General features: G+C 36.2%; 4 protein-coding genes, 2 long non-coding RNA genes and 2 pseudogenes across 14 annotated transcripts; 4 read left to right on the forward strand and 4 right to left on the reverse strand.

Annotated features, from left to right (window-relative positions):
* Positions 1-3,669: 3,669 nt before the first annotated feature.
* Positions 3,670-9,798, forward strand: LOC113044624 (uncharacterized). The gene is made up of 2 exons (XR_003275888.1): positions 3,670-3,837; positions 9,044-9,798. It is a non-coding gene; the product is annotated as an uncharacterized LOC113044624 (long non-coding RNA).
* A 3,255-nt stretch (positions 9,799-13,053) lies between these two features.
* LOC113044620 (SLAM family member 7-like) lies at positions 13,054-39,009 on the forward strand. Of its 4 annotated transcripts, none has more exons than XM_026204755.1 (12): positions 13,107-13,289; positions 14,121-14,426; positions 34,760-35,017; positions 36,404-36,439; positions 36,596-36,688; positions 37,073-37,114; positions 37,227-37,256; positions 37,669-37,710; positions 37,840-37,875; positions 38,012-38,047; positions 38,325-38,357; positions 38,527-39,009. In XM_026204755.1, exons 1-12 carry the CDS (start codon positions 13,223-13,225, stop codon positions 38,586-38,588), a joined length of 1,041 nt encoding a protein of 346 aa, XP_026060540.1. In that variant the 5' UTR covers positions 13,107-13,222; the 3' UTR covers positions 38,589-39,009. The 4 variants fall into 4 exon arrangements, 3 of the variants coding, with proteins under 3 accessions (XP_026060543.1, XP_026060540.1, XP_026060542.1); XM_026204757.1 differs by lacking the exons at positions 13,107-13,289; positions 14,121-14,426 and adding exons at positions 32,317-32,523; positions 33,767-34,069; XR_003275887.1 differs by lacking the exons at positions 34,760-35,017; positions 36,404-36,439; positions 36,596-36,688; ... (5 more) ...; positions 38,325-38,357; positions 38,527-39,009 and adding exons at positions 14,543-14,803; positions 21,937-22,029; positions 25,500-25,526; positions 30,192-30,423; positions 30,526-31,672 and having other exon boundaries at positions 13,054-13,289.
* Positions 39,010-51,911: 12,902 nt separating this feature from the next.
* LOC113044622 (CD48 antigen-like) lies at positions 51,912-78,105 on the forward strand. 6 transcript variants are annotated; one of them, XM_026204764.1, is made up of 11 exons: positions 51,912-51,993; positions 70,386-70,685; positions 70,967-71,227; positions 73,052-73,153; positions 73,734-73,772; positions 73,883-73,912; positions 74,348-74,389; positions 74,528-74,554; positions 74,694-74,720; positions 75,332-75,394; positions 75,514-77,200. In XM_026204764.1, the coding sequence occupies exons 1-10, from the start codon at positions 51,927-51,929 to the stop codon at positions 75,382-75,384; spliced, it is 948 nt and encodes a 315-aa protein (XP_026060549.1). In that variant the 5' UTR covers positions 51,912-51,926; the 3' UTR covers positions 75,385-75,394; positions 75,514-77,200. The 6 variants fall into 6 exon arrangements, with proteins under 6 accessions (XP_026060549.1, XP_026060547.1, XP_026060548.1 ...); XM_026204762.1 differs by lacking the exon at positions 51,912-51,993 and adding an exon at positions 69,368-69,879; XM_026204763.1 differs by lacking the exon at positions 51,912-51,993 and adding an exon at positions 69,368-69,879 and having other exon boundaries at positions 75,332-75,398; positions 75,514-77,179.
* A 4,108-nt stretch (positions 78,106-82,213) lies between these two features.
* LOC113044616 (sodium/potassium-transporting ATPase subunit alpha-1) lies at positions 82,214-88,335 on the reverse strand. Its single transcript, XM_026204751.1, has 22 exons — positions 88,233-88,335; positions 88,003-88,116; positions 87,857-87,916; positions 87,465-87,668; positions 87,028-87,141; positions 86,803-86,937; positions 86,616-86,733; positions 86,255-86,523; positions 85,870-86,178; positions 85,616-85,750; positions 85,340-85,532; positions 85,050-85,225; positions 84,736-84,872; positions 84,477-84,627; positions 84,216-84,384; positions 83,978-84,132; positions 83,764-83,887; positions 83,536-83,681; positions 83,319-83,449; positions 82,698-82,799; positions 82,501-82,592; positions 82,214-82,346 (listed from the first exon to the last, which is right to left on the reverse strand). Exons 1-22 carry the CDS (start codon positions 88,242-88,244, stop codon positions 82,318-82,320), a joined length of 3,075 nt encoding a protein of 1,024 aa, XP_026060536.1. The 5' UTR covers positions 88,245-88,335; the 3' UTR covers positions 82,214-82,317.
* A 7,940-nt stretch (positions 88,336-96,275) lies between these two features.
* LOC113044628 (uncharacterized) lies at positions 96,276-100,644 on the forward strand. The gene is made up of 2 exons (XR_003275893.1): positions 96,276-96,594; positions 99,959-100,644. It is a non-coding gene; the product is annotated as an uncharacterized LOC113044628 (long non-coding RNA).
* A 3,347-nt stretch (positions 100,645-103,991) lies between these two features.
* LOC113044617 (sodium/potassium-transporting ATPase subunit alpha-1) lies at positions 103,992-109,659 on the reverse strand. Its single transcript, XM_026204752.1, has 22 exons — positions 109,561-109,659; positions 109,122-109,235; positions 108,877-108,936; positions 108,354-108,557; positions 108,155-108,268; positions 107,942-108,076; positions 107,744-107,861; positions 107,381-107,649; positions 106,959-107,267; positions 106,732-106,866; positions 106,457-106,649; positions 106,198-106,373; positions 105,967-106,103; positions 105,742-105,892; positions 105,499-105,667; positions 105,268-105,422; positions 105,065-105,188; positions 104,833-104,978; positions 104,583-104,713; positions 104,362-104,463; positions 104,184-104,275; positions 103,992-104,101 (listed from the first exon to the last, which is right to left on the reverse strand). The coding sequence occupies exons 1-22, from the start codon at positions 109,570-109,572 to the stop codon at positions 104,073-104,075; spliced, it is 3,075 nt and encodes a 1,024-aa protein (XP_026060537.1). The 5' UTR covers positions 109,573-109,659; the 3' UTR covers positions 103,992-104,072.
* A 21,556-nt stretch (positions 109,660-131,215) lies between these two features.
* Positions 131,216-136,147, reverse strand: LOC113044618 (sodium/potassium-transporting ATPase subunit alpha-1-like; annotated as a pseudogene).
* A 45-nt stretch (positions 136,148-136,192) lies between these two features.
* On the reverse strand, positions 136,193-137,360 carry LOC113044728 (sodium/potassium-transporting ATPase subunit alpha-1-like; annotated as a pseudogene).
* Positions 137,361-140,985: the final 3,625 nt, after the last annotated feature.

A 140,985-nucleotide genomic window follows, 5' to 3' on the forward strand; every position in this document is an offset into this window, starting at 1 on the left:
TGCGCACAAAAACAAAAAAAAACATTCAAACTCTTCCTGATAACTGAACTAAGTTATGTCAATAATGTAAAAAAACAGGGTTTTTTATCTTCTCCAACTGGCTGGAAATGGAGAGTAAATTTTTTGAGTGAAGGGAAGCATCTATTAAAGTTTAATGCTCAGTTACATTTGACATTTGTTAGAGTTTCTGTAACGTTGAAGTTTCCATTGCACTGTGCAATCGTTACCACTGTGCAGGAGAGTAGAGCTTATGGTGAAGGATACTACTCCGCTTTAAGCCTTGATACTAAGCAGTAAATTTGTTAGTGCAGTACTTTCCAGTATTTCTCAAGTAGCCTATTTTTCTATTTGAGCTGATTGGCTGTATACAGTCTTGTAAATGTATAAAATAACAAGATACAAACAGACCTCATTTAAAATCACAGACTTTTGAGAATAAACATAAAATAAATGAGCACATTTCCCTAATTATATTAAATTCATTGTGTCATAGACTAATTAATTTAGGAGATTCCACATGATTTATTCAGGTAGATTCCATAAAAAATCAAGCCTGAAAAACTACTCAAAAATATTATGTGTAATATTGTTACCTTAACTTTATTAAATAAATAGCATAGCTCATTAGATTTTTTTACAGTGTACTCCAGTATAAAGTGTCACATGATCCTTAAGAAATCATTCTAATATGCTGATTTATTATTTGTTATGTCCCAGAATCTAAGGGCAATGTGGAGTAACATGAATGAAGAACTTTACACATTGAAAGCATAGACTTCCATTATAGGAGCAAACAATACATTATTTTTTTCTTTCAAGCCACTATGCCTGCTTCAGAAATGGGCATGAGCCAAAATAACAAACCAAAACTAACTGTTTGTTTAGATGCTATCTTGCTTAACGAAATAAATATAAAACAATACATCCCACTTCCCTGTCTCTGTCTAATTGAAACCAGGAGAAAATACACTTTTTCCAAAAGAAACAGCTGACCCATTTTCTTCAAAAGTAGCGTTACTCTATTTACAGATGACCTTTACTACCGACACAAAGTTAAACATATGAAGAACAACACTCCTAGTTGCGTGTAATGCATACGCCAAATGCTAATTTTGCGTGCATGTGATACGCCAATCCTTCACATTAATTTCGGTGGAGAGCAGATGCGTCCAAATAACACGCATCATCTTCAGCGGCAGTGACGTCACCAGCGAGGCTCGTCCATACGTCCAGTTCACCTGATGATGCGCGTACACATTAAGAATGCAACACCCAGAGAGGAGCCAGATAATTAGCAGCCAGAACCTGGAGTGAGGAGAAAAGATATTTCTATTTTAAATAAATGCTTTTCTTTTTAACTTTTTATTCATCAAAAATCCAGAAAAAAAGTATCAAAGGTTCAAAACCAATATTAAACAGCACAACAGTTTCCAGCACTGATAATAAATCATCATATTAGAATGATTTCTGAAGGATTATGTGACCGTGAAGACTGAGTAAAGGGGCGGTCACAATAAACGTGCGAAATTATCTTGGACGCCGCTGCGAATATGGGCGGGAGCAAGATAATACGGTCTCTCCTCAATTATCACATTGGATTAATATTTTTCCTGTATTTTTGATCAAATATAGATGCAGCCTTGAAGAGCATAAGATACTCCTGTAAAAAACCTGTTCTTGAACCCAAACTTTGACCGGTAGTGTATGTGCTAACATGTAACCAGCCACGCGATGGCAGCAAACCGCTGAATCCAGGAAACCCAACCTACTTTCAGTTTTGTTTCAAACTCTATAGTTTCTGTCCTAGCTTGGCCTCTGAGGCATGTTCCTCGAATTATTTCTAAAAAAAAATCTTAATGCATGAAAGTTTACTTTGTATGAAAAATGTCTCCTCTGAAATACTCCACGACCGTCATCTGCGCTTTGTTCATCACCATCGGAGCTGCTTCTGGTAAAGTTACTCGATATTCCGCTCAACATTTTTCTCGATGGCGAGGCTGCGGTCCGCTATTAGCTAACATTAGTTAGCTGTTTAGTTTTATAATACCTTTATAATAGTGTTTATAATTTACAAATACCAAGTGACTCAGTTCGTGTCCTGGGTCTGTGTACCGATATAAAGTTGGTTTGACGTTTGATATTTTGTCAGAGATTCAGCCTCGGAGAACTTCAATTAATTATTTAACGATTTAGCACAATGACAAGAAACATACTGTGTTGTAATTATTTTCAAATCTAGAAGAGAACACACCTCGTGTAATCTGCCTTAAGGAATTATAACTGATAGACCTTATAAAGTAAAAGTGCAGGAAAGAGACTATCTGCAAAGTGCAAAACGAAGATAAAATTCCCTCTAAATGCTTCACTTGTGAAAAGTAAAAATAATAAATCTCAAATTAAAGGGGTGTGTCTTATTATGTGTTAATAAAAGAACATTTAGCTGTTGGTTCCATTCACATAACTATAGCACAACAAAAGTTATTGAAATGTACAGACTGAGAAAATGCTTACAAAGCATGACACAGATTGTGCAGTTTACCGCCACCTGGAGGAACCTATTGCACTTTTCTCGACCAAGTCTGACATTCAGAAGTTTAAATACATTCATTTATAATGCATTTTGTTTGATATGTAAATTTAAATGGGTGTGTCTTGTTATTTGCTCAAAGAACAATATTTACAGCCATTTTTTACTATCACGTGTAAATCAGGATGCATACTATTGAATTAAATTTGAACCCATTAACACACTCATTTTTATAACATACAGTATTCCATCTCAACTTCAAAGGGTGTGTCTTGTTACTGGCTCCTAAAAGAACATTTTTGATGGAGGTTTTAGCAACCAACACATAATTTAGTTTCAAACAAATAGTCTTCTATCTCAGCTACAAAGGCTGTGTCTTGTTACAGATTTAATAAATTATATTTTGCAGTAGTTTTTCATTTTCAAAAGTGATGTCGAAGTCATACTATTGACTTTCAAAAATCGCTTGCGCAGCCTTCCATGGAGTCTTTCCATTGAGTCATAAGACTTTATGTGTTGCAACAAATTGAGGAGAATTAAAACAATTAAACTGCGATGTGTGTTCAGTTCTACGTTATATTGCTTTTCAGATAAGCCATTTTTCATACAATTACACTCATCCACTAAGAATTTATTGATTTTTTTTCTCGGGTCATTATCTGTCTAACATCCAACGTCAGACGTCGAACCAACTTTATATCTGTGTTTTGTGTAGTTTAAATTTATTAGCAGCAGGCGAACACCTCAACAAAACGGGTGTAACATTAGCTTATAGTTCAGATGTTTATGCCTTGGCTATTTTATTATTACATGATGATGATAATAACAATCATAATTATGTGTTTTGTTTATATTTATACGGAATGTATGTGACATATTGTGTCTGAATATAGTTTTCTTATCTGGTACTTTTTGTTGACCTGCTTTCCGGAAGCTATTAGTAACTATTATAAAGAAATGTGCTAAATGACGACTAACATACTCTTTTATTTGTCAAACTAGGTCAAGAAGAGAAAGTTTATGCTGAAGTTGGTGGTAAAGTGTCTTTTGGTGCGACCAGCTTAAATCAGCAGCAATTAAATGTCAGCAGCATTATATGGAAACAAAGAAATGAACTTGTTATAAAAGCGATTGAATGGATACTGAAGATGGTGTTAACGTCCCAAATCCGAGATTCAAAGACATCACAACTCTTGATAAGGAGACTGGACAAATCACTATAACTAATTTAAAATTCGAACACAGTGGACTTTATACCATCGACATCAACGGTAAAGAACAGGAAAAAATATTCAAATTGGAAGTTTTGCGTAAGTGGATATACTTTAAATGTTTTACACTGATGCATTTATACTGATAAACACAGATAGTGTATGTGCTTTTAATATCACCACACATGGACCTCCAAACAAACAATATAGTATGACATTTGTAAGTGATAGTTTGTGTTAGTATTAGGAATGTAAAATATCAGTTATTTCCGTGATCGATTGTAGTTTAAATTAACGATCAATTAATCGTTAACCATAATGCTGCAAAATGCATCTATTGCAGTCACTGCCATGACAGGATGTGCAAAAGCCACACACACACGCACACACACACAGATGCTTTCTCACTTGAATTAATGGGGTTTTAGTCTGAATAAAATGCTAGTAGCAAAATAAAGAGTGTCGTATGTTTGAGATAATTTTGCTTTGTTGACCGTTTTCGGATATGTCTAAAATGAAAGTAAACAAATGAAAGAGGATGCATGTCTGTATATTAGATGCGCGCAAGTCTTAAAGGGACAGTAGCTGCATGCTGCCGTGTGAATTAAAGGGATAGTTCACCCTAAAAATGTATATTATATTAACTTCTTTCTTGTGCTGAACACAAAATAAGATATTCTGAAGAATCTGTGTGACCAAACAGTTGCTGGTCCACATTGACTTTGATAGAATCAAAACATACTGTAGTCACTGTGAACCAGCAACTGTTTGGTTTTCCACCTTTTTCTAAATAACTTATGTTTAGCAGAGGAACGAAACTATATACAGTGTATATAGTGTTCTATTTTTATATTTGTTCATTACATTTTTTTTAATGCTCCTGCTAAATACACCTCTTGTACCTGAAAATAAAACACTTTATTTGTATAATATCTGTATTTGTAATGTATATCTTTGTTCTCATTTTTTTAATAACAAAGATAAAATAATTGCAAAGATTTTTATCTTCACCCATGCACTTTGGCCTAAATATTCACCATATTTTTCATATTATATTACCTTAAAAAGGCTTTATAATAGGAAAATTAGTTTGGCTGTGATGCTCAAACAGCTTGCAAAAAAGAAAAAAACAACATGACAAATAATCATGATAAATCATGATAAAAAAAAAAAAAAAAAGATTTCTTAGATATTTACCATATCGCCTAGCTCTAGCTGAGGGAGAACAAACCCATACATAATCCAAACGCCCTTAGAATAATAATAATAATTGCCTATGGCAAGCACTACTAATAATAAGTAAAATAAAAAAATTATATATTTTATTTTAAAAGTTATGTTGTCTCTGCTAATGATATCATAAATTCAATTCTTAAAGTTTAAAAAAATAGCTTTTATTTCAACTTTAAGGTCTCCTGTCCCCCTGTAGCCATAATATGTTTCCTTTTATCAAAGCCTACATGTTTTCATTTACATTTGTTAATTTAAGGCAGACACATTTTTTTTCTCCTAAACTTTTATTCTAACCCTCTAATTTCAACAGGTTTATTTTATTATCTTTACTTTTAATCGCATCTCTTAGGCCCAATCCCAATTCTATTTAATAGCCTTCCCTTCCCTTAACCCTCACCTACCCCTTCCCCTTATCCCTTGAAACAGAGTGTCAAGGGGTAGGGGAGAAAATATTCCCTTAAGGATTGGGATACCACTGCCATGACGTCAAACGCCAACATTCGTTGTCTAGCTCTTACATACACAAATATACTGGTGTGCTGGTGTGCATTAAAGCCTTTAATTATCGTTCTGTATTATGCGCTGTTTACTGACACACACACACATATCGGAAATCGCACAGCTCACACATCCAGGAGAAAATAAACTTGTCAACGCTGCCCCACGACTTTTATTAAATACAGTTTAAATATTGAATCACTACATTATATTTTCCAGCGACGAGAGGATACAATCGCTGTTTTAAAGTAAACTCACTCTAAAAAGATAAACGCACAGATGTGAATACACGCAACTTCCATTTCTCTCTCTCTCTCTCTCTCTCTCTCTCAAATAGGCAATATTTGAGAAATGGTTTAGCGATTTCTAATTAATGGGGGGATTAGCCCCCATCAATGTCTACTGCAGTTATCGCCCTGATCAGACATATACTGTGGCACTATCATGCAGTCTGTAATGATATGACGTTAGCAAATTTTAGCGATTTTTTTTGCAAACATTTCTTCAGAGGTGGGCAGAGTACCCAAAAACTGTACTCAAGTAAAAGTAAAAGTACTTCTAGAAATATTTACTCAGTAAAAGTAAAAGTACTAGTCTTGAATAGTTACTTGAGTAAGAGTAAAAGAGTATTGGATAAAAAATCTACTCATGTAGTTAGTTACTAGTTACTTTGGGTCTTATAAACTGAGCCTATTTTTATTTAGATATATAGATAAAATGTATGTAATGTATGTGTGTGTGTATAAATGTATATATTTCAGCCTTTACTCCAATTTATGTAATTTATTATAAAAAACCTGTCTATTTACTTAAGTAACAGATATAGGTGTCATGCCATAACATATTTTTAATATGACTGACTTTATATTAAATGTGAATTTAACATTGAAAGTTAATGTGATATAAATATTGCTACTAATCTTTCATTGTTCAGAAAGAGAGCAAATAACATTTACATTATTAAAGATCATTTTCACTGACAGTCTAGATTTCAATCACTCTCAGAAACTCCCATTAAAATCACTGAAACTGTTTACACTGTAAAATCAATATCTTTATTATAGATTCGTACACACATCTGCACTTTGTTGTTTCTGATGAGAGAATTCGCCAGAAAGAGGTATTCAGTCAGTGAGCGAGTGAAGGAAGCGCCGACATTTCAGCGATGACTCATCTGAACGCCCTTGATTGGCCATTGCATTCAAAAGCTCAACAGAACCGTGTGTGATTGGCGCAGCGGTGTAAAAAATGCGTCTGTCTCTGGCTCAGCGCCAGCAAGCGACCACAAGATCTGAATTTAGCAGCTGATGATATGACTTGCTGAACGTACTCGCACCGGTGTGATTGTATTAAAATTAATAAAATCTTAATCGGCTATTTTTGTCTCTTGGAAGCTGCATTCAACTTGACCCCCCTCTGTTATAAGCCACACACATACAACAAACTAATGTCACAGGTATCGTGTACTGTAATCGAATGTAGCCCAAGTTATTACCTGTTAAACAGTAGACAGCACACGCGTTCATCTAATAAGGATCTCCATCGCAAGCAAATAATAGCCTTTGCAGATTTGCTTTCAATTCAGTGCAGTTCCATAGCCACGTTTTCAACGCTGCTGATGTTAAATGTTACAACTTTGAGTGAACCGCTTCAGACGCTAAGCGCGTGCGGCAGGGAACTGAACGACTCATTCAAACTGATTCATGAACCAATTCACTCGTTTGCCAATTGGTTTGATCAAGCCTTTGAACAGAATTGACTCAAAAGAACGAATCATTCGCGAATGGGCATCGCTCATTGCCCAGAGAAAAGTAGACGGCGTGTTTGGAATAAATTGAAGCATTTATAACATTATTGCATTAAGACAAAGTAACGAGAGGAGCGTCGCCCACAGTAACGAAGTATAAGTACAGATTTTTCCCAAAAAATTGACTCAAGTAAGAGTATAAGTACCCATCTTTAAATATACTCCAAAAAGTATTAGTTACCACGAAAAATTACTCAAGTAAATGTAACGAAGTAAATGTAACTCGTTACTACCCACCTCTGCATTTCTTTGAGTAACATGACAATTAATGAACCCACAATTAAATGTAACAAAAAACAAATGATTACTTTTTGTTAAAATCTTTATTTATGCCAAAAAAACGTACATTTATGTGTCTTTTTGTTCGCTGTAGCAGCCATGTTTCCAAGATAATTCATACCCCTTCGTTTGAAGTGTGGTCCCGAAAAAATCTTTGTTTGAAAGGCTATCTGGCCCTTCCCCTTCCCCTCCAAACAAAAGAATCGAGACCCCACTACCCCTTCACGTGAACGCGCGGAAAAAGGGTCGAATTGGGATTGGGCCTTATACTGTGTGTGGTAAACATGGGAAGGGAAATGAAAGATTTCATGAATTAAGAATTCATACTATTTATTAATTTGTTCCCTTATTTCAGTTGAACCATGGGTTATTTAGGGAACAAAATTATTGGAAAATGGATAATTGCCACAAATTAATAAATCGTAGGAATGAATTAAACAAATTGTAGGAATTAATAATCTATCTGTCCTGTGTCCCGCAGCCCTGCACAGCGCACGATATGAAACAATTATCTGAGGAAATGACTTCGTAGGGAAGTCGTGGCCTAGTTGTTAGAGAGTTTGATTTCTAACCCTAGGGTTGTGGATTTAAATCTTGGGCTGGCAATACCATGACTTAGGTGCTCTTGAGCATGGGCGTTGAACCCCCAACTGCTCCCCGGGTGTGTGTGTGTGTGTGTGTGCACTTTGGATGGGTTAAATGCAGACCATGAATTCTGAGTATGGGTCATCATGTCACTTTTTTTTTCACTTTGTTACTACATTTCTATTGGTTTTCATGTTGAAGAACATTTGTGTTGTGAAAGTGAAAGTCGTGACATACGCCAATTATGGTAACCAATACTCGGAATTGATGCTCTGCATTTAACCCATCCAAGTGCACACACACAGTAGTGAGAACGAAGTGAACACACCATGAACACACACCCGGAGCAATGGGCAGCCTATATATCCAGCCGCCCGGGGGTTCAGTGCCTTGCTCAAGGGCACTTCAGTCATGGGTACTGAGGGTGGAAGAGAGCACTGTTTGTTTCACTCCCCTCCACCTACAACTCCTGCTAGCACAGAGACTCAAACCTGCAACCTTCTGGTAACTAGTCCAGCTCTCTAACCATTATGCCACAACTGCCCCAAGTCTTTGTCAGAAGAAACTTTAAACCACATTAAAAGCTTAATTAGTACATTGTGAATGAATGATAATGCATTTATACAGTCACCATCAATCACAGCTGCTCGCACGTGTTTTGTGCATGAGCCGCACGCAGCCCCAACAATACATCGGTTAACCAACCATGGACAGCCTTAATCGATTGCATCTCTTATCGACAATTAATCGATGACATACCTAATTAGTATTGCCAGCATTATTATCTGGTGCCATCATATTGTACTCTTAACAAGACTTCTTTAAAGTTAGTGTAGTTATTTTACATTTCTTAATTTTTTTCTGTGGACTGGAACTTATGTTTTTTCTTTATTTATTTCACAGCACCGGTCCCCAAACCTGTGATAAAAAAAGAGAAGATTCAAGTTAACCCTGATGCGGTGTATTTAATATGTGAGTACAGTGAAACGATCATCTGGAAGAATTCTACTGGAGAAACACTGCAGGGTTCACCCCACACTCCAAAAGGAGAACTTATCACAGTTGAAAAGCAAGGAAATCCAGATTTCTTCTACACATGCACACTCGAGAATGCCTTGAGAAATAGCACCAGTGATCCGGTCTATGAGAGAGATCTGTTTGAAGACAGCCTTTACTAGCAGTACAACATTATTAATCAGAGAGAACATGTTTAGCAAACTAATAAATCTCTGTTTAACTTTATTATCACCCTTTTCCTTATCATAATTCATTTTCATGACAACACTATTATTGTGTAATCTTTTAAAACATTTGAAATGTGTTTTCTAATATTCTGTGCATTACTTTTTAAAACCGAAAACAAACATTTATGAATAACATGAATGTCCTGAATATATGAATGAATATGAATACATATGCAAAGATTTTTATTTATTTTTTTTGTTCATGGGAAGGACAATATAATAATTTCTTAATGGCACCATAGCTTTGCTTTTGGACTGGGTGAAGAGTAGATGTATTTTTTTTCTGTTAAATTTAGATACCTATGCAATGGGATTGATTTTTTCTTCTTCAGGGAATGCATGAATTAATTACATGGTAAGCCTATATATTGAATGTAAATCATTTTAAATAAAATCCTCTGGAAAAAGTAAAAAGTGTAAAGATTTTTTTAAATTCATAAATTCAAATTCAGGAGATTTAGAGTATCTTCAGAAAGTATTTCAGTTGTCAATTTACATTGATAATGTTTTCCCTGCTTTTCTCAGTTGAAATACAAATTCTCTCTCTCTGGTGCACTTTTTTTTTTTTTAATACTTGCAGCTCCAAATTTTTGTTAAAAACTCATTCCCTGATTGTCAGAATCTTCCTCCAAAGAGCATCGCTTGATCAGATTCTTGAAGTAGCCTTAGATAAAAATGGTGTGTTATCTACGCTATACAGGCTGATTTCCTCCATTTCCACTTCCTCTCTCTCTTTTATTAAACAACAATGGGAGTCGGATCTCTGCCGAGACTTGGAACCAGATCCTGTCCCGTGTTCATACCTCCTCTATTTGTACACATCATAGTCTTATACAATTAAATTTATTTCACCAAATTTAATCTCTGTGATCGTAGCCATCAGACCGCTACAGATTTAATACATATGTTTTTGGCTTTCAATCTTTAATTGTTTTTCTTTAGTGACAGAGAAACAGATCGAACATTGCAGTTTGGTTGCACGTTTTGGACTTTCTTCAAATGTCACTGGTTTATCTGGAAATACTGCAAAGACTTGTGCATTCTTAACATTATAAGCTAGAAAGCACATTCTTCTGCTGTGGATACAGATATATTTTTTCATGATTCTCCTTTATCTGTATCCTGTTATTATTGTACAGGTTCAATAAACAGATTTTTAAAAGAAAGAAAGAAAGAAAGAAAACCCACGTTAAACCAAGGTCCTGACCCTCTGTGGTCACAAATGATCCCATTGCACTTGTGGTAAAGAGTCAAAATGAACTATGTAAACAACAACCAGTGTTTATGTTTTTATTTATTTTTTTATTATTATTATTTTTTTAAATATTTTATTCAAGATTCACATTTAAATGATTGGAACACAAATGATCTATTTTCTCTCATCTCAGAAGATTATGTCTGCTGTGCATCTGCCACGGTACCAAGGCTACTTTTAATGAACAAATAAAACAATTAGTTTTTTACCTCCATCCATTTACATCACCAGGATCCTAATATATCATATTTAAACATCTTAACAAAAATGATCAGAACACATATGATCAGAATTTAAACAAACTGTATTATGTATAGAAATGTATCCGATGTTATGTGTTCCTTCAGCCTTATATTCCCTGAATCTTATGATCCCTCAGCCCTAACTCTGCTAGAAGTGATGACAATAAACCCTCAAATGCAATATATGAGGTATATTAAGTATTTATAAATTGTAAAAAAAAATAAAAAAATAAACGCTATTTTATATTTATTATAGGCCTAATTAAAAATGTTTTGAAAACCACAACAATATGACTTAATGTTGAAAGTCAACTCCATCATTGGGCCATCACCACGGTGGTATAGGCCTATCCAACAATGTGAAAATGGTGAGATTGTCACATGAAGCAACACAGAAAACAGGGAGAGATCCAATAGCAGGTAAGCAGTTTAATATAGGGCAAATCCAGAGGGGTAAACAGTCCAAGCAGGGTCAAAACCAGAATATCCAACACCAAACATTAACAGGACACGAACACAGGGCAAGGCAAAGCAAGACAAGGGCAAGAGTTGACGGACATGTAAAACGCATTGACATTAAACAAGGACTCCGTAACAAGGACAGAAACAACCCAGGTGTTTAAAGACAAGCAAACGATGTAAGTGAAAACAGCTGAAAACAATGAACAGTGACGATAAGGGGGAGTGAGACCGCTAGTGGACACCCAGTGATACACAGTGAACAGACAGGAACATAACAGAACTCAAATACACAAAACAGAAGTCCATAAAGGGCATGTTGAGGCGCCCACCAGGGCGGAGCAGAGGACCACCACAGCCGTGTGGTCAAGGCCAGAGCCCTCCAGGGCGGAGCGGAAGACCACCACGGCCTTGTGGTCAAAGTCAGAGCCCTCCAGGGCGGAGCGGAAGACCACCACGTCCGCGTGGTCACCGCCAGAGTCCCCCAGGGCGGAGCGGACGACCACCACGTCCTCGTGGTCAATGTCAAAGTCCCCCAGGGCGGAGCGGATGACCACCACGTCCTCGTGGTTGAGACAGGAGTCCCCCAGAACGGAGCCGCACACCACCCAGTGACTTGACTTGGCTCTGGAGGGTCATCGGTGACTGGCCCTTGCTCTGGAAGGTCCACTGGCACCCAACTTGACTTCGGAGGGTCCGCCGGAACCCGACTCGACTCCGTAGAGTCCACCGGAACCTGCCCCGACTCCGGAGAGTCCACCGGAACCTGCCCCGACTCCGGAGAGTCCACCGGAACCTGACCCGACTCCGGAGAGTCCACGGGAATCTGACTAGACTCTGGACTGTCTGTGAAGACCCGAGGTGCCTTGGCTTTGGGCACTGTCTCTGGAACGGTCTCGGGCACCGCCTCGGTCAAGGCATCAGGAGCGACCTTGGACACTGCATCGGGAATGGCCTCAGGCACCGCCTCGGTAACAGCCTCGGGAGCAGTCTCGGGCACCGCATCGGGAACAACCTCGGGCACCGCCTCGGCCTCCGGAACCGCCTCGGGCACTGCCTCGGCCTCCGGAACAGCATCGGTCACCGTCTCGGCCTCCGGAACAGCATCGGTCACCGTCTCGGCCTCCAGAACAGCATCGGTCACCGTCTCGGCCTCCAGAACAGCATCGGGCACCGCATCGGGCACCACCTCGAGCTCTGGAACAGCATTGGGTACCGCCTCGGCATCGGGCACCACCTCGGTCTCTGGAACAGCAACGAGCACCACCTCGACCTCTGGAACAGCACTGGGCACCGCCTTATCATCGAGCACCACTTCGGCATTCGGAACAGCATCGGTCACCGTCTCGGCCTCCAGAACAGCATCGGTCACCGTCTCGGCCTCCAGAACAGCATCGGGCACCGCATCGGGCACCACCTCGAGCTCTGGAACAGCATTGGGTACCGCCTCGGCATCGGGCACCACCTCGGTCTCTGGAACAGCAACGAGCACCGCCTCTGCATCGGGCACCACCTCGGCCTCAGGCCTTGAGGAACGGTAGGCGCCCGTCTCCTCGTCCTCCGTCCTCTATGTCGGCGAATCGGTGGCACCTGGACTGGCGACTCAGGCGTTGAGTCAGCCATCTTGTGCTGTGGCACTGGGCTGGCGGCCATCTTGTGCTGTGGCTCTAAGCTAAATATATATATGGTTAAAAATGTCTCAAATTAGCATAAAACGGCTGAGCTTCAGCTAAATCCTGGGAACCACATTCTACTTTCAGTTTTGTTTCAAACTGACTTCCTTTACGGTTTCTGTCTTCGCTTGGCCTCTGAGGCATGTTCCTCAAATACTTTCTGAAAAACAAAATCTAAAAGAAGAACACATGAAAGTTTACTTTGAAAAATGTCTCCTCTGAAATACTGGATGACCGTCATCTGCACTTTGTTCATCGCCATCGGAGCTGCTTCTGGTAAAGTTACTCAATATTTCACTATACATTTTCTCCATGACGAGGTGGTGGCTGCTCTTAGCTAACGTTAGTTCAATGCTGTTTAGTTTTAAAACATATTATAATACTGTGTACAATTTACAAATACCACGGGACTGTGGTGTAAAGATTATATAAAGATATAGAACAGTCTTTGTCGTGGCCTAGTTTTGTGTAGTTTATAGTTTAGATTTTGATGCCTTGGTTATTTTATTATTACATGATAATAACAATCAGAGTAACGGTGTGACCTCTCCATCCTGGCTGAATTCGCCCATTGGCCTCTGACCATCATGGCCTTCTAACAATCCCCATATCTGCTGATTGGCTTCATCCTCTCCAGTAAGCTGGTGTGGGGTGTGCATTCTGGCGCAATATGGCTGCCGTTGCATCATCCAGGTGGATGCTACACACTGGTGGTGGATGAGGAGATAGCCCTCACAATGTAATGTGCTTTGAGTGCCTAGAAAAGCACTATATAAATGTAAGGTATTATAATTATGTGTTCTGTTTATATGTGTGTGGTAGGTATATAACATATTGTGTCTGAATATAGTTCATTATCGGGTACTTTTGTTGCCATGCTTTCCAGAAGCTATTAGTAACTATTATAGAGAATTTTGCTAGGGGTGCACAATAAATATCAGCCGATAATTAATGCACATCTCATGAGTAAAGCTTGTTCTCTAATCAGTAGTAAATTCCATCAGGTGTGTGATTTTGGATGATATTTAACGTGCACCCCTAAAATAAACTTGAATAAAATTAGTTTGTTGTATGTCAACTAATATACTCTTTCAATTGACAAACCAGGTCAAGAAGTGAAAAACGTTTTTGTTGAAGTCGGTGGTAGAGTGTCTTTTCAGCCGACCAGCATAAATCCTTATGTCAGCAGCATTTTATGGAAACAAAGAGACGGTGAATCTGTTGTAAAAGCGATTGAATGGGATGCTGAAGATGGCGTTTTCATCCCGAATAAGAATTTCAATAACATCACAACTCTTAATAAGGAGACTGGACAAATCACTATAACTAATTTAACTGTTGAACGTAGTGGACTTTACACCATCGATATCAACCATAAAGAGGAGGAACAAAGATTCAAATTGGAAGTTTTGCGTAAGTGGATATACTTCACATTGATGCATTTACAGTGATTAACACAGATGGTAATCATATTGTACTCTAACAAGAAAAGTGGAACTTAACATGTTTTTTCTTTGTTTCTTTCACAGCACTGCTCCCCAAACCTGTGATAAAACTAGAGAAGATTAAAGTTAACCCTGATGCGGTGTATTTAATATGCGAGTACAGTGAAACGATCATCTGGAAGAATTCTACTGGAGGCACACTGAAGGGTTCACCCCACAGTCCAAAAGGAGAACTTATCACAGTTGAAAAACAAGGAAATCCAGATGTCTTCTACACATGCACACTCGAGAATGCCTTGAGAAATAGCACCAGTGATCCGGTCTATGAGAGAGATCTGTTTAAAGGTAAGCATCATGTGTCAGATTAGTTTTTATATTGAGGTGGTTCTGAGATCCTCTATCCACCTTATTTTGAAATGCAAAAATAGGTACTGTCACGTCGGTCAGAGAGCGCCAAGGAAAGAACAGGGTTTGGGTCCAAATGCAGGGAAGAATCTTTCATTTTAAAACTAAACAGGCAAAAATAAAAACAGAACCGATAACAAGGACAAGAGCAGAATCAGAAAAGGGCAAAATGCAAACACGATTAACATCTAACAATCAATACAGCCAGACAGAGTAGTGTGTGAGACGAGAATATATAGTCCATGACAATGAACCTAGTGTTAATGTAGTACTACCTATTACTTACTGCGTAGTTACTTGTTAACAACGGACCATTATTTTAAAGTGTTACCCAATGATGAGGTAACAAGATTGGCGGGGTAAGAAAAGAAACAGGACAAAAGCACATGAGACCAAACAAACACAACACTCACAGAAGAAAGTGACAGAAAGACAGAAGACTGTGACAGGTACGATGATATAATTCCTTATCATTTGTTAAACTTCCGTTTTGCTAGCCGTTAGTTAAGGAGCATAGGAGTGATAAAAATATAACTAAAATATATTTTTTATTTTGGATCATTGGAATTTGATGAATTATGTGTATCTTAAAATGGGAAGTGTAGAATTTAACAGTGTACAATAAAGTGCTAGTGTCATTCTTGAAAATGGCAAGGGCAAAGGGATTTTCACTGTGGAACTATATTGCCTTGTGTAACATTATTTTAACCCTTGAGGCATAAGTGTGGTCTGTCAATGCCTGGACTTTAGGCATCACTGTACTGAAGGAGCAGCTGCAATGGTTCAGTTTGTGCGTTCTCATGGCCACCTTGCCAATAATCTGTAAAACAAAACACTGAAGTCAGTCAGATGCTCAGGAGAAACCGATAAATTCCCCAAGCCTTTTAACCAAAAGTAGCAAAAGTATTTTGTTCATGGCACCATGGTGTTCCAGTCCCAGTACAGTTGTACTTTTATTCAATACAATCACAGTACCTGGCTTTAAGTGATAGTTCACCCAATAATTCAGGTTTTCATCGTTTACTTAACATCGACTTGTTCTAAACCTGTATACATTTCTTTGTTCTACTGAACACAAAGGAGGATATTTGGAATACTGTTAATATATAAAAAAAATATTCTTTGATCCTATTCACTTCCATAATATTATTTCTCATTACTATGGAAGTCAAAGGGACCCAAGATTTGCTTGGTAACAAACATTCTTCGAAATATCTTCCTTTGTGTTCAGCAGCAAAAAAGTAATGAACACAGGTTTGCAACAACCTGAGAGTAAGTAAATGACAGAATATTCATTCAAGCTATCCCTCTTTGTGCTTTTATGTTAGGTTTCTACTGTTATCAACAACTTCAGCTTAGCACTAAATATTATTCATGCCCAAATAGGAGTGTCATCGATAAAGAAATTCGAAAATTCCCCGCTTACATTAAAAATAAGGTGGATTGTGTTTGGAAGTTGTATGTACATTCAAGTATTTGGACATTTTACACTTATAATGATCTGAATGTAAATGGAATAGAATAAAACAATATATATCAAAGCAAATTACATTTGTTTGACAATTTAGAAAAAAGTATATATTTATTTTCTATATGAATCTACTTTAAAATTAAATTTATTCCTGTGATTTCAAATATATATTTTAATATCATTACTCGAGTCACATGATCCTTCAGATATCATTCTAATATGCTTATTTGCTACTCAAAAAACATTTATTATTATTATTATTATTAGTAGTAGTAGTAGTAGTAGTAGTATGTTGAAAACAGCTGAGTAGACTTATTTCATGTTTATTTAATTAATAGAAGAATAAAAGTTCAGAAGAATAGCATTTATCTGAAATAGAAATCGTTTGTAACATTATAAATGTCTTTATCATCACTTTTGATCAATTTAAAGCATCCTTGCTAAATAAAAGGATTAATTTCTATACAAAATATTTTTAAATTAAAGTTATTCAGAAAAACATTATACTGACTCCAAGCTTTTGAATGGTATAGCTAGTGTATAATGTTACACAAGTTTTTTAGTTCAGACATTTTGATCTATCTATTCATCAAAGAATCCTGAAAATGTTTTACTCAATAAAAAGTAAATAAAACATTGCAAGCTTGGTGAGCAGAAGAAACTTCTTTTAAAAACATCCAAAATCTTACTGTTCAAAAAAATTGTCTAATGTTACGTATGTAACTCTGGTTCCTCGAAGGAATGAGACGCTGCATCGAGAACGTTTGGGGAACGCGTCCAGCGTGACGTCTCTGAATAACATGTATAATCAGTCCAAAGGAAGGGCGAGACGTAATAGGCGGGTGACGTCAGAGACCAGGAAGCATAAAAGCTTGAGCGGCGAAGCTGGTAATCAGCCTCAAAGGATGAAGCAAGTGCCAGCCAGAGATGCCAGAAGTGTGGCACTGCGACGCAGCGTCTCGTTCCTTCGAGGAACCAGGGTTACATACGTAACCTTAGACGTTCCTCTTCAGGAACTCGAGCTGCGTCGAGAACGTTTGAGGAACGAGAATGCCTACGCCGCCAGACTTTCAAATCTCTGCCTAGTGTGGAAGAGCACAGCTAAAGCAAGAGAAAGAGAAGGAGCCTGACAGAAATCGGGGACAACCCGTCCAATGGCCAAACTTCAGAAGGAGTGAGTCTTGACCCCCAGGAGAGGGGAGATCAGAGGACTTGAGGTTTAGGATAGCATCCTGATCACCGCTTAGCATAAGCTTCTTCTGGCCGGAGGCCTAGCCTCAGCGCACCATGGAGGAAACATGTAACCAGAGGGTTTCTGCTCACTGACTTGCCACCGAGAGGGGCACGGTAGGCCACCATGGCTGCCACGTAGACCTTCAGGGTGGAGTGGGTCAACCCTGCAAAGAGCCTGCAGGAACTCCAGCACTGTACCATCCGGGCAGTTAACTGGGTCGAGCTGGCGGTCTCCGCACCAAGAAGTGAAAAGCTTCCACTTCAAGGCATACAGTTTCCTCATTGAGGGAGCTCTGGATTGGAGAACGGTCTTACAACCTCGGTTGAGAGACCGGAAGCTAAGAGTTGTGCCTCCTCAGAGACATCACCTACAGCCTCTAAGCTCCATGCGGGGGCGCACCCTCCGCCTGCGAGGGGAGATCTCTCCTGACGGGAACCTCCCATGGAGTGCCGTCAAAAAGAGAAATCAGGCCCAGGAACCATTCCCGGCCCGTCCAGAACGGGGCTACTAACAGCAGCCGGACTCCGTCCCGGCACACTCTCTCCAGAACTCCCGAGAGCAGAGCAATCGGGGGAAAAATGTACAGATGAAGCCTCGGCCATGTCTGTACCATGGCGTCCAGCCCCAGTGGAGCTGGATGAGTGAGAGTAAGCCAGAGGGGACAGTGCGATGACTCTCGAGTGGCAAACAGATCCACCCAAGTCTGGCCAACATCTCCAACTCTGCTTCATCACCTCAGTGTGAAGCCGCCATTCCCCGGGCCTCGGCCCCTGCCTCAACAGGATGTCTGCTCCTATATAAAGATGCCCAGGAATGTGAACTGCTCTGAGCGAGTGGAATTCGTCCTGGGCCCACACAAGGATCTGGTACGCTAGTTGTATAAACTGGGATGCTAGGGACGCGTCCGTCACTAGCATCCCACGGCGACAAGGAGCTCCCAGCACTGGGCCCTGAGACAAGAACCAAGGCTTCCTCCACATATCCAAGGCACGTAGGCAGCGCCGCATGACCTTTAGCATGCAAAGTGGGTTTCCCCTCAGGGAGAACCCCTTGGTCTTGAGCCACCACTGTAGGGGTCTCATGTACAGCAGGCCAATAGTATTCATGTTGGACGCAGCTGCCATCAGACCCAGCAATCTCTGTGACTGCTTGACAGTGAGTGAACGGCCTTCTCTCACTCTCGCGACTGCAGTGAGGATCGACTCGATCCGAGCAGGTGACATACGTGCCTGCATCATGGTCGAATCCCACACCATGCCCAGATAAGTGGTTCTCTGAACTGGAGAAAGCACACTTTCCTTGGCATTAAGTCTTAACCCCAGCTCTTTCATGTTAGCGAGAACGATACCTCTGTGCCGAACCGTCATCTGCTCAGATTGAGCTGATATCAACCAATCGTCAATGTGGTTGTGTCGTGAAAGTGTGAGGTGAGAGTGCAAGGCCAGCGGAAGATCCGTATTGGTAGGCTTTTGCCCCCAAAAGCAAACCTCAGGAACTTCCAATGAAGAAGGATGGAGATAAGTGCATCTTTTGATAGATCGTGACACACCAGTCCTCGGCCTGTGCAGGTGTTCAAAAAGCACAGATCTAGAAAAGGACACAAAGCCTCATCCTTCCTCGGAACAGTGAAGTACCGGCTGTAGGATCCGGGCTCTGCAACCCAAGAAAACCACATCGATGGTCTCCGTCCTCAGAGAGAGTCTACTTCTGTTCCATTACCAGAGCCTGCTTGGGGCCCACCAGAACTGGATTCTGTGGCCTCTCACTACAGTGTGCAGGACCCACTGAGACACATTTGGCAGTAGTTTCACACTGCAAAATAGTCTACTAAGGGAATCAGCCTATCAAGACTGATCTCTGGTGGCATCAGAGCAATTAGCTCAGTGCCCTGAAGTGGCGCACCAGCAGGAGACGGCCAAGCTAGGTGCTCTGGAAACCTCCCAGGAGGTCGCGAGCCTCTTAGCACCGCTTTGTTCCCCGGCGGTAACTGAGAGAAGCGCTCGCTGGAGACCGCTGCGCCCTGGAACACCGGCAGGGTTGGCAGATCTCCTGAGGGCACTGAGGAGAGACAGGAACCGTGTAATGTGGTGTACACCGCTCTTCCCCAGAGGGGCCTGCCCTCCGAGGTCCTGAGCCGCAGCATCAGGACTCTCATAGCTGAAGTCTCCTAAAAACGACGTTCCTCAGACCCACATCGTCTGCTAGGAAGACTAGACCAGAGCCTGCTCGGGGCAGGACCCCGTGAAGTACACTTGGCAGGGGCTCCCACACCGCCATGTGACCTCCTAAGGGAACCAGTCTCGCGAGACTGGCCTCTGGTGCGCCTAGACCCACTAGCTCGGTGCCCTGAAGCAGTTGACCGGCAGGGGATGACCGTACTAGCTGCTCTAGAGACCTCCGTAGAGGTAGCGAGCCTCTCAGCACCGCTACGTTTGGGCGGTAACTGAGAGAAGCGCTTTGACTCTAGCGTGTGCTACAGCGAGCTGTCTCAGAGCGCGAAGAAACTGCAGCGCTGGTTTCCAAGCCTCGAGAACGAGCTCTAGATCTAGTGAACACGGGTGGAGATAGGACGAGCCGTCTCCAACCCGTTCGCCAGATCATGTGCGATTCCCGCTATCGCGGTCGCCGCCGTGCCTCATCAACAGCGCGACCGCAACTGCAAGATCACATGCACGGACACACTCCTCGGAGCGCTTGCTGAAGACACAAGGCTGATTACCGGCTTCGCCGCTCAAGCTTTTATGCTTCCTGGTCTCTGACGTCACCCACCTATGACGTCTCGCCCTTCCTTCGGACTGATTATACGTTATTCAGAGACGTCACGCTGGATGCGTTCCCCAAACATTCTCGACACAGCTCGAGTTCCTGAAGAGGAACCTTATTTTGTGCAATGATAAGTACATGGAACATTACATTTTCATCTATCCTCTTTCATTTTATGCAATATATTTGACAGGCATTATTTTTTATTACAGTATGCCTTGCGATACTGTAAACAATGGTCTTACCATGGTAGAGACCGGCAAATTACAGTATGTTATTCTTCATCAGAAAATATCAACTAGTACAGGCATAGGCCCAATCACAATTCTATTTTATACCCCTTCCCCTTATCCCTTGAAAAAGAGTGTCAAGGGGTAGGGAAGAAAATATTCCCCTAAGGATTGGGACACCACTACCATGCCATCACACGTCATCATTCTTCGTCTAGCTCTTATAATGCACACATACTGGTGTGCTGATGTGCATTATAGCCTTTAATTGTCATTCTGTATAAATAATGAGCTGCTTACTGACACACACACATATCGGAAATCGCACAGCTCACAATCCAGGAGAAAATAAACTTGTCAACGCTGCCCCACAACTTTTATTAAATACAGTTTAAATATTGAATCACTACATTATATTTTCCAGCGATGAGAGGATACAATCGCTGTTTTTAAGTAAACTCACTCTAAAAACATAAACGCACAGACGTGAATACACGCAACTTCCATTTCTCTCTCTCTCTCTCTCTCTCTCTCTCTCTCTCTCTCTCTCTCTCTCTCTCTCTCTCGAATAGGCAATATTTGAGAAATTGATTTAGTGATTTCCAATTATTGGGGGATTAGCCCCCATCAATGTCTACGGCAGTTATGGCCCTGATCAGACATATGCTGTGCCACTATCATGCAGTCTGTAATGACGTTAGCAAATATTAGGGATTTTTTTTGCAAACATTTCTTTGAGTAACACGACCATTAATATAAACTCACAATTGAATGCAACATAAAACAAATGTTTTAAAAAAAATTTCATTAAAATCTTTATTTATGCCAAAAAGCTTACATTTATGTGTCTTTTTGTTCGCTGTAGCAGCCATGTTGCTGAGATAATTCATACCTGAAAATTTTCCCCTTACCCCTACCCCTCCAACCAAAAGAATCGAGACACCCCTACCCCTTCAAGTGAACGTGCAAAATGGAGGGGTAGGGGTAAGGGGAAGGGCTAAGGGGTAGAATTGGGATTGGGCCTTATACTGTGTCTAAAAAACCATTACTGCATGTCTGCTGGCTGTTTAGCATAGTAACAGTAGACAGCAAATTGCATTGATGTATATCTTAATGCTAACAAAATACTTTATTGGCAACATACTCTGTTTCTACTTTCAAAATAAGTACAAACATTTAGGGCCATTTGGACTTTGTATCAAGTCACATGGAAAGAGTTAATGTCATACAATTTGGTTTCTGTGATTGCTGATAGTTTTGACCAGGATATTGTTATGCTATCATTTAGAGTGCATTATGAATCAGCTGTGCAAGTATATTATAAGTTATGTATAAATTATTTATTATGTTTATTCCTCGTGTTCTTTTCCTTCAGAGAGTGGACTTTGGTGGACAGCTTTCATCATCATCCCAATCTTGATACTGGTCCTCTTTGTTCTCCTCTATAAGGTCTGGTCAAGGTTTCATAGTAAGTTATCTATTGTATTTTATTTTAAGATACATGTTTTTGCACTTGTGTTTTTTAAGAAGTTTAAAATACTCTCTATAAACTTGTACCCAGTGTAGACAGTAGTAGTGTACAAAAAAAAGTGATGTCCAGCATAGAAAGATTGATCTTCATTCTTTAATCAAACATTAATGTTATTTTCATGTAGATTTTCTAAGTGTATTGTGTAGTTGTACAAGTGTTTAATTTGGATTTTGGAATCTGGACATCACTTTTGGCCGCTAGTGTATTTCTGTATGCTTTATGGTTACTGTGAAAGTGTATTAAAAAAGTGTGTTACACTTACTACTGTAATAGTGACATAAAATGAACAAAGTGAGACATTTCAAACACTGCTTTTCAAAATATTTTTGGCCATTAGATTTTGTAATTAAAGGGGTCATATGCAATTGCTAAAAAGAGCATTAGTTTGTGTATTTGGTGTAATGAAATTAGTTTATACGTTGTAACCCTCTGAGGTCTAGGGGGTTTTGGGGGCCTGGAGAAGTTTTGACATGCCCTGACTTTTGTGCTTTTTTCAGTTGCTTCTAAGCTTATACATGGCTAAAGTCTGAAAACACTGTAATCAGCACACACTTGGCTACAATAATATGTAAATAGCATGTATCTTTTTGAGAAAACAACGTTCATGCGTAATTAGTGAAAACCTAAAATTTTGAAGTCACTGAAATAAGGTCATAAAACACATACAGAATATTTGTTCACAAGACTGTTAAACCAGGATCTTGAAGTGTAGAATTTTTATTTCTAAATGATGTGAAAATCTTCTTGTTTACTCTCAGAAAACAATAAATTGATTACAATTTTCTGAGACACTTTTTGGGCCCTATTTTAACAATATAAAGCAAAGTTCAAAGCTCACAGCGCAGGTGCACTCAGGCCATGTTCAAATCCGCTTTTGCTATTTTAACAACGGAAAAACGGTTGGCGTGCCCGGGCGCATGGTCTAAACGGGTTGTCCCTATTTCCTTAATGAGTAATGGGTGTTTTTTGGGCATAAAGTGCAATAAACCAATCAGAGTCTCATCTTCCATTCCCTTTAAGAGCCAGTTGCGCTCGTGCCATGATGGATTTACTATTTACAAGGCGGAATTTGGCAAGCGCAAAGACAGAACGCGTCTCTGAGATGAAACAGAGCTGCTGGTGTGCGAGCAAATAGATATGGCCTAATTCTGATACATGCAATGACTATATATATATATATATATATATATATATATATATATATATAAAATTTAATTAATTAGCATACAAAAAATTCTTATGCATTGCAATCCTTTAATTTGTAATATGTGGCATGTTTGTGTGCTGCTGTGCATCCCTGTGTTTAAAGGGGGGGTGAAATGCTCGTTTTCACTCAATATCCTGTTAATCTTGAGTACATATAGAGTAGTACTGCATCTTTCATAACTCCAAAAAGTCTTTAGTTTTATTATATTCATAAGAGAAAGATAGTCTGTACCGATTTTTCCCGGAAAAACACGAGCGCCTAGAGGCGTGACGTGTGGGCGGAGCTAAAGAATCACGAGCGCGAGTAGGATTTTGTGTTGAGCGAGTCTGGAAGCTGTGACACAGATCCAGAGGCTGAAATTGAACAAGAGCAGCATCAGCAAAGGCTTCTCTATGTGGTATGTACTGAAACTATATATTTGCTTAGCGGTTTTGGAAAATGACTAAGTTCCACTTTTTTTTTTTTTTTAAGCTGTACATGTGGAAAGTGCAGTTTGATAACAACATCGCATTTTGTTTACTTGATGTGCTTACGCGCCGATAGCTAAGTTAACAACACAGAGATATTTGAAGCAGTTTTACTCACCGCCTGCGGTTCCAACACACGATCGTGACCCTTTTTCGTTGGGATTGCATTATCCTTAAGAAATAAACGATGTGCAAATCCGGCGTCAACCTGGGCCTTGTTTGTAAAACAAGCGTCTTCGAAATGCAGGGAACAAACAGAAACACTTGCACAACTCCGTTGATGCTCTGTAAAAATAAACTCCATCCACTGGTCCATTAATGCTGTTTCTCTTTTGGTAATCTGTGCAGGGTTGTCTTGCCCTGGCAACCAAAAACACACTTCTTTTGTGACATTTCGCGACGCTCTCGCTCTGATCATTGATTGTCTGTGCACAGCCTCTCTCTGCTCTGCTATACGGAGCGCGCGCTCTTCCGGCAGAAGTGCCTCAGGACACATATAAGGAAATTCCGCTCCATCTAACGTTACACAGAGCCATACTCTGAAAAAACTTTCCGAAACTTGTGACAAACCGGAAGGAGTATTTTTGGAACAGAAATACTCCTTCAAACGTACAACTTAATTTTTGAAACTTTGTCCATGTTTAGCATGGGAATCCAACTCTTTAACAGTGTAAAAAACTCAGTATGCATGAAATAGCATTTCACCCCCCCCCTTTAATAAGCAGCGTGTATGCTCTTTAAATAGCAAAGAAAAAACATTGTGCCAGACTATAGACCAGGTTTGAGTTGGTCTATGGCGCAGTCTATTTTCAGCTCCTTAAAATAGCATTGTGCCAGCAATGTGCCTGAACACACCTCTTTTTTTAGACCAGCACGACTACGGCCGCATAAATGAGCGCAAATGCATTTGATAATTAAACGACATGGTGCTGGACGCGAAAATGCGATCGGCGCCGGACTTAAACTGGCAAACACACTTGTGCTGTGCCTTGTGTCACATTGTGCCAGGTGTATTATAGGGCCCTTTGTTTGTAAAACTCATATGCAAGTAGGCATCAGCTATCATGAATATTTTTGTGATTTACACCTGAGAAGACAAAGACCTGCATAATGAGCTGCATATAATGAGCCTTTCAGTCAAGTGTGCGACTGAGAGGGAAGAGTTACAAGAAAGAATGTGAGGACAAAATAAATATTTTTATGTTTGTAGTTTATTTAGAATACATTTAATTATCCCACAAAATTATTTGAGATTCACTTGCAAGTGCAGTTAATTAGTGATTATAATGAATTATACTGTGTTGTTATGCATTGCATATCACGCTGTATAAACACAAAACCATATCTGCATGTGATCAGAGAAACAACAAACAACAAGCACTACTCTACACTTCTCAAAACTCAATATAAAAGTTATGCATTCTTTCTTTGTGTGAACATTTGGGCGGTGTTATGCAAATCTTCCCACATAATGACGTAGAGATGTTAGAACGAGGAATTTTAGGGGGGTGTGGACAAGTCTTTTATAAAGAATATCACCTTTGATTTGAGACTTTAGCCTTTGCAACTTCACAGATCTTCCTTATGCACCAAGAGCTTGTCACACTCCAAAGAGAAAGGAAAATTGAAATAGCATCATATGACCCCTTTAAGGAATTCAGCAGTAGCTTACTCTGCTCTGTATGTCTGTGTAACTCCTGGATCTTCTTTCTTTTTCACAAATGACACTCAAGGAAAGAAGTATAATGTAACGTCCAAAGGTAAGCATGTAATAATCCTAAACATAAGATGTAATAATTTGTCATCTATTTGTCAAATATTTAAAATATCTATGGTATGTTCTCAGTAAAGCTAATGTGATTACGTTTTCTCCTCAAGCTACTTTGAAAAACATTATTCTCCCATAAATCATCACTAAATAAACAGTATCTGCTACACCGATATCCAGGTGGTTTAAATTACAGAATTGTGGATAGTTAAGCAACACACTTCAATTCTAACTTTTTATGACTGTCAGTATAATATAAAAAGTTGCATTTCATTATTTTCATAATTCTGCTGCATGCTCTATTAAAGTGAATGATTTTATCACATTATGATGATGATATGTTGACAAATGACTGTCAACATAATATATAAAAGTTTAAATTCATTGTATGGGTAATTGTTTATTATTTAGTTTATTATAAAGGTGATAAGAAAAAAGAAGGTGCAGTCATCCCCGGTAGGAAAATAAAAAACTAAATAATTACATTAATAGTCCTTTACAAAGATGAAGACTTACCATTTTAACTTAAAGGGGGGGGGGGGGGTGAAATGCTCATTTTCACTCAATATCCTGTTAATCTTGAGTACCTATAGAGTAGTACTGCATCCTTCGTAACTCCAAAAAGTATTTAGTTTTATTATATTCATAAGAGAAAGATAGTCTGTACCGATTTTTCCCGGAAAAACATGAGCGCCTGGAGGTGTGACGTGTGGGCGGAGCTAAAGAATCACAAGCGCGAGTAAGCTTTTGCGTTGAGAGCGTTTGGAAGCTGTGACAGCTGTGAAGGCTGAAACTTAACGTGAGCAGCAGAAGCAACGACTCGCTCCGAGCGGGGCTCGAACCCAGGTCTCCGATGGTAGGCGGACGCACTAACAAGGAGGCAGAGATATTTGAAGCAGTTTTACTCACCGCCTGCGGTTCCAACACACAATCGTGACCCTTTTTCGTTGGGATTGCATCATCCTTAAGAAATAAACGATACGCAAATCCGTCGTCAAACTGGGCTTTGTTTGTAAAACAAGCATTTTAGAAATGCAGGGAACAAACAAAAACACTTGCACAACTCCGTTGATGCTGTTTTTTCTTTGGTAATCTGTGCAGGGTTGTCTTGCCCTGGCAACCAAAAACACACTTCTTTTGTGACATTTGGCGACGCTCTCGCTCTGATCTGTGAAGTCTGTTGTGCTCTCAGTGCTCTGCTATATGGGAGCGCGCGCTCTTCCGGCAGAAGTGCCTCAGGACCCATGTAAGGAAATTCCGCTCCATCTAACGTCACACAGAGCCATACTCGAAAAAAACTTTCCGAAACTTGTGACAAACCGGAAGGAGTATTTTGGGAACAAAAATACTCCTTCAAACGTACAACTTAATTTTTGAAACTTTGTCCATGTTTAGCATGGGAATCCAACTCTTTAACAGTGTAAAAAACTCAGTATGCATGAAATAGCATTTCACCCCCACTTTAAGTTATATTTATAGTGGACTGTCAATTTCAGTCCTGCTGCATTCTCTTTAAAGTTAATAATTTTTCACATTTATTATAATGAAAAAGAAAATGGGAATAAAAAGACTTAATAATACTTTGTCAAAAACAACAACAAAATGTTCAGAAAATGCAGAGCATTCTAATTGAATACCAGTCCTTGACTCTTGTTTGTTCATATTTGTGCTTTTTATAGTCAGTACGGTTCTGATTACAGACAAGGAAAATGTCTAAAAGAACAATATTTCAGATGCGACACAGTCAAAATCGGTGATAATAATTGCACATTGCACATTCAATTACATTCAATTCAAGTTTATTTGTGTAGCGCTTTTTACGATACAAATCATTGCAAAGCAACTTTAAATTAAGTTTCTACAATATTTAGTAGTAGCTTATCAGTGGTGACTGTCAGTTTATGTGCATATGACAGCAATTTTCAGAAAAATTAATACAAGACGTAGTCAGCCAGACGATGAACACTATTAACGTAATTAAAGTAATCACACTTGTAGCAATATTTGTTAGTTCTGTATGTTGTTTCAGGGTTAGCTTCATCTGGGGTCCTCTGAGGGGTCAGCATCATCTCTTCTCAGGTGTTCTGGATCCAGACTGGAGCTTGTGTATGTCCTAGTTACCACAGGATGTAAAGTCCATGGCAAAACATAGAAACCAACAAAGACATAATTGGCGTAGTTGCAGTTCCATAAAATGAATTAGTTTAACCTAAGCTAAAGAATAATAATGCGGATTTGATCAGATACAACTTCAGTCACAAATTATGAGATTCATTACTTGAATGCTTGGCAAAAGAGATGTTTTAAACAGAGAGAGTGTGTCTGAACCATGAACATTATCAGGAAGTCTATTCCAGAGTTTGGGAGCATAAGGTGAAAAATCTCTACCTCCTTTAGTGGACTTTGCTAACCTAGGAACTACCAATTATTAAATTGCTTAAATATCAGTCCCTCCAGAAAAACGTGATTATGCGATCGCCTGATTTAATGCATAACCAGCCAAAGGCCGCATATTTATGCGGGGTCCCATTTTTTTCAAATACACCGCTCTTTTTCCGCATAAATTGTCGATTTAAGAAAACAAAATATATGGGGCTAGCATGATTTCATAATCCCTGTATTTTCGTTGAAAAAACTCACATATATATTAGCAGAAAGTTGAAAAATGTTGCGTTTACTTCACACAAGTAAAGCGCAATTTTCCCCCTATTGCCATGGGAACCTTATGAAGTGACGTAATTACGTGACGTGAACATCATCTGAAAACTCTGCGGTGAAACCAGGCTGAAACTTGAAGCGCGCAAATCATTCTTATTTGCCAACAAAAATAAGCGCAAAATAACGCGCAAAGCAGTTTCCCGATTTTGAACTTGCGAAAACTGCGGTTTGATGAAATTGAGAAAAAAAAAGGTGATTCCCCCAACACCCCCTTCTCACTAGGCTACTAACACTGTTGTAGTTTCATTCAGAAGTTGATGCAACTTTACAGTTGTAAGATTGCACTTTTTTGTTACAGAACAGTACCAAAAACTTACAGTTGTAATTATATTAGTAGTATGTAAAATAATTTACGGTAAGAGATTGCAACTTAAATATTCTGTGTAGTAATTAGAAATTACTCTTTACATTAAGGTAGTAGCCTAGTGAGAAAAAGGTGTTTGGGAGAATCATCTTTTTTTCTCTTTTTATCAAACCGCAGTTTTTGCAAGTTCACGCAATTTCACGCATAAAATTGCAAAAATATCCAGCATATTCCATCGCATTTTTTAAGAAAACGTGCCACAAAATCAAGGATTTTTGCCCGCAACAATGACAAAAAAAATCTGTGTTTTTCTGGAGGGACTGAAATATGGCTAGTTTTAAAGATTTTAAAATTGTTTGTATATTTTCATGAATTAGCCTTCCGTTTATTTGCTACGGTGTTCACACTTCGGGGGATTGTTCCCCCACCCAAATCTAACTGACCACATTGTCATGTGCAAATCACTTGGACTTTGTATCAATTGTATCAATCAATTGTATTTTTTCCAAGATGTTGCCATTATATAGAATGCACCAGCTATTTACACTTGCACTTTGTCTTAATTGGTAATGTCCATTGTCGCATATCATTTGTTCTGCTGTTAGAAATGGCACAAATTGATGTAAAATGGGGCATCCAAATAAGTGGATTACTGTTTGTACCAAGTAAAAATAGAAACAAGTAGCAATTAGTGCAGACAGTAGTGTTGTCAAAAGTACAGACTGCGACACCATTCGGTACTGAAATTTTAAAAACGTCCATTTCTCACGAAGATTTAAGCGATGTATATCTTTTGAGAGTGTGAACACAATGACCAATCAGCGTGGTTTAAGAATCTGCTTAAGAGATTTTTTTTTAAGTACCAAATGGTTTTACAGTCAGTACTTTTGGTGGAGTTGGTAAAAATAGTTTATCCTTTTGTACTGGAGGAGGAACCTGTCCTTAACTACAGAGAAATAAAAGAGTATTTTATTATTATTAATATTATTATTATTATTATTATTTAATGTGAAATCTGAAAAAATAATGGCATCCTGTCCTAATCCTTGATCATGGCTCATGTTTTGAAAGTCTTAATTGTGCTTCGAGACTATAAGTTTTTGCTACGTTGAAAAAACGTCATTCATTTGTTTTCTTATGAATCATAATACTGTCACTGTGTAAAACTGCAAAATATCATTTCAGGTCATTTGTAGTAGTTTGTACAAATGTCATCTGTGTTGATTCAGAAATATTCAGGTTTTTATCATCTTATTCTGGTGTTTTAAGCACATTCACAGCCATATCACTGGATTGATAACCAATTACCCCACATTTTCAAGGCCTCAACTTTTAAGAGCCAAATGAGAAACTCGCACAATGCTTGGTCTTTTGCCTTATTAAGTGTGCGGTTTGATTCACTCATAGCTCATTGATGTTGTCATAGTTTTATTTTTTATGTAATGTGTTGTTATATTGTATATTATCACTGTTTTGTGCAAACCTTTTCTATCACTATTTTATATTTATTATTTTATTTACAGTGTAAAATATTTTTTTCTTCTTTTTTTGGTAACACTTTAGAATAGGGAACACTTATTCTCTATTAACTAGGACTTTTTCCTTAAGTCCTAATTTGCTGATTATTAATTGCAGAGGGGTTTCTCCTGAAGTTCACCATCATCTCCAATGTGTTAAGCGTGCTGAGCTCCAGATTGTTGAGACTGCACCAGACAGCCAGCTCTTTAACCTGAAGAGGCAAACTGGGCAAACTGAAGAGGATCCAGTAAGAGTCCAGTAATGTCCTTCAGGTGGGCCAGCTACCTTCATCCACCAGCAATGTGGAGAATCAACAACTGGCAGACAATCTGAAAGAGTTTTACTGCAGGTTTGAAAAAAACACTCAACACGCCCTGAACACCTCTCCTCACCACCACTCACACCATTCACACCTCCTGCAACCCTCCTCTCCCCCACATCTGACATTCAGGTGACATTAAGGTGAGGTGTGCCAGGTCTTCCAGAAGCAGAAAGGCTTGATCAGGCTTGATCTCAGATGTGGCACGTCACTGCACACTACGAAGCCGCAAGGCAGGACATTGACCTGGTTGACCTCAGCATAACGCTGAAGAATAAGTGTTTCCTTCCACCAGTTATTTTCATACTTGATTTATGTTGCCAAATCATATGTGAGTTCTACAGAATCAAGGTGAAGTTTTTGACGAAGGCTTGGAACACAGGAGGTTGTTTTCCAAACGAGGAAAGAGGCAAGTCTGGAAAAGTGCAGGTGCATGAGGGTGTTTTGTAATTTCTAAAGATGTGGCAGGAGGACATTGATAGGACAGCAAACACCCACGTGGTCCTAGTCCAAAACTGGATTCACTGAGAGACATGCTTGTAATTCTGGTAAGAATTAATGGCTTGGGTGTAATCAGAAGTCACAGAGGGATCTGGCAGTGGCCCTACAAAATAAGACTGAATGCAAACACTGAATTAGAAACAAATGCAATAATAATGATACATTCAGTGCAGCTACTGAGAATATATTTAATACATATAAGGATATCTTTTGGATTACACCAAAATAAACTTTCCTTCCAGTCTGCATCATACCTGCGTGAGCTCTGTAAAGGCTGGATGAAATGCCATCTCTTTGTGTTGACAGATAACTTTGGTGCAATAACAATGAGTTGTAATGTTTACTAAAGAAGTCACTTTTGCTCATCAAGGCTGCATTTATTTGATCATCTTGCAAAATGTTATTAGAAGATAAAATAATGGTTTCTTTTTTAATATCCTTAAAAATATAATTTATTTCTGTGATGCAAAGCAGAATTTACATCCTCTATTACAAAACTCCTACAGGATAGTGACGTTTCCCTGTTTACATTAAGAATGCAACACCCAGAGAGGAACCAATCTGCCTTCCCAGGTAATTAGCAGCCAGAACCTGGAGTGAGGAGAAGAGAGACTCACAGCGGGAAAGAAAAAACAAAACAAAACACATAGGCACATATCACAGCGTGAAATAATAAGTCCATGGGACATAACATATTAGAATGATCAATGTTAGCAACAGTTGTTCTGCCATATTTTATTTTTATTTTTATTTTTAATGAAAATTGCAATACTTTTTTTTCTTTGATTAATAAAAAGTTAATTTATTTACTGAATTTATTCAAAATAAAAATATTTTCTAACATTATAAATATTTGCTATCACTTCTTAACAATTTAACATATCCTTGCTGAATAAAAGTTGTAATTCCTTTCAAAAAAAAAAAAAAAAAAAGAATAAACATTTACTTACCCCAAACTTTTTAACTGTATATTGCTCTTCTTTTTATTCATGAAAAAAATCCAAGTTCAAAACAAGTATTAAGCAGCACAACAGAATCCAGCACTGATAATAAATCATCTTATTACAATGGTTTCTGAAGGGTCATGTGAAACAGAAGACTGAGTAATGATGCTGAAAAGTCAGCTTTGCTTCACAGGAATACATTATATTTTAATGTATATTAAAAAAGAAAAACGTTATTTTACATCATAATAAAATTTCACAATATAACATTTTCCCTGTATTTTTGATCAAATACAGGCAGCCTCGAAGACCATAAGAAACTCCTGTAAATAAATAAATAAATAATAATAATAATAAAATAAAATAATAAAACCTTAAAATCGTTCTTGATCCCCAACTTTTGACCGGTAGTGTATGTGCTGACATCGACCAGGCACGAGATGGCAGCAAACCCCTGAGCTTCAGCTGAAGCTGTTCCCAGGGGACCCCTCAGTTACTTTCGGTTTTGTCTCAAATCATACATCCTCTATGTATTATCTGTGCCTCTGATGCGTGTTCCTCGAATATTTAATATAAATTCTAGAAGAAAAACGCATGAAAGTGTAGTTTGTATGAATAATGTATCCTCTGAAATACTCCACGACCGTCATCTACGCTTTGTTTATCACCATCGGAGCTGCTTCTGGTAAAGTTACTCGATATCTCGGTATAACTGTTTCTCCATGATAGGGCGGTGGCCGCTATTAGCTAAAGTTAGTTCAAAGCCGTTTAGTTTTAAAATATATTATAATAGTGTGTATAATTTACAACTGCAAAATGACTGCGGTTGAATATAATTATATCTACGCAATCCTCTACAATTATTATTATTTTTTTTTTTTTTTGCGAGTAAATCACTCGCATATGCGACTAAATGATGTCTAATATTAGCCAATGGCTAATAAATTCTCATAATCATGTTATATTATGAAATATAATAAATGGAGGCTAAGTATAAGTTTAGCACAGCTATATTTTCACTAGCAAACACTCTCTGACAGAGCGCTTCAGAGATCTCAACTCTCTGTAAGAAGATCTGGGATATTTCTCAGTTCATCTCAATGAATGCGTAAATGGACCTGTATTTAATGGACTGTAAACTCTAGTGTGTAGCAAACAAATCCCCGTAGCTTTCTCTCAGAGACAGAGAGAGAATCAAAATAATGGAAAAATAACGGTGATCCTACGGAAGTCTTCAGCTTTTAAGAGCAGCCGCGTTTTCCGGTAGTGGGTGGGCTTCATTTGCAAACGGCAATCTCATTGACACAGTTTAATTATGAGTTCTTGTCATATTTTATTACCATATTCTAAACTATAGAGAATAAACTGTGATAATGTGAAATCTTGAATGTGTCTGAAAATAAATTTTTTGACCATCTATTTAATAAATGAAGTTAATCAGCTAACAGTAAAAATATTATTTTGGTTTCTGTACCCAGTATTAAAAAAAAAAATAGAAGTGCAATAAAAATATTGGTATTGGTACTCTGTATCGGCAAGTATCAAAAATAACAGTATCAGATGAGTACTGCAAAAAGTGCTATCGGTGCATCCCTAATATATATATATATATATCAGTCTGACGAGTAAACTAAAATATTTATTAGCTAATAGCTATTACAAGATTATTATAACAGTCTTTGTCGTGCAACAAACAGGGTGTAACATTAGCTTATAGTTCAGATGTTTATGCCTTGGTTATTTTATTATTAGATGATGATAACACTCATAATTATGTGTTTTTTTTATTATTTGTACGGTATGTATATGACATATAAAAGTCCCTTTCTGTAATCTTTGGACATATTGTGTCTGAAAATAGTACATTATCAGGTACTTTTGGTTGACGTGCTTTGTCGACTAACATACTCTTTCATTTGTCAAACTAGGTCAAGAAGAGAAAGTTTATGGTGAAGTTGGTGATAAAGTGTCTTTTGGTGCGACCAGCTTAGCTCCTTCCCTCAGCAGCATTATTTGGAAACAAAGAAACGGTGGATCTGTTGTAAAAGTGATTGAATGGGATGAAGCTGATGGTGTTTCCGCCCCGAATCCGAGATTCAAAGACATCACAACTCTTAATGAAACGACTGGAGAAATCACTATAACTAATATAAAATCCGAGCATAGTGGAATGTATACCATCGACATCAACAGTAAAGAACAGGAAAAAAAATTCAATTTGAAAGTTTTGGGTGAGTGGATATACTTTAAAAGCTTTAAAATTATGCATTTATATGGAAAACACAGATAGTTTGTGTGATTTTTTATATCACCATAGATGGTAAACCTCCAAATAAACAATATAGTATGAGATTTGTAAGTGATAGTTTGTGTTAATATTACATAATTATTGTAACGAATGCAGAACAGAAACGAGAGATCCAAATGCATTGTTTTAATGGGTAATCCAAAAATCAACATCTAAAACAGGCAAGAGGTCATAACCATAAATCAGTCCAAAACAAGAACCAAGAAAAACACAGGGAACACGAGAAAGCCAGGTGACGGAAAACAAGGACTCCGTAAAAACAGACTGAGACAGGCTGGTATATATGGACAGGTGATAACGAATAAAGTTGAGACAGCTGAGTGCAATAACAGGTCTGCAACTAACAGTGATGAAGGACAAGGCTTTGTGGGAAATGTTGTGCCTGCAGTGGGGTGACTATGGGAAAGTGAGACCACTAGTGGACACCCAGGGAAACACAGACCAGACACTGTGACAATTATGATCTGGTGCCATCATATTGTACTCTATAAAGACTTTTTTTTAAAGTTAGTGTAGTTGTTTTTCTTGTAGTTGTATATTTTTTGTTTGTATATTTCTTTTTTTTTCCTGTGGACTAGAACTTAATATGTTTTTTTCTTTGTTTCTTTCACAGCACCGGTCCCCAAACCTGTGATAAAAATAGAGATTAAAGTTAACCCTGATGCGGTGTATTTAATATGTGAGTTCAGTGAAACGATCATCTGGAAGAATTCTACTGGAGGCACACTGCAGGGTTCACCCCAGAGTCCAAAAGGAGAATTTATCAAAGTTGAAAAACAAGGAAATCCAGATTTCTTCTACACATGCACACTCGAGAATGCCTTGAGAAATAGCACCAGTGATCCTGTCTATGAGAGAGATCTGTTTAAAGGTAAGCATCATTTATTAATATCAGATAAGTTTTTATGTTGAGGTGGTCCGGAGATGCTGTATTGTGTTTGGAAGTTTTGTGTACATTCAAGTATTTTGACATCTCACACTTAAAATGATCTGAATGTAAATGGAATAGAATTAAACAATATATATCAAAGCAAATTACTTTTGTTTTTCAATTTAGTAAATATTACAACTATTTTCTATTTGAATATATTTTAAAATGCAAAATTTATTCCTGTGATTTCAATTTCAAATGATAATTCAGAAATCATTCTAATATTCTGATTTGCTGCTCAAAAAAATGTATTATTATTATTATTATTAGTAGTAGTAGTAGTAGTAGTAGTAGTAGTATGTTGAAAACAGCTGAGTAGAATTTTTCAGGTTTCTTTAATAGGAAGTTCAGAAGAACAGTATTGATCTGAAATAGAAATCTTTTGTAACATTATTACAAAAATATATATATTTATCATCTCTTTTGATCAATTTAAAGCATCCTTGCTAAATAAAATGATTAATTTATGTAAAATTATAAAAAAAAAAATTAAAGTTATTAAACAAAAATCATACTTACTCCAAGCTTTTGAATGGTATAGCTAGTGTAGGATGTTACACAAGATTTTAGTTCAGATAAATGCTGATATCTGGATCTATATATTCATCAAAGTATCCTGAAAAATGTACTCAACTGTTTTAAATATTGATAATAATAAAAATAAAAATAAAAATGTTTCTTGAGCAGTAAATCATCATATTTTCATGATTTCTGAAGATCATGTGACACTGAAAACTGGAGGAATGATGCTGAAAATACTTTTTTTCACTTTTTATAGGCCATTACATTTTGTAATTTGTATTAGTTATTTATTCTGTAGCAGTGTACATTTCATCTGGCGTGAATGCACCATTAAGAGTGCATTATGAATCAGTTGTTATATTTTCTTTTTCTTCAGACAGTGTACCTTGGTGGATAGCTCTCATCGTGCTCATCCTAATCTTGATAGTCATTGCCATTTGTTTTGTTACTCTGTATTTATTTAAAACATGAGTTTCACAATCTGAGTTGAATGACTGAGATAAATGAACTTTTCCATGACATTCTAATTTATTGAGAAGCACCTGTAACTCCAGAGTTAACACTGCTGTGAATGAATTCATGTGGCGTTGCGTTGTACAGTATATGACAGAGGCTCCAGAACTGCAGCTGATAGATCCATGATCATAAATTGTCATATCGCACATACCAAATTTCAAACATTTATTGCTTTTCACTTTTTTTTTGGCCATTACATTTTGTAATTTTATTAGTAGTATTTTATTCTGTAGCGGTGTACATTAAATTGATGAACTCTATCTTCTTCTTTCCTCATAATAAATGAAGATACACAGCTTGAGAAGGGAGCAGCAAAAAGAAACGGTAAGAAAAAAGGTCTGAAAATTTATGAATCCTGGTTTGAATTAGAGAATGGCTAGTTGAGCATCAAGGCATTAAGAGTGTAGCATGAATCCGTTGTGCAAGCTGTAAATTATAAGATATATATTATTTTTTATACCTTATGTTCTTTTCTTTCAGACGGTGGATCTCCGTGGATAGTTCCCACCGTCATCATCCTAATCTTGATACTGGCCCCCATTATCCTGTATAAGGTCTGGGAAAAGTTTCATAGTAAGTTTCCTATTGTGTTATCTTCTTTAAGATATGTGTTTCTTGCTCTTATCGTGTTGTTTAAGAAGTAAGTTTAATACGGCCTATAAACTTGTACCCAGTGTAGACAGTAGTAGTGTACAGCAGTGGCCAGAAGTGATGTCCAGCATAGGAAAAATTATATCGTTACCCTTTAATCAAACATATTAATGTTATGTTGATGTAGATTTTCTAAGCGTATTACGTAGTTGAGCGCAGAGTGTTGAATGTTTATTTTACATTTTAGGAAACTAATTTCATTCTTCTTGTGGAATCTTATTAGTTCTTGGTGTTGGATACTCAAATATATGTTTTGCATTTTTAGTTGATTTGTAATTTGTTTTTAATTTTTTTACTCTACAATAGAAATTGTTCACGACAATTTTAAAGACACACCATGTATAGGAGGTACGTTTATGTTTGTTTTGGAGTGATTGTCTTCAGTCAATTTTATGTGAAATACTTGATAAAACTAATACAGTTAACATTCAATTACTTATAACATTGTTTCTCCCTTCAGCGATTCTGAAACGGCTGGATGGAAAGAATAGTATGTCATTTTTTCGTTCATGTTTTTATCTATTTCCCTCAAAGCATTTTATAATATTATATTTCAAGCATGCTTTTAAATTAGATGCTAAATGTTAATTTTGTCTAACTAGACCTAGTTATCTTGAACATTTGTTCATCATTTCTTCTGAAAGATTGTTTGTTATTTTCTGTTCTGCACTGTGCAAGATTTCTTTACAAAACTTAAAGTAAATCATACATACTATGCTGAAATTCAGTGTATTAAAAGTTGTTACACTTCCTACTGTAATATTTACATAAAATGAACAAAGTGATTAAATCCTTCTCACATTTTTTAGGCCATTACATTCTGTAATTTTATTAGTAGTAATTTATTTGGTACCAGTGTACATGAAATTGATTAACTCTATCTTCTTCCTTTCTCATAATAGGTGAAGATATACAGTCTGTTGAGGAATCAACAAAAATGACTAGTAAGAAAAATAAATCTGTCACAAGAAATCTAGAAATAAATGAGACATATTCTCAGTGATGCGAACACTAATTTATTCTGTAGCAGTGTACATGAAATTGATCAATGCTCTCTTCTTCCTTTCTCACAGTAAACGTAGATGCACAGCCTGGTGGGGAATCAACCGGTAATTATCTTAAAAAAAAAAAAAAAAAAAAAAAAAAAAGAAATATCTGAAACATATTCTCAGTGAAGCTAACACTAATTTATTCTGTAGCAGTGTACGTGAAATTGAATAATGCTTTCTTCTTCCATTTTCACAGTGAATGGAGATCCACAGCCTGGTGGGGAACCAAACGGTAAGAATAATCTTAAAGATGATCAAAAAATATATATATTTGAAACATATTCTCAGTGACTCTTAACACTAACTGTACGTTGAAGTCATCTTTCTATCATATATTTGATCAATCATTAGCAACACTGGTACACCAATGAATGAATCCAGGTTTAAATTAGAGAATGATTGGTTGAGCATCAAGGCACCAGATAGTTCCCAACTTTTTGTAACCGTTAATACAAAAAGAGTTGCATTTCATTGTAAGTCTAATTCTTTGTTATTTGTTAATTATGAAGGTGAGGAGGAGAAACAAGAAGATGACAAACAAAGTAAGATGATTATAAATAGTTGGTTTCTCATAAACATGTCCTTAACAAAGATAAAGACTTTAAGTTTATCTTATCTTTAACTTTTACTCTAGTTATTTTTAAAAGTGTTTTTTAAACCACTTTAGTTGCAATGTGTCCTTAATTCTTGTTTATTATTATGATATCATAGATGAAATTCTTCTGGATGGAGGCGAGAGTGAAACTCCGAATTCACAAGATGTAAAAATGTAGCTGCACTGTGTTCACACTGCTGGAATTCTCTTTTTTTTATCCAATTATCCACACTGTTTGCGTATAATCAGTTGAATCTGTGTCTTTTTTGCAATGTTTTTGGCAATCTGTATTATCTGCATTGGTTGTGTTAGTGACATCTTGCCTTGGTGTGGCATCTTGACTTAGACATGTCATTCAGAAGCTTACTGATACGTACCAGTTTTACTTTTTGGTCCTGTGATTACATTGGTATCCACCACAAAAGAGAAACGAACAAAATATGTGCATTGACAGCAGTCACTTCCGTAACAAATGTTGATATAAGACACAGCAATGACTTGCATGTGTTTCAGAAACTGAGTGTGTATGATGTATTTTTTTTTTTTTTTTGCTTTTAATGTGAAATGTGCCCAGTGTAGGTGATGTATCTGCATAAAAAAGTTGGATGTAAATAGGTTTATATACTGTTTGTACCAAGAGAAAATAGCAACAGATTGCACTTAGCTATTTTACTGTGAAATAAAACCATCCAAAAAAAAAATTGAATGCTATTTAGATGTGTTCTGAATATATAAAATTTGTTGCAAGAATTTGAGAGAATTTTTAAGCTTTTATGAGTATGAATTACAAAATTACAATTTAAAGAAAAACATCAAAAATGTCATTTGAGGTCAGTTGTTGTAGTTTGTGCAAATGTGCAATTACTGTGTTAATTCAGAAATATTCAGGTTTATGTTTTTAATCCAAATGTAAAACCAATTATTTTTTCTTTTTTCATATCTATACTAATTTGTGTGTATATAAATTTAAATTTAAAACTCATTCAAAGCAATGTCTCTGGAACATTAATACATTTCCCCATTTTAAGAAAAAAGTAAACGCTTTTGCCATTATTTAAAAAATGTGTTTGTGCTAATGTAAATTACTAATCAGACGGGTGCATTTCCTTAGTTAGACAACTATGATCAAAGCCCTCCGTTTTGTCACACTTATCAACTCCCTCCACTTATACCCGTCTTCTTCTTGGCTTTGTTCATATCCATAGCCAGCATAATTTATTTTTTGAGTGATTTCTGCCTAGATTTTATTTTTGTCAGTATTTGCAATGCAGTACTTTTTCAGCTTTGAAAATAGCTGGACTTTATTATTTTCGACTTCATCCAAGAGAACTGCAATTTCATGCTTTGAAAATTTTGGTTTCCTTGTCATTTTCATTAACACATGGCTAAATGGCAAGGAGACTTAAATAGGAAAAAATTTGCAAAGTAAGCTTTTAAAATTATAATTTTTTAAAAAAACCCATATATATGTATATATATATATATATATATATATACACCAAAATACAGAGGGCATGTTACATGTCCCACCAGAGACAGTGATATATCGGATCACTGTTACACCACAATAAAGGATGCGTATCAATCTGTTTCACAGGCAGATTTGGGGCTCTTTGATCACTGCCTGTTTCATTGTATACTGACCTACAAACAGAAACTTAAAATCTGCTGAACCTGTAGTAAAGACTGTGAAGAGATGGACCAGCGAAACAGAGCAGGATTTACAAGCTTGTTTTGATGTCACTGATTGGAGTGTTTTTGAAGCTGCTATCGCCGATCTGTACAAACTCACAGAGACTGTGACATCCTATATTATATTTTGTGAGGATATATGCATTCCTACTAGGACTTATTTAACATTCAACAATGATAAGCCACGGTTTACAGCAAAACTCAGACATCTTCATCTAAACAAAGAGGATGCCTACAGAAATGGGGACAGTGTCTTGTACAATCAGGCCAGCAACACACTGAACAAAGAGATTAGAGCGGCTAAGAAGACCTACGCTAAAAAGTTGAAAGACCAGTTTACTTCCATGACTCAACTTCAGTGTGGAAAGGGCTGAGAGCCAGGACTTATGAGAGGATCCTGTTTGTGGACTTTAGTTCGGCTTTCAACACCATCATCCCAGCACTCCTCCAGACCAAACTGACCCAGCTCTCTGTTCCTAGCTCTATCTATCAGTGGATCACCAGCTTTCGGACAGATAGGCAACAGCTAGTGAGACTGGGGAATTCATGTCCAACAGCTGCTCCACTAACACTGATGCCCCTCAGGGACGTGTTCTCTCCCCTCTGCTTTTCTCCCTGTACACCAATGACTGCTTCTCTAAAGACTAAAAATTATTGGTGCTCCCCTGCCCACCCTTCAAGAACTCTATACATCCAGAGTGAGGAAAAGGGCTCAGAAAATCACTCTGGATCCCTCACATCCAAGTTACCCCATCCTTGAACTTTTGCCATCTGGCCGGCGCCTCAGAGCCACAAAAACCAGGACAGCAAGGCACAAGAACAGTTTATTCCCCCAGGCAATCTACCTCATGAACAGTTAAATGTTCCCCACTTATGCAATAAAAATGTGCAATATCCTTACAGAATTGTGGCTAGTTAAGCAACATACTTCAATTCTAACTTATGACTGTCAATATAATATACAAAGTTTAATTTCATTGTTATTTTCGTAGTTCTGCTGCATGTTCTTTTAAAGTGAATAATTGTTATAACATTATGATGATGATATGTTGACAAATGACTGTCAACATAATGCATAAAGTTGATTTTCATTGGCTAATTGTTTATCATTTGGATTATTATTAAGGTGAGAATAATAAAGAAGGTACAGACATCCCTGGTAAGATGATAATAATAATAATAAAAACTTGTTTATTATAGACAAATAATTACATTAATAGTCCCTTTCAAAGATGAAGACTTACCAATTTTACTTATGGTATATTTACAGTGGACTGTACAGTCCTACTGCATGCTCTTTTAAAGTGGATATTTTTTCACATTATGATGATTATAAAGAAAATGGGAATTAAACGATTTTATAATAGTTTGCTCTGCATTTTCTGAATATGTTGTTGTTGTTTTTGACATTCTTAGTGAATACCAGTCCTTGCCTCTTGTTTGTTCATATTTGTGATTTTTATAGTCAGTACGTCTCTGATTACAGCCAAGGAAAATGTCTACATTAATGATATTTTAGATGCGAGACAAAGTCAAAATCTGTGATGGTAAGATAATTGCACATCCAATTCAGTTTAAGTTTATTTAAGTATAGTGCTTTTTACAATCGTATCATTGCAAAGCAACTTTAAAATTAAGTTTCTACAATATTTAGTAGTAGTTTATCAGTGGTGACTGTCAGTTTATGTGCATATGACAGAAATTTTCAGAAAAATTAATACAAGACATAGTCAACCAGACGATGAACACTATTAACAGCAATTATTATATGATGCAGTCACACTTGTAGCAATATTTGTTAGTTCTGTATGTCTGTATCCTCTGATTGGTTTGCATCATCTCTTCTCAGGTGTTCTGGGTAAATCCTAGATCCCACAGGATGTAAAACAGAGGTCACACCAGTGCGACCAGCCGTTCGATGGGAAAAAAAAGTCAGACACTAGAGCCCTGCATTTCAGCCCGAGTCCGATGGTCCACAATCTTTTTTACACCCCTCGAGCCGGACTTCGGGCCAGTTTTTTACATCATTGTTCAGACATGGGTAGAACCTCCTGCCTGTGTTAGACTTCTCCTTACTTTTATATTTTATACATCCATTAATGAAACAACATTGCCGTGCTGGTGGAAATAACACGAGACCATGCTAGCTGTGACTGTCAAGAGCGACTGAACGGTGTTCAGTGTCCCACAGCAGCAGCGCAGCTGAACAGTTCTTCGTTCAAGTTCACGCAATAGGCTTAAGCTTGCATTATCGCCGGCAAAAGTAATTATCATAAATGTGAAAAGGGGAAATAGTAAGGAGATATTTTAATTATTTACTAATAAGCTAGTGTTTTCTGAGTCTGTGTCGCAAGGATGAAGTCTCGCCATCTCCTCATTAAATGTGCCTTTAGAGAGAAGAGAATCAACACAGATAATAAAAGAGATTTGCTTTCGATTTGTTTTTATTTCATAAAGTAGTCATTTAAAGCTTTCTATAGATATATTTATCATATCTGTGAGGCAGTGTCGGTTCATTTTTGTACTCCTTTTAAAGACGACATGGCAGAAAGCACAAAGTTTTGTTGAGTGCACACAACAATGATTTATTACTCTTACCTGTATGAGCAAAAATGATGGTGTATCTACTGAAAAATGGAAGTGATCACACTGGCGTCTCCATGTCTTGAAGCGTCTCCACACAAACTATTGGATATAGTGCACATTTATCTGGGTCTAACGTTAAAACATTTCTTTATGCTTCAACTATTTTATATCTATACAAATGTTTTAGGCAAGTCTTGATTTGAGAAGGCTAAATTGTTAAAAAGTAGGCTCACTGTCTGCCGCTGGCTGCTTTGTCATTAGCCTAAACCTAACCTAAAACTTAAAATACTCCAAATGTTCTAAACATTAAAACCTAAAAAAAAAAAAAAAAAAAAAAAAAAAACTTAATCACTTTGCTATAACATATAAAACTGAACTATTTTAATAGTTGCTAGAAAGAGTGAGGCCAGCTGGTTAGAAAGGCCAAAGATCAAGAAGGCCAAACTACAGGAGCTGGCCATCAGAGGGGCATGTGACTGCAATCGAGGATACTCCATAAGATATTGAGCTATGAGATGTTGATTTTGAAGCCCTTAAAATACTTAATTTAGATTATCTTTTTATTTAAATTATCTTGAGATGTTTTAAGTTAAATTTTCAGCTCAGTGAAAATTTGATAAAAATGTTCAACTTGTAAAAATGGAGTGTTAAATGTGATAAGTTAGAAAATTTGGGTGCAACTAACTTTTGTGCTGTAACCTAAGAAAAAAAGTTAGGCGCACCAGTGCAATCAGTGCTGAAAGTTAGTTTAGAGCCCTGCAAAACAGAAACAAATAGACATAATTGGCGTAGTTGTTGTTCTGACCAAGTAAAACGTATTAGTTTAACCCAAGCTAAAGAATAAAAATGCGCATTTGATCAGATACAGCTTCAGTCAAAATTATGAGATGCATTTTTTGAATGGTTTGCAAAAGAGATGTGTTTTTAATCTAGATTTAAACAGAGAGAGTGTATCTTAACCACAAACATTATCAAGAAGAGTTTGGGAGCCAAATGTGAAAAAGCTCTACCTCTTTTAGAGGACTTTGCTATCCTAAGAACTACCAAAAGTCCAGCGTTTTGTGGCCGTTTTGTAGCATGGTACGCAGCAGTGAAGCGCGGGTTGATCCAAAATGAGCAGGTGCCTGCGGTCACCCGTGGTTAGGAGTCTAAAAAAAATATTTTTTATGATATTCAGGTCTGTCAGGTCGTTTGAAAAAAGATGCCAATTAAACCCCTGTAATTTATATAGTATTGAACACAATCTTTAAATACATAGGCCTACATTTTATTGGCTGAATAACTGGCGCGAAGAGTACGCACAAGCTCAGTCTGCAGGTAGAGATGGAGGCAGCAAGAGAAACGTGAAGACTGGGGAGCAACGGTGCTGTTTTTGGTAAAACATTATTTTGACGACTTCATTAAGTTTTGTTTTATAGAAAACTCCTTTTAAAAGATTTTCATTTTGCATAAATTGTATCTTAATTTTGATCAGTGTTTATCAATCAATTGCCCATATTTAATAAGAAGCAAATATATAGCAGACAATGTAATAAGGCGCTGGCACATTCACTTGCATTGCGTGTGAACTGGAGGGCGCCGAAACTCAGCTTGTGCCTCACAGAATTGAGAAATATAGGTTATATATTACAGAAAGCAGAAATTACTGAATTATTACAGAAATTACTACTTTTAAATGAAAATATTCAAACCAAAATAAATGGGCTACTTTAAATGGGCATAATACACTTTCCGTATTATGTTGTTCGTGAAAAACAGTATGTGAGCCACTGAATTCATTGTATCCACAAAACAGTAGGCAAGAAGTATGTGGATGACTTACAGTTTGCAGCAAGATCTAAAATCTGCATCAGATAAATACTTTACTATCCCATGAGGGATACTAACTACGTAGGTCACACGACACATCACACCATACTACTAACTGAATGTGTTAAAAGACAATTGTATGCAATCTGCCAGTGTGAACATAGTCAAAGATCAGCAAAGCTGACATGATTATAAGTTGTATGCTTTATCACAACCTTTTTTCAAGATGTTGCCATTATATAGAATGCACCAGCTATTTACACTTACACCTTGTCTTAACTGGTAGTGTCCATTGTCGCATATAATTTGTTCTGGTATCAGAAATGGCACAAATGAATGTAAAATGGGCCATCCATATAAGTGTATTACTGTTTGTACCAAGTAGAACTGTACAGCAGTCTTTATAAATCAGCGCAGCGCAGCACAAGTCAAACTATGGTATGTTGACAATGTTGTGGCTCAACAATTATTTTATGTTATAGACATTTTAAAACTCATAATAAAATATGTTCGCAATGAATACAGGCCTATTTATGAAGTTGACTTTATGTGGTATCAGAACTAATATGGTGGTAATTAGCCTAGGCTATTTCGTAATGTAATTAAAGTGAATTGGCAATCACTTTTGATAATTAAAATCTGGCAAACAATTTGGCTCTACATGGGTAAGATCTATAAATGACGGAGCCGAGTGCATCTTTGGAACACAGGTTTTTTTTTTCTCCATTCTGTCACCGATGGAGTTTCGGTTCCTTGCCGCTGTCAAGGTCGTAAACCACCAACATTTTTCGGGACAAAAAAAAAGCTGGCGGCAGATGGTGAAGTAGAAGATCTGATGTATCCTTGTTTTAAGGTCTCTTCGACATATGCATGGCATATTGTTCGGGGATGGACAAGGAGTAAATTCTGCCCTTAGGAATGGGCTCTCCAGGAATTAGGTCTATGGCGCAATCCCAAGGTCGATGTGGGGGAAGCTTGGAAGCTGCAATTGGATTGAATACATATGCAAAGGAGGCAAAGCATGAGGGGACACTGGTAGAAAGATTTTCCTTGGGGCTCTCGATAGACATAGAGTTCACTAACATGGAGTCGGGTTTTGCCACTAGGGGAATGTAAATGGTTAGGTTTTGAACAATCGCAGCCCCTGCTCTGAATTTTCCATGTAGCCCAATCCATCGAGGGTTGATGTTGAATTAACCAAGGGCGACCTAGGATTATCTCAGCTTGGCTGTTAGTGAGAACAAATGGAGTGAATGGCTCATGATGGGTATTCTCTACACAAAGAGTGACGGGTGCAATATGTGATTTCACATACCCCTGGTTGATCATCTCGCCCATCACTTCGTAGATTGAATACAGTTTCGAGGTTCGGGTTCTTGGAGGTTGTGTGTCTTTTAGTTTCTACCTGCATCCGTTCGGGCTGCAACTCAGGAATTTTTTCAGGTAGGGGCTGATGAGAAACAGGAGCTGGGGCATGAGTTTCACAGTAAAATGACTGGGATCTCAGATGAACTCGGTGGGCTTGCTGCATTAATTTTTCTAACCCCAGATTATCGTCATAGATGGTGAGCTTTAACCGCAGTGCGGGATTTAACCCTGTCAGCAATTCCTTCTCATTCCATCTACTCGCTGCGGCCAGAGTTGGGAATTCTAGAGAATATTCAGACACAGATTTCTTCCCTTGATGTAGATTCAACAACTGCTCGCTGACTGAAGAGTCTCCCACCGGGCACCCAAACACTTCTTTGAAGTGGCTGATGAAACTCTGGAACGATGAGGTGAACGCCGTCTCCTGAAACCACAGTGCTTCCGCCCATCTCAGCGCAGCCCCGGATAACTGCTGGATAATGAATGATATCTTTGACCTTTCAGTGGGGTACTGATGTGACTAGTCCTGACTCTGGAAGATCATCGGTGACTATCCCTGACTCTGGAAGATCAGCGGTGACTAGCCCTGACTCTGGGAGGTCATCGGTGACTAGCCCTGACTCTGGAATGTCATCGGTGACTAGCCCTGACTCTGGAATGTCATCGGTGACTAGCCCTGACTCTGGAATGTCATCGGTGACTAGCCCTGACTCTGGAATGTCATCGGTGACTAGCCCTGACTCTGGAATGTCATCGGTGACTAGCCCTGATGCTGGAGGGTCAATGGTGACTAACCCTGACTCTGGAATGTCATCGGTGACTAGCCCTGACTCTGGAATGTCATCGGTGACTAGCCCTGACTCTGGAATGTCATCGGTGACTAGCCCTGACTCTGGAATGTCATCGGTGACTAGCCCTGACTCTGGAATGTCATCGGTGACTAGCCCTGACTCTGGAATGTCATCGGTGACCTGCCCTGACGCTGGAGGGTCAATGGTGACTAGCCCTGACTCTGGGAGGTCATCGGTGACTAGCCCTGACTCTGGAATGTCATCGGTGACTAGCCCTGACTCTGGAATGTCATCGGTGACTAGCCCTGACGCTGGAGGGTCAATGGTGACTAGCCCTGACTCTGGAATGTCATCGGTGACTAGCCCTGACTCTGGAATGTCATCGGTGACTAGCCCTGACTCTGGAATGTCATCGGTGACTAGCCCTGACTCTGGAATGTCATCGGTGACTAGCCCTGACGCTGGAGGGTCAATGGTGACTAACCCTGACTCTGGAGGGTCCATGAGCCCCTGACTCGACTCTGGAGGGTCCACGAGCACCTGACTCGACTCTGGAGGGTCCATGAGCCCCTGACTAGACTCTGGAGGGTCCATGAGCCCCTGACTCGACTCTGGAGGGTCCACGAGCACCTGACTCGACTCTGGAGGGTCCATGAGCCCCTGACTAGACTCTGGAGGGTCCACGAGCACCTGACTCGACTCTGGAGAGTCCACGAGCACCTGACTCAATTCCGGAGGATCAACTGGAACCTGACTCGACTCTGGAAGGTCAACAGGAATCTGACTCAACTATGGAGGTTCAACTGTGGCTGTCATCCTGTGCAGCGGCGCTGGGAAAGCAGCCAAATGCGAGTACGTCTTTATTTAAGGGGCAATCCAAAGAGAATAAACAGTCCAGGCAGGGGTCGATACCAAACAAAACCAAACCAAACATAAACAAACAAGGACACAAGGCAAGAGCACGACAAGATGACAGACATAAATGAACAAGGACTCCGTGACACATACTAAGACAGACCGGGTTAAATACACAGGGAGAGACAAACGCTAATGGGAAATAGACAGAGTGTAATGATCGATAACCAGTAACAGCTGGGTGCAATGATTAGGCAGGGATGTGAGGAATGTGGTTAATGAAGTGACAGACACCGTGGGAAAGGAGGACATCTAGTGGATACCCAGGGAACACAACCCAGACACTGTGACAATACCCCCCCCCCCCTACAAATTATTTAAAGTGAATAGTGAAAGTGATATTAAAAACTTGTATTGTTAAGAAATATTTCTATTTTAAATAAATGCTGTTATTTTGTAACTTTTTCACTACTTAAAGCTTGGTGTGTGTGCACTTGGATGGGTGAAATGCAGAGCACAAATTCCAAGTAAGGGACACCATACTTGGCCATACGTAACATCACTATCACTTTTTATACACCAAAGGATCCTAGAAAAAGATATCACAGGTTCCCAATAGTAAAAAATAATAATAGTAACCAGCACAACTTTTTTCAACATTGATAACAAATGACTATATTAGAAGGAATTCTGAAAGATCATGTGACACTGAAGAATGGAGTAATGATGCTTTAAATTCAGCTTTTAAATTTGGTTTTAACAACCATTATTTCAAGTTAAAAACATATATAAAATGCTATTCATTCATAAAAGTGAAAATTCATTCAGTTAAAGTGTCACATAAATAAAATATGATCATTTTTACATTACCATTTTAAATTAGTTGGCATGTAGAATAAAGTAGGTGGGATGGTGATAGTGAAAGGAGTGTTCACAGTAGAGATGGGAGTGTTGACTAGAGGACAAATAATACAGGTAGACATGCTAAGGTCTGAGATCACATGTTCCACACAAGAGAGAGCGATGTGGATGCTTTTGAAAGGGCTGCTATTGTGGAGAGCTGATGAAGAAGGACTAAGTAATCTGTGAGAAATCCTGCAAGAAAGGAAAAAATAGAATTTATCATATGATGAACAATTAAAACATTGACACCAAATGAAAATGACATACAGCCAAGTATGGTTACCCATACTCAGAATTCGTGCTCTGCATTTAACCCATCCAAAGTGCACACACACACACACCAGTAAACACACACCCGGAGCAGTGGGCATCATTTATGCTACGGTGCCTGGGGAGCAGTTCAATTCAATTCAATCAGTTCTGGGTTCTGTGCCCTGCTCAAGGGAACCTCAGTCGTGGTATTGCCGGCCCGAGACTCAAACCCACAACCCTACGGTTCGGAGTCAAACTCTTTAACCAGTAGGACACGACTTTCCCCTGGCAGTGGCCTAGTGTTTAGAGACAACATAACTGCAGCGTGTATAACAATAAACAGAACTTTATCATTTGTTGGTACCGATGCTAAAATAGTCATTATAGTCATTGTTCTTGTTGTAAACACCTTTAAGTGATCTAATTTGGTCAAATTAATTAAAAGACCTGGGACCAGTTGCATAAACTACTTAGACTAGTCTTAAAAAAGTTAGCCATCTAAGCCATCTGTTTTCCTCTTGACTGGTCATAACTGTTTAAAGTCAGTTACGAAAACATATATTGGCCCAATTTTAATTAGAAATATGAGACTGATTATAACTGCTAGTTGGTCAACTAGATCTTAAGAAACAGTCTTAACATATTGATTATGTTTACGCAACCGGCCCCTGATGTGTCACATGACAAGTTTAACAACATTTCCAGACTTGCTTTTAGACAGATGTGTGCACTTGAAATCAACATGGAAATAAAGGCACACTGTGAGGTGTGGACAGATATCATGTACTGTTAGAACGGGTTAAGATGGCGCTAATAATGAATACAGTGAACTCAATATAAACTTTAGGATATAAACACTTTGACTACTTACAATGGGCAGACATACCACTGGAAATGTTTGCCTTTGCAGCTTTTGGTCTTCTCCGTAAACACACAAGATGGTCAAATTCATCCCTCTCCACAAACAATACGGGTTTGACCTGCCCATGGTCTTCCTTTTCAACTGAAATAAAGAAGATATGTTGAGTGTTAGAAATGATCTGAATATTTGTAAAGATAACGTCAATTAAAAAAAAAAAAAAAACCATAAGCTTCTCTGATATATTTCTCTGAATAAATTCAGATTTCAGCACTTGATGAGCACTCTGTTGTTTGTTATATATATGTTGAAGTCATGTGCGTCTGATGTTTATAGTGTTCATTATGTTAGCTAAGGTAATGAACATAGCTTTTTAATAAGTAGAGGAAATTCCTGACATTTTAAAAAAATAACCCTTTACATGCCTAGGGTGTTCTCATTGTAATAATGTAAATAAATACTTCAGATATATAAACGGTGCCTTGTTAGGTAATGTTTTCTCATTAAAATCATACAGTTTCCTATTAATTCAATAGAACATTTAGGCACGCTAGGCATTACCAATGTGGTGGTGAGAGGGCTTCACTTTAGTCGTTTTTTGGAGGTGGACCGTCTTACTTTTTCTGTTATTTTACAGTGTAGCCTTTGGAAGAGGTGTTAGTGAGGCCAGCAGGGGGTGCTCACCCTGTGATCTGCGTGGATCCCAGAACCCAAGTAAAGTGATGGGGTCACTATACTGTGCAGAAGCACTGTCTTTTGGATGAAATGTTAAACAGAGGCCCTGACCCTGCAGGAATTTGCATCATCTATTACTCCAGTATAAAGTGTCACATGATCCTTAAGAAATCTTTCTTATATGCTGATTTATTATTTGTTATGTCCCAGAATCTAGGGGCAATGTGGAGTAACATGAATGAAGAACTTTACAAACTGAAAGAATAGACTTCATATAAATATAAAACAAAATACATCCCACTTCCCTGTCTCCCTGTCATGCGCGTAATTTGCAGGGGGGTTACGGGGGTCATGACCCCCCCAAAAATCAGATCCAACTAATATAACCCCCTTAATATCATAACATCATTCAGATTAAAATAATATGAAATATTCAGAATTAATACTTTTGTTCGTTTTCTTTATTAATTTCATTTGCCAGCAAGAAAGATAGTATCATATTTTAAATAATCTGTAGTGTAAATTAGCATGTTACCTTTTACACAAGAAAATTATTCATATGCCGCGAGTTTAACCCCCCCAATGGTAGACCCAAAGTTACGCCCTTGCTCCCTGTCCAATAAAAAACTAGGAGAAAATACACTTTTCCAAAAAGAAACGGTCACTCACATTCTATGATTCCTTGCTGAATAAAAGTTTTAATTCCTTTCGAAAAAAGAAAGAGAAAAAATGTAAATTTAAAGCTGCGGTAGGGAACTTTTGACGCTCTAGCGGTTAATAAACAGAACTGCTTGCGTCTTGCGGAAGAACATCGTAGCCGGAACTACTTCTCTCTGTTTATGTCTATGAAGAATCACAAAGGTACTGGGTTACTCCGCCGCGGTACCCCCGAAGCAATCTAAAATAGTCTGAATATAAACACTTATTATAGGTGCACCCTAGGGATTCAGGACAAGCTAAAAACACGGTTTGGAAAATGTACTCGCTTATTATATACATTTTTCTAAATTTTGAACACAAACTAAGTTACGGACCGCAGCTCTGATTGATTGGTTTCTTAACTGGAGCGGTGTATTTCTGCAAATTGCAATAGGACACTGGGAGGAGCCAGAGGAGCTTGATTTTTTCACAGATTATCTGTCTCATATTCTACTGTCAGGACATAATGACAGTTTTAACAAATATGTAAAAAATATATTTTTACAAAAGTTAACTACTGCAGCTTTAAAATGTAAACCTTTGAACTGTATATTGTTTGAAAATATTTATATTTTAAATAAATGCTCTTCTTTTTAACTTTTTAATTTATCCAAAAAATCCTGAAAAAAAAACTATCAGACTCAAAACAAATATTAAGCAGCACAACAGTTTCCAGCACTGATAATAAATCATCATATTATTATAGGATTTCTGAAGGATCATGTGACACTGAAGACTGGATTAATTATGCATATATTTTATATAATTATAACATTTCACAATATCACCCTTTTTTTCTTGTATTTTTGCTCAAATAAATGCAAATACATGAGATGGCAGCAAACCGCTGAGCATCAGATAGCCTAAATCCTCGCAAACGCCACCTACTTTCAGTTTCTTATTCTGACCGACTTCCTCCACCGTTTTTGTTGTAGATGTCTTTTTGAGGTATGTTCCTAGAATACTTTCTTTTTTTTAAAAAATCTAAAAAAAAAAATAACGCATGAAAGTGTAGTTTGTATGAAAAATGTCTCATCTGAAATACTGGATGTCCGTCTCCTGCGCTTTGTTCATCACCATCGGAGCTGCTTCTGGTAAAGTTACTCGATATTTCGCTCAACATTTTAGATAGATAATTTTATCTACTACAGTTTGTCTACACCGCAACAAAACGGATGTAACATTAGTTTATAGTTCATGTTTATGCCTTGATTTTTTATTATTAAATAATAATAACAATCATAATTATGAGTTTCGTTTAGATGTGTACGGTATGTATATGACATATTGTGTCTGAATAGTTTCTTATCGGGTACTTTTTGTTGCTGTGCTTTCCGGAAGCTATTAGTAACTATTATACAGAAATGTGCTTGTTGAATGACGTCTGACATACTCTTTTATTTTTCAAACTAGGTCAAGAAGAGAAAGTTTATGGTGAAGTTGGTGATAAAGTGTCTTTTGGTGCGACCAGCTTCACTTCTTCCCTCAGCAGCATTATATGGAAACAAAAAAGTGAACCTGTTATAAAAGCGATTGAATGGGATGAAGCTGATGGTGTTAACGCCCCGAATCCGAGATTCAAAGACATCACAACTCTTAATAAAACAACTGGAGAAATCACTATAACTAATTTAAAATTCGAGCATAGTGGAATTTATACCATCGACATCAACAGTAAAGAACAGGAAAAAAAATTCAAATTGGAAGTTGTGCGTAAGTGGATATACTTTAAAAGCTTTTCACTGATGCACTTACAGTGATTAACACAGATAGTGTGTGTGATTGTAATATCATCCCATGCATGATGCACCTCCAAATAAACAATATGGGTTTTATTATTAAGTGATAGTTTATGTTAGTACAGCAGCATTATTCTCTGGTAGCATCATGTTGTACTTTTAACAAGACTTTTTTTAAAGGTAGTATAGTTGTATTACATTTCATGTTTTTGCTGTGGACTGCAACTCAATGTTTTTAATTGTTTCATTCACAGCACCGCTCCCCAAACCTGTGATAAAAATAGATAGGCCCGATGAAAACTCTGTTTTTGTGTATTTAATCTGCGAGTACAGTGAAACGATCATCTGGAATAATTCTGCTGGAGAAAAACTGTATGTAAAAGATCACCTTCCGAAAGGAAAGTTCATCACAGTTCTTAAAAATGGACATCCAGACGACTACTACACATGCACACTCAAGAATGAAGTGAGTGAGAAAACCAGTGACAAGGTCTTTAGGAGAGATCTGTTTGAAGGTAAGACCGTGATTTACTTAAACACTACTGTAGTTACTAACCATACACTATACTACCTACATCACGCTTAAACGTATCTGTATGTAATTGCATTGGAATAAAAAAAAATTATAAATGAAATATCAAAGCAAATGTCATCTTTGACAATTTTGCAAATATTACACAAACATTTAGCAAAAGGACGTTATGGTACTAGAGCCCCGACCGATATGGATTTTAGGGGGCCGATGCCGATATTAACTCGAAAAGAGCCGATTTATAAGCCGATATTTTGAAAATAAACTGGATATTAGAACCATTTCCTATATACTGCACTTACACAACATTCAATAGAAAAATATCTGCCTGTTCTATGTATGTGGGCTGTATAAACCATTTTCCAGAAGAGATTATGTAAAACAAAGCCTTAGATTATAGTCTCAATGACTAAACAATTGCACATCAAAAGTATATATTTTTTTAATGATCAAAAAACTGTCTGATTTTAAACATTTAACACTTTTACTTTCTTCCAGTTGAAGCTGGTTTTAACAGTCTGTGTGTACTGTAAATAAATTATAATACTAAAGTTAAAGTATTTGCAGAAGTAGTCCCTCACTTTGCTGCTACAGATTTCACCTTTTTCAGCCATCTGTAGGGCAGAAAGAGAGACAGAGAAAGAATAAGCATGTGTATTAATAATATCACCATGTATCATTACTCATGTCATCATTAGAATTATAATAATAATAATAAACAGGGATCTCCTACATAGGCAAAAATGAGAAATATATATATATATATATATATATATATATTTATTTATTTATTTATTTGTCAAGCAATAGGTATTACCTATTACCTACTTCTATTTAACAATATTACAACATTTTCCTGTTATGTCTTTAAAGCTGCTTTGAAACAATCCGTAAAAAATAAAAAATAAATAAATAAATAAAAAAGCGCTTGTTCAGCTCACATTTATTTACATGTCCCCTCTGGTTAATCATTTCTGACGCACCTACTCGAAGTTGAATGGTTAACGTTAGTTTCATGAACACACCGCTGTCAATTTGGAGAAGAACCACCTTCAAACAAGTTAATAGCAAGCATTTAAGGGGCCTGCTAAAAAGGAAGCTATATTAGCGTTAGAATAACATAGGGCTGTAGCTATCGAATATTTTAGTAATCAAGTATTCTACCAAAAATTCCATCGATTAATCGAGTAATCTGATAAAATGTGTTTTTGCTTAATTAAAGTGCAATATTAATTATGCAAGAGAAAATAAGACTCCTGGGCCTCTTAAAATGAACAACTAAGTTTCCTTTTTTAGAATTTTTATTTTTTAAATGCATAGAATTAAATGCATACATGAAAAATAAACATTTAATTATTACCCATTGTTTCTGTCTGTACTTGTACTGTGAACAATGACAATAAAGTTGACAGATGAATTAAGTGCATTTAAGTGCCATTCAGTTGGGGTTTTAAATAAAGCTTTTTCTGAGATTCACATTAAACACATAAAACATTAATTTAATTTATCTTTTAATTATTGAAAATGTACTTAACTTTTTGGTAAACAAAGGGGATTTACTATAAAAAATAAATAAAACATGGAAGAAATGTTGTGTAATTAAAACTTAAAAAAAAGTTTTTAGTGATAGGATATGTACATTCTGCTGAACAACAGTTTTAACTGGACTTTTATTTTGACGGGTTGGCGTACATTTACAGTTCTGTGTATGTGATGTGACGCTGCTTTTACTTAAATCAAACGATCAAATACTCATGAAGTGACTGTCAGAGCAGTTCTGGAGATGTTGTTCATGTGTTCACGTGCTTATATAGTGAGACAGCAGACGCTGAATTCACCGCGAGCTTAATGCGCGCTTACGTGTCTTTAATGAATGAAGAGGTGCTTCTGCGCCATTCATTAACAGAGAGGCACGCTGTACATAACTTCTAGTCATTGACTACATGCGCCCCCCTGCCAAAGTTATGCAGTCATTATGTGGGAAACACTGCAGATATATTTAGAATAAGTTAAACGCTAACGTTATAGTTTGACCTCTTATTAACGTTCGCACTCTTCCACTGATAAACATGGTATTAGCTCTGTGGCTAATCTAATATATCAATGCATTAGCGGCTGTAAGTGATGTTACAGAATATTTATAAGTGATAATGATAGGACCGTTAGCTAGAACTACCACATCATTGTATATACAGTGTATGAACTAAATCATTTCACATGACGAACGACAGACTCACCGTCAAAACAGAAAAAAAATCTCCGTGCCTGGCTTGGATGATCACGTTCTTCGCTAGTGGATTTCTGGCGCTGTTGTCAACTCTGGAGCTGCAGAGCTCCCTCTGGTGGGCAAACTATGCAACACTCATAACATGAGTGAAGCATGTGACTCTCTTTCTCATGTTTTATCGGCCGTTATAAATGCCGATGCCGATTTAAATGCAATAAGCTAATATCGGCCGATAATATCGGCCGGCCGATATATCGGTCGGGCTCTATATGGTACACATTCTTGTGATTCATTTTGATTTTTAAATCTCTCAGTTGCTGTCATACAACCAATGATGATATCAGTGGGAAATATTACTTACTGGTTTTCTTGCTAGTATGTTTTTAGCAGACAGCTAGAAAGCTGTTATAAAGGCTTTTATTTGTATTTAAGTACTTTTTAAGATTAACTTAAATGTCTAAAATGTTTCACTACTGTACAGACATGGAAATGGACACTTATGTCATATATATATATATATATATATATATATATATATATATATATATATATATATATATATATATATATATATATATATATATATATATACAGTACAGACCAAAAGTTTGGAAACATTACTATTTTTAATGTTTTTGAAAGAAGTTTCTTCTGCTCATCAAGCCTGCATTTATTTGATGAAAAATACAGAAAAAAACAGTAATATTGTGAAATATTATTACAACTTAAAATAATAGTTTTCTATTTGAATATACTTAAAAAATAATTTATTCCTGTGATGCAAAGCTGAATTTTCAGCATCATTCCTCCAGCCTTCAGTGTCACTTGTAACATCAGTCGATCACATGATCATTTAGAAATCATTCTAATATTCTGATTTAGTATGAGTGTTGGAAACAGTTCTGCTGTCTAATATATTTGATCAATAAAAGGTTAAAAAGAACTGCATTTATTCCAAAAAAAAGAACTGCATTTATTCCAAAAAAAAAATTCTAATAATATATATTTTAATAAAATATTTTCTTTACTATCACGTTTTATCAATTTAACACATCAATGCTGAATAAAAGTATTGATTTTATTTAAAAAAAAAAGAAAAACAATTACTGACCCCAAATTACTGACCAGTAGTGTATATTGTTATTACAAAATATTTATATTTTAAAAACATAGCTTCTTTTTTTTTTTTTTTTTTACTTTTTATTCATCAAAGTATCCTAAAAAAGTATTACATGTTCTGAAGAAATATTACGCAGCAGAACTGTTTCCAACTTTGATAATGAATCATCATATTATAATGATTTCTAAAGGATCATGTGATAATAATCCTAAAAATTCAGCTTTGCATCACAGAAATAAATGATAATTTAAAGTATAATACATTTAAAAACAATTATTTTCAATTGTAATAATATATCACAATATCTAAAAAAAAAAAATTCTGTATTTTTGATCAAATAAATGCAGGCTTGATGAGCAGAAGAAACTTCTTTCAAAAACATTAAAAATAGTAATGTTTCCAAACTTTTGGTCTGTATATATATATGCTATGTATTTATTTGCATAGAGGACCTTTATAGATAAATGTGTGTCTGATCACACCATGTTTTGGTAGAGTAATACTTTTTTGATAATTATGAAATGGGAATTCACAACCATTTTACTTCCATAACATTATGTATTTCTAAGTGAAACAGAATATTAGATGAGAAAAATGTAGGGTGTGACTTGATTTTATCCACCGGGAGTTGATTAGATTGTAAAAAGTGGGCATTACACACAAGAATGGAGTTAAGTTGACGATAATCAACTTGGAAAGATGATCAAAACTGCCCTTTTAATAAACGTTTGAGTTCATTTTAATGCATTTGAGTTAGTGCTAGACACAAAACAACAGTTTATTTTGTTTCACTATCGCTAGTAGTGTTTAGTATATACACTCCCAGTCAAAAGTTTTTGAACAGTAAGGTTTTTTTTTTTTATATTTAACTATCTCCTTCTTACCAAGCCGACATTCATTTGATCCAAAGTACAGAAAAAACAATACAACTTTGATATATTTTTACTATTTACAAGAACAGTTTTCTATTTAAATATATTTCAAAATTAATTATTCCTCTGATTTCAATTTTACATTTTTAGTGTCATTTCACTTCAGTCACATGGTCCTTGAGAAATCATTTTAATATTCTGATTTGCTGCTCAAAAAAATATTTATTATTTTTATTATGATATTAAAAACAGCTGAGTAGAATTTTTCAGGTTTCTTTAATTAATAGAAAGTTCATAATAACAGCATTTATCTGTAATAGAAATCTTTTGTAACATTATAAATGTCTTTATCATCATCCATTTAAAGTATCCTTTCTGAATAATTTTTTTTAATTTCTATAAAATTATTTTAAAATTATTACAATTATTCGTAAAACATTAAACTGACTCCAAGCTTTTGAATGGTGTAGTTAGTGTATAATGTTACAAAAGCTTTTAGTTCAGATAAATGCTGATATTTGGATCTATATTTCATCAAAGAATCCTGAAAAAAAAAACACTTTTAAATACTGATAATAATAAAAATGAAAAAAAAAACATGTTTCTTGAGCAGCAAATCTTCATATTATTCTGATTTCTGAAAATCATGTGACACTGAAGACTGAAGGGATGATGCTGAAAATACAGCTGCACATCACAGAAATAAATTACATTTTAAAATAAATATTGTAATAGAAAAGAGTTCAAAAGTACAAATATTTCAAAATGTTACTGTTTTTGTTGTACTTTAGATCAAATAAATGCAAGCTTGGTGAGAGGACGATACTTCTTTAAAAACATAAAAAATCTTACTTTTTGAAAAATTTGACTGGTAGTGTATACCTTATGTTTCAGTTTGAATTTGAAGTATTGAAACTAACCCGCTTGTTGCTCCAAACCCGTGAGACCTCCGTTTATCTTTGGAACACAGTTTAAGATATTAAACAAAGCAGTTTGTGATATCCGGTTTTTGAAATAACCCTTTAGGTACATGGAACATAACATTTTCATCTATCCTCTTTCAATTTATACAATATATTTTACAGTAAATTAATCCAATTTATGTTAATGAGTAATCTGTGAATCAGTTACAGATTTTCAGCTATTAAGTATTTCCAAACCAGATGACCAAATATAATCAGTTCTTGTTTCAGTAGTATCAATTTATATCATGTAATATATCCACAGTTTTTAAAGTGTGTGTCAGAGTGATAGCAGGCATTTGTCAGGGATTTGTTATTACATTATGCCATGTGATACTGTAAACAATGGCCTTACCATGGTAGAGACCAGCAAATTACATTATGTTACCCTTCATCAGAAAATACCAACTAGTCCAGTCATACAGTGTCAAGAAAACCATTACTGCACGTCTGCTGGCTGTTTAGCAGAGTAACATAGACAGCAAATGGCATTAATGTATATCTTATTAATGCTAACAAAATACTGTATTGGCAACATACTCTGTTCTAGTGGCAAAATAATCACTTTGGACTTTGTATCAAGTCAAATGGAAAGAGTTAAATGTTTCATTTTCATTTTATAATTTGATAGTTTTGACCAGTATATTGTTATTCTATCATTTAGAGTGCATTATGAATTAGTTGTTCATGTATATTATAAGTTATGTATAAGTTATTTATTATGTTTATTCCTCGTGTTCTTTTCTTTCAGAGAGTGGACTTTGGTGGATAGCTCCCATCGTGCTCATCCCAATCTTGATACTGGCTCTCTTTGTTCTCCTTTACAAGGTCTGGTCAAGGTATCATAGTAAGTTTCCTATTGTGTTATTTTCTTTTAAGATATGTGTTTTTTAAGGAGTTTAAAATACTGTATATAAACTTGTACCCTGTCTAGACAGTAGGGGTGGCACGGTTCGGTACACACTGGGACCGCGATTCAACTTAAATCTGACAAAGCACCTGTAATATGGTTTGCTATAAATAGCACATAAAACAAACTGGGTTCAACTAATATATGTTTCTTGTTGATGGATGTGCATTCTAGATTCCCAAACATTACAACAATAACGATGAGAGAGAAAAAAAAAACTGGACAAACCATTCACTCTTCTTCAATGTGAATGCAGCATGCTGGAATATGAGCAGTCATTTATTCCGTCATCACCCGGGTGCTGATAGCGCGCGCTCACAGATGAGACCTGAAGAGAACACAATAATATGTATTTAAACTAAACTCACTTAAGCTTTGTCACATTTAAGAGCCAAAGGACGCGAGAATTGTGCATGCGCTCAACCAAAGTGCAAACCCACTCCTCAGAACGGGCGCAAATATTAAGCTCTCTCTGAAGTATTGTGTTTAAATTGACAAATACACACAAAAATTATGTCAAAATGCTTGTTTTGGTAAGTATCCTACAGCAGACATAGCCGGCTGAACGTAGACCTACTGGATCAATGCATTCTCTTAAAGTGAAAGTCTTTAAATTAATCGAACAGAAACAACAAATAAATCACTTACTGCTCTTGATTAAAAAGCTTTTATAAATTTAATAAAGAATTATCTTTAATTTGTACAGTCCAATATGCAATGCTGTTTTACATTTGATTACTTTATTCAATTCCTGAACCTAAAAACTTATGCTAGACCTGCCTAAAAAAAAAAAAAAAAGAAAACCACTGTTTATTGTTTGTATATTTACTCTATTTTATTTATTTGTGCTGTTGCTTGTAGTTGGATAAAATATTCTTCTCATTTTTTTTTAATTAGAATGTATAGTTTTTCCATAAACATAGCACATGTACCACTGCACCAAAAACCGTGACTCTAAAACAGTGAAAAAGTTGAACCATGCCATCCCTAGTAGACAGTGTACAGCAGTGGCCAAAAGTGATGTCCAGCATATGAAGAATGATATATTCACCCTTTAATCAAACGTTAATGTTATGTTGATGTAGATTTTCTAAGTGTATTGTGTAGTTGTACAAGTGTTTATTTAAACTTGTAGGGTCATTAAAAGCAAATAGTGTCAATGTTCCTCTGGACATCACTTTTGGGGATTAAATTAATATATATACTTCTAGTGGTGTTAATGCCGGAAAATGTAGATGAGCACAGAGTGTTATTCTACACTAGAATATTAGAGTTTGATAATTTGCCCCAAAGCATTTTATAATATTATATTTCAAGCATGCTCTTAAATTAGTTAAATTAGCTAAATGTTAATTTTGTGTATAACTAGAACTAGTTATCTTGAATGTATGTTAATCATTTCTTCTGATAGATGCATACGATGCTTAAGTTCAGTATATAGTTACATAAAATGAACAAAGTAAGAGATTTCAAAGATTAACTGCTTTTCATATATTTTTTAGGCCATTATATTTAGTAATTAAAGGGGTCATATGACATGCTCTTTCCACATGATGACGTAGACATGTGTGGATGTGTTAGAAAGAGCCGTTTCAGAGTAGAGTTGTAACGGTATGAGATTTTCACGGTATGATAATCGCCTCAGAAAATACCATGGTTTCACGGTATACGGTATTAAAAGGTTTTTTTTTTTTTTGGGGGGGGGGGGGGGGGGTTGGGGGGGGTTGGTTGAACAAATGTGTTTATTCAAATTTCATTAATCAAAAACAAGAACATTTTACTATTGATCATTTATACAAGTTTAATAACTTATATTTATCATTAATAATTCATAGAAATTATGGTTTGAGTTATTTTTTCTGGATTCAATACAAATATACTATCAAAAAATGTGGTAATGAAAATGCATACAAATGTAACAAATTTAATTGATGTTTTAAAACCTTTATTATTTTATATTTTTGCAAAGGGCTGCACAACAGAGATTTACTTAATTAAAATGAGGGAAAAAAAATATTCCCTAATGTTTATGTAAATTATTATTATTATATAATTATTATTATTACATTATAGTACAATCGTTATTTCTGTCAATTTATTCGAGTTTAAAAGCATACTTTTATTTGGACGGGTTGTATTGAAGAGCTTTGAGTGTCAATGTATTTGTTTTTGACTGGTTTTCTCAAATAAAATGATGAAATGATTATTAATTGTTATCTTAGTGTTTGTGTTCATGTCCTCAGATAGTGAGACAGCTGGCACTGTTAAGCCTGGCACTTTAAGCAACACCGTCGCATACTTGTGTATGTAGTATATGACAACGCCGCTCTTTCACAGAGAGACATGCCAAAACAAACAGATTAGCCTATATATTCTTAAAGCAGTGCTTTTGTCATTAATTTACAGCTTTGTTTTTTATTTATTCATCAATCCATCAAATCGCACATTTTATGTGACATGTGCAGAGTAGCTACTGTAAATTCATTGTCATGACTGGATTCTGTGCTTCACTCCGCTTCACAAATATCATAATGCATTAACCTTAAATTATAAATGGGACATAGCTGTATCTGCACGGGATGATGATGTTCTGAATAGGTTTGACGCGTTTCCTCTTTTGCAGCCACTTTCAGTTATTTCAAATGTAGGCGCGCGGTATGCGCGGTACCGCGTCGGGTTAAAAACATCTCAACTTTTCAGAATGCCACAAGTGCACCGCAGGTCATGTTCCTTCCTCACCCGTAACAACGTTGACAGCTCAGCCAAGATATAGGAACAGCTGATCATATCTCGTACATGTTTATATCACGGTATATCGTCATATCGGTATATTGTTACAACCCTGTTTCAGAGGGGCATGGACAAGTCTTAACTTTTATAAAGAATATCTCTTTGGATTTGAGACTTTAGTCTTTGCAACTTCACAGATCTTCTCTATGCACCAAGAGCTTATAACACTCCAAAGAGAAAGGAAGAATTGAAATTGCATCATATGACCCCTTTAAGGATTGAAGCAGTAGCTTAAACTGCTCTATATGTCTGTGTAACTCCTGGACTTTTTTCTTTTTCACAAAAGACACTGAAGGAGAGCGGTTTAATCCACCATCAACAGGTACGCATCTAATAACCCTAAACTTAAGATGTAATAAATTGTCATCTCTTTATACAAATATTTAAAATATATATGGTATGTTCCCAGTAAAGATAATGTGATTGATTGTTTTCTCCTCAAGTCACTTTGAAAAACATTATTGCTCCATAAATCATTACTAAGCAAACAGTATCTGCTACACCGATATCCAGTAGGTTTAAATTCCCGAATTGTGGATAGTTAAGCAACACATTTCACTTCTAACATTTTATGACTGTCAATATAATATAAAAAAGTTTTATTGTATGGCTAATTGTTTATTATTTGGTTAATTATCAAGGTGATGATATGGAAGATTATGCAGTCAGCCCAGGTAAGATGATTTCTTTTAAAAAAAAAAAGGGTTGGTTTATCATAGACAAATAATTACATCAATAGTTCTTTATAAAGATTAAGTTATATTTACAGTGGACTGTCAATTATAGTTTTGCTGCATCTTTTAATTTGAATAATTTCTTCACATTATGATGATGATGAGAAACTTGGAAAAAAAACTTTTTAATACTATTTATAATAAGTATATATAATACTTATAATAATTTTCTGAATATGATGTTGATGTTGTTTTTGACACTCTTAGTGGTTAGCAGTCCTTGACTCTTGTTTGTTCATATTTGTGATTTTAATAGTCAGTTATGTCTCTGATTACAGACCATGAAAATGTCTACGAGAATATTTAAGATGTGACACAAAGTCAAAATCAGTGATGGTAAGATAATTGCACATAAATGAGTTTCTGGATTTCTCTTGTTCATAATCAAAGTTGAGTATAAGTAATTTGATTAAGATCAAAATCTAGCTCTTATTAGGTCAGCATGTTATTCGGTACATTGTTCCTGTTTTTGCCTGTTTTTTAAACGCAAAATTGTATTATTATATAATTTAAGACTTATTAGTTTTGGGGTAATAATGACATACAATGCTAAACTTTGCTGATGGCTTCATTGTTTTGACATTCTTACGTGTGCTTTCAGACTGTAACAGTTACGTTTTTGCTACTTTGACAAAACTAAATGTTTATTTATTTATTTATTTTTTACATATGAATATTTTGACATTCAAAGAAAAACTGGAAAATATAATTTTAGGTCATTTGTTGTAGATTGTGCAAATGTCATGTCTATTGATTCAGAAATATATTTAGGTTTTTATAATACAAATGTAAAACCAATTATATTTTTTTCTCTTTATATTCCTGTGTTTTAATGTCAAATGTATTTTGTGTGTATTTCATTCTGGGCTTTTAAGCACATTCACAGCCATGTCTCTGGCATGATATTGCATTCCCCATTTCAAGATCTCAGCTTTTTAGAGTCAACTGAGAAACTCCTGCATTGCTTGTCAAGGGTGCAGTTTGAGTCACTCATAGCTCACTGATGTTGTGATAGTTTTATTTTTATTTACCATAATGTGTTCTTATGTTGTATATTATCACTGCTTTATGCAAACTTTTTAGTTGACTATTTTATATCTATTATTTTATTTACAATGTAAAGTGCAAAGTAAAAAAAAATGCTTAGGGAATAGGGAACACTTATTCTCTATTAACTAGAACTTTTTCCTCAATAAATTCCTAATTAGCTGCTTATTAATAGTTATTAAAGTAGTTGTTAAGTTTAGGTATTGGGTAAGATTGGGCAATTAATGACAAGGGCATTTATATGTACTTTATTAGTACTACTTAATGGCTTTAATTTAAGTAATATGCATGCTAATAAGCAACTAAGAATCTCTTTAAAAAATAGTGTTAACTTTTTTTTTCTTTTCTTTTTTTCTTTTTCATAATACAAGCACCATCAATGCAATGTCTTTTTAATGTTGGTTGTTTTTGAAACCTACAGTAGGGCACTTTCTCTGGGGTGACATTACTTACTTTTATTTACCAGACAGAATCTGAAAGTGCCTCAATAACTGATCACATTGAACATAAGGATCTCAGTCTGAAGGCTTGAAATGTATCTTTGACTATAGGAGAGAGTGGAGACTTCCTCTTTGTGGTTTTTGTAAGATGCATACATTTATTTTTGTATTTTGAGACTTGTATTTGAATGTATGAAATTGCATTAGCTTTGTCCCTAAATGGTGTTAAACCTTATTGCTGTTTTTTTCTTTTTCAAAAAAGGAACTGCATAGAAACACAACCCAGCAACCATTTCTTAAAAAGGGGTTTAAAATAGAATTAAGGAAGCTCTCGGTTCACCATTGTGCTCTATTGTGGCAATGCACATAAACCATTTACATGAACACTTGAAAACTGTCTCTACTCTTGTGTCATTTGGATCCTGAACATGGGTTGTACTATTGTATTCTGCAATGACTATTTAAATTTAGTTCAGTTATTTATTTTATAGTATCCTTTTAATGTATTATGAAGGAAGTAAATGTGTTTGCCATTATTTTAAAATGTGTTTTTGCAAATGTAATGCATATTACTATTCAGCCATAACTAATAAAGAATTATTGAAGAAGTAGCAGGTGATTATTCATTAACACTCACTACTGTTACCTACTAAGGAAGATGTGTTAACTAATCAGTATGTAATATAATTTTATGATTTTGTTATGTAACATTTAGCTAATCAATAAGGTTTTTTTTTTTTTTTCATACCTCCTGAAGAACCAGTAATTATCTACTACTACTGGGGGCGCTGCACGAAAGTCTTTTTTTTTTTCTTTTTTTTTTTCGAAAGTCTTGTCATGTCATGACGTAAATATAATACATCACTCTAACGCATTCATTATGCATGGCGCACGCAGTTAAAATAGTTTTGCCATTTATGTGCTCTTAAAATGTAAGGCCTTTTTATTTTTATGACATTCAAATAATTTTTTTAATAGCTGTACATAAATAGGTTATTATATAGTAAAGGTTATTAGTAATTAAGTAATTAGTATTTAAGTATCTATTTGGAATCTGCCAAATTGAGAAATAATAAATGTATTGATCTATTAGAAGAAGTGGATGAAAAGCAATATTTCCCCACCATTGTAACAGTAGGGTCTAAAGAAGGTAAAACAGAGGGGTAGGGGATGTGTTGAAATAATCGAATAACTCCAGATGGTATGGCTTCGAATACAATAGCAAAATTATTTGGGGGTAATGGGAATGTTAAAACGATTAAGAAATTCCTCATAGTTTAATAAAAGGCCATTTGCATTAAATAATTGACTTACAAGCAAAATATCTGCCTCAAACCAGCCCTGGAAGAAAAGTGATCTGTTTTTATATAGAATATCTCTGTTATTTCATATAAAGTATTTATGAGGAGAAAAGTTATGTTTGTTCAGAAGAGACCAGGCGAGAAGGACCTGCTTATGGAATTTAGATAATTTAGCTGGTATTTTTTCAACATTATAATTGCAAAGTAATAAAAAATTAAATCCACCAAATTTGGAGAAAATATAATGTGGAATAAAGTTCCAGAATGAGGTTGGATTTTTGAGAAAGCGTATAGCCCAATTAATTTTAAGAGTGTTATTAAATGTGCAAAAATCTAACATATTGAGACCACCATTTTCATAAGTATTTAAAACAACAGATTGCTTGATATAATGTATGCCATTTTTCTATATGAAATTAAATAACATTTTGTCAATAATACTTTTGAGAACGTTGTTATCAACGTGGAGATACTGAGCAGCATATGATAATCTGGAGATTCCCTCCCCTTTGTAATATTCTTCCCCTCAGAGATAAGTCTCTCTGCACCCATAGATTACATTTTATTTGTGTTTTCTCAATAATTGAAGAAAAATTAAATACACATCTATCATTTTGATTTTTACATATAGAGATAAGATATCTTTTCTTAAATTGGAATATTATTAATTGTAGAAAGGTTACACTCTTTAATTGAAAGTAGTTCACATTTAGACAAAAAAAAAAAAAAAGACCAGAAGCTCTAGAAAAACTTTCAACTGTGCTGATGGCAATAGGTACCCAAGAGGCATCTCTTAAAAAAGAGCAGTGTCATCTGCTAATTGGCTGATCTTTTCTTCTCTTTCTGCAATGAGAATCCCTTTCTTAATATAGTGGGAGAAAATCTGGGTTGCAAGGAGGAAAAGATAGGGTGAGATAGGGTATCCTTGCACAATGCCCCTCTGAAGATTAAATCTTGGTGACATACCAAAGCTAAATTTCAATTTATGAGCAATTACTATTAGCATAAAGTGTCCTGATGGCATTATTAAAAAAAAAATCACCAAAACCAAATTTTTGAAGGCACCGGAAAATAAAAGCATGCTCCACGGTGTCAAATGCCTTGTAGAAGTCAAAGAATATATATATAAAACTTAATCTGATGTTATTAAAAATGTGCCTATTTTTTTTTATAAAACCAGATTGTGATTCATCAATTAGATAGCTCATCACTTTCTGTAATATTTGGGCAAAGATTTGAGCTAGAATCTTGTAATCAGGGTTAAGTAAACAAATTGGACGCCTACTTTCAATAAGAAGTGGATCTTTTTGGGGTTTTGGAATCAGAGTAATCAAACCCTATGTCAAGCTAGGGGGAAAAGAAGTTCTCAGAATGCTCTCTGCATAAACTTCTGCAAGAAAAGGAGCTAAGGGTTCAGAGAAGGCCTTACAAAATTCTGCAGTAATACTGTCATTCCTTGGAGATTTGTTGATTTTCAGATGGTCAATATAGAATCAATTATTTATTTAAGGAAAACAGGTTCATCACACCGATTTTTGTTATCTACCTCTATGGTATTCAGGCCACCTATTGAGTCTAAAAATGAGGATGTGTCATCCTCATCAAACCTAGAGGTATATAAAATCTTATATCAATAATTAGAAATTGTCTTGGGGTTATCTGTTATGATACCATCAACATTGAGTTTAGTCATGCTATTTTTATTTATCTCTAATCTGAAGAAGTATGCAGAATTTTGTTCACCTTGCTCCATCCATCTCCTCCTAGATCGCACAAAAGCACCTTCAGCTTTACATTTGTAAATATCATCAAGTTGGTTTTGTAATTTGGAAAGCAAAGCAGTTTCTACATTTGAAAGATATTCAGGGAGCCTCTGAGTAATTACAGCACTTTCACTAATTACTGCCTCTTCCCCAGCTTTCGGCTTGGCTAGCCTACTCCCATAGCTTCTCATAAATTTACCAACATCAAATTTTAGTAACTCCCAATTATTACTAAAAGAGCATTCCTTTACTGCTTTTTTTCCAATAATTGTTAATTAAATAATTAATTCTAAGCTTAACAATATTATGAGATAATAAAGAGCTTTTTTAACTTCCAATATGATGGTTTGATAGAGTTTGAAGTGTTTACCGAAATCTTAATTTTTATATAGATAGCCTTATGATCAGTTAGGGGAGTTGGGAGAATATCAACTAAAGTATTGGAAATGTCAATAGATTTAGAGATCAACCAAAAGTCTATACAAGATAAATGAGAAGCAGCCTTGTTGCTCCAGATAATTGCTTTCATATTAGGGAATTTGGACCTCCAGACATCAATCACATCAAGTCTCTCCATGAATTGTTTAAATTTTAAATTAAGAGGTGAGGGCCGGCCGAGAGGCTGTTTATCAAGAACACTGTCAATTGCAATATTGAAATCCCCACCTTTAACTAGCAAAGAGTTTGGGAATTTGTTCAGACAGTATAGCAGTCTGCTTTCTATAAACTCAAGAAAAAAAGCATTCTCTGACTTTGAATTAAATCCATAAATATTGGCCAGAATAATAAAAGTTGAATTAAGATCAATGACATGAGACAACAAAATGTCCATATGAATCACAGTCCGGGTATAATATATTCCCTTTACTCTGCATTTAGAACAAGAGTCAGTGTTAAGTGAACCAACTTATCATATAACAGCTTGACAAGTTCCAGACAAAAATATTTGAACTATACTTAAAATGATATCAAGGCAAAAAAAACAACAACAAAGAACATGGTCTGCAACAAAAGATCCTGGACTAGCCAGGAACACAAACTTCAAGGTGGCAGAATGATTTCTTTGCCTTCAACAAATGCTCGGGCTCTGACATAATATGTATTTTTTCCTGCATCCTTCGCACTTTTAACTGCAGGGCACAGCTTTTTTCTCCTTTCTCTGTCTTCCTCACAAAAGTCTTCAGCAAAACGTAGTTTCTTTTCACGCAGGTACGAGTTGTTTCTAGCAGCCTTCCAAACTGCGTCACGGTGCACTCTGCTGGTGAACGAAGAACTACATTTAGAATTACATTAGAATTGTCAGAGTGCATTTTTGAACCTAAGCGTTTAACAGTATCGACAGGGCCATAGCTGGGGTTTGCGGGCCCCGGTGAAGTTCAATTTGTATGTTCGTTCATTTTTATTTATTTGTGCTAATTGCACAATGTTTAATTGACTGAGTTAAACTTTCAGAAAAAAAAAATCATCTTGATAATGTCAGATAACTTATGAAGAAAGATATGTAATGGATTACAATCAAACATACAATCAAACATAACTTAACAAACATAACATAACTATTTATATAACTATCAATACTTTGTTGAACAATTACCAAGCAATGCTTAATTTTCTTCAGTCTGTGGTGTGAAAAGGTTGCATTAGCAATTAAAAACACGTGAGTAAAACATGGTGAAGTCAAAGTGTCTGAATCACACTAGTAGTCCACTGTATGAAGTTTTTTGGGGGGTTATAATATGTCACAGTTCGTTTTATTTTGCTATACTCACTTACCTAAATTAATTATAGTGTCCTGCACCTATTAGGCTTTTTTATAATAATAATAAATGGTGTCTGAAAATTTTTTGGTTTGATTCTGCACTCATTCTTGTTAAAACTACAAAGTAATTCAGTCAAGAGCATTGAGTAATTTTCTTTCTTTAATTTTCTTTGAATCATTACAGCAGCTATCAGCTAAATTAGGCGCGGTCACTTTAAGAGGTAGCAGCTCCTGGCAAATACGAATAACTTCCGCTCGTATGTTCTGATCTGCTTTCTCAGGGACTCCATACAACTCCAAGCGCCACTCCATCGGATGCTGCCAAATTTCGAACAGCTTAATCTAGCAAGTCTTTCCTCTTCTTTTGGGACTTTGACATTTTCCGGAGTTGACACTATATAAGAACTTAGCAAAGGACACTGCACAAGAACTTAGCAAATAAAGAGAGCTTGGTGGCGTAAGTGTTCTGCGTTTGTCTCCCTCCAGAGGACACAGCCTCCGAAATACAAGTGCATGTACTAACATCGACCAGCCACGAGATGGCAGCATAAGACCGCTTGACCTTCAGCTAAATCCGGGGACCCCACCTACTTTCGGTTTTGTTTCAAGCTTGTGGCTTCCTCTACAGATTCTGTGCGCTCTTGGCCTCTGAGGCGTTTCCTCAATTACTTTATAAAAATTCTAGAATAACACGTGAAAGTGTTGTTTGAATGAAAAATGTCGCTTCCGAAATACTTGACGACCGTCTTCTGTGCTTTGTTCATCACCATCGGAGCTGCTTCAGGTAAAGTTACTCGATATTTCTTTCGCTCAACACTTTCCCATGACGGGCGGCGTCCTGCTATTAGCTAACATTAGTTCATATCTTAGCTAACATTACTTCAGAGCCTTTTAGTTTTAAAGAATATTATAATATGTGTATGTGTATAATTTACAAATACCAAGTGACTGCGTTGTATTGAAGGTAATTATCTTTGCCTTGGCCTTGTTTTGTGTAGCTTCAAGTTATTAGCAGCAGGCTGAGGCCTACACCGCAAGAAAATGGGTGTAACATTAGCTTATAGTTCAGATGTTTATGCCTTGGTTATTTTATTATAACATGATGATGATGATGATAATAACAATCATAATTATGAGTTTTGTTTATATTTGTACAGTAGGTATGTGACACTGTGTCTGAATATAATACATTATCATGATTGCTATGCTTTCCGGAAGCTATTAGTAACTATTATACAGAAATGTGCTTGTTGAATGTCGACTGACATACTCTTTTATTTTTCAAACTAGGTCAAGAAGAGAAAGTTTATGGTGAAGTCGGTCGTTCAGTGTCTTTTGGTGCGACCAGCTTAAATCCTCCTGTCAGCAGCATTATATGGAAACAAAAAAGTGAACTTGTTATAAAAGCGATTGAATGGGATGAAGCTGATGGTGTTAACGCCCCGAATCCGAGATTCAAAGACATCACAACTCTTGATAACACGACTGGACAAATCACTATAACTACATTAAAATCCGAGCATAGTGGAATTTATACCATCGACATCAACAGTAAAGAACAGGGAAAAAGATTCATGTTGGAAGTTTTGCGTAAGTGGATAAACTTTAAAAGCTTTTCACTGATGCACTTACAGTGATTTACACAGATAGTGTGTGTTATTGTAATATCATACCATGCATGATGCACCTCCAAATAAACAATATGGGTTTTATTAGTAAGTGATAGTTTGTGTAAGTACAGCAGCATTATTCTCTGGTACCATCATGTTGTACTTTTAACAAGATTTTTTTTTAAAGGTAGTATAGTTGTATTACATTTCATGTTTTTGCTGTGGACTGCAACTCAATGTTTTTAATTGTTTCTTTCACAGCACCGCTCCCCAAACCTGTGATAAAAATAGATAGGCCCGATGAAAACTCTGTTTTTGTGTATTTAATCTGCGAGTACAGTGAAACAATCATCTGGTATAATTCTGCTGGAGAAAAACTGGATGTAAAAGATCACATTCCGAAAGGAAAGTTCATCACGGTTCACAAAAATGGACATCCAGACGACTACTACACATGCACAATCAAGAATGAAGTGAGTGAGAAAACCAGTGACAAGGTCTTTAGGAGAGATCTGTTTGAAGGTAAGACCGTGATTTACTTAAACACTACTGTAGTTACTAACCATACACTATACTACCTACATCACGCTTAAACGTATCTGTATGTAATTGCATTGGAATAAAAGAAAAAGAAAAGAAGATATTAAAGCAATTAATAATTTAGCAAATATTACACAAACATTTAGCACAAGGAAGTTGTGGTAGACATTCTAGTGATGAATTTTGATTTTTAAATCTCTCAGCTTCTGTCATACAATCAAGTATGATATCAGTGGGAAATATTATATATAAATGTGTGTCTGATCACACTGTTTTGGTAGATAAATACTGTTTTGATAATTATGAAATGGGAAAACACACATTTGTTACTGAGTCGCAACCCTTTTACTTCCATAAAATGATGTATTTCTAAGTGAAACAGAATATTAGATGAGGAAAATGTAGGGTGTGACTTGATTTTATCCACCGGGAGTTGATTAGATTGTAAAAAGTGGGCATTACACACCAGAATGTAGTCAAGTTGAGGATAATCAACTTGGAAAGATGATCAAAACTGCTCTTTTAATAAACGTTTGAGTTCATTTTAATTCATTTGATATTTTTTTCAAGTTTGTTTAATGAATAGAAAGTTCATAAGAACATCATTTATCTGAAATATAAATATTTTGTAAAATTACAAAGGTCTTTATCGTCATTAAAGTATCCTTTTTCTGAATAAAAAAAGTATTAATTTCTGTTAAATTATTTTGAAATTATTAGTTTTTCCTAAGAAAAAAAAAAGTATACTTCCTCCAAGCATTTGAATGGTGTAGTTAGTGTATAATGTTACAAAAGCTTTTAGTTCAGATAAATGCTGATATTTGGATCTATCTATTCATCAAAGAATCCTGATTTTTTTTTTATTGTAACTGTTTTAAATATTGATAGTAAACAGAAATGTTTTTTTGAGCAATAAATCATCATATTTTCATGGTTTCTGAAGATCGTGTGACACTGAAGACTGGAGGAATGATGCTGAAAATACAGCTGTGCATCAGAAATCAATTACATTTTAACATGTATATTATAATAGAACACAGTTATTTTAAATAGTAAAAATATTTCAAAATGTTACTGTTTTTGCTGTACTTCGGATCAAACAAATCCAAGCTTGGTGAACAGAAACTTCTTTAAAAACATTATAATGCTTACTGTTAAAAAATGTGACTGGTAGTGTATACCTTGTAAGTACATGGAACATAACATTTTCATCTATTAGTATTTCCAAACCAGATGACCAAATACAATCAGTTCTTGTTGCACTAGGAGCAATTTATATCATGTAATGTAACCACAATTTTCAAAGTGTGAGTCAGAGAGAGACCATTTGCAATTTGTCAGGCGTTATTTTTTTTAATACAGTATGCCATGTGATACTGTTAACAATGGCCATACCATGGTAGAGACCGGCAAATTACAGTATGTTACCCTTCATCAGAAAATATCAACTAGTACAGTCATACAGTGTCAAGAAAACCATTACTGCACGTCTGATTGCTGTTTAGCAGAGTAACATAGACAGCAAATGGCATTAATGTATATATCATACTGTATTGACAACATACTTTGTTTCTACTTTCAAAATAAGCAAAAAAAAAAAACATTTTGGGCCATTTGGACTTTGTATCAAGTCAAATGGAAAGAGTTTATCTCACACAATTTGGTTTCTGTGATTGCTGATAGTTTTGAACAGGATATTGTTATCCAGTCATTTAGAGTGCATTTATGAATCAGCTGTGCAAGTATATATTATAAGTTATGTTTAAGTTATATATTATGTTTATACGCCATGTTCTTTTCTTTCAGAGGGTGGATCTCCGTGGATAGTTCCCGTCGTCATCCTAATCTTGATACTGGTCCTCATTATTGTTTTTGTTATCCTGTATAAGGTCTGGGAAACGTTTCATAGTAAGTTTCCTATATTGTGTTATTTTCTTTTAAGATGTTTTTTGCACTTGTGTTTTTTAAGGAGTTTAAAATACTGTCTATAAACTTGTACCCAGTGTAGACAGTAGTAATGTACAGCAGTGGCCAAAAGTGATGTCCAGCATAGGAAGAATGATATCTTCATATTTAATCAAACATATTAATGTTATTTTGATGGAGATTTTCTAAGCGTATTGCGTAGTCGTGCTTGGAAAGTGTAAAAGTATTTTCTTCAAGTGCTTAATTAAACTTGTAGGGTCATTTAAATCAAATAGTGTGAATGTTCCCTCTGGACATCACTTTTGGCCGCTACTGTATTTCTGTATGATTAATGATTACTGTGAAAGTGTATTTTGAAGGCATATACAGATTAATATATATATACTTCTAGTGGTTTTGTAGATGTAAGGTAGATGAGCACAGAGTGTTAAATGTTTGTTAAATTTTAGGAAACTAATTTCATTCTTCTTGTGGAATCTTATTAGTTCTTGGTGTTGGATACTCAAATGTATGTTTTGTATTTTTAGTTGATTTGTAATTTTTTTATTTTTTTCTACAACAGAAATTGTTCACAACAATTTGAAAGACACACCATGCATAGGTACGTTTATTTTTGTTTTGGAGTGATTATCTTCAGTCACCTTTATGTGAAATACTTGATAAGGTTGATACAGTTAACATTCAATTACTTATAACTGTTTCTCTCTTCAGTGATTCTGAACCTGCTGGATGGAAAGAATAGTATGTCGTTTTTCATTCATGTTTTTCTTTTTCCCTCAAAGCATTTTAAAATATTATTCAAGCATGCTCTTAAATTAGATGCTAAATGTTAATTTTGTCTAACTAGACCTAGTTATCTTGAACATGTTCATAATTTCTTCTGAAAGATTGTTTGTTATTTTCTGTTCTGTGCTGTGCAAGATTTCTTTATAAAACTTAAAGTACCATAAACTATTCTGAAATTCAATGTATTAAAAAGTGTTACACTTTCTACTGTAATAGTGACATAAAATGAGCAAAGTGAGAGATTTCAAACATTACATGCTTTTCATGTGTTTTTTTTTTTTTTTTTTTTTTTTTTAGGCCATTACATTTTGTAATTTTATTAGTAGTTATTTATTTGATACCACTGTACAGCAAATTGATTAACTCTATCTTCTTCCTTTCTCATAATAGGTGAAGATATACAGTCTGGTGAGGAATCAACAAAAATGACCAGTAAGAAAAATAAATCTGTCACAAGAAATCTAGAAATATCTGAAACATATTCTCAGTGATGCTAACACTAATTTATTCTGTAGCAGTGTACATAAAATTGATAAACACTCTCTTCTTCCTTTCTCACTGTAAACGTAGATGCACAGCCTGATGGGGAACCAACCGGTAAGAATAATCTTAAAAAAAAAAAAAAAAAAAGAAATATCTGAACCATATTCTCAGTGATGCTAACACTAATTTATTCTGTAGCAGTGTACATAAAATTGATAAACACTCTCTTCTTCCTTTCTCACTGTAAACGTAGATGCACAGCCTGATGGGGAACCAACCGGTAAGAATAATCTTAAAAATAAACAAAAAAACTAAAAAAAATAGAAATATCTGAAACATATTCTCCGTGTCTCTAACACTAACTGTACGTTGAAGTCATCTTTCTATCATATATTTGATCTATCATTAGTAACACTGTTACACCAATGAATGAATCCAGGTTTAAATTAGAGAATGATTGGTTGAGCACAAGGCACAAGTTAGTTCCCAACTTTTGTAACATTTAATTAAAAAAAGTTGCATTTCATTCTAAGTCTATTTGTTTATTATTTAATTATGAAGGTAATGAGGAAAAAGCACAATGATAAAAAAATTGTTGGTTTCTCGTAAAAAGTCCTTCAAAAAGAAAAAGACATTTAGTTTATCTTATCTTTAACTTTTTCTCTAGTTTTTTTTAAAAGTGGTTTGATCTCTTTGTTATTACAGTTCTACTGTAAGTTGTGTTAAAGTGTATAATATCAATACATAATGATGAAAAAGACACTGGAGAACTGGCTTCATTTTAACATAAGTACTGAGATGTTTATAATGCTTTACTCTGCATTCTCTGAAGATGTGTTCATTGACACTTTTGTTATAATCTCTCTTTAATTTATTATTGTGATTTCATAGATCCAAAACCCCTGGAAAGTGGAGAACAGAATGAGAATTCACCTAAAAAATAAAAATCTAGTGGTAGGTAAGTTCATACTGTCTCATGTTTAGTTTCAGTACCAGTAATTTGACCAGGTCAGCTTGTTTAGTAGATAGTTCCTGTTTTGATACAAATTCTTATGACTTATTTTACTTTCTAGAAAAAAAACAGCTCTGCTTCTGTGAAATGTCTGCAAGTAACAAACTTCAGAACGAGGACTTTTCATTGGATCACCTTTTGAAGACCAGTCTTTTTTTTTCTCAGACATGAGCAGTAAATTTTGTATGAATGTGGAATTATTATTTTTTTTTAAGGCCTATTTGTGAACTGCTCAATATTATTCCCCTGCGTTCACAAATCTTCCCTCAGTTAAATTGCTGCACTGTTCACACTGTGGGAATTCTCTTTTTATCTAGTTATCCACACTGTTCGCGTATAATCAGTTGAATCTGTGTCCTGTTTGCAATGTTTTTGACTATCTGTATTATCTGCATTGGTTGCGTTAGTGATGATATAGACTTGGTGTGGCATCTTGAAATGTCATTCAGAAGCATGATGGTGGTATAACGAAAGCTTATTGATGCGTACCAGCTTCCTTTTTGGCCCTGTAAGGACATTAGTGTCCACAAGAAAGAGAAATGAACAAAATGTGTATTGAAAGCGGTCACTTCAGGTGTGTTCAGCTCAATCACAGCCCTAATACTAATCAAATGTCTGAACACAGCCAAAGATCAGTATGGGTAACATGAGATATGGTTTTAAATTATATTGAGTCTCATAACTGTTTGTTAACACAGCTGTTAACTCCATCTAACATATGTTCATACAAGACACAGAAATTACTTCAGGCTGTCAATACAGATTTGGATTCAAATCCATTTTTGTCAGAAGTAGTGCAAGCATGCGTTTCAGAAACTGTTTCTGATGACGACACGAAGCATCCAGTGCGGACAGTATCATGAATTATAAAGATTATAAAGTTTTTTTTTTGTTTTTGCTTTTAATGTGACATGTGCCCAGTGTAGGTGGTTTATCTGTATAATAAAGGGTAGATTTTATTTACACTGGGTGTAAATAGGTGTATATACTGTTTGTTCCAAGTAGAAATAGCAACAGACTGCACTTAGTGCATACAATAATGGTGATCACACGAACTGTGATTAGTATTTATTTGCTGTTTGTTGAAAAGGTGAATTAGGCTTTGTTTGGTTGAATTGGTAAAAATAGTTTAGTGTTTGCACCCAGTGTAAATAGACCGGGCCGTAATGAATATTAGATGGCATAAATTGGTTAAGGGAAAGCTGTTTTACTGAGAAATAAAGCCATCAAATAAAAAATTGTGAGAAATCTATACTGCTAACTACTGAATGATGAGCAGCGATGTGAAATCTGAAAACTAACGGCATACAATGCAAGATTTTGCTGATTGCTTTATAGTTTTGAACACATTCTTGCACCACCAGACCATAACAACTCATGTTTGTGCTATTTTGATGTTGCCTGTGTTGGCCTAGAATGCTATTCAGATGTGTTTTGCATACATTAAGTTTGTTGCAAAAGATTTGAGAGCATGTTTATTCTTGTATGCTTATGAATTACAAAATTGCAATTCATCGAAAAATGTCATTTTAGGTCAATTGTAATAGTTTGTGCAAGTGTGCAATTACTGTGTTCAGAAAAAATCAGGTTTTTAATCCAAATGTAAAACCAATTCTTTTTTTTTTCGCATCTATAGTATTTTGTGTGTATATCATTCTAGAATTCAAAACTCATTTAAAGCAATGTCTCTGGACTTTGGTACATTAATAAATTTCCCCATTTCAAGGCCTCAGCTTTGAGACAAATGAGAAACTCCCAAATTCCTTGGACTTTCGTCTTCATGTTAAGGGTGGGGTTTTGATTCACTCATAGTTGAGTAATGTTGACATAGTTTCATTTGAGTTCACTTAGTATATCCTTGTAATATATTATCACTGCTTTTTTCTATCACTAATGTTATTTACAATTACATTTTTCATTTTCATAATACAAGCACCATCTATGCATGTCTTTTAAATGCTGTTTAGTTTTGAGACCTAGAATATATCTCTTTCTCTGGGGTCAACCTTTTATTAGCAGAATCTAAATGTGCCCCAAATAACTGAGCACATTGACCCTGAGGAGCTCCGTTTGAAGGATGGAAATTCATCTTTTACCATAAGAGAGGGTTTAGACTTCCTGTTTGTGGTTCGCAAGATGGATACATGTATTTTGTATTTTAAGACATGTATTTGAATGTATAAAAATTGCATGAGCTTTGTCCCTAAAGGATGTTTAACCTTGTTGCTATGGGTTTCTTTTTTAACAAAAGGAACTGCAGAGAAACACTAACCTAGCAACTGTTGCTTTAATTTGGGACTAAAATAGAATTAAGGAAGCGCTCGGGTCAACATTGTGCTCTGTTGTGGCAATGAATATGAAAACTGCCTCTGCTCTGAGTGTCCTCTTAATCATAAAGATGGCTTGTAACAAATATTGTATTCTGCAATGACTGTAGTTAAATTTAGTTAAATTTATTTTATTCTTTAAGCGTATTTATAAAAAAAAAAAAAAGTTTTTGCCATTATTTTAAAATGTGTTTGTGCTAATGTAAATTACTAATCAGTCATGTCATCTCACATATGATGTAATAGTCAAGTCTGACAGCTATTAAATACCAAAATGTGTATTAAGTTTGAATAAATTTGCCATTTAAAAATGTTGGCAAAAGCAATTAATTGTTGCATGTTTTTAATTGTGCCTGCAAATAACATTTTATTTTTGTATTACAATTTATCAAAAAATGCAAATTCTTTTATTTACTCACCTTTGTGTGTTTCTGATTCCATGAAATGCAAAAGCATATCGCGGAAAGTTATGTGGTCCATTGTAATTTGGACACTATCATTCATACAAGTTTAAAACAAAGGTTTAAAAAACAAAAAGTTGCTTTTATGTGAAGCTTCACAAAAAAAATTCAGTCACACTTTATTTTAGAGTCCAATTCTCACTATTAACTATTAATTTTGCCTCAATTAACTCCTTGTTTGCTGCTTATTAATAGTTTATAAGGTAGTTGTTACGTTTAGGGTATTGGGTAGGATTATGGATGTCATGCATTATATGTACTTTATAAGAACTAAAAAGCTAATATGTTAATAATAGACATGCTAATAAGCAACTAGTTATTATTGTGAATTGGACCCTATACTAAAGTGTTACCACAAATCCTAATGATGTTTTTGTTTTTATTATGATTTATCTTGATGAAATGTATCATTGTATTACTTGATGAAATATTGCTGAGGCTTTTACTGTAGCCATAAACAAAATGTTGATTAAAGCAGCAGTTTATGACAAAATATTTTATTCATGCTAGGCGTGTTTACATTCAAACTAATTCTAACCTTCCTGTAAAGCTACATGAAAAGCTATGCACAAGTGCACCTAAGACTGAAGCTGAAGTTTTAATTGCAAAGTGGGGTCACACCAAATGTTGATTTTATTTTGTTAATTGATCAAATCTATTTATGACATTATTTTTGAAAGGACCCTCCCTTTACAGAATTTTTCCACAAGTGCCTTAAACTTTTCACATTACTGTGGCTTTGCTGATGGGTTTCTTGTAGCATCTTTGAGATGTTGCCACAGTTCCTCTGGATTTAGTCCATCTCAATTTGCTCTGTTTCTTAATGTAACCAACCGCCTGAACGAGGTGGTCTCGGCTTGATTGAAAACAAACTCTGGATCGATTCGGTTGTAGTGAGAAAGCAATCCGATCCAGCGGACCATCAAACCAGGTTATATCCAATGTATGAAGGGTAATTACACAAGTTCTGTGAAAAACAGTAGACAGTCCTGGCTTCACAGTTTATTTTAAGGTCTCCTTGTTACAGTGTAATTTCACATTTAAGGACTGAATTATAGGCCCTATTAATTAACTACATGTTCCTACTATATGGTTAGGATTATGGTTTGATTTAGGGTTACTTGCATGTAATTACGCATAATTTATTGTTAAAAAAAATCATGATTTTTTTCAGAGTAGGAAGGAACACGATCTCTCCTGAGTGGGAAAACTATTGTGTAAACAATTATATAATACATTTTAATGGCATTCAATATACAGTCCTGACCAAAAATATCTGCCCCATTGGTAAATATGATCAAAGATGCTATGAAAATTCATCTGCATTGTTAATCCTTTTGATCTTTTATTTTTAAAAATTCACAAAAATGTATCCTTTCATTGGATAATAAGAATTTAAAATGGGGGGAAATATCATTATGAAATAAATGTTTTTCTCTAATACACATTGGCCAGAATTAATGGCCCCCTTTTATTCAATACTTTTTGAAACCTCCATTTGCCAGTTTAACAGGTCTAAATGTTCTCCTATAATGCCAGATGAGGTAAGAGAGCACCTGACGAGATCAGAGACCATTCCTTCATCCACAATCACTCCAGACCCTTTAGATTCCCAACTCCATGTTGGTGCTTTTCTTCAGTTCACTCCTCTCATTTTCTGTAGGGTTCAGGTCAGAGGACTGGAGTGACTATAGCAGAAGCTTGGTTTTATGCTCAGTGGCCCATTTCTGTGTTGTTTTTGAGGTTTGCGTTTGGATTATTGTACGGTTGGAAGATCCAAACATGGCCCATTAAAAGATTTCTAACTGAGTCAGTCACTTACTGATTTTTTGTTATCTGTTGGTATTTGATCCATGATGATGAATCTATGATGCCATGTGTCTAAACAAGATCTCCAGGACCCCCAGCAGATAAATATAGGCCCACAACATCAAAAAGATATACATGCAGCAGTGTATTTCATTGTACACATGGGGTACTTTTTATTTCTGTGTTCACCAAACCCATCTTGAGTGCTTGCAGCTAAAATGTTCATTTTATAGTAGTTTCTGTCTGACAATTTTTTAAAAGGTTTTCTGATCCTGAGACTCAACTATTTTATGCAATTCTCCAGCTGTGAATCTTGGAGAGTAGGCTGTTTCATAATTTTTTTTTGTGTTGATTGGAAATTCTTAATTATTGCCCTGATGGTGAAAATGGGAATTTTCACTGCTCTAGCTCTTTTCTTAAAGCCACTTCACCAATTTGTGAAGCTCAATTTTCTTTTGCTGCACATAAGAAATATATAGTTATATAGAAAAACTATATATATTAATGGGAATATACTTAAAAGAGATATTTTACTCATAAGGATTTCCAGGGGTGCCAATATTTGTGTCCAATGAGTATTTGAGAAATAATATTCATTTCATAATGATATTTCCCTTCCATTTTAAATTCTTATTATCCAGTGAAAGGATATGTTTTTATGAATTTTTTAAATAAAAGATCAAAAGGATTAACAATGCAGATGAATTTTCACAGCTGCCTTTTATCATATTTACAAATGGGTCCGATATTTTTTGGCCACGACTGTATATAACATACAAAAGTCTAGCCAAAGAGAATTTATTTAAAGAGAAACTGAAACGTACCTCTACATCTCGGCACGGATACAAATGTTCCCACAAGAGGCTCCCGCACAATCACTTGGATTTTTTTCCTGATAAAAGTGGAAATTACTTAAAATATAGATATAAATAAAACATTATTCAAAACTATAAAGTGTTCACTTTTATTTGTGTATACTCACAATAAAAACATTGTGCTTTTATAAAATAAAGAAATTCTGAGTGCTTTCAGCCTTCTCAGTTTTCTTTAACTTCTCACAGTTTTTTTTTTTTTTTTTTTTTGGGGGGGGGGGGGGGGGGTTATTAATATGTTCATTATTTAAGAGAAATATATTTTGTTTAGGACTTTATTTTATTCATTTTATATAAAGTATGTTCTTTTATTCAGATTTATTCATATTCTGATGTTTGTGCTGCTGTTTGCACATGCACTAAATTGGGTGTCCGTCAGGAAAATGTACTTATATTTTTATGTTTTTAGATTTACTGTTTCTATTTTTTTTCAGCCGTGAATATACAATTAATTCAATTATATTTTGTTCTGTGTAGTTCTTCTCCTCTGAGCATGCTCTTGATAGATGTATTTGACCATATTGTAGAGTACAAAATGTGTGACACCTTTGTTCTGCTCAGCTTGGCTCCCACTGATCATTTAGTCTTCCAAAAAACGAAACCAGTAGCTTTTTAAACCTAACTTTACCCCATGTAGTTACCTTGCATTACCAGAACTTTCTTAGATATATACACTGTAAGTACACTGTATGCACACTATGAGTACATGTAAGTAAAAATACTGTAAAATAAAGTGCAACCAAAAAAGCCGTCTGTGCGTACCCTTGGAAAAAATCCAGCAGGTGCCCCTGTCCGAGGGAAAGTGATGCCTCGAAATGTGTTCTCCAGTTTTACATGTTTTAAGTGACATAGTAAGTAAATGATGACAGAATTTATTTAATCGTATCCTACTGCTCATTTGTCTTTAACACCCACAAAAATTAAAAGAGTATTATTAGTATTATTTCAGAGAATGTAAAGCATTGGCCTACATGATAAAAAAGTGGTTTTGATGGATGGACAGATGTTGACCAAAAGTTTAAAAACTTTGGCCATTATAAATAAATTTGTAATTGTGGTCACCACTACTAATTGTCTGTCATTAAAAGAATGGAAAATGGATATGTTAAATATTACTGTCATCTGTGTTTGAGATTTTACTCAATAGTTTATTGAAACCTATATTTGTAGGATGACTTGTGGTATTTTGCAAATGCAGTTATGTCACATATACTTTTGCGCATTGACGTGCCACTTGGATTCTTGTTTTAATCTTAATACTTTCATTAAAATGACACAAAAACAAATTCAGCTCATTTAATCTGACACATTTATTGACTTAAATAGACTTTTTATCACTTTGAAAACATCAAAATGAATGTCTCCTTGCACATGTTCCCAATGGAAGTGTGTTGTTTTAGTAGTATGTTTCTAGTTCCACCCAGCCTGAAACAAAGCAACACAAATATTAGCTCAGTATTGATCTCTAAAAGGAATTAAAAAAATACATCAAACTAATGTGAATGCAAGTCATCTCAGTAATTAAAATTCTACTTTCTGCTTAGGAAACTTGTAGATGTACTACTAAAGTGAATGTTACCTCCTGGGTTCTGCCTAAGAATGTATTTTCTAACTTCATCATAGATGAAAATGAGCAGTGAATATGGCATAGCACAGAACCACCACAATGGTCTAAATGAAAAAGGAAAACAGGATTAATTGGTTAAAAAATATATATTAAGCTGGAAATGTAATGCCTTTAAGCAAGTATCATTAAAAGTTTCTGATTTCACTTACTTCATTGGATACATCCGGACAGCAACATCCATGCCTGGGCAGTAGGATAAGAATGCTGCCAGAGCCGTTTCCACACACAGACCAAAGGTGAGGACTCTATTCCTGTGAAAGAAAAAAAAAAAGATTAATAGTCAATAGGCACTGGGTGCTCTAGAGAAGGAACAAAATGTTCTACTGCAAAGAATGCTCTCTCATACCGTGGTCTTAATGGAGATAGTGATTTTTCTATATTTTTGCAATAGTTAGATATGTTTGTAAGTGCTTTTTATTGGTATTTGTTCAATTTGCAGTTTTTTTCACTTTCATGTCCCTTGAGATTTTGAGATATGTGACCCTTGAGCACAAAACCCGAGTACATTTCTGAGGTACAATTTTATTTTAGTATTTATTTTTTATTTTATTTTTTGTAGTTCTGTCTTACAATAAAGGCTTTTTATGTTTTGCATAGACATGTTTTTTTCTTGCAATGCTTTCCACTTTTTGTTTTTGAAATTAAGATTGATTTTAACTGGCCAAACTGTGCTTATAGACGTACAATGAGCAACAGTTGGTGGAACTGAACAAACACTTCAGTTTGATAGATATCACCAATATTTTATGGCTTGTTTGATGTGTACATACTTCATTCCCTGTTGAAAGATGGAAAGCCTCCTGGTTTTGCAGATGAGCAGGTCAGTCCACTGCACAATCACAATACTGGTAAAGAAGGCTGTGTGGCATGTATACTCCACAATCTTCCTGCGCTCATAGGTCTGCATCAGACAAGAAGCAATATTTAAAAGAAAGGTAGAAATGTTGGTTTGGTATCTCTCTGGTTTGGTGAAGCTGTGACACCTACCCATTGCTGGCCATAGCTGTCTTCCAAGTCACTGACAAATCTGTCTTCCCACCCAATTCGAATTCCCACCAGATCCTTGGGCAAGAATCCATTCTCAGCAAGAATTACAAAGTAAGTAAAGAACCCACCAACTGCTTGCATCATCCCTAAAATTTAAGTATAAAGACACGTAAGAAACGAACAGAAATGCACACCTAGAGTGCTTTGTACAGAATAGTATGCACTTACCAATTTGACCATAGCTCATACTGATGAGCCTCTCATTCACCAGCCGATCTTTTTCAGCATTTCTGGGTTGTCTCTTCATGATGTCACTTTCAGCAGTTTCATAGGCCAGTGAGATCGCAGGAACCTGTGGCAAGAAGTAGATCAAAATGAATGCATGCACATTAAACAGCATTCTATCTACATTTAAATGTCTAAACTGAGTTCCTCTCCATACCATGTCAGTGCCCAGGTCAATGCAGAGAATGGTGATGGTGCCCAAAGGTAGAGGAATACCCACAAGGACAAAAAAGAGGAAGGGTGACATCTCAGGAATCTTACTAGTCAGCGTGTAGGCGATAGACTTCTTCAAGTTGTCAAAGATCAGACGTCCTGAAGTTGAAGATAATTTAGAGAAATAAGTGTCTAAGTAACCTTTATCATTCTTTATTGAAATTAAGTTTTCAATATCATGCCTTCTTCTACTCCAGTGACAATTGAGGCAAAGTTGTCGTCCAAGAGGATCATGTCAGCAGCCTGTTTAGATACATCAGATCCAGCGATACCCATAGCCACACCAATATCAGCCTTCTTCAGAGCGGGAGAATCATTGACACCATCACCGGTTACAGCTACAATCGCACCCTGATAAGAGAGATAAAATGCATTAAAATGGAACTTCCTATGTAAAATCCTCTAGTTTAAGTAGGATCAGATAGATAACAGTCTGAGGTTACCTGTCGCTGACAGCCTTCCACGATGATCAGCTTTTGTTGTGGAGAAGTTCTGGCAAACACAATTTCTGTATGGTGATGGAGGACCTCATCCAGCTGTTCTGGGGTCATGTTCTTCAGTTCACCACCATGGATCACAATGGCCTTGGCATCTCTGGAGATACACTTTGTATTAACAGAAATCTAGAGCAACATTTTTGTTTGCTGAGTATTGAAATAGAAGGGTAAAATATGTTGCAAGTGGCAAAGGTAACATGTATACCTTGGATTGACCTCTTCAACTGGGATTTTCAGCCGGGCTGCAATATCATCCACAGTCTCGTTGCCTTCAGAGATGATGCCTACACCTTTTGCAATAGCTTTAGCTGTGATTGGATGGTCACCAGTAACCATGATAACCTGTAATAGATTATTCAGATTGATCGTTTCACATATTTCAGTTGAAAAAAAGGTGCCTCCATGGCCTTCATCAGTAATTTCAACCTCCTTCTCAGATGGTTTGACCATCTATCTTTAACCATTTTTTTATTGTATTTACAGTTTATTCGAGCAGTGTAACTTGAATGAGTATAACACCTTGATTCCAGCACTCCGGCATTTGGAAACAGCATCTGGTACAGCTGCACGAGGAGGATCGATCATAGACATGAGGCCAACAAAACACAGGTTCTCAGTGGGGAAGTTCACTTCTTCAGTATCAAATGCAAAACCCTCAGGGAACTGGTCATCAGGAAGGCTAAAGTGGCAGAAGCCTATGAGGGAAAACATTGAGTTGTTCATAATTATGTGATCTACTATGCTCTGTGTTACTAATCTGTAATCATAACAAGTGTTTTCACAAGGTGTACTTCATAAGGTGGCTTTACCCAGCACTCTTTCTCCAAGACCTCCGAGTTCTTCATAAGCATTTTGGAAAGCATCTTTCATTTCATCGTCCAAAGCCTGCTCTTTCCCTTGAATCAAAATAGTAGAGCATCGATCCAAGATTCTCTCAGGGGCTCCCTTCATCAACAGCAGGTGCTTAGACTCCGAAGAATTGGGATTCTTGTGGATTGAGAGCTAGGAAAGGCGTATTGAAAGCCTATTAGAATGACCAGTTAATGTAAAAACCAATCTCTAAAGAACACCTCAACAAAAAATACCTGATACTTGTTGGTGGAGTTGAAAGGGATCTCAGCAACTTTTGGATACTTTTCTCTCATTTCAGTGACTGAACCGCAGCACAGCTCGATACACTTCAACAGAGCGGACTCTGAAGCATCACCAGCTGTTTCTCGCTGCAAAACAGATGTGATGTGAAAAAGCTGCCACTCTCAATGATACGAACTCTAAAACTTGCATGGTTTTAAATGCATTTTTAATGTATTTCTAAAATCTACATATTAAGATAGCACACCGTAAGAACTGGAAGATGGTCCTGACTTGATAGGAAGACGGCACGATTGCAAAGGCCAGCAACACGTGAGAGGACGGCCCAAGTAGCAGAGCTCTTCTCAAATGAGGTTCCAGTTTGGTTCTCTGTGGTGTCTGCTATATGAATATGGTTGTCAAACCACATGTGAGCGACAGTCATTCGGTTCTGGGTCAAAGTACCAGTCTTGTCCGAGCAGATGGTTGTCGTTGAGCCAAGAGTTTCCACGGCTTCGAGATTCTTCACCAGGCAGTTCTTCTTTGCCATACGTTTGGCAGTCAGAGTTAGACACACCTGTGTGAGGAAATGCACATTAAGCAATCACTGGAATTTGGAAATATGTATATAACATAATATTACGCTGACTTACGGTTACAGTGGCAGGGAGACCTTCAGGTACATTAGCGACAATGATACCAATAAGGAAGATGACCCCTTCCAACCAGGTGTAGCCAAGAATCAGGGACAGGATTAAGAAGGTCAAACCCAGGAAGACAGCTACACCAGTGATGATGTGGATGAAGTGCTCGATCTCTCTAGAAATTGGTGTCTGTCCACCTTCCAGACTGGAGGCAAGTGATGCAATACGACCCATGACAGTACGGTCACCGGTGTTGATGACAATCCCTCTGGCGGTACCTATATGGAATATTGTCATGTTAATGCATCATTGAAGACATTTAGTCATACATTTTGACCACATCTGTTTTAAAGATACTTTAATGTTGTACCATCAACGCAGTTGGTAGAAAAAAATGCAATGTTTCTTGTCTCCAAGGGGTTTTCACTAGAGAAGTCAGGAGTACGAGACTGGGGCTCAGATTCTCCAGTGAGGGAAGAGTTGTCCACCTGGAAAGGAAAGCAAGGAGAGATGTTTCATGACAATTTTTTTCTTCCATTAAATTCTTTAGCTTTTACCTTGCATCCTTGTGCAGAGATGACACGAATATCAGCTGGGATTCTGTCTCCACTTTTGACCTCCACAAGATCACCTACAACTACTTCCTCAGCGTCAATGATCTTTTTCTCTCCATCACGCACAACCAGGGCTTTCTACATGACAACAAATGTACATGAACATGAAAATCCTTTGTACATTGTCAAAGCTTTTTTTTGGCATAAAGAGAAATTACATTTTTATACCTGAGGAACAAGGTTCTTAAAAGATTCCATGATCCTGGAGCTCTTGGCCTCTTGATAGTATGAGAAACATCCATTGACTGTGACAACGAAAGCAAGCACAAGTCCCAGATACAGCTGCAAGGAAATTAATAATTAGTCATTAATTAGATTATTTTATAGAAATTTCACAGTTACAGACAATTACACAATTGGGAGAGCATTGCACTATCACGCGCAAGGTTGTGGGTTCGATTCCCCGGGAACACATGATAGGTAAAAAAATGTATAGCCTGAATGCACTGTGTCTGCTAAATGCATAAATTTAATTTTTAATTAAATTTATCAGTTCAAATATTTATTAAACAAAACATTCTACTACATTCATTTTACTAGGTTAATTGACATATTAACTATGTTATGTCATTGCAGTAAGGAAGACAAAACATTATCTGTCATACATTGTCATTTGCTGGTTCTTCCGACGAGGCAGCCTGGATCGTATATGCAAAGAAGCAAAGAAATGCACCAATCCACAGCAGTGTCTGAAATCCCCCAAACAGCTGTCTGCAGAATTTGACCCATTCTGGAGTCGTAACAGGTGGAGTCAAGGCATTCGGTCCATCACGATCTAAGATTTCCTTTGCTCGAAAATTGGTCAAACCCTGCCACAAGATTAAAGGCATGCAGGAAACAGATGCTCATAAATAATAATTTCAGATACATATGGGCTAAAGATTCATTATTTCATTACACTTTGTAACTAAACGTAAGGTTTAATTCACACAAATGATTCAAAACAGAAATAATGCATCATTATTTTCCCCCAAAAGTGTCACTAAAACTTAGTTACCTTGGTTAGGTCAGTGCCGTATTTTCGGTTAAGTTCTTCAAAGGTCAACTTGTGATCTTCCTGCGGAAGAGAAAATAAGTTTGAAATCCTGAAAATTCCGAAAGCAGGAAAAGCATGAATTAATGAATATGCTAATAATTTCTTACCAGTTCCACTTCTTTCTTCAGTTCATCCATGTCCTTTTTGCTCTTTTTCCCTTTTTTGGGCTTTTTGACTCCATCTTCTGATGTTGCTGCCAATTTGTACTTATCATTCCCTGTCTGTAAGATGTAAAACAAATAAATGTATAAATCGCCCATTTTTTTTTTAAATGAAATGCATGCATAATGAAAGAAATTAAACAATGAATCCAGCAGTATAGCTTTGGTTGACTTACCCCGAGCCCCATTTTCCTTGGTGTCCACTCAAAAATCCAGTGATTTCTTGTGTCTGGTCTTGGAGACAGAAGTCCCTGTGTGTCCAAACCAGGTTCCCTGATTTATACCCTTCCATCTCACCTGTGTAATGGGGAGGTGTTCTGGGAAAATAGGGAGGGGTTTGTCAGGTGTCATTTAGTTTTAACATTTATTTAACCTTCGTTTATACAGGTAGGTCATGTCTGTGACACCCAGGTGAAGGACTGGTCTATTAACTATTGTCTTATCAACAGATCTACGGCTTGTTAATAATAACTCAGGACAAATAACTTCCTTTAAATGTTCATTCAGATCCTTATTTGTTTAGTTCTTGGTATTTATTTGGTCTTTTATGAAGTATTGCTATGGAAATTGCACCCTGGTTTACTTTTATTACTTTTACCTCTTTGTTTTTTTTTATTTACATTTGAAGACATTTACATCTGAACGAAATGCAAATCATTTTGTGATGAAATCCCAAATCAAAAGGGCATTTATATTGGAAAACAAGACTTCCCTCTGAATTATTTGTTAATCTCTGCAATGCATTTGAAATATTAATATAATCTATTCTGTTATTTATTCAAGGATTTGTTGAATTAAATGTTAAAATGGTATGCACAATGTTTCATATTAAGCTTTTTTTCACTTATTGGTAGTAACACTGTAAAACAATGATTTTTGAAGATTATCGGAGTATGTTTTACAAAAAAAATTAAATTATATTATTTCAGTCTTTCAACTTGCGAGATTTATTTCTGATTATAATATGAATATGAATGTAACTTTAATTTTATATATTTTTTACCTATTAATCACATTGCTAAAACCCAACATGTAATAGAAATATTAGACAGTAATTATGGATTATATGCATATTTAAAATATTACTAAACTACTTCATCTAACTATCTATACTCTCGTTCATGGCTAAAATGTCTTGGGTCACTATTTCCCCTTACCTTTATTTAGTGTTCGAATGAATTTCGAGCAAATAAAGCTACATTCAATTCGTCGTATTGCTGAAAATGACCAAAACCTGTAACATTTTAAAAAAGAAATATACATTATATTTAGTAAATATAAAATGTTTGTCATTTACAATGCAACTTTGTTGAGGCTATAAACACAGTCCGTTCACACCCATAAGCTGGTATTACATCCTGAGTGCTTTCTTTCTTTCTTTCCTTTTTTTTCTTTTTTTTTTTCTCGTGGGTTTGTTTAGGTTGGGTTGAGGCTATAAAATATAATTATATAAATACAGGTTTAAAAAAAGGACATTTAAAAAGTACATGTTCTTTAACTCATGCAACAGAGAGAGTCTCACGGCCCTCATGTCCTTCAACCCGTCTTAAACATCCGCACATATTGTGCCATCATTAAACAGCGTACAGGAACCATCAGTTTCTATTTATTGCAACCTGGATCTAAGGACAGGGTGTAACATAAATAAACCTTTCCAAGAGGTGTTCTCAAGGGTAAAGGGATAGTTATCCGAAAAGGAAAAGTCTGTCATTTACTCAACCTCTAGTTGTTCTGAAACTTTATGAGTTTCTTACTTCTGTTGAACATAAAAGAAGATGAAGAATACCTAACAGTTTATGGTCCTAATAATATTATTCTTTTGGAACACATTTGCACTGTTGATCACAATTATTATAACATAAAGGACAAGCAACAATGACAATCACAACAAGGTAGGAAATATTATTATTATTATTATTAAAAAAAAAAAATATCACAGTTAAAGCATTGCTATAGATTTTCAGGGAAGCAGTATATTTAACGTTTGCTTAAAAAAATGTGAATGAGGCTTTGAGGGACTGAAGTACATTGATGGTTTGCACTGGCATCTAACAACATACTGATTGTTCAGCTGATGAAACGTCTTTCTGAAAAGCAGACAACAACTCCATTATACTGTTGGAAGATTAAAAATGTGAGCTATCACCTTAATACAGTGTGTGCCATTGTAAAGATTATCTATGGTTAAATGCATGATTCATTAAATCCCTGTTAAACTCTGCAATGCATTTTAAATATGAATATAATCTGTTGTATTATTCTAAGATTTGTTGAACTAAATGTTACTAAATGTTGAACTAAATAATTTTTTCTTTTTATTTTGAAGATTACTGGAGTATGTCTTAAAATTTTAACTTTAGTGAAAATTGTTTCAAAGTAAATCCATCACCATTTTCTTGTTCAGTGTATTGATCGTTAGTCACATTTCTGAAAGCCAATTCTTTTAGAAAATAAATATTAGACAGTAATTATGGATTATGCATTTTTACAATATTACTAAATTACTTCATCTAACTATCTATACTCCTGTTCATGGCTAAAATGTTTTATTTACCTAATTTCTAAACGAACTATACTCCTGTTCATGGTTAAAATGTCTTGGTTATTATTTCCACCAACCTCATGTTTCATGTTTGAATTAATTTCTAGTAAACTGAGCTCCATTTAATTGCTCGTATTGCTGAAAATGAGTCTATTCTGTAACAGTAAATATTAAATGTTTTAAAATTCATTTACAATGCAACTTTGTTGAGGCTATAAACACACTCTGTTCACACCGTCAGCTAGTTTTACATCCTGGCTACTTTATTTCATTGTTTTTCATGGGTTTGTTTAGTTAGGGTGGGAGATATAACGTTTTAACATAGATACACATATAAAAAAGGTCAAAGACACTTCAAAAGGATGAGCTGTTAACTTATGCAACAGAGTTAAGAGAGTTGTTACTCAGGTTACTATTTCCACCAACATCTATTTATTGTTCAAATGAATATCTCGTAAATTGAGCTGCATTCCCTATAGTGAAAAATAAATATACTCAAATATTTTTGAAATGCATTATTTAATGCTGAATATACTACAAATACATTTATATGTTTATGTATTTAATAAAATACCCTTCAATTGTACTTTTAGTATTCTAACAGAGCTTACAAATTGCTAATTTTGACCTAACTTGTATATCACATTGATTTAAATAGGATAATCTTGCAACATTTTGATATAAAGTTACAAATAGTAAGAAAATATGTTCCATTTTTATTTTTTTTAACACCATGAAATGCATTAAACATTACATTACAAACTTTGTAAAGCAACTGCAGGGGGTTGTGTTAATAAATAGCTAATAATTAATTAAATCCTAAAAAGTACAATTTGTCATTTTGTCATTTTAAAATAACATACATCAAAATAAAACGCTTACATATTTGATTTGTTTACCTGCATGTCATCTGACCATTAACAGTGAACATGCAAATTATTAAGATATTTATTAAAAAGAAAAAAAAAAACTTCAAATAAATATACTGGGTGAAAGATGTTCATATAACAAAAATAAATAAATACATTTTGGGAATGCCTGCATTATACGAAAATAAAGCAATAAATAATGTGACTTTGTGCATTTAAGTATGTTTGAAAGACAAAAGCCTTCGAAAGCTATAGTAATACACGTTTAAATAACCTACTGAGTGATAATTCAAATAGAAATTGATGTATTTATCAGTTGTTGATGCAATTTTAAAACACTTCTTAAACCTGAAATATATATATATATATATATATATTTTTTTTTTAAATCCCATAACTATCATGTCCGATCTCTCTCTGAATCTCCACAAAACTGGAAGACTTTCTGAATATAAATAAAGCGCTATAGGCTATTTTAGAAGATGAAAAAGACGAATTATTGGAAAATCCGATAATTCTGAATTATTAGTTGCTATTGTGTGAATAATATGTAATTTTGTCATCAACAAGATCTTGCTGCATCACAATTCACATTCTATCCGTCCTAAATAGTATTAGAAAATAGAATTAGTATGTCTCAAATCGTAGTATGTTGAAAAGACTATGTCAATAATACCCACAACACATTGCATAGTGGACGAAGATTTAATTAGAACTACTAACATGCATAAAAAGTATTTAAAAACTTTGCTTGCCTTCTATTCTGATATATACTCAAAAGTATGTACTTCTTCTTCACAATAAGAGCACAGCTTTAAATTCTCAAGTTTGTGACAGCAGGTTTTATTCTGATTGGGTGTCAATGATTTTAATGTTCATCAGCTGGAAAAAAAAAATTGATTTCAGCGATATCGTTTCTTTGTGCCTTTATCATTATAGCTGTGGTGTGGACTCTTATGTTCTTTTATATTAAAGGGGTCATATGATGGGATTAACATTTTTACTTAATCTTTGGAGTGTTACAAGCTCTTGGTGCATAAAGAAGATCTGTAAAGTTGCAAAGATTAAAGTCTCAAATCCAAAGGGATATTCTTTATCAAAGTTAATACTCTGTCATGCCCTTCTAAAACGCCTTGTTTAAACCCTCCCCCTGATGTCTACGTCACTATGTGGAAATATTTGTGTAATGCCGCCCAAATGATCACTAAAGAAGGAAGGCATGGTTCCAGTAACACAGTTAGTGTTGAAGCAGTCATGTCAGGGAGATGCTGTGTGTATCTAGGAGAAAGCAAAAGCACTTAATTTGGCCTTCTGAAGGTAGATGCATTTAGGAATCTTTAAGGTTACTTACAACAGAACAGCAATGCATTTTATGGACAACCGTTTCGTGAACCAATGAGAGGAGGTCATTCTGACTTTGCTACGAAAATCTGGAGCTTCTGAATCAGCTACAGTAAGTATGTTTTGTTAATAGTTTAAGGATTTGCTGTTGAATGTTCAAATGCTGAGTTTTGCATGTCGCGCACTTGTGTGTGTGTGTGTGTGTGTGAGAGAGAGAGAGAGAGTGTTGGTCACACAGTGGAGTCAGCTCTCTTAACTGTCAGTGTCTTGTTACTGTAAACACATACGAGCTTCATCCATGTCTGTCACACCTCCCTGTTCATCTTTCAGGCTTGAACTGATGGTAAAACTAAGGACATTATTAACTGCCTTTACATTTATTTGGAAAGAAGAAGCTCACGATTATGGAAAGTTTCCAACGAGTGCTTGCAGTGTTTGGCCAATCACAATGCACTGTTTCAGCTGGCCAATCAGAGCAGACTGCGCTGGAAGGAGGGACTTTGTAGAAAATGATGCATTTGAGAGAGACGGGGATTAGAGGAGCTACATTAATGTACAGTTCTTGAAAAAATAATGTGTTTCAATATATTCTATTACACCAAATACACAAAATAATGATTTAAAAAAGCTTAATATGACCGCTTTAAGAATGAGTTATGAACTATATGTTTATCGTTATCTTTATGGTTATCGTGCTTGGTGTGAACGGCGATCTTAGTACATTGAAATCTAAGTAGCCTTACAAATCAGAGAACACGGGCGGAAATATTGTCGTTAATGCGTTTAGGGGGCGTGGCTTTGGACGCTGATTCCAGGGAAGGTGGGAGCATTTTCCGAGATCTCCTACTGCACCTTTAATTTATAACTATCATTTACAATGCAACTTTGTTGAGTCTATAAACACACTTTCTTTTTATTTTTTATTTTTTTCTCCTGGGTTTATTGAGGTAGGTTTATTGGAGATATAAAATGTAATTGTATGGATATATGTACTATATAAAAAAGACCTTTAAATATAAGACAGAACAGAGTTGAGAGAGTCTCACGGCCCCCATGTCCTTCAAACTGTCCGCACATATTGTGCCATCATTAAACAGTGTACGGGAACCATCAGTGTGCATTTTAATACAGTTTGAACATTTCTATTTATTGCAACCTGGATCTAAGGACAGGGTGTAACATAAATAAACCTTTCCGAGAGGTGTTCTCAAGGGTAAAGGGATGGTTTATCCGAAAAGAAAAAGTTTGTCATTTACTCAACCTCTAGTTGTTCTAAAACTTTATGAGTTTCATGAAGAATATCAGTAACCAAACAGTTTATGGACACCCCTTTTTTTCTGTTGATAATACAAAGGACAAGTAACAATGACAAAAGCAACAACATGGCTTGCTATCTAACGATATACTGATTGTTCGATGATTAAACATCTTTCTGAAAAGAAAAAAAAAACTTATAGTGGACAAAAAACTCCATAATCCTAATTTTTAAAGTTTTTAAAACATGATCTACCACCTTTAATAAGTGTGTGCCATTGTTAAGATTGTCTGTGGTTTAATTCATTATATCATGAGCATAGTAATGTTATCTTTCTCTTATAGGCCCCTTTAATTTCACTAAATATCCATCACAGATGGTATACAGTTATTTGTGTTTTTTGTGCCAAATAATCTACAGTTTTACTTATAAATCTAAATCTATATTATGTTTTTACATGGATTAAGACACACTGCCTGTAGTCTCTCAAGATCGATGAATGATCCATCTGTTGGAACAATGCACTTGTCTTTTATTGGGAATGACAAACAGTCTTTATTAAAACTGGTTATTCAACTCTTTAATTTCTCTTTTGGTCCCGAAGGAACCAACGAACTGTTCTTGTCTTAACCTGCATGACACCAAAAAGCCAGTCAAAGCATGTTTTAATGTACACAATCACTATCATGTAACCTTTAACTTTGCGAGGAAAGCTTGAAATGTGCTTTTAAAACCATTCCTCAAGGCAAAGTCTATTTTTAGGAAGGTGTGGATTTGGAGAGATTTAGTTTTTTTTTTCAAATGCTTGGAGTGAATAAATGAAAGAAGTCTTAGCAAGGTTGAAAGCCTTTTGTTACAAGCATTGAGAACATCACCTGTAGCCTCCGTCTTCATGATAGACGCCTTTAATCTGCAGAAAACACACAGAAATAGACCTTTGTCTTCCTTCACAAACTGACAGCGTGTCTATCTGTATATCAGGTTCCTGGGAAAATCATTCTTACATGTCGGACACAGAAAATAATATCAAACTTGCTGTGAATGGGTGAGGCAGGTGCTTCGTGACCAGAGGATTTTTCTATAAAATGTTCCCTTATCTCAAACAAGCCATTAAATATCTATTTTTAATATGTTAAACAACTATTTAGATAGAGCTGATTACTATAGATAGACTAAAGAGAGGTGAATATACAAACAAAGCTATTTATAGTCATGCAAAAACAGATTTTTAATACAAGAATAAAACAGATTTATAATTTTTACTAAATTGCAAAAGGTTGCTTCATACTGAATAACAATAACTTACAGAGAGAAATACGTGATCACAGTTTTCTTAGGGAAAGGTTATTTGAGATACCATCTCAAATATATTACCAAAAATTGCTTTTTAGTTTTACTATTTACTAAATAATTTCTAACTGCATCTGATAAGAAGAGAGACTCAGTGAAGCATTAAGAGAAACATACGCTGAAAGGACCTTGAACATGAAACATTTGCTGCATCATTGAAAGGCTGATATGAATTAGGATCCTGTACTGTATAAAAGATACATATAGGAGTCTCTGCTCTGATGCACAATATAAACTTGTGCATAGATCAGCACCATAATTCAAAGAAGAAAAAGGAGAAGTTCTTGTGGTAAGTCTTATTGAGAAAACCCACGGAAATCACCACATCAAAATAGAGAAGAAAAAAGGACAAGGCAGAAGCATTGCAGAGGCGAAGATTTGATTCAAAAAATCGTGATCAAACAAGTTGTACTACACACCTTTCCTTAATTAAATGTTTCAACATAAGCAAAAGAGATGTCATTGAGAAACCCCCATTCTTTCCAAGTCACCTTTATTTGATGTATTCGTTTGTTACCAAATAAACTAATTTGCTAAAGTTCCAATAGCAACACGTCATTTAGGATTTTTTTTTTTTATGCAAATGATCAGCGTCATGATGATTTTATGAGTGACACAAGAAAAACATAACTGAAACTAAATTTGTGATTTGCAAAGCACACATTTAGATTTTTTCAAAGTAATTACAAGAGCACATGAGTCATTGTATATTCAAATTATTATATTAAAATTAGAGAAACTTGAAAATAGAGAGGAAGAAAATTACATACATTTCAATGCTTTCAACGCATTATGTTTTCAGCACTTTTTTGGTTTTAGTTTGTGCCAGGAGATTTACATGTAATTTCAAGTCATTTATAAAGTGTGATGTCAATAATATCAACGTCTGAATAACTGAAGTGACGTCAGAACCCCGCGGGGGCGCAGCTCCTTCTCTCTCTCTCTCTCTCTCTCTCTCTCTCACACACACACACACACACACACACACACAGCGCACTCACTCGAGGGACATATACTGGGTTTAGCGTTTTCTTCAATGAACGCACTGCACATTTATGCCATGTTAAATTATACATGGCATAATGTGTTTTAAAGAGTTCGATACACCTGGAGGTTTGTGGAATGGCTTTGGGAAGTTTCTGATTGGCCACTAAAAAGAGCAAAATGCACTCAGTTCAGAGGTAAGAAATTAACTGGATGGCTTGCGAATTATATGAACAGCTTGTTGTCGAACAAAATATTAATTCATTAATGCTATATAGACCTAATATCTCGTATAAGTGCACATTTGTACAGCACGATCATTTTCTTTAGGGGTATTTTTTTAAATGGGGAAAATATTGAGTTTATTTGACTTATATGTTTCAAAGAATGCACATTGTAAAAAAAAAAAAACATGTAAAGCTTACACAAGTCGCAAAAAAAGCGAATTTCTTTGCATCTCATTTGACCTGATAATCACAAATAACATCAATATGTTTTATAACTTCCATTCATTCAACATCTCTGCAAAAACAAACACACAAACAAAAAAAACATTAACAATTTAGACTTTTTAATTAGAGGGGAAAAAAACTCTTTACTTTAGTCTGGGGTGCAAATGACACATTTCCCAAACAGGAACCAGCTGAATGTGTTCAGTAGTGATGTAACTTATGAACCCGAGGCATCGAGAATAAAGGGGCGTGTCTGATGAAGCCTCGATTTGAAGCTTGTATAAGGTGCGTTCGACTTTACGCAGCATTGCGCAAACCGATCGCAGTCTGACCATAGACAGTAATTACCACATGACAACGATCACTTGTGTTTCGGGGGTTTATTCATCATTTTCAGTTCCAATAATTGCAATAAAGCTGTGTTTTTTGACCGGTAAAAGCTTTTTTACTGTAGTCGCACTGATGTATTGAGTCACGTTTATCATACAACACAGATAAAAGCATATATGCCCCACTGTATTAGTATTTAAATAGTAGGCCTATATGATTATGTTGAACTTTATTCTTGAAAATATACCGCTGTATTAAGCAGTATGTAAAAACTGTTTCTGTTGCGCATGAAAACTTTTCTAAAACGTCGGTGTATTTTACAAATATTACATTTAATTCACTTCCTCAGGGGTTGAAAAATCTGAACTTTGTCGAAATTTGAGCTGATCATCTCCGAAATCGCCAAAATGCATTTTTAAATAGGCGCTGTCTTTATAAATATATTCTTGCCTGAAATACTTTTAAAACTACATTTGAAACCATAACATAAATATTTTGAAAATTATCAGAATAAATGGCATAAATTATCCACCAGATGGCACTGTTTTCGAGACCAGTCACTAGCGTTCAACAGCCAGGACCGGCCCGTGAAATAGGAGACACAGGCAGTTGACTAGGGTGCAAAACGAAAGCTTTAGTCACTATACTTATTCTTCATTGAATAGGCTAAACTGAGCACTGCACATTTCAAAATTAAAATGCAGCGCAGGTGTTTTTATACGAATGTAGTATCTTTGAAAAGAACTGACCATCTTCAAAAAAGCTTCCAATATCATTTTGATTTCGTCTTTCCTGTAATGCCTGATAAAGCAGTGTTTGTGAGCGCAGTGCTTCTATACTTCTCCTGCTCCAACAGTGCCTCCTGCTGGCAGAGAATGAATTTGCATTTGCAAGTCTGTGGGAAACACTGGCATCTGTCAGCAAACAAACAAAAAGTATGCTTCAGGACTCTTTTGAGAAGGTGCTTATGTTTTGAGCTACTACTACTACTGCTATTACCATCTTGTACCCTGCAATAAGCATTTACTCAAACTCTCTTTCATGAGATCAATGGGGGAGAAGGTTTTGATTTTAATCTGATACATTTATAAACTTAAATTGACTCATTTTAAAAATATGCAAAGACTGTCTTCTTGCACCTGTTCCCAAAAGAAGGTCTTTTTGTTTCTTTTTCCACCCAGCCTGAAACAAAACAACACAACCGTCAGGTCATTCTTAATCTCTAAAAAGAAGGAAACAGAACAAACTACTGTGTTTGTAAACGGATGTTCCCCTTCAAGGGAACTCACACTGTGTCCTCTAGTGGATACTAAGGGGAATGCCATCAGCATGACTCATGTGTGAAAACACTCCAAATCCACTGGATCAGCCTGTGATGTCATTAGCAGAGTTTCTGGACATATAACTGGGCACTTGTAATACTTGTCATAAAATGTATTTGTCTTCAGGAGATGTTTATTGATTCAGTGTGTGTGGAAAAACACTATAGAAAAAGTCAGACAATCACTTTAAGAAGCTTTCTGACACCTAGTCACACATGACTTTTGTGTTATGTGTCATGTGCAATGCTCGATGGTACTGAATGCACTCATTTGTGATAAGTATTCTCGAGTAATGTGGGACAGGCTTCTTCATCTTGCAGCTAGACTGCCGAGGAATGGCAGAAACTCAGGTCGTGGGCTTCACAAGTTGTGGATAAGTTTGAGAAGAGTTTTGATCTTTCTGATGTGGGTGCTGAGTCATCTCAACCGGCCAGTCCCACGTGCGAGGAACTGCTGGAATCTAAAACGTCATCAGGCCTCATGCCTTAGCATCTCTTAAGATACACTCTGTATTAACAGAAATCTAGAGCAACATTTTTGTTTGCTGGATTTTGGAACGGACGGAGTGTTGTTTTTGCAATAGCTTTAGCTGTGATTGGATGGTCACCAATAACCACGATAACCTGTAAAAGAAGATCCATATTTATTGTTTATCACTAAATGCGATAGATATTCAAGCAATGGATTTCAAATGATGATAAGACCTTGATTCCAGCACTCTGGCATTTGGAAACAGCATCTGGTACAGCTGCACGAGGAGGATCGATCATAGACATGAGACCAACAAAACACAGATTCTCAGTGGGGAAGTTCACTTCTCGACCAAAGGCTAAAGTTTTCTATGACAGAAAACACCGAATTATTCATCTCTGTTATACAGATGTCATCATTTAAGAGATTTAGTCATACATTTTTTCCACATCTGTTTTAAAGATATTTTAATGTTGTATCGTCAACACAGTTGGTAGAGTTTTTTTTTTTACTTTTTTGTGTTAACTGAAAGACATCAGTACACAGAATTTTTCAAATGTGTTCTATCCTGTCTGATTTGTTTTGTCGAACAAAACGGTGGAATTTGTCATTATGTTTGGTCAGATCGCCTTCAATCAAGCCCTTTGCGAAGAGTGAATTGAATGCACAAATGCAGCGGTGTGCGCTGTAGCCTATATAATTTCTCATTAAAGCACAAATGAAACTGTTGCATGCATGCAAACTTATGAAGTCACCAAAAAGGCAATTAAAGCTACCTAAAAATGTGTATGTATATAAGTATTTGTTATATATATGAGTCACATTAGACATTAGACACAGTCACATGAGACACAACATGTGACTCAAATGCAGTGGTTTTCAAAAATGTTGCAATGGAAATCAATGAAGGAAATCAATGACTATTATATAAATACAATATTTTTGCCATAAAATGCATTTTTTTTTAACCTTGCATCCTTGTGCAGAGATGACGTAAATATCAGCTGGGATTCTGTCTCCACTTTTGACCTCCACAAGATCACCTACAACTACTTCCTCAGCATCAATGATCTTTTTCTCTGCATCACGCACAACCAGGGCTTTCTACATGACAATAACTGTACATAAACATCAGTATCCTTTGTAAAAGCTGTTAAATTTTTTGACCTGAGGAACACCTTAAAAGTATCCATGATCCTGGAGCATTTGGCCTCTTGATAGTATGAGAAACATCCATTGACTGTGACAACGAAAGCAAGCCTCCATCAGTGTCACACAGATCAGTCTGTAATCGAATACAGGTGGAACGATTTCTGTCTTGAGTTTGCATTGATTTCTAAAGCCCCTGTCGTGTGTTTATATGTAGACCTAAATCCCACGCCTAAATAATCAATGAAAAATGTACTTTGCATTTCTTTGTGCAATTTTTCAAACATTTCTAATAAGTTTTGAAAAGTATCAAATAGGCCCACTACACCATATTTCTTTTCAGTGTATAAACCTATTCACATTGCTGAAAGCCAATATGCTTTTAGAATATATAATAGGTAAAAATTGATATCCTGAATGCACTGTAAGTCACTTTGGATAAAAGCGTCTGCTAAATGCATAAATTTAATAACAGTGGTGTGTATGTTGTTTTGAGCTTATAAATAAACAAACCATTTACATGCATGACTAAAATGGCTTGGGACATACACACAGTACACTACTAACTATATACAAGATGTGTGTAAATGCCAACCCGAACAGAGATCACATCGGTGACAACACTAAAGGACAATAGAAACATTGACCAGAGCAACAGCATGAGGCAGAAAGTGCAGGGCAATGAAGGACTGAAGATTGTACTGATGGTGAACAACAAACTGATTGTCTTTTAGTAGGCAACGGCTCATTAAAGCAGTTTTGAAAGCTGGGAAAATGTGATCTAGCACCTTTATACAGAGTGTGTGTGTCATTGTAAAGACTTTAAATCTTCTAACCTGACTGAGGTCAGTAATAATGCTCCCTTTAATGCAGTTCTCCATTGCAATTGGTATGTATTGCCTTGTGTATCTAATGTAAAATATAGTTGAATTATTTATTAATATAATTAGTTAACTTAAGACACACTGCCTGTAGTCTCTCAAGATCTATGGACGATTTGAACAATGCACTTGTCTTTTATTGGGGATGGCAAATGGTCTTTATTAAAACTGGTAAACCAACAAACTGTTCTTGTCATTTAACCTGCATGACACCAAAAAGCCAAAGGGAGGTTTTTTTTTATTTTATTTTATTTTCAGACTAATGTATTTAATCACTGTAATATGGCCATTTATTTATTTATTTATTACTGTAGGCCTAATTAACAGATTCCGGGCAAAAAAAAAAAAACTCTGGGAGTGGGAGGAAATGGTAGTCATTCTTCCGGGATTCCCCCGTTTTTTTTTTTTTTTTTTTTTTTTTTTTTTAGGGATTGTGACGGGATGGATTTTTTTTTATGGGAGTGGAAAGGGAAAGGTTTGAAAATCCACTCCCGTGTCACCCTCTAGTTTACATGACCACGTGCATTCTCGGCTTAATGAACATAATCATCTTAGGAGAGTTCCTGTAAATCCACTCTGTTGTGACAAGCATTGTTAAAGAACATCAACATAAACTCCATCTTCGTGACACTTACCTTAAGTCTGCTGAAGACACAGTCTTTTAGTCAGAAATAGAATTACTTTCCTCCACATTTTAACAGCTTGATCATATCAGGTTACTGGAAAAATCATCATATGTCACACACAGGAAATGATCTCAGACAAACGGCTCCTCCCACAAGCTGCGGTTGGGAAATTTCCTTTCTAAGGTCACCACCTTTTGATGAAAGGCTTATGCTCATATAGTCACCATTCTATAGCTTTCTGCTGTGTATATACTTCATTTGCTCATTAGAAAAATAATCTGGTTTGCTCAAAGAATAAAAGGTCCATTTTAACACATTTTATGCAAGTGATGAATTTATAGAACACACTAGAAACTAAACGGAAACTGATGTGTGATATGCAAAACAGTTATATTGCCATTTTTAAAATTGTATAATAATTACAGCAAATATTTTATACAGGAGTGTAATTTATCTGACAGCATTGTGAATGAGTGACGGTGGCAAGTAATTGTGGCAAATTTTGCAAGAAAATGGAAGAAGCATGAGATGGCACTTGGTAGATTTTTTTATTTTTTTTATTTCTCAAACAGCAATTTTCAAAAAAAAAAAAAAAGATTTTAAACACTTGTAACCTAAAAATATCTGGGTTAAGTATGAAACCATCATTCCCTGAAGGAGGGAACAGAGACATTATGTCGACAAACTGATGTGTGTTCTCCTAAATGTCAGTATGTCGACTTATCATCAAACGTGACTGACTGAATGGAACAATTGTTTTTAGATTGTGCTTTATTAAGACTGCAGTTCTCAGTACTGCAGTTATTTTTAAGCATTAGTAGAGTCACCAAGTACCCCTTTATTGTGTGTGTGTGTGTGTGTGTGTGTGTGTGTGTGTGTGTGTGTGTGTGTGCAAAAAAAAGAGGAAATTATTAACATTCAGTACTTTCCATGTGCATCAGATGTGCCAGGTCTCAGGAGCTGTGCATGTTGACTTATTTTTATACATGCATGTGCTCAACAACAAGGTGCAAAGTAGCCTTATTAAACCATAAATAACAATAATTAATTAGGGAAGCACCGAAACTTTGATGAGAATGATTCTGATTTTATTACATTCAGTGTAAATGGTGACTGATACTGGATAATGTTGGATAACGTGATCATTTGTTTTGCTTTCTCCATGAGTCGCTCACACACAAATATGAACAAAATCTTAATGTTGAGTTTTATGTTTATAACAAATGATAACCAATTTGGTCAATTTAAATGGGCAATATCATAAACATGCTTATATAAGCTGAAAGAAAACTGATGAGAATTACTTCAGAATAAATTATATTAAAAAACATAATTTTTTCTTGGACAAGTAACTTTTAAATTTTTTACTTTTTTTTTTTTAGATGCATTTTAGTAAAATGCAATTCTGTATGTTTATATTATGACTATATCATCTGCTTTGCACAACATTTTGATTCCTATGCAAGCAAACATGTACCTATATGCTATCATCCACCCTTTTTTTAACCCCCAAAGAAGGTAAGAAAAAAAAGAATTTTTTCAAAGGAAATTTTAGAATGATTAAATTGTCATGAAAATAAAAATAACAAATATTAAGCACTAATTTAGTATGGACTTGTTTTGTAAACGATTTTCTGTTTCGTCAGTCAACAGAGCCTCACAGCCCCCGTGTTAGCCTGACTTCTTAAAAAAGTTTAGTAATATAACACAGCTGAGAATGACGTCATGCCACACTTCATAATGTTTTTTACTGGGATGTTTGACTGACGTTCAGCGTGTTCTGCGGGTTTCACTGATATGTATAAACATCCCACACAGCATACATGCCACATGGCCCTTGAGATACCAGGAAGTTGACTAACTCTCAGTATTATAAGTCATGGGTTCAATTCGCAGAGAATGCTGATAAATATAGACTGATATATATAAACTGTAAGCAGTGCAAGTGAATTTGTATAAATTCACTTGCACTGCTTTCAGTGTAAATTGTATACATGTGTGCTGAATGCAGCAGCAGTGCATTTATAGTCACATTAAACTTTACTCTTCTTGTCCTGTTTTCTGTCAGCTATGAAAATCAGCTTTTAGCATGTGACCTATGCTGCACTGAAAAGACACTATTTTGCATCATGCTAATTTAAATGCTAGCTCCTGGTTAGGCTAAGGATTGGTAGATTTTCTTTGTCTAACAGTAGACCTCTGCTGGTAGATGATGTAACTACACCATGACTTTATGCTATTATTTATTTCACCTTTTATGATTCACTAAAACCCTGTTTATACTATTTCCTGCTGACTTTTATATGTTCTTTGTAAGATTAATAAGAAACACACAAAAATTCAGCTCAATAAAATTTGACATTTATTTGCTGAAAAACACAGAGTTGAATCATTTTGAGAAAAATGTCTCAGAGAATAAGTTTGCAATAGAATGTCGTCTTGATTTAATAGTATGTTTCTCTCTCCACCCAGCCTGAAAACAAAATAGCACTGATATTAGAGTTTATTCCTAATTTCTAAAAGCAATGAAATACTGAAGGAAAATGTGTGATTACCTCCTGGATTCTGCCGTAGGAGGTATTTTCTAACTTCATCATAGACGAAGATGAGAAGTGAGTATGGGAAGGCAGTGAACCACCACAATGGTCTGCATGAAAAAAACACAAGGATTGTTTTTTCCATTGTTTCAATTCCTTATGCCATTAAAAGTCTACATTCAGTACATCCACTTACCTTAGAGGATACATTCTGACAGCAACGTCCATCCCTGGGCAGTAGGACAAGAAAGCTGCAAGAGCAGCTTCCTCAAAAAAGGCAAAGATCAGGACTTTGTTTCTAGGAAAAAGAAAAGAAAAAGGCTTTAAGGTGAGCAGCCTCGAGCAGCAACTGAACAAACAGTCCACCAAAACTTAATGGCTTCTTTGAAGCTCATGTGCATCCCTTTGTTTACATACTTCATTCCCTGCTGTATGATGGAATTTCTTCTGGTCTTTACAATGATCAAGTCTCCCCACTGCACAACCACAATACTGATGAAAAATGCTGTGTGGCAAGTGGACTCTATAATCTTTCTGGCCTCGAAGGTCTGCATCAGACAATTAAAACACAAGAACAAAGCAGTGTTTATAACTGTTTTTTACATTTGTTCTATAATATAGAAGCTTTTTTGTTTCACATTTGGCTTGCCGAAGCTTTGACACTCACCCATTGTTGACCATAGCTATCTTCCAGGTCACTGATAGATCTGTCTTCCCAACCAACTCGAAGTCCTGGAAGATAACTGGGCCAGAAACCATTCTCACTCATAACCACGATGTAAGTAAAAAACCCTGCAACTGCTTGGATCATACCTAAAAATAAAAATCATGACAGTAAATTTAATTACTTGCCCATATTCATATATAAAGCTCTCTTTATAGAGTAAGAAAGTGCTTACCGATTTGACCATAGGCCATACTGATTAGCCTCGCGTTCACCAGCCTGTCTGTCTGAGCATTTCTGGGTTGTCTCTTCATGATGTCATTTTCTGCATTTTCATAAGCCAAAGAGATAGCGGGAATCTGTGGCAACAATTAAAACAAGTTAAAAACATTGATCATTCAACGGTAATATCGCTACGGTAATAACCGTTTTTCTTACCAGATCAGTGCCCAGGTCAATGCAGAGAATGGTGACGGTTCCCAAAGGTAGAGGAATACCAACGAGGACAAACATGAGGAAGGGGGACATCTCAGGGATCTTACTAGTCAGCGTGTAGGCGATCGATTTCTTCAAGTTGTCAAAGATCAGACGTCCTGACACGGAAGATACATTCAAATGTAAGTGTCAAAGTGACTTTGATAGATCTAAGTTCTCAAAACCATGACATACCTTCTTCTACACCAGTGACAATTGAGGCAAAGTTGTCGTCCAGGAGGATCATGTCAGCAGCCTGTTTAGATACATCAGATCCAGCGATACCCATAGCCACACCAATATCAGCCTTCTTCAGAGCGGGAGAATCATTGACACCATCACCGGTTACAGCTACAATGGCACCCTGATAAGAGAGATGAAATGCATTAAAATGGTACTTGATAGAATCCGATAGATAACAGTCTGAGAGTACAGTACCTGTCGCTGACAGCCTTCCACGATAATCAGCTTTTGTTGTGGAGAAGTTCTGGCGAACACAATTTCTGTATGGTATTTGAGGATCTCATCCAAGTCGCTTTCATTCATGTTCTTCAGTTCTCCACCATGGACCACACAGGCCTTGGCATCTCTAGAGATATACTTTGCATTAGCAGACATCTAGAGCAATGCCACATCTGCAACTGGTTGAGATGATTGGTTTACCTTGGATTGACCTCTGAAACAGGGATGTTTAAACGAGCAGCAATGTCTTCCACAGTCTCGTTGCCTTCAGAGATGATGCCTACACCCATTGCAATAGCCTTAGCTGTAATTGGATGGTCTCCAGTAACCATGATAACCTGTATGGGAAGAGTCGTTAATTTTAGCTGTCATAGGAATAGTTTAATATGGGCGCAATATATTCATGCACTAGATCTTAGATGATGACAACACCTTGATTCCTGCACTCCTGCACTTGCCCACAGCATCTGGTACAGCTGCACGAGGAGGATCGATCATAGACATGAGGCCAACAAAACACAGGTTCTCAGTGGGGAAGTTCACATTTTCAGTATCAAATGCAAAACCTTCAGGAAACTGGTCATCTGGGAGGCTAAAGTGGCAGAAACCTATGAGAGAGGACACAGAATTATTCCTCTGTAGTCATAACTTCAATGCTTATCCCAAAGTGTACTTCATAGGGTGGCTTTACCAAGCACTCTTTCTCCAAGACCTCCGAGTTCTACATAAGCATTTTGGAATGAATCTTTCATTTCATCGTCCAAAGCCTGCTCTTTTCCTTGAATCAAAATAGTAGAGCATCGATCCAAGATTCTCTCAGGGGCTCCCTTCATCACCAGCAGGTGCTTAGACTCCGAAGAATTGGGATTCTTGTGGACTGAGAGCTAGAAAAGGCGTATTGAAAGCCTATTAGGATGACCAGTTAATCTAAAAACCAATCTCTAAAGAACACCTCAACAAAAATACCTGATACTTGTTGGTGGAGTTGAAAGGGATCTCACAAATCTTGTGGTACCTCTCTCTCATTTCAGTGACTGAACCGCAGCACAGCTCGATACACTTCAACAGAGCGGACTCTGAGGCATCACCAGCTGTTTCTCGCTGCAAAACAAAGTTTTCACTCATTATATCATTGCTAAATTAGCTACTGGAAGTTGCAAGTCCTAACGTAGCTTGTATAGATATTAACTCACGCTAAGGATTGGGAGATGGCTTTGTTCAGCACGAAAAACAGCACGGTTGCAAAGGCCAGCAACACGTGAGAGAGCAGACCAAGTTGGAGAGCTCTTGTCAAAGGAGGCTCCACTCTGGTTCTCTGTGGTGTCTGCTTCGTGAATGCGATTGTCAAACCACATGTGAGCCACGGTCATTCGGTTCTGGGTCAAAGTACCAGTCTTGTCAGAGCAGATGGTGGAGGTCGAGCCAAGAGTTTCCACCGCTTCGAGATTCTTCACCAGGCAGTTCTTCTTCGCCATACGTTTGGCAGTCAGAGTTAGACACACCTACATAAGTAGATACAAGCTAAGTAATCACTTTTACTGAAATATGACCATTGATTTAAAAAAAATATTGAAACAAAACAACCAAAGTATAACTAAACATCACTCTGACTTACAGTTACAGTGGCAGGGAGACCTTCAGGTACATTAGCAACAATGATACCAATGAGGAAAACAACAGCTTCCAACCACCCATATCCGAGAATCAGGGACAGGATTAGGAAGGCCACACCGAGGAAGACAGCTACACCAGAGATGATGTGTATGAAGTGCTCGATCTCTCTAGCGATTGGTGTTTTTCCACCATCCAGACTTGAGGCAAGTGATGCAATACGACCCATGACAGTACGGTCACCGGTGTTGATGACAACCCCTCTGGCGGTACCTGGGTTTTATTATATTCAAGAAATTTAGTTGCATGCAATTTTAAATGCATGCAATGTAGCCAACATAATACAGACACTTTTCTAGTACTGTACCTTCAACACAGTTGGTAGAGAAAAATGCAATGTTTCTCGTCTCCAATGGGTTTTCATGGGAGAAGTCCGGGGTTCGAGTCTGGGGCTCAGATTCTCCAGTGAGGGAGGAGTTGTCCACCTGGAAAGGTAAAATGTAAGTTTATAGAAATGCATTGATGGGAAATATAACACTTACATCAGAGACGCTTTAGGTCTTACCTTGCATCCGTGTGCAGCAATGATACGAAGATCAGCTGGGATTTTGTCTCCACCTTTGACCTCCACAAGATCTCCGGCGACTACCTCATTCGCAGTGATGACCTTTTTCTCTCCATCACGCACGACTAATGCTTGCTACACAACAACGAGTACATTCACGCCATGGGAAAGCTACAACTGAAACATAAATGATTTCAGAAGCCGTTACTGTACCTGAGGCACAAGGTTCCTGAAAGATTCCATGATCTTAGAGCTCTTGGATTCTTGATAGTATGAGAACCATCCGTTGACTATGACAACAAAAGCTAGCACGAGTCCCAGGTACAGCTGCAAAACCACAATCAGGTTTTTAGAGATTGTATGACAGTACAGAGTACATAAAAATGAAGACTATACATCTTCTCTCTCATACATTGTCATTCGCTGGTTCTTCGTTGGAGGCAGCCTGAATCCCATACGCCGTGAAACAAAGAAATGCACCAAACCACAGCAGTGTCTGGAATCCACCGAAGAGTTGTGTGCAGAACTTGACCCATTCTGGAGTTGTTGGAGGTGGGGTCAGGGCGTTCGGTCCATCACGCTCAAAGATCTCGTTTGCACGGGAAGAAGACAAGCCCTGCCGTACCAAATGAACACTGAGTAATGTTGAGACAAGAATTTTAAAACTACAGACTACTTAACCAAAATTTGTAAACGCCTATACAAATTATTATGCAATTTCAAGATTGCAAAACAGCACAGGTATCCTATAAGTTTTATCGAAACCAAATTATGCTTTTTTTTTTCAAACCAAACGAATGTGATCATTAACTACTGTAGTTTTGTCTCCTCGTATTTTACGTAAAAGGATGCAAAACACATAATTTAATTACCTCGAGTAACACATGTACTAAAAAACACAAAATTTCCAAAACTGTCAGTAAACCTCTGCTCACCCTGTTCAAGTCAGTGCCGTATTTCCGAGAAAGTTCATCCAATGTCAGCTTGTGGTCGTCCTACAAAAGAGCAAAACACCTTCAATCTCAGTTCAGCAGAGAAAATCTCGAAATTACATTTTTGAATTCACATAATCAGAAAATAATGAAGTAATGTAGTATTAAACTTTTCTTGGTAGTGCTCATAGCTTCAGATCATACCAGATATGTTAAGGTGATGGGTAATGCATATATTAATTTCTCACCAGCTCCACTTCTTTCTTCAGTTCGTTCACATCCTTCCTCTTTTTTTTACCCTTTTTGGGCTTTTTGGTTTCATTCTCAGAAGTTGCCGTCAATGTGTACTCATCATTCCCCGTCTATGAAACATAATACGTATATGATTTAATAGTTAACTCCATACCTGATTGGAACAGAGCAGAACATCAGCAGAATAAAACGATGCAGTAAAGAGACCAGGATCGCTGCGGAGAGGACCGGCATGAGTTTCCATGTTGGTTTACTGTATGCTGGTTTGGTGCTGATCAACCAGCATAGACTGGTAAAGCTGGTTGACTAAATAATCTTAGCTAGTTAAACTAATTAAGTATCCAGTTTGGGCCCAACCAGCTCACTCGTCATCCAAAACACAACACATGCCGGTTGTTTTACAAGATATGTTAAACATAATAATAGTCCACTCACACCAAGCCCCATGGTCCCAGTTTATTTCAACCCAAAATCTGTCGTTTTGGATTTCAGATGTCCAGCCGGCCTCTCTGGAGACACAAGTGCAAGTGTGATCAATCCAAGTTCACTAAATTTATATTATGCCAACTCACCTGTGTTTTGGGGAGGAGATCTGAGAAATTTTGGGAGGGGTTTAGCAACTGTCATCCTTGACCTTTTATTTTAACCTTTCATTTATTTAACCTTCAGCCACACAGGTAGAAGATTTTGGTGACAGCGATGAGAAGATCTCGTTTTGATGTTGCCAACAGCAATTAATCAACTATTATATTTATATCCACTACTAATATTTTTACTATTACTTTTATGTATGCATAAATATGTAATTTATATTTATGTAATTTCCATATTTAAGATTTTATATATATATATATATATATATATATATATATATATATATATATATATATATATATATATATCTATATATATCTATATATATATATATAGATATATATATATATATATATATATATATATATATATATATATATATATATTATAGAACGAGAATCTATATACGTATGTGCATGTGTGTGTGTGTGTGTGTGTGTGTGTGTTTGAATTATTTATTAAACTAAAGAAGTAATTTTTACACTTTAAAATTCAGATTTAAACTGAACTCCACATTGCTTTTGTGCAAACAGTCTAGGCATGTGCTCTGAATTCATAGTAAACAATCTGAAAGCAGCGTGTTCACGCCTGAACAGAAGGACAGGAAAGTTGCCAAAGCAGTTCAACAAACAGATCAAAAAGTACAGCTTGTTTTCTAAGAAATACAGAGGATAAAATAATGATAACTTTCATTTTGGCCATGGTGTCCTGTGGGGCGGCTGGAGGAGGAATGAGCAGTCATGGGCTGGAACTGAACAAACAGCTCCCTCTGATAAATATCAGTCGATTGTTTTATGACTGCTTTGAAGCTGAAACTTTAGTTTACATACTTCACTCCTAGCTGTAGGATAAGATTGCAAGCCTTAGATGATCAAGTCAGCACTTACAGAGCACACAAGAGCAACAGATCAAATGTCTGAATTGGTGTCTTTTATTCATTCATTTTATCTGTTGTCTAATTTTATGAAATGCTTTTATGTTCCCTGTTAAACCAGCATGGCTGAGCACCAGTATATTCTGAATGCTAGTGTGCTGGTGCTTTTCACAGAAAAATCATTCTGTGACCAGCATTACCAGTATGTCTGTTCTGGTCTAAAGCAAGTCCAGGACTAAACCACTATAAACCAGCTTGGACCCGCACAGAACTTGATGCTGGTATTGACTGGTGTCCACTTGTTTATTTCATGACTGTGTCAGCTGTGCTTTTTGGCATCTGTAAAGAATCTGTAGATTCAAATGGATTGTATATGTGGGTAAAATCAAGGGCTATAAATTGTAAATTTGTGCTTTGGAATTTGGACTTTTGCCTGTGTTTTGTAAACCATTTTTTGTGTCTGTTATCAGTCAACAGAGCTCTCAGGCCTCATGTCCTTCACAGTTTAGTCCACACTCAGGCCTACAGACTTAAGAAGTGTAGGTGGAACAGTGTTTTATGTTACTGATGCAAAATTATTTTGGGTGAATTATGTGATTGCATTTAACGAGAATATATATTTTTATTTTATTTATTTTTTTGCTAGTTGAAAAAGCATAATGAGCAGTCAAAAAAATTACAATGAATCATAATTTTTTTTTTTTCGGTTACAAAGTATAGTTTTATCTTCATATGCATATTTTAAAAAAAACGTAATAGCATCATAATGTAAGTATAAAGAAATAAAATAGTATAAAAAATTGCATAAACATAAAGTATTTCATTTACACACCTGATTCAGAAAATTTCACATCTGGTCAGTTTATGGCTGTTGAAAAGTTATTATAAACATTACAGTGCAATGCAACAGCTGAAAGCTGCTCATATTAATAATGTTTTTAATATTTCATCTGTTAGGCAGCCGTCCACTCCTGTTTTGCAGCTCAATAAATGCTCCTTTTGGACTGAACAGCATGTTCTGAAAGTTACAGTATGTTTGCACAATATAGGAAAAAAAAATCATCATAATAAGACACCTTTCAATCTGCTCTTAACCTTTGACCTGCTCTGTCCAGTGGGTCACATTTCAAAGCGTGTTCTGCTTTTTAATGCTTGGACCCCATTAATGCAGCCATATTTATTTGTGTGTGTGTGTGTGTGTGTGTGTGTGTGTCTAATAAAAGTCACTTATTAACTTCATATCATGAAATCGAGGTTTAGAGTAGCAGCACAACCTGTTTCAAGAATCAGTCCAACATTACAGTGAAGTAGGCGTCTGGTGATTTAACAGAACAAGCACTCTTGTAATACTCAGAATTTTACTGAAAAATAAAGTTTTTTTCTTGAAGTTGTGAAGAACATGTACTAGGCCTCTCCTATTCCTCTCAATACAGTGAACACATGATATGATGAACAAATAGCTAACAACAGAGTAGGAATACTGAGAGAGACACAGAGGAAATTTCAATGATTATATTTGGATTTCTCAAAAGCAAGTTTATAGTGGGTTCGACGTTTAGGTTTATTTAAATATAACATCCTTATCTGTTCAGATTATATTTTTATATAAGTGGTGCATAAATAGCTTATTTATTGGCATCTATGATTCCATCAATAACTTTTAAGATTCATGGAACCATCTCAATGCACAAAAGATTCTTCACTCTTAGTAAACAGTTGTCTGAAAGGGTCTTAAAAGTTTCTCCAACGCATGCAAAAAACTTGATTTTGGAGCCTTTATTTTTAAAGAATGTAGTGCAGATTATAACTGATTGTGAGGCAGTGGACGACTCGAATCTGACGAAGACAGCTGCACACACTTTAATAAAGCAAGACATCTGAGAATCCCTCTACTGTAGTAAATATCCTACAGAATCCTAAGTAATAGTATTTCTTGAGAAGAACACAGACTGTATGACATCATCACATCAACATTCTGAAAAATAAAAAGGTGTTGTCACTGTTGTTATGACAACATGAAACCTTAAAACAACCTGTTTGGAAAACATTTATGAAATCGAATAGGTATAAAGAGCCTAGTGACCTTTTTTTTTACTACAACTATTTTTGTATATTAAAAAAAAAAAAAAAAAAAAAAAAAAATATATATATATATATATATATATATATATATATATATATATATATATATATATATATATATATATATATATATATATTATTATTATTATTTTTTTTTTATTTTTTTTTTTGAACAAACTCTGGTTAGTCGTATATATATTGAAGAAGATATAAATATATATTTTATATTTATTCTGAAAATATTTCAAAAATGGAAATAAAGATAGAAACATAGAAAAATTCATGGCAAGGCAACATGGATATCCATATTTTTTCATTAGTTGTTTTAATTCTATTTGTTTATTTACCAAGATATAGCACACAAACTAAAAGATTACTTATTTATTTGACATCATTATGTTTTCATCCTAAACTTGGTTTTAATCCTGCTTGAGTTCAGGGTGACCGGTGTGGAGGTCAAAGCAGATTTTGGATGACTAGTTTGATTGACAGGTGCAAGGACAAAACAACCAGATGATCCACGTCTGACTGTTTTCTGTTCTGGATACAGAACAAGGTCAAAGATCAGAGATTTCCGCTTAATAAGACTTAAAAGCTACACCCACGGCAGACAGAAGACTTTTACACAGAAAACACTTTATGAAGATTGCCAGCTAAAATCATCGTCGATTCACAAACAATGAAATGTTGTGGCACTGATACGCAAAATGTCAAATTAGCTGTTGATGCAACAGAAAAAAACTAAACATCTTCTGAAAGAAAATATTGAAAGGAATTGAAGATTATACTGAGAATTTCTTTCCAGACCAGACTGACTGTTTATAGTTTCAAAATATTGAAACCATTTCTCGATGCTCAGAGAGGATACTAGTTATTAGAAGTATGGTTTCAATAAATAGTAGAGAACAAACACTGAGTCACTAACTCGAGTCACATTACAGCTGCAGACTTCCACAGCTCACTCTGGTGCAATGCTTTCTCTCTCCACTGGGTGGCGCGTTGGTACGGAAGCCTGGGAGGCCATTCATTCGTTTTTCTAAATTTTCTTGCGAGCTCAGCATAAAACTTTATTCTCAAATTTCTCATTTTGGCATAAAAAAAGTACATGCATAATGTATATATATAATATTACATTCTCTATTATCAACAAATACTCATGCAGGCAATGAGACAGCAGAAAATGATCAAAGGGCTCAGTGAAATGCATTCATGTACAGAGAGCTCATTATTCACCTGATCTGGAGCCAAACGCTCTTATTCAATTAGGTCTCAGTTGAAACCTGGCACAATCTCTGGGATGAGGATGTGAAGAGGAGGCACTTGAGTTTGCCAAATGCTATAAAACTCACTAAAGTGAAGAAGCCAATAACCCAATGGCTCAGCTCAGCCTGGAGGAAAACCAACGGAAAGAAAGGTCACATTACCAAAAAATACTCAACGTGTGATGGTGGTGTTTGATCATGAATGTCTTTAACAACAAAAACAAAAAATCCTTACAGATAAACCTTAAAGGTTAGTAATTAATTCTTCATCGAAGCGACAGATGGCGCTGTTTCCTTGCGGTTAAATAAAGTGCGTTTCCATTTCTCGCCACTAGATGTCGCTGAAACGCTGTGTACTCAGACTGCGATCTCGAGGACAAAATGATGCTGCTCCTTCCACTGAAATCCACCATTCATCAGTTTACTGAAGAATAACTGCATTGTGTTTCTTCAGTCCATGACTGGCTCTGAATTAAAGGCTTATGTAACCAACAAATAGCTTTTGGTTTTACTTCAGAAATGTACTTCTTATAGTCTGGGCAGGGCACCTGGATAAACAAGCACTGAAATGACAGTAAATCTCAGAGCCAGGATTACAACTCTGTGTTTTTAGTTATTATTGGAGATGGAACACTTGTCTGTTTGTGTGTCAGCATGTTCAGCCATCTGCTGTTTTATTATTTCTGTTGTACAGGGCTCTATCTGTTCGGCTCAAATGAGCTAAATAATCAGAGCAGTATTTCCAGCGTGTGTCAGGTGACTGTAGATTAGCTCAATCACTGCTAGAATGTCAGATTACACACTTTGTTCTTCTGACCGCTGATTTTAATAGCCAGACAATCGGCTCCTTGTGCTGTTGATAAAGAGTATTCATGTGCGTAAATGAATGTTCGAATTATGGACTACATTCAGAGCATAATATTTAAAAAAGAAGAAGAAATAAACATGAATAATAACATCTTTTGTAACAAAATGACTGTATAGAGGAGATTGCAGTTGATGCCTAAAAGCAGAAAAAAAAATTTCCATGACCTTTTAACACTTTGAAATTATACATGAAATAATAATAATGATATATTCTAAAGTTTTTGTGTGTGTGTGTGTTTAGTAAATTTTTTATATATTATTACAATTTTAATTAGCTGTTTTCTATGTGAATATCTATTAAACTGTAATTTATTTTTGTGATCCACAGCTGTATTTTCAGCATCATTCCTCCAGTCTTCAGTGTCACATGATCTTCAGAAATCATTATAATATCATGATACGTTTTTGTTTTTTAGGATTCTTTAATGAATAGAAAGTTCAAATACAGATGAAACAATTTGTATAGTGTTATAAATGTCTTTACTGTCACTTTTAATCAATATAATGCTGCTGAATGGAAGTATTAATTAAACAGCAGAGCATCGATATATCTTATTTTCATTTATATAGAGTTTGTCAAGAAAAATCTTGAATAACTGAATGGAAAATGTAATAAACTATTGCTGGTGGAAAAAGCTGTGACAGTTCTTCCATATTTTTCTTGCTCCATGGAAAGAAACAGCAGCATACGGGTTTGAAACAACATGAGGGTGAGTAAATGAATGACAGAATCGTCATTTTTTTAAGTGTTAAAAAAGAAAAGGAGACCGTCTGTAATGTAATCACGTCTCCTGACTCATGTTCCCGTCAGATAGATGTACATCACAGCTTCTCCTGCTGCTCACGTGGGAACCGGAGTTTGCACCGGCTCAGAGCTGCTGGATTGTGTAACACTCGGAATGTTTCGGAATCTCTAAGAATGATTCCATTGTTCACAGCCGTGTGAGACGGAGTCAGAGGTCAGAGGTCAACCACAGTGGCACGTGCACACAGAGAGAGAAGTGAGGACGAGTGCTACGGACACAAGGGCAAAGAGATAAAGCTAAAGCCAATGTCAACAGCTATTAAACTAGTGATGTATCGCTCATTTTAAGGAACAATGATTCTACTTTAAGTGATGTGTTATAATCATGTGCTGATGATTTAACAGTAAAGTAATTGTTTCCAAGGTTATAGAGCTGTGTTTATTTGCGATTCCTCTTCAGCTAGACCGAGTTTTCAGGACGGTGTGAATTATGACACATTTCACACTCCATCCTGAAGATCCACGAACCCTCAGCTGTTACACAACTACTAAAAATGAACTCAAAACGAAGATGAAAAGCATTCATTCTCACAGGAGAAAATTACTAGTGAGACTGCTTTAAAGGAATAGTTGAGCATTTGAGCATTGCATCAGTGTCTCATCAATGGATGCTCTGCAGTGAATGGGTGCCGTCAGAATGAGAGTCCAGACAGCTGATAAAAACATCACAATAATCCACAGCACTCCAGTCCATCAGTTCATGTCTTATGAAATGCTGTGTTTATCAGCTGTTTGGACTCTCATTCTGACGGCACCCATTCACTGCAGAGCATCTATTGCTGTGCAAGTGATACAATGGTACATCTAAAGAAAAAACTAAATATTTTAGGTGATCTATTGCTTTAAAATCGCAATTGTTTCTTCTAGACAACAGAATAAAGAGAATGACGTAAGCATAATAAAGTAAACATAAATAAAGAGTCTTTCCCACAAGGAATTTTAAGAGAAACATCTCAGACACTGTTGATACTTCACTGGGACATATGAGCTATAAAAAATGCAATAACATTTTCCATGACTTGAATTAACTTTTTCCATGTACTGTACACTTGTGATGTAACTGCTTTAAAATGCTGACAGAGTCGTTCACAATCAGTCCATAACATCATTCACATCAGCTAAAGAGACGCTTATGCTGTTTGTTAATAAAGTGTGCAAGATAAAAATGGAGTCAGGATTTTCGATGGTTTCCATGAATCAGGGCCAGTGTGATTTACATTAGATGACGACGGCCTGAAAGCCAGACCTTGGCATGTCAGGCCTTATTCTAAGCTTTTAATCTTCTGAGCTGAGCTTTACTGTTTCAGAACCAAATAAAACTATCATAAAAGTTCATTCAGAAGTTAGTGGAATAGAAAGCTGCAATGCCTGTATTTCCTAGAAAGTGATTGTGCTTTTGTACCTCAGACCACTGCATGTGTAGGAAGCCATACTTTATATTTAAGACTGCTTAATGCTGTCTTATAATGTCTTATAAGCCAAATCTGAAGTGAAGTAAGTAGGTCTTTAAACACGTGTTCACAAGTAAACACAACACGGATATGTGCCTGATTCCCCATGTTATTTAAATATTATTAATATACTATTATAGTATTTATTTGTATATTCTAGTCTAATGAGTAAGTTTTGTTTTGTAATTTTCTTTTAGTTCTTGTTTTCTTGTTTCTATTTACAATGGATACATTTTTATCATAGTTGTCATTTAATTTAAACTTCAACTTGTTCATAAAAACATGCCAGAAGAACACGTCTTATTGGGGCGACTGTGGCTCTGTTAGCTCCTGACTGATGATCCAATGGGACTGTTTCTGCTTTTATTGGCTCGTACATCACAGCTAGCGTGCACTACACTTCTGCCTGAAACGGCCCCCCGTGGAGGGCAGATCTCGCTGCACCGGTCCATCCACGAAACACTAACGCCGTGAGGAGGGGGCTGTCAGATATATGACTTAATCTGCGATCAGCAGGACTTCTGTGCACTGCTAGATTGACTCTTTCTGGACACTTGAAAGCTTTTAGTAAAATATGTGGGATGATGCATTACGATGCAGTGTAGTATGTTTATTGACTTAATAAACAGAAGGGAAATATCTTTTTAAGTAGTTTTTTACGTGCATTTGGATGCATGTGCAAAATTTCATTATCCGTATGCTAGGTGGTTTATTCCTGTCTTCTGGTGAAATGTGCACCTGTGGGATTTTTGGTGTTTGGTGATCGCAGCATCAACAGCACTAGTGATGATTGATTAAATGCCGTGAAATAATAGACAATTAAATTTGGTAGTTTTGATGCAGCACACAGAGACACACCTTTCTAAAGCTCATCAAGTTAAAAGAAGACTACTGAGACTTTTGTTTGTTCAGCTTATGCTCATCTGGTGGTTTTCTAGCAGGTTTTAACTAGTAAAGTGAGTCGGTCAGCATGATTTTTGTGAAGCTGGTTGACCAAAGTAGATTTGCTGTTTAAGCTAATTAAGCAGCCTAAAGGGAGCAAACCAGGAGAGCAACATCTACAACAAACACGGGTCGCTTTACAGGACTGTTCGGCTCTTTCACTAAATTATTTAAGAAACTTTTAATTTCATAAACGTGGCTTATGAAATCTGAAAAAACTAAAAAAAAACTAAAAAACAGAAGAAACAGCTGGAAAAATAAACTCTGAAGGAGTGGGTGTTGTGAGAACCCGAGCAGAGGCCCAAACTAATAAAGAAACACAAACCGAAAAACCCACAGAGGATATGGGAGATCAAAAGTGGAAAATTTATATTACCACTCCACAGGGAGGAAATACAGACACTGAAAAGACAGAAGAGAAACGAATCTACTGATCTACAGCAAGAGATTTCAAAGCTCCTCTACAGAAGCACAGCTGTGATCACTGAATACTCATGTGTTTTGTAAAATGAATTAAAAACAAGTCATCTCTAAAATTTAGAAGAAAAAAATAAGTTGTGGAAAAACCTACAAAAAAAAAAAAAACATTACAAAAAGTAATATGAGTGTAATTAAAGCAATACAAAAACATTTATATTCAACGTGCTTTACATTGGCATATTAAAAGAAAAGAGGGGAACAATCTAAAAGTCAACTTGAAAATTATTTTATTTTATTTCTTTAGTGTTTAATGAGTATTTTAAAGAGTGTTAAAAAATGAGTCAGCTAAATGTTATGTAAAGTAAATGTAAAAATAGATATAAAAACTTCCTGCAGCTAGCCTGAGCTTTTCATTAACACCATGTTTCATTAAATGATTATTCAAAGCAGCTCTTCACATGCATTCTCTAAATTAGTAAATTCTTCATTAAACAACTGCGAAAATAATGCTTGTTTTCAAACAGGTTTCTCCAACACTTTAGGTAGCCATTGACTGCCATCATATTTAGAAAGTCAATGGCTGCCGTCAACTGTTTGGTTACCTTCATTCTTTAAAGTAACTTCTCTTGTGTTCAGCAGAAGACAGAAACATACAGGTTTGTAATGACATGAGGATGAGTATACAATGAGTAAATTTTCATCTTCGGGTGAACGATTCTTTTAAGAAGGCTTTTCTTTAATCTGATTGGACCATAAATCTTAAAACATTGCAATGTTCTATTATTGTATGTTTCTCTCATTCTCACACAGACCTGTTTGCTGATACGTCCGCTGTCCTCTTATAATTCATGGCCTGCTGTTTCTGTGGCCGTGCTGGATGGGAACATCGATTGCATTGACCACACAATCACCTTTCATTTCCGAGGGACTGAGTGATTGAAGGTGGTGTTGCGGTATAAACAAGTGAGCTCATCTCCTGGCAAACAGAATCATGTGATAATATTTCCATTAATTTATGAAGGATATTTCTGAACGTCCAGTTTTTTTTATATTTTGTAAAATTTTTCATATTAACGGAACATTCTAACATTCCATTTAACAAACATTATGGAAATGTTACTTTTGATCTGAAAATGATGTAACAATTAGCAACATTCAAAAAATGTTTTTGTCAATAAAACGTTACATTAGCAACACTGTAAAAAATGACAGTGAATTTAACGGTAAAAGACTGTAAAAATGCTACAGTAAAAACCTGTTAAATGGTTAACGGTAAAGTCCTCTATTATATACGTTTAAAAACTGTATTTGACATTACATTTTATAGTAAACATAGTACATAGTAGTATACCATTTTCAGAAGTAAAAAGGCTGTATAATTTACAGTGAATAACTGTAAATTGACATTCCCAGAATTCCCAGAATTCCCTGTGGTACATTTTTTAAAGTAACTATGTTTCTTATTAGTTTTGAATATTAGGGTTGTGTGTTACACCTAATGTTGTTAAATGAATGTTTATTGCATATTTCAGTTTATTGTGTCACCATGATGGTGATTAGTGTTTGTGTGAATGACACTGCACACTTTCTATATATGTTATTATTTAGAAACTGTTTGAGATGGGCTTTGCTTCATCATGTGACTTTCTCATCACATTTGGTGGTTATCAGTGTATTCAAAGGTACAAAACAGATTTCAATACTTCAATAAGTTGGTATATTAACATTATATCAGTTAATTAAATTATGGTATATATACTGTAAATTTAAGTTAAAATCATAAAACTTTAAACGTTGCTACCATATTTTTACAGTAAAATTCGGGCAATATATATCGATATATCGTTTTTTTTTTACCATAATTAAATTTTTTTTTACAGTGAATGTTAAAATTATTAAAGACCAGATAACTTTGAACAGAAGTTCTATTAACATTATTGGAAGACAATACTGAGAACATTTCCTGTTCCTGTTAGATAGACTGTTGATCCAGATGAGTAAAAAAAACATATTTTATTATAGAAAAATCAATGACACTTCTTAAAAATCTCATCTGTTCCTCCTAATCCCCCTTGAGATCAAATGGAGCATAAATTGAGAATATAGCGAGCTTTCTCCTGCTTCAATCTGATCTCAAACATTTCTCACCCAAAGACCAAAAGGGCTTAGGAGGAACAACTCAGACACAGTTGATACTTAAATAAACCCTAAATGAGAACTCCGGAGTCATGAAAGAACAACCTGAGCGAGAAACTCCTCCTCGGGGAGCATCTTGCAGTCATTAATCCACTCCACACTATTGTACCTGGCAGTGTGGCAGGTTTCCGGCTTGTCTCTCTGGGATCCGTCTGTTTTCTGCCTCCAGGCAGAGATGAAAGAGACATTCGACTGCATAAGGAAAGATGTTTATTTGTTTAGTTGCACATATGATGTACTATTATATGCGGTTGAGGGATATGCTCCATGTATTTCACTGAAAAACTGATTACGGTGGTACTGCAGCAGCTGCTCTTGCACATGGATTGCATCATGATCATTTCAAACGTCTCATTTTTATATTTCCAAAATGACTGGTGATTTTCCAGGATGCACATTATAGGATCTGAAAGATGCTTTAGTCAAGACGGAAACACATTTGTGCGTAATATAGCAATGTGTAAGAGAGGTGGTGCCTTACAATGCCAGCATCTATTTTATAAATATAAACATATTAACACATGCTTACCCTGGCAGTCATTTCTATAAATGTCATGTGGGATTGTGGGAGGAGAAACGAGCTTGTGGATGGAGACCAGCTGCTGTGCGGCATTGTATCATGAGAAACTGTAAACCACATGTTATTGTTAATGACGTCCATCAAGGATAATAATAATATGAACAGGAAAAGAACCGCTTCCCAGCAACAAATGTGATTAAACTGAATTCAAGGGAGTGTGACATCAGCTCCACCACAAAAATGAGGAGTTTCAGGCTAGCTCAGCAAATAGCTCTAGTGCAATATTCACATTGTCTGTATGCATGCATATCTCAAAATGCAATAAATAACCAACCTTTAATGGGGTTTTCTTGTTCTTCTTCTTGGTGGAAAAACACAACACCACCAAAACATTGACTTCACCTTTAAGGGATGAATTTTCTTGAGCGTTCACTATTATAAAGAATTTCAGACCAAGGCGTTGTTGTACTAAAAATCACAAGATACACAGTTTTTCATGGCGTGATTTTATTTTTATTATTTTTTATTTTTTTCAAGAATGATTATTTGGCATCACTGTTTCTCTTTAGTATGGAAGCCCATTTCTGCCACTGAATAAAACTTTTTAAAAAGTTTATTGCAAAATGTCAAAAAAACTAACAAACAAAAAACAATAAGCAATAATAATAATATTAGAGGAATAAAAAAGAAAAAAACGGTAAAAAGGTAATTGCAACTTTTTTCATGGAATTATGAGTTTATATCACAGAATTTGCACTTTACATTTTAATTTTTTATTCTGTTCTTAAAAAAAAAAGAAGTATGAGATACAAACTCAGAACTTTCTTCCACAGGATTCTAAAAAATAAAAAAAGTCAATTGTGGCTTTAATACCAATTTATCCTTTTTTCTCACAACGTATTAAAATCTCACAATTCCAACTTTTATTCTCAGTAAGTAATTGTGCACTTATATAATTAAGTATCATGAGTTTATATCTTGCATTTTGTATCTTATATTTTCTCTGAATAGCCAAAATGATATTATATAACTTTAAACTGCTTACATGCAATAATTGTTATCCTGCAGAAACAGGCTTTCAAAGTTTTAGTACCAGAGATTTTATCTTTTGGAAAACCCTTTTTAAATTGCTAGACGTGCTACAAACATGTCTTTATTACCCAGTAGCTGGTGGGCTTTTATTTGCATATCTGCAAGAGTCATCTGTCGTACAAAAGCAGAACAACAGGCCGATATGTATAATATATGGGTTAATATAATGACAGTGCTGACTACAGATCACAACACTGTCATAATGTTGACACAACATTTTCATGCCAGCAGCAGCATTTCAGTAGTGCAGGGATATAGTGTTTATGGAGGAAGGGACGTTCACGAAACTAAAGAGTATTATCCTAGATTGTTCCATTTCCAGCTGGAACACGTGACGCCTCGCAGCACATGCACAACAGGCGGCCAACACGAATCACGATAGTATGAGTAACGATCCAACTTAATAAACCAACTGATGATAAACAACAATATTTATAGAAAAGCATTTAAATTCACAGCTGGTGAATTACAAAATGATGTCCGTCTAATCACACACAACAAACAGGATTTAATAGAACTCAACAAAATCCCAAATGCTAGATGATCAAATTAACCGGTGCTATTCATTCACGCTTCTTTGTCCGTCTATTCTATTCCCAAGGCAATAATCACATAATGCTGAGAAATAACTCAGCATAGCTTTTCGGATTTTATAGTATGCAAATTATTTCTATTCTTCTGCACACTGCTGTATTAGGGATCGAGTAATATCCCTGTTAATTCAAGGATTTTATTAAACATCACTGCACATCCATTTCTCAAAGGCATTGACACACGTTGCAAGCACCTCAGTCCAGTATCTACAAGCCGTTGTTGTGGCATGATGGATTTGTGGGCGGGTGTTGACAGGAATGGTCCGGTGCACGCTGGTACCCTCCGTCCAGCTCCTGCCGGGATGCCAGGCTTAATGCCAGTGACTCACACACAGCCACAGGGCAGGAAACACAAAATCAGAGCGCATATGCTCTGCTCTGGCAAATCTGGGGTTTAGAGGACTATTAGGATGCAATAAAGCTGTGGCTTTTGGTGCCGATGTACTTTTTCGTCTGGTTAGCTTGAATGGAATTGTGATGCATTGAAATAAACATAATCAGTGGTGCTTATTTTACTTAAAATGTTAAATTAATACTTTTACTGATTTTTTTTATGAAAGAGTTCTTAAAAACAAAATTGACCAGCTTCCGCAAAAAAACACAAAGCAGGAGTTTTCAACAACAAATATGTCTTGGGCAGCAAATCAGTATATTAGAATGATTTTTGAAGTATCAGTGAAGACTGGGGTAATGATGCTGAAAATCCGCTTTGATTACAGAAATAAATGACATTTTAAAATACATTCACATGTTGTTTTAAATAATTATAATATTTCACAATTTTACTGTATTTTTGATTTGACTGTTTTTACTGTATATTTATTCTGCAAATAAATGCAGCATTGGTCAGCAGAAGAGACTTATTTTAAAACGCTTAAATGCATTCTTTGTTCCAAACCTTTATGTGTTTCTTTGAGCTGTTGAGCACATGAGAAGATATTATGAAGGATGACGGTAAACAGTAGCCATTAACTTCCATCAAGTCAATGGTCATCAGCTGTTGTTTGGCGACCAACATTACATTTTATTTTGTGCTCAACAGAACAAACTCATACAGGTTTGGAACAAGTGGACAGTGAGTAAATGTTGACTGAATTTTTATTTTTGGGTGAACTATTTATTTAACAGCCCCATACTTTAAAATGGCTTAATGAAGAAACACACAGAAGCACATGTGTACGTGTGTGTGTTTGTATTTGTGTGTGGTCTCATGTGGGCTGCTCATTCAATTCTAATCATACCCGACCTACAGAGCAGAAGCCCTACAAGCTTCCCCGGGGGGGATGATCGGTCTAAAAATAGCCGCTCTCAGGAATGTGAAAATGTTTCTCCACTCTAGACTCCTGGTTTGGCCAAGATATTCCCAACACCTTGTCATATGTTCGGCTGCAGATGGTGTGAGGGATAATTACTGAATACAAACTGAAGGGGTGACTCTCAAAGACACGATCAAAGGCGACGGACGTGAGCTAAGAAAAAAAGCAAGCAGAACAGTAAATCTTCAAAACTGGAATATATCAGAGAATGCATTAAAATTTTTATTACATATATATACTTACAAGTAGATAACGATGTGTTTGCTGCTTGCTAATGCATCACATTTGTATTTGAATATCTTGGGTTATTAACATTATGTATCAAACTCATAACTCACATGATATTGTTTGTTCTACAAACATGACTGATTCCTAGCCTAGCAATCACCCAGCAATGCTCAACTGCCTAGCAACATCCTGTCAATCACTCAAAACATAACAATATCACCATATCACCGTATCACCATAATAGCAACACCCTTGCAACCAGCCAAAAAAAATAAAAATAAAATAAAAATGCCCAACAACCTAAATCATCCAAAGCAGCATAACAACCACCTAGAAAACACCCTAGAAACCACCAAGTATTGCCCAACTACCTAGAAACATCCAAAACATCATAACAACCAGTTAGAAATGGCATACGATCATTTAGAACATCCCATCTTTCTCCTGTTGTCTTCTCACAGATCCCCCAGTGCAATCATACACTACATAAAGGCTTGATGTGACTGTATTGCCCTCTATTCTAACCTAATGTTGCTGAAGCTCCACACAAGTAACCCAGTTTGTCAGAGCTGAAATGTGGCATCTGGTGGGTATCTCGAGCTCTTAGCATCCGCCTTCTGTTTGTCTGTGAGAAATGAAGAAATAAAAAATCACAGAGTATAGCCGCAGGGGACACGTATACCTGACTGCTGCATCGCTCGTCTGCCATTATCAGCCAATATTCACATGCAGCCATCCTTCACTGTCTCCCTTTAATTGTGTGCGTGCGTTTCAAGTGTTTGTGTGCGGTGTGTTGGGAAGAGCTCTGGTTGTTGTCTCATCACATGCATGCGGCTCATGGATCAGGAAGGCTGGGGGTATTTTAATAAAATATCAGTGCCACACATTGCCTTATGTATTATTCATGTGCACTGATACTCTGCACTGCAGAATTGTCCCTTAAGCTTTGACAACGACAGAAACAGAGAAGAAAATGAATTGCTCCTGTATTCAAATAGTGTGCATTTGCATGGTAAATCATTCTCATGTCAACTCTTGATCAATTAACAGAGCCCACATGTCATTTCACATTGATTTGCTTTAGATTTATGAATCCGGGGACTGTGTGAAAACCAGTCACCAGGTGTTTCAGAATGAAGCAATAATTAAAAAGACAGACAATCATCACAGAGCTTGTGATTTACATTTTGCTCTTGAGACACAACTTACTGGGAAGATCTGTTGAGTTTACATTTTTTTAGTGGTGTTTTCACACTAAAAGCAGTCAGAGGAAAAAGTTATAGCTGTGAGGTTGATCTTTCATAAGGCTTAATTTATTTATATTCATTTATAAATTATGCCTCGGATGGTTCTCCTAAAATAGGTTCTCTGTGAAAACACACAAATCAGATGTTTTTCAACTTCAACCTTTTCATAGCTCACCAAATATTGCAGAGAAAGTGCAATGCTGCAATGATTTGTTTTCTGGTTCTCTGGGTTTATTGCTCACCGGCTCACATACTCACCTTTATTTCAAAGGGTCATGAGTTTAAAACTAGCCTGAAGCAAAGAGTGAAGACTGTCAGACCAAGAAGAGCAATCCTGGCTTAAATAACATCCTGAGCAGCCAACTGTTATCACTGAAGAAAAATAGTTTTTGGTGATGAACATGTTTAAGCCTTGCAAAATCCTAGTGAGTTTGTAATCTCAGTATAGGCTTGAACAGTTAGAAAGCAGATCATACCTACAAACTCCAGAGCAATTATTTTTTAAAATTGTGTCCTGGAATAAAATATTTTGGGATCAGTATTTTTAATGGTTTGGAAAATTAGTGATGTTTTATCACAGAAGTGAACAATTTTATTTGAATGTGTGAGACTTTTGATTCATTACCAGCTATAGTTAAGAAAAAGTTAGAAGAATAACAAAGTGCAGGTGCAGCAGAACTATTTTCACTACAATCAGCGTGTTATGATAATGAGTTAAAATAACATGAACACTTACCAGTTTGCAATATCGAGCAGCATAATGGACTGTTTCTGAACAGGTAAAATATTCTAAGACAAATTACCGGAAGTTACAAACTGCAGAAAAAACACCAGTGTTCATGGTAACACACTACACTGTAAATGACCATAAAAACTCAAATAATGCAGGCTTTTGACAAACCGAAATGTTTTATAAGATTATGAATCTCACATTTCAGCCTAATAAATGATTGTGTAGGTTACATACAGCTTGACGGAAGACGGGCTGAATGAAAATGCTAATTGACTCTCCTCCAGTAGGTGGCGTTTATGGAAAACCAAAAAAAAACACAAAAAAAAACAGCGGTTACCTCGTAAACAAAACATTCATTATTCAATAATTGCACTGATCACCTATATTTACATTCATGTTGAATTTCGCTTGAAAGGCAACCAGTTTGCAGTTATGAGGAAAGCCAATCTCAAAAAGGCACTGTGACCTGCTCTGTCAAGAAAAATAATGATCCAAGATGGAAAATGAGGGATTTTGTATTAAAAGCGTAAAAGTAAGCCTACTTGAAATAAATAACAGTCCAATGTTCATCATGAGCTTCCAGGCCCTCAGATTCCAGCTGTGCATCACTGCCCCCAGCAGTTGCTGGAAGTGGTCCTTAAATCACATTTCATTTTCAATTGCGGAAAGAAAACTGATTCCAAGAGATTCTTAAGAGGGTTCTCAGAAATTGCACTTGGCCAAATTACAAATACTGAGCCATCATGCTTTTGATTTGCCTCAGCGTGGTCCTGTAGCAAGGAGAAATTAGCAAAGTATATCTGCTTGTGAAATAGTTATTCAAACACCTTGTTAAAGAAAACTTCTGTGGATTTGCTGGTAGTGCTTTTGTCTGACTGCTGAATTTCACAAAAACAGGTCATATTGTACATATATCATGTATATAAATATCATGTTTAAGGCTTTGTAAAATAGCAGTCTTATTTTATGCATTATTAAAACAATGCTGACGCTGGCAGAAGAAGTTTGTTTGGAATTATATTCATCACTTCACATGAAAGGAAGTGCACATTGGAAATTCAAATGGGATGTGTGGGATTTAGTACTGGAGCAAGACCGCTCTAATTAAATCAAGCCTCTTTCCTCCTCAATGACAGGAAGAGGCCAAAGCTGCAGCTCATCTCTGCTTTGTAGATAGTAGTTGTACCTTGAATATTTGGACTTGCATTATAATCTCATTAGGCATCTGAATCACATCATTGACATCTCCTGTCGCCAAGCACAAGAGATGGTTTGTGGAAGTCTGATGGATATTGATTAAACGCCTCTTTTCCGACACATGTGGCTTTTTTGGGACAGATGACTGACCGTTTCAATTGCGGCTTTGCTCAGTCCAGGCTCAAAATGGCACGGTTGGTCTTGAGGAGTATGATGAAGTACTGCAGCTGAATACTTTGGATGAAATATTACTTTATCAAAGAGAAACACTTTCATAGATCTTCTTTAAGCCCTGTTGCAACTGAGACTCATTTCCTAGAGGATTCACATTGAGGAGCGAGTCTGATCAATAGAAAGTTCACTTAAAAACAGCACGGCCCTGTAATCATCATTGGGATCTATGGTGCGGGAATTTAAATTGCTGCTTTTTAGAGTCGCTGCTGATGTCGTTGTTCCAGATGCACATGTTGGAGGAAAAATCCCAGATCCCTGTTGAAAGAAGCCAGTGTAGCACAGAGACTTGAGACTTGTTTCTATGTTAATTTGCCACTCTTATGAAGTTCGTTTCAGATATTCATGGCCTATATCTGGTTTTGTGCTCTCATATCTATTCAAATTAGCTGTTGTTTACTGACTCTTTAAGGGGATATGCATGATTTAGTCATTTTAAATATGCCATAAACCAAACCCAATCCCAAGCTCTGACACGCTCCATTAGGACTCTTAACAGAAGTGAGTGGGGAATGTGCATTAGTAAATTGACTATGCACGAGACTCCAGGGCTATTGGCGATGGCCTATACACACATACACACACACACACACACACACACACACACACACACACACACTCACAATTTCTCAATGAAATGGCTAATGCAATGCTCCCAAGACACACGGTAAAAAGTCTGCTTTATTGGTTTCATCATAACAGTCTTCATTCCCATACAATCACATTTAGGTTCTGCATATGCAATATGTTTTAATAAAGCTAAAATTATCAACAAGTGAATTTCAGTAGAATTTTGCATCCAGAATGGTTCAGAATTGATTTGCACATGCATGTCTGTCTATAGGGTGCATCAAACACTAAAGCTGGTGTCTCTGTTGCTTTGAAGAGAGTTTATTTGCAGTCTCTACTAAATGGTTTCACTCCCTAACAGACCAAACACATATTGGAGAACAACCTAACTTTAAGATGCATAGCCATGTGAAAGTCATGCAAAAATCATGCAGCAACACAACATGAACAAACGTGGTTTGTACAAACTGAACAAAAATTCTCCCACTCCAGGAAATGGGATTTACTTCTCACTTTTATGTGTCGAGGCATTTGCTGCAAATCTCCACTAACCTCGCCCTTACCTCTCACTCAAAAACCCTAGTGTATACTTTACTATTATTCTGCCATTGACTGAATGGAAAAATGGGAATAATTCATTAACAGAAAGCACAACTTGGAAACACGCAAAAATTCGTGGTGCTTTGAAAATGTTTATATTGACTTAAATTTACTTTGTATTATTAAAATAGAATGAGTAAATTTGTCCAATATGTGGGTGTAAAGACCTACAGTTGTACTTTTCTATTTTATTTTTATTTATTTTTTTCAAAATATATTGAGGATGATATTACAGTACATACTGAAAATAAAGGAAGGTGTATGTCATGAAAATTATGCACAATGCATCTTATTAATCAAAACCGATTAATATTTTAGTTGTATTTATTTATTTTCCAAAATAGTCATGAGAATGAGTAAAGAGGTTTCAATTTAATTCTGAACAATGAATATGATCTATCATAAAATCAGGACTTCCTTAATGCAAAACATAATTTCTTTTGATTTCGGGCTAAAAGATCCAGATATTTTCATGCACTTCATCATTTTGGAAGTTGATGAACAAATTTGACTTGAATCAGAGAGAAAGGCAGAGTTAACAGTATAAAAACTGTCCTTGTGCCTCAACTCAGACTCTGTATGTTACATAATAGTTGGAAAAGTTGAATGAAAAAGGCCAACAGCTTGTTATAACCTTGCGTGTCTCAGGAAAAAGCAGTCTGAACTATCCTCATTGTGCGGAACGGATACTTCAAAACACGGAGAACACAATCCCACTGAGTTTAATGACACAGCTTGCTTAATTAAACTAATAATAACTAATAAAAGAATGGAATGGCATCCTATGACCCCAAATAAAACAGATGAAAGAGAAATGCAGTTTCAACAGCCTCGCTTGAAAGATAGAAAATAGCTGTTACTAGTAGTGTATGATCACTCAACGGAAAAACACAGAAATAGATTCAGGCTCATGCAGGCTTGAACAACACAGTCTCTCTTCAGTCTTAACCCCACCCAACTATATTCTCCCAGCAAGGCCCCCAGCCAAACTTCCCTGGGAAAAAGATACGCACCTCAGGGAGATCGGGATGTTAACCCAGGCCATCACCCAAAGGTAAAGCTCACAGAGTCAAAAGCAGAGAGGGAAAAAGGGAAGGTGATGCAAGATTTGAAAGACTCAGGATACTTGCTCCAAATTATTTAAGGAAGAAGTGTTTAAAACTATTTTTGCTCAAAAAATGTAAGATAGCCTAAACCGATAATCGGTTTGACTGGTATTTACTTATCTACTCAATTGTCAATTGTAAGTCAATAAACAACATAATTCCATGCATCTCCAAAGTATAACTTTTGAGGACATCCTTACCACACTATGCATTCATCAGAAAACAGACACGTATACATCTTGACTATTAATCCTGCATTCAATTTATGAAAGACGATTTAGATTGCTAAAATCTAATTATGACAAGATCTAATTATGATATTTACAATACATGATTTTTATTGAAGTGCATTATTGGATCCATTTAGATGTTGCATCACATGCAAACACCACTTCTACATATCGGCTATCTGGATTTTTGGTTTTAGTCATTGCGATCAGTCATTAATAAAAAGAAGTAAAAATACTGAATTGGTGGATCTCTAAAGACATGATCCCATTCCCTGCCCTGCGTGATGATTCTGACTCACAATACTTTGACTGAAATCATGTTGGACGTGTTTTTATGCCAGCTCTCACTAGTGTGGGTGGAGAGAAGTGGATCTGCGGTCTCCTCCAGGCATGAGACCTGGATTACACTTTCCAAACCCACTTAAAATGCACCCACTCTCATTGAGAAGGATATTGCACTGTAAGATGATGCAGAATTTTTGTTATTTTTCAGTAGCTGAGGCTGTTGAAACGGACCGGAGGTTGGCAACAACTTTTCTTTACCGCCATTCTTAACACTTGTGCACAGATTTACACAGTTTCCCTTAAAAGTAATAGAATACTTATAATAATGTACCATGGTAACCACAACATAATTTTTCACCAGAAATCAGCTACTATGGTTAATGTTATTATTGGCTATTCTGAAATTTATTACATTGCTTTAAATGGATATTCCATAATTTTTTTGCTTATAAAAGAAATGACAATAAAAAGCAACAAAGACATTTTGGTACATACTATGGTTACCATGGTACATTTTTATAAGGTTTAGAAAAAGGTAAAGCACCAGACAAACGGGCATTCTAGGGCATGCACTCAAGCAACAAGCACTTTCCAAATTAAAAAACAAACAGATTTATGAATAAATGAAAAGTAAGGAATGACACAAATGTGGGACCTGACTGCAAGTTTATTTTTATTACACTTTTAAAAACATGTATAAAATTGGTCCGGCTTCAGAAACAAGGCACGCTCTGTCTTGGTTCATGATCTCATTGTTTGTATCAAGCATTCCCTATATAAAAACATCGAAATTTAGGTTAAACTTCCGAACAGCGAGACAACCATGCAAATAAACTTGTGATGCAGACTGGATGCTTTAATAGTAGGTCTCCCTCTCCACCCAACCTATGACAAAAATATAAAATTCAAATTAGCTCAGCTGGAGGTTTGCATACATTGTACATGATCTGCATGCTCGGTTCTTAAAAAAAAAAAAGGCAGCATTTAAATTCAAACATTGGCTACTATCACATTCTTCATTGAGAAGCAATCCCATAATGCATTGCAATGTGGACAAAAAATAAATAAAAAAATATCCATCCAAGATGGCAGATACACTTAAAAGAAATCTTAAAATTACTAAACCCTTTTAAAAATGTAAAAATACTAACTACATAATGGTTCATTCTAAATATAATTTTATCAACTATTTTAGTCGATATTTATATCCACAGTTTTGTATCATAGTGTTACCCGTGTCGTCAAGTCAGATCACTATATGTTTGCAACACAATATTTACCAAATTGTGTGAATAAAATTGACCTCCGCTGCTATGAGGGATAGTGCACTTAAATATTATCTTACCTCCTGGGCTGCGTCGAATGATAAGTTTTCGGATTTCATCATAAATAAAGATGAGGAGTGAGTAGGGGAAGGCGCAGAACCACCAGTTTGGTCTGGAAAAGAAATGGTTCCAAAATTAAAAATCACACCAGTTCTAGACCGCTCTTATATGCATGCATTACATTAGCAATCAATTTTCCCCAACGAACCCTCCTAACAAAATTAATTTCCCATAAAAATGAATTAAATAATAAGCAAATCACATTCCGATTTTTCATTCCATAAAGTATAAAGCCTTACTTCAGTGGGTACATTCTGAGGGCAACATCCATGCCTGGGCAGTAGGACAGGAAAGCTGCAAGTGCGGTTTCTTCAAATAGTCCAAAGATGAGAATCTTATTCCTGTAAAGAACAGCAAACATGTAAGACTTCATATTCCTCTTTTGAGCCATTTAGGTCTTAAAGATATATTGGCGGTTTACTTACTTCATTCCTTGCTGGAATACTGAGTTTCTTCTGGTCTTGCAGATGATCAAATCGGCCCACTGTACAATTACAATACTGGTGAAGAAGGCCGTGTGGCAAGTGAACTCCACAATCTTCCTTTGCTCGTACGTCTGAGATGGTAAAGAACACAACTTTCAGATAAGGTAGTGGAAAAATGTAACAATTCTATGCCCACTGGATTTTTTGAAAACACTCACCCATTGTTGTCCATAACTGTCTTCCAGGTCATTTTCGTATCTGTCATCCCAGTGCACTCGAATGCCCAGCAATGTCGACGGCAGGAAGCCATTTTCAGCCAAGATGACAAAATATGTGAAGAACCCAGCCAGAGCTTGAATCATACCTGAGGAGAAAGAAATAGCAGATTTAGCTACCAAACTGTGTGCAGTTAGCAGTAAAGAAAATAGCCATGCCGAATTATAACGGTTTATGCTGTTCAGCAACTCTTACCTATCTGACCATAGGCTATGCTAATCAGCCTCTCGTTCACAAGTTTGTCCGTCTTAGGGTTTCTGGGTTGACGCTTCATGATGTCACTCTCAGCAGCTTCATAGGCCAATGAGATTGCAGGAACCTTGAAGACAAGAGAACAATAATGTTTATTCAAGAACATGATACACTGAGAAAAAAAAAATACTGGTCAAATGCGTTGCTTACCATGTCAGTACCCAGGTCAATGCAGAGAATGGTGACGGTACCCAAAGGAAGAGGGATGTTGGCAATGATAAAGAAGAGGAAGGGGGTGATCTCAGGGATGTTGCTGGTCAGTGTGTAGGCAATGGACTTCTTCAAGTTGTCAAAGATCAGACGTCCTAAAGTGGAAGACATGTCTGAGGACCAAGTCTCAAAGTAACTTTTCAGTCAATTTTCAGTCAAGTTCTCAAAAACATACCTTCTTCTACTCCAGTGACAATTGAGGCAAAGTTGTCGTCCAGGAGGATCATGTCAGCAGCCTGTTTAGATACATCAGATCCAGCGATACCCATAGCCACACCAATATCAGCCTTCTTCAGAGCAGGAGAATCATTGACACCATCACCGGTTACAGCTACAATGGCACCCTGTGGACAAACACAATTTAATGTAACATCATGTCGTGATACATCCAAGTTCTGGTCCTAACCAGCTACGAATGCAACAATTGGTTTTGTCAATCATTTGGTTTTACTGCTATTATGTCATGTTTACTACCTTTATATTAACTTCTCTCACTGTGCTAGCCAAGTAAATAAAGTACTTAAGTCTTATCTTATCAAAATGACCTGGTAAAGTTTTGATTGGTCGGAGATCGTAAAGACGACTAACCTGTCTTTGGCAGCCTTCGACGATAATCAGCTTCTGCTGAGGAGACGTTCTGGCAAACACTATTTCTGTGTGGTGTTTCAAGACATCATCTAATTGCTCTGGGGACAGATCTTTCAGGTCACCACCATGGATCACACAAGCTTTGGCATCCCTTTAAAAAAAAAAAAAAAAAAAAAAAAAAAAAAAAAAAATTGAACAAAATGAAAAACCAGATGCAACAAATATTCGGCCAGAAACATCCAAATCAAGGAGGAATCCGTTACCTTGGATTAACCTCATTAATAGGAATGTTTAAACGGGCAGCAATGTCTTCAACGGTCTCGTTGCCCTCAGAGATGATACCCACTCCTTTGCAATGGCCTTGGCTGTGATTGGATGATCACCAGTAACCATGATAACCTTGAAGTGAGATTTTGAATAAGCAATTAGGATGCCTCTGGTTGTTTCTTCAAAACCACAAGCAGTTATAAGGAATAAGGGAGCACAATATATATCGGCCGATGATTAAATGTGCATCTAGTTAAGTAGAGCAGGTTAGATTTGGATTTGTGCAGCTTGTCAGTTAACAACGGTTCCGTGTATAACAGCTCCTCTACGTGAAATCATGCACCTGATGGTAGATGGTTCGATAACCAGCTTTACTGATGAGATGCACATTAATCGTCAGCCGATATACATTGTGCACCGCTAATTACGAATGACTATGGCATACCTTGATTCCAGCACTCCTACATTTGCCCACGGCATCTGGTACAGCGGCACGAGGAGGATCGATCATGGACATAAGGCCAATAAAGCACAAGTTCTCAGTGGGAAAGTTCACCTCCTCTGTATCAAACTGGAAGTCCTCGGGGAACTGTTCGTCAGGAAGGTTGAAGTGGCAGAATCCTATGGAAAACAGGTTGACGGAAAATGTAGATTGGAAACGCATGGTTTCAAAATTCAATTTAAAACCACAAAATTACCCAGTACTCTCTCTCCAAGGCCCCCAAGTTCCAAGTAGGCATTCTGGAAGGCATCCTTCAACTCATCATCAAGCGGCTGCTCTTTTCCTTGAATCAAAATAGAGCTGCACCTGTCCAGGATCCTTTCGGGAGCACCTTTCATTACTAGCAAGTGACTGGATTCAGTTGCATTGCTATTGGGGTTCTTATGGATGGAGAGCTAAAATGGTCCATAAACAGAAGATGTTAGACATCTGAAATTTAATCCGAAATGTTAGCCAAAGCAGGGGATGTTTTTTACCTGGTATTTGTTGGTGGAGTTGAATGGGATCTCGGAAATCTTGGTGTATTTTTCTCTCATCTCTTCACCGATCCACAGCACAGTTCAATACACTTCAGCAGGGCAGATTCAGAGGCGTCACCAGCCACGTCTCTCTGTGAAAGGAAACAGGAAAGCATGAAAACAAGGAATGGTCTGAGGAAGAAGAGAGAAAAACAAAGGGGGACCAACAAACAGTTCCATTTTAAAACAGACTACTTAGATTTTCCAGGAAATGCAAGGTAATTTGAGGTAATGGTCTAACAAATAAGTCCCATTACAAAGCAAGTCAGAGTGAGCAGAAATTGGATGGAATTTACAGGGGAACACTGTGTTCCAGTCAGAGTCTCTAGTGAGCTCAAGGTACTAAAAGAATCCCTAGAGGCAAACAGCCGAACTAAGCACAAGCAAACAAACATTGCAAGCATGTTGCTGATGCCATCTGAGAGTGGTTTACTACATGCAAAAACAACTTTGTCAGACGTTGCAAGAGCCGGTAAATCTTTTGACAGACTTTCACAATGCATCAATACAGACCTTAAGAATTGGGAAGTTTTCTTGTTCTGCAAGGAAGACAGCACGGTTGCAGAGACCGGCGATACGTGCGAGGGCGGCCCAAGTAGCAGAGCTCCTGTCAAAGGAGGTTCCACTCTGGTTCTCTGTGGTGTCTGCTTCGTGAATCTGGTTGTCAAACCACATGTGAGCGACGGTCATTCGGTTCTGGGTCAAAGTACCAGTCTTGTCAGAGCAGATGGTGGAGGTCGAGCCAAGAGTTTCCACCGCTTCGAGATTCTTCACCAGGCAGTTCTTCTTTGCCATACGTTTGGCAGTCAGAGTTAGACACACCTTGAAAATACAAGAATCTTTAAGGTTTAGGTTCTCTTTAAAATTGCAATTATTCCAAATTGTAGCAATTATCACACTTACTGTCACGGTAGCCAGGAGACCTTCTGGCACATTAGCCACAATAATACCAATGAGGAAGATGACAGCTTCCAGCCAAGAGTAGCCAAGGATCAGGGAGAGGATGAAGAAGGAGACACCCAGGAAGACGGGCTACACCAGTGATAATGTGGATAAAGTGCTCAATCTTCAATTGAGATGGGAGTGCGACCAACTTCAAGGCCAGAAGCAAGGGTAGCAATACGACCCATGACAGTGCGGTCACCAGTGTTGATGACGACACCCCTGCTGTGCCTGTAAGCAAAAATATAGAATTGTAAACTTTTAATTGTTCAAACATTTGACTTTCAAAAGACTTCTAGTTTTCATACCTTCAACACAGTTGGTAGAGAAAAACGCAATGTTCCTGGTCTCCAGTGGGTTGTCATTGGAGAAGTCAGGAGTACGAGTCTGAGGCTCAGATTCTCCAGTGAGGGGAGGAGTTGTCCACCTGGAAAGGACAAGATCATTAGTAAATCCTCGTAGACATGCCATTGGAGAAGAATCATTCCACCGTGATTTATGCAATGGCATTTCACCTTGCATCCATGAGCAGAAATGATACGCAGATCAGCAGGAATTCTATCGCCACCTTTGACTTCCACAAGATCTCCGACCACAACTTCTTCAGCATTGATATTATTCTTCTCACCATCACGGATAACCAAGGCTTGCTATGTGACAAAGTGGAAGTGCACTTAACATCACTGAAGAAAAGAGAAAGATCTTGAGAATATACACATTTTAGAATTATCATGAGTACCTGAGGGACAAGGTTCTTAAAAGAGTCCATGATCTTGGAGCTCTTGGCTTCTTGATAGTATGAGAAACATCCAGTGATCATCACAACAGCAGAGAGTACGATACCCAGATACAACTGCACAGGAAAATGAAGGAGAGGTTAGGGATACGCTAAAACAACAATGTGATCTTAAGCAAACAGGTTTTTTTTCTTCTTCTTACGTTATCATTGGCGGGTTCCTCCTCGGGAGACTGCCTGGATGCCGTAGGCAAGAAAACAAAGGATGGCTCCAATCCACAGGAGAGTTGAGAATCCTCCAAAGAGCTGCTTGCAGAACTTGACCCATTCTGGGGTGGTTGGAGGTGGAGTCAAAGCGTTGGGTCCATCACGCTCCAAGATCTCTTTAGCACGACTGACTGACAATCCCTGGAGAAAGTTATGGGTTAGATAACGAAGTTCCAAAGTGAGAGCTTTATGCCATTATACTTCTATCAATATTCAAATTCAATACAAGAAGCAGACTAAACCCTAGTTAATCAGTGCTGTATTCCTGGTGAGTTCATCCAGGGACAGTTTGTGATCATCCTACAAAAAAAATAATACAAAGAACAATGTACATCTCAAAGATCACTACAATTAAAGTTTGCCAATAGGTGTTTTAAAGAACTAAACCGACTCACCAAAGTCCACCTCTTTTTTGAGTTCATCCATGTCTTTATCCTTCTCTTTCTTACCCTTGGGCTTTGACTTCTTGCCCCCTGCTCTGAGGTGGCTGCCAGCTCATATTGTTCTCGTCCTTCCTGTGGTTGAACAAGCGTAGAACAACTGCCTACATTTATGATTAGTGTAGGTTTTAAAAAACTTGTAATATAAAATGCACAAAAATGTGCTATTACCCAACTTATGAGTGTATAAAAGAAGTGCATAAAAAGTGTAAAATATTAGCAAGAGGTAACAGAGTGCAGATTGTGTGATCCCAATGGATAACGTGTAGTATTTAACATTTAACTTGAAAAGCAATTAACCAAGTAACCTCTACTACTGTTAAGCAACAGTTCTTATTACAACTGAACTCTGCGAATACAATAGGTGACTCATTGCCTCACAACACACACGGGAGCTGGGAGCTGCTGCAAATGGGATGAATCACTTAAGTATAGAGCCTTTGATTGCTAGTTTGCATTTATCTGATTGTCATTTTAAGTCAGTGAAGTCATTTTAAGTCAGTGAAGCAAACAACAGGCTCTCTGTTTGAAAAAGGACTTCAATTTATCAAGTCTGCAATACATATTTTTTTTTTTTTACTGAAAGAGAAAAAGCTTCCATAGCACAACATGGGAGCATAAAATAAAAAAAAAAACACTTGAAGCCTACAGAAAACATCTAACAACTCGGATCTTGTTACATCAACAATCTAACAAAATGACAGAGTATATCATTTTGGTCTAAACTTTTGTTTCTACTGAAAACATCCATTTAAAAATATATGTTTTTTTTCCCCCATCAACTTTCATGATTTCAGGTCATCTTACAAAGATATTTATATCTGCATCAGATTTATATTTTTTGCAGGTGAATCCATGTCCTGATACAAATCTACAAGCACACTGGTGTGGGTACTATTTGTACACAAAAGCAACAGATGATGTTAGTGGCCAGAAACAAAGAACTTGACACCTGTAGTTCTCCGACTGAACATGACCGCTTACTTCAGAGCTCTTTCACATCTACATATGCTGGTTTAATTAAATGCTTACTCATCACATCTTATATGCATATGAGCACTTTTCACATATTGCACATGTGTGTGGAAAAGGTCACAAGGTTGAGCCAGAGGGTAAAAGATAAATCAACCACGGCAGAACCTGCTCATAAATATCATATTTGTGAAAGAATATTCGATCTGGACTTCATCAAATGAATAAAAATACTATTCTCCAAAGGATTTTTTTTTTTTTATCTTGCACGTGAGCCAAAGTCGGTTCGCTCAAGCATATCAGTGTTCTCATACTGGGACTTTGCCCTGTTGCCATTGGAAACAGAGCCACACCTCTAGACCCGTGAATGGGTTAAGTCACGTGTCAGGGAAAAACTCTCTTTGTTTCAGAAGTGGCAAATGAACAGGGGAGGGTGAGAAGAAAACATGGTGTACAAACTCCTCCACAGCAGTCACAGGGCAATTGCTAAAGCTACAGATTTTCATAAGCTCACTGTGGTTTAAGAGCCTGGACAGAGAATGAACAAAAACATACAGTGGGGTCAAAATGTGAAATTACTTCAGCATAAAAAAATGGGCTGAAAAGGTGAATTATAAATCACTATACACTTGAGAACTGATGTTCTCCAGCATTATTTGAGATGTTACAAAGAGCAATCTGGAGTTCCAATAGAGGACAATATGACCACCTGTTCAGGGTCAATCGATAAATGACACTTATTTACTTACATTTAACTAGTCGCCTAGAGATATTCATATTCTTAAAATCCTCAAAGTAATAGAGGTTAAATGTGTTCGGAGACTTTTGACCCTGTTGCATTTCTAAAAATGCCAAAATAAACATCCATGCATGTTGGAAAGCTATTTCTTTTGCACTTGCTTGTGGAAAAGCAACAATCGCCTGGAGGTAAATGCATGTTACGATCCCATAGTTCACTGCACCAAAAATGGTAAGGGGCCCTGAGACAGCCGTCGGGGTCGCTGAGGAGGGGTGGTCAGTCGCTGTCAGAGGAGACTGTCAATGACAAAAGGTTTCACTAACGCATAGTGACTGATGAATGGAAAGAATGTTAAACCCTTCGGAGATGGAGTGGCAGTCTTAGCTTATATACATCCACGGGGGCGAGAACACAACTGTGGTCAACACCTGATGCCGGTCCGAAAGCACACAACATACTTACATTATGAAATAATAGTTTGCCCTTTTTAAAAAAAGGTTTGATGTTTTATTTATATTTTTCCGATTTCTACTCCCTTTCTAAGACTATGGTGGCTACAGCATTGGTTAATAGTACCATGGTAAACTATATCATTTTTACGCTTTATGTATATGAATATTGTAATGTGGCACTGGATGGTAGTACTATATATGCCATAATGAAAACTCCAATATTAAACTAGCAAATACAATTTAATTCTCATTTCAATATGACCCCCCAAAAAATTATAGGCTACACTGCAAAATACATGAATGCTGTTATTTCATATCAGTCTCTTGCACACAACAGCAAGCCTATGTCTGCAGAGGAGAGACATCTGCCCCGTTGCGGTGGGATTTGATGGGGCTGGGGGCGTAGCTCAATGCACCAAACCCAGATGAAATATTCGGATGGCTGTTTGCTCCCCATCACATGGAATACCCTGGGACCTAATGCATAATTTACATTTACACTGGTGCTCAGAGCGTCAAATTAGGGAGCAGTATTCAGCTCTTACGCAATGCCACCGCATGCTGGAATCATATTAGGAGTTAATGAACCCTACAGGAAGCAAATCAGAAGATTATGACTGCATGTGAAAGAAAGCGGAAAAAAACAAAGCATAGCATGCAGCTGATGAGATATTTTACAGTTCCAGAATGTAAATTAATTACGATTAATGCATAAATATGCGAGACACAAAAGACGTTTCACAGCAGGTAAAAACTGTGTCTGTCGGTGACCTCGTTTATTTTTAAGTCAAGCCTTTACTTAACTAACTCAGCCTGCTCCACTTAAAGATAACGATGACAAACAGACGCGATGATAACTACTCCTCAAACCCGAGACAACTTTATCATGTCAGACAACACCCACAAATACAACATGGTTTACTGTACAGCAAAAACATAAACATGAACCACATCACTGCGTTTACATTAAACAATTAAACTACAGACACATCTCAACTGTAAATGCAGGAGTTTAACGATGTACGCCTCGGGGTAAAAAAAAAAAAAAAAAAGAAGTGTTTATTTGTGAATTTTGATGACAAGTTAAAGCGTTTGGAGTTTAAATGTAATACCTAAACGGTTTGCATCAATAGTTACGATCATATTTTAACAGTTAAACGATGCACCTCGAGATTTTCGGGATGATTTATCAAGCCTGCATTAACAGTGTTTAGCAACAACATAAACATGCGAAAATTGTGAAATACTTGTCTCGTTTCGAGGTTTTAAGCGGGATATTTAGCCTCAGTAGTGTAAAAGATGCATGTCAATATGGGTTGAACAGTTTATCTTGCGCATCTGGAGGTTTAACAGCACATGTTGATATAAACTAAGCGCGTCGTTCATTCCGAGGTTTACGCGGTAAAATAGTGACACAATGTATCTCGAGATTTCGTCACACTCGGAAA

Source organism: Carassius auratus, chromosome 26 (genome assembly GCF_003368295.1).
Source record: "Carassius auratus strain Wakin chromosome 26, ASM336829v1, whole genome shotgun sequence".
Lineage (NCBI taxonomy): Eukaryota > Metazoa > Chordata > Actinopteri > Cypriniformes > Cyprinidae > Carassius > Carassius auratus.

What these genes read in the sequence shown, in the direction of transcription:
- LOC113044617 (XM_026204752.1), bottom strand. An exon ending in GTCTCCCTGCCACTGTAACT is followed by an intron (nt 107,268 to 107,380) that starts GTAAGTCAGAGT and finishes CTACTTATGTAG; the next exon opens with GTGTGTCTAACTCTGACTGC. An exon ending in GTTTCAGAGGTCAATCCAAG is followed by an intron (nt 105,893 to 105,966) that starts GTAAACCAATCA and finishes GTATATCTCTAG; the next exon opens with AGATGCCAAGGCCTGTGTGG.
- LOC113044622 (XM_026204764.1), top strand. Translation starts at nt 51,927, where the DNA reads ATGTCTCATCTGAAATACTGGATGTCCGTCTCCTGCGCTTTGTTCATC. An exon ending in ATTCATGTTGGAAGTTTTGC is followed by an intron (nt 70,686 to 70,966) that starts GTAAGTGGATAA and finishes TTTCTTTCACAG; the next exon opens with CACCGCTCCCCAAACCTGTG. An exon ending in GAAAGACACACCATGCATAG is followed by an intron (nt 73,773 to 73,882) that starts GTACGTTTATTT and finishes TTCTCTCTTCAG; the next exon opens with TGATTCTGAACCTGCTGGAT.
- LOC113044616 (XM_026204751.1), bottom strand. An exon ending in TTCTACCAACTGCGTTGATG is followed by an intron (nt 86,524 to 86,615) that starts GTACAACATTAA and finishes TATTCCATATAG; the next exon opens with GTACCGCCAGAGGGATTGTC. An exon ending in ACCATCTTCCAGTTCTTACG is followed by an intron (nt 85,751 to 85,869) that starts GTGTGCTATCTT and finishes TCTGTTTTGCAG; the next exon opens with CGAGAAACAGCTGGTGATGC.
- LOC113044620 (XM_026204755.1), top strand. Translation starts at nt 13,223, where the DNA reads ATGTCTCCTCTGAAATACTGGATGACCGTCATCTGCACTTTGTTCATC. An exon ending in GGTCTGGGAAAAGTTTCATA is followed by an intron (nt 36,689 to 37,072) that starts GTAAGTTTCCTA and finishes ACTCTACAATAG; the next exon opens with AAATTGTTCACGACAATTTT. An exon ending in AGACACACCATGTATAGGAG is followed by an intron (nt 37,115 to 37,226) that starts GTACGTTTATGT and finishes TTCTCCCTTCAG; the next exon opens with CGATTCTGAAACGGCTGGAT.